The sequence below is a fragment of the Acipenser ruthenus genome, chromosome 48, assembly GCF_902713425.1.
Source record: "Acipenser ruthenus chromosome 48, fAciRut3.2 maternal haplotype, whole genome shotgun sequence".
Classification (NCBI taxonomy): domain Eukaryota; kingdom Metazoa; phylum Chordata; class Actinopteri; order Acipenseriformes; family Acipenseridae; genus Acipenser; species Acipenser ruthenus.
In genome coordinates this window covers 7,089,569-7,200,971 of record NC_081236.1, presented here as the reverse complement: position 1 = coordinate 7,200,971, position 111,403 = coordinate 7,089,569, and the positions used below count along the sequence as shown (strand labels likewise).

Below are 111,403 nucleotides of genomic sequence, written 5' to 3'. Positions count from 1 at the left end.
TGTGTGTTCAGCCTTGTTGACCCCTGTGTGTGTGTGTGTGTGTGTGTTCAGCCTTGTTGACCCCTGTGTGTGTGTGTGTGTGTGTGTGTGTGTGTGTGTGTGTTCAGCCTTGTTGACCCCTGTGTGTGTGTGTGTGTGTGTGTGTGTGTGTGTGTGTGTGTGTGTGTGTGTGTGTTCAGCCTTGTTGATCCCTGTGTGTGTGTGTGTTCAGCCTTGTTGATCCCTGTGTGTGTGTGTGTGTGTTCAGCCTTGTTGACCCCTGTGTGTGTGTGTGTGTGTGTTCAGCCTTGTTGACCCCTGTGTGTGTGTGTGTGTTTGTTCAGCCTTGTTGACCCCTGTGTGTGTGTGTGTTTGTTCAGCCTTGTTGACCCCTGTGTGTGTGTGTGTGTGTGTGTGTGTGTGTGTGTGTGTGTGTTCAGCCTTGTTGACCCCTGTGTGTGTGTGTGTGTGTGTTCAGCCTTGTTGATCCCTGTGTGTGTGTGTGTGTGTGTGTGTGTGTGTGTGTGTGTGTGTGTGTGTGTGTTCAGCCTTGTTGACCCCTGTGTGTGTCTCTGTGTTTCAGGTTCCGGTGTTGGAAGCTGGGGGAGGATATCGATCTGATCGTTCGCTGTGAACACGATGGTGTGATGACCGGAGCCAACGGGGAAGTGTCCTTCATCAACGTCAAGACCCTCAACGAATGGGACTCCAGGGTAGGGACCCCTTTCAATACCTTTAATCACAGCTTCAACCCGAGGAAACCCCACACCACTGATACAGGGGAACCCCAGAGAGAGAGAGACCGCTTTCAATACCTTTAATCACAGCTTCAACCCGAGGAAACCCCACACCACTGATACAGGGGTACCCCAGAGAGAGACCGCTTTCAATACCTTTAATCACAGCTTCAACCCGAGGAAACCCCACACCACTGATACAGGGGAACCCCAGAGAGAGAGAGACCGCTTTCAATACCTTTAATCACAGCTTCAACCCGAGGAAACCCCACACCACTGATACAGGGGAACCCCAGAGAGAGAGAGACCCCTTTCAATACCTTTAATCACAGCTTCAACCCGAGGAAACCCCACACCACTGATACAGGGGTACCCCAGAGAGAGACCGCTTTCAATACCTTTAATCACAGCTTCAACCCGAGGAAACCCCACACCACTGATACAGGGGAACCCCAGAGAGAGAGAGACCGCTTTCAATACCTTTAATCACAGCTTCAACCCGAGGAAACCCCACACCACTGATACAGGGGAACCCCAGAGAGAGAGACCGCTTTCAATACCTTTAATCACAGCTTCAACCCGAGGAAACCCCACACCACTGATACAGGGGAACCCCAGAGAGAGACCGCTTTCAATACCTTTAATCACAGCTTCAACATGAGGAAACCCCAACACCACTGATACAGGGGAACCCCAGACAGAGACCGCTTTCAATACCTTTAATCACAGCTTCAACCCAAGGAAACCCCACACCACTGATACAGGGGAACCCCAGAGAGAGACCGCTTTCAATACCTTTAATCACAGCTTCAACCCGAGGAAATGTGGGGAAGCTATAAAAAAGGCCAATGAGATGCTCGGATATATTGTGAGAAGTGTTGAATTTAAATCAAGGGAAGTAATGTGCAAAGAAGAGCAACCAGAATTATCCCGGGTTTAAAAGGCATGTCGTATGCAGACAGGCTCAAAGAATTGAATCTATTCAGTCTTGAACAAAGAAGACTACGAGGCGATCTGATTCAAGCATTCAAAATCCTAAAAGGTATAGACAATGTTAGTAGTAATATTACTATAGCTTATGTCAAAATTTTGATTGATGAGGGGGGGTTGTATTTATGAATATATAATGAGGGGGCGGGTATTTATGAATTTATGAATATATAATGAGGGGGCGTGTATTTATGAAATTATGAATATATAATGAGGGGCCATGGATTTTATGATGGTTACAAGACAGATATGCTTATTGAATATAGGTTTTTATATATATATAATATATTATATATATATAGCTATAAACTTATGGCACATCTGTTTATAAGATATGGACAAAAAATTCATGTTTAATATGTTATTTATGTAATCGGAATAGTGGGATACCCATGTTTTTATAAATGCTTATGTTAACTTATGCTTTGTGCAGACAACGTTAAAGTTTTTTTTTTTTTACATAAGACACAGTTAATGAAAAGAGAAAGTTTAAAAAAGAAATTATTAAAAAACCATAAAGAAAAACAAAACAAAAAGAAGAAAAGAAAACACAATATTCCCCATTTAAAAGCATGTAATCAAACATTATATACAGTAAAACTTGGAGTGTTTTGTCGTTTTAAAAAGGGGGTCACAGAAATACATATATATATATATATATATATATATATATATATATATATATATATATATATATATATATAGCCAGTTAATGAAAAGAGAAAGTTTAAAAATAAATTATTAAAAAACAAAGAAAAACAAACAAACAAACATCTTATTCACCATTTAAACAAACATTATACACAGTAAAACTTGAAGTGTTTTTCAGAGTACAATTTCTGAAAAAGTGCTCGCTCGCTCTCTCTCTCTCATGCTCCCTCTTACCGTTTTCAAAAAACGCTACAGCCAGAATTCTCTCCCTCTCATTGCTTCCTCGCTCTTCAAACTGCAGCAGCTGAATGATTCCAAAAACGCGTTCTGTGCCTTAAATATGGGGGCGGTTCCTTTACTCAGCACATGCGCACAAAACACACACTCTGCGAGAATATGCGTCATTCAATTTTACACGTGATGAACAAGGGAGGGCTGGAGGGGCGGTGGGTCAGCATGTGCTGAAAACATGCCGACTGTGTTTAAAATGTTCGATCTGCTGATTGTACATTTTTCCTGTCCCAACCCTGCGGTTACGTTGGGGTTTGACAATTGAAATATACACTTGTTACTTTTGCAATATCATCCATCCTGGAGTTGCATAGTCTAGTTTTTCATGGGTTTGGAAAACAGCTGGCTATCTCAACGCGCATACGTTTAAGCTCTGCTGGGTCCTAAAGCCCAAAATGTATTGTATAGCTCCTATAATAATATAATTATTTAAAACACGCTTTTTATTTTTACTTTACCGTAATTAACAAACCATGATCATTTACAAATGTATTCATTAAACCCTCTTTAGTTTAAATCCCAAAAAAGGGTTTTAAGAAAAAATATATAAAATTGAAAAATGTTGTATAATGCAAATAAAATAAGAGAGAAATACTGTATGTGGTTTATCCTCAACAGATTTGAACAGACTCCTACACAATCAAACTATTCTGAGGGTTTGTGGCAAATCATTAAATACGTTTTTACTGTTTCGATTTTTTAAAAACTATAGGAGCATTGTACGGCGTTATGTTTTTAATTTGATTAAAACTACTGTTTGCACATCCAAATGTTATGACCCCTTTTATAATTTATATTTTAGATATTATCAATGGTAAGTCATTATATATATATATATATATATATATATATATATATATATATATATATATATATATATATATATATATATATATATTGTAATAACCACGATCCAAGATGCAAGAGTATAACTTTAATCACTGTGTCTTTTATTAGAAAAATCTCTGGGGCAAACCTACACATTAATGTTTTCTAACTAAGGAATTCCTAGACCGCCTGCTATCCTAGGAGATGGTAAGTATATAGAGCGCTACTGACCTCTAGTGGCATAACATGAGAATAGGTGCCATTCGATTTTACACGTAATGAACAGTCTGGGGTATGTGTGTGCTGAAAGCCGATAATAATTAGATAGGAAGATACTTTTGCAAAATCATCAATCTTGGAGTCGCACAGTCTAGTTTTTAAGGGTTTGGAAAACAGGTGGTTATCTAGACCTTCAAAAGATTAGACAGAAATGTTTTCACCCGTGACTGCAGGGTCCTAATACCCTAAAATGTATTGTATTGATCCCTATAATAATAATTATTTAAAACACGCTTTTTATTTTTTACTTTTACCGTAATTAACAACCCCCGATCATTTACAACTGTATTCATTAAAACCATCTCTTAATTCGCAAAAAAAAAGGTTTTTAAGAAAAAAATAAAAAATAAAACTGAAAAAAGTCCTATATTTGAACAGCCTCTTACACCTGTAACCTATGTGGTCAGTATATATATATATATATATATATATATATATATATATATATATATATATATATATATATATATAGTACTCTATTAATTTTTAGTGGCTTAACTTGAACAGCAATATACATAAGCATTCATATTTTACTATAATATATATATATATATATATATTAACTCAAAGAGTCTATTGTAAACGTTTTTTTATATATGGGCTGTATGTGTGTGTGTGTAAGGACGTTTAAATAAAACAGAAGACAGGGGCATAAAATTCAAACTAATAAAAACGTTTTTTAAATTAAAGGTTATAACCACAAGTGAGAATATTTATTAGATTTTTACACCCACAATGAGCATGTCTGATGATAAAAATCTTTGATCAAGGATGAATTTACATTTTCCTAACCCGACCCCCCTCCCAGCGGGCCCGGCTTTATAGAGAAGTAGGAGTTCATAAAGGCTGGAGTTGAGGGTTTGAAAACGTGACCCAATGAGAAGTCTTGTTTTTGTTTGACAGCGTATAAAGATTTTACTGACAAAAAGGCCTGATATGTTACATTGGAAGTGCTTCGCCTGTAAAGAGTTTGATAGTATGTTTACTTGATTTCCATTTTTATCATTCAAATACTAAACAGGTAAGATGCTCCCTCTGCAGATTACAGATTCTCTTCAGATTTCCGCGGTTCTGTGCAGTTTGGGACGGCCTCTAGGCTTGAGGTTTGCAGACATGTGATAGACAGTCTCTGGGTTCGGGCAGCGATGCACATTTTAATTTGAGCTGATGTGCTGTTATAGATTCATCTGATAGAGACACAGGGATATCTTCAGACGGCACGGTTCAGGAGTTTTGAGACTTGTGGAAAGGATGGAAGTTTTACAAATATTACTATTTTTTTTTTAATCAATAACTAGACTAAATTATCAAAATCTATTGTTCTGTATATGACTGGTTGTATTTTAACCTTACAGAGGATTCTATGAAGAGAAATGTAATAAATGAATTTTCAAATTTGACAGGCCCTCGATGTGCGTCTCTTGTTTTGTGTTTTGTTGTTCTTCAGAGCCGGGCTCGCTGACAGGTTTAAAACACAACGCGTCGCTTTCCCTGGCGTTCTGCTGCCTGGACTTATTCCTGCGATATCTTTATCAACACAATCGCCATGGTTTATGTTTTTATTAACATGTCCCTCGTCATGAATAGTTCTGAGGAGTTGTTTTAGTTTTACATCAGTTATGAACGGAGCGCGGGAGGGGACTTGAGACAAAAAATATATCTCCTAGAGACACACAGGTACTGACGCACGCATGCGCACGCACACACACACAGGTACAGACACAAACACACACACACAGGTACTGACACACAGACACAGGTAGTGACACACACACACACACACACACACACACAGGTAGTGACCCGCACACACAGGTAGTGACCCGCACACTCACACACACAGGTAGTGACACACACACACAGGTACTGACCCCCACACACACACAGGTAGTGACCCGCACACACACACACAGGTAGTGACACACACACACACAGGTACTGACCCCCACACACACAGGTAGTGACCCGCACACACACACACAGGTAGTGACACACACACACACAGGTAGTGACCCGCACACACACAGGTAGTGACCCGCACACACACACACACAGGTAGTGACCCGCACAGACACACACAGAGGTACTGACACACACACAGGTTCTGACACACAGACAGAGGTACTGAAACACACACACACACACACACAGGCACTGACCCACACCCACAAACATACAGGTAGTGACCCACACAGGTACTGAGAGACACACACATAGGTACTGACACGCACACACACAGGTACTGACAAACACACACACACACACAGGTACTGACACGCACGCACACACATGTACTGACAAACAGACACACACTGAGACACACACACAGGTACTGACATGCACACACACACAGATAGTGACACACACAGGTACTGTCACACATGCACACACACAAAGGTACTGACACACACACACACACACACATTCACAGGTACTGACACACACACACTCACAGGTACTGACACACACACACACACAGATAGTGAGACACACACACACACAGGTACTGACACAGACTCACACACACAGACATAGTGACACACACATACTGACACACACACACACACACAGGTACTGACACACATATACACACACACACAGGTACTGACGCACACAAACACACACACACACACAGGTACTGACGCACACACACACACAGGTACTGAGACGCACAGGTACTGACAAGCAAACACAGGTACTGACACACACACACACTCACCTCACAGGTACTGACACACACACACACAGATACACACACGCACAGGTACACTTATGCTATGCACTTTAGCAGCCAGTTAAATATTTAACTAAATGTTAAATCTAGCAAAGAGATTTAATATTTAGTTAAATATTTAGCTAACTATTAAATCTTGTAACTAGATTTCTAAATGATATCTGAATGCACACATTTATAAAAAGCTGTATTTATTTTCTCCTCATTTCTGGCAGCCCATACTAACGGCGCTCGGAACTTTGGCATTTTTAAATCCTAACGGTCTCTGCTCAGCGGAGTGGAATGTTCAGGAGCCGGTTGCCTAGCAGCGTCTCCGCCTCCTTCTCTGCCCCGCCCCCTCTCTCCCTCTCTCGTTGCTCCAGCTAGGAGTTCACATTCAGCTTCCTTAGATTATATAGCGCCATTCTTTACTAACTTTTACAAATGAGCTTATTGGAGGCTTCGTGTTTTTAAGATGGTTCAGGTGCAGTCCGGGCAGACCGACTGGAGCATCATTACAGTATACCGCACTGCGCTCGGCTTTGTGTGGAGGCTGATACACAAAATAATGAACGACTGGTAAAGAAATCACATGGATTGCTTTTTAATGCTAAATGTGTATCTGGTATTCTAAGTATTACGTACAATTAATAACTCAGCTATATTCATATTCAGAATGTGATAGAGTATTAAGACAGGGTCCAGTATTAGAAATAAATAAACACGCTTTAAGAGAAACAGCAGTGATGTTTATTGCCCATTCCCATCCATTCTCTATATGTTTCTACATTGTGGTTGTAATCCACAGGGACAATGGACTCAGTGATGTTAAATAAAAAACTAGAGCCCACAATTAACCAATATAGAATGGAAGGGGGGAGAAATGTATTGCCTGCGTGCAGTACCTTCCACTTTCCTCTATTAAATGTCATTTGCCATGTGTCTGCCCAGTTCTGAATGCTGTCGAGATCATTTTGAATGACCTTTGCTGCTTCAACAGTGTTTGCCACTCCTCCTGTTTGGAACTGCAAACACAAGTCAAAAAGGAAGTTAGAAAGGCCAACAGAGAGACAGAAATGAACATTGCTAAGGGGGCTAAAACCAATTCCAAAACGTTTTTCCAATATTATAACAGTAAGAGAGGAGGTTAAATGTCTAAGAGACACAAACGGCAAAATCACAGACGAAGAAAAAAAAATAGCGAGTATATTAAATGATTATTTTTCACAGGTTTTTACAAAGGAGGACACGGACAACATGCCCCACATGTCGACCTGTTCCTATCCAATTTTAAATAACTTTAGCATAACAGAGGCAGAAGTGTTAAAGGGACTAGGAGCTCTTAAAATAAACAAATCCCCTGGGCCGGATGAGATCCTCCCAATAGTACTCAAAGAAATGAAAGAAGTTATTTACAAACCGCTAACCAAGATCATGCAACAGTCTCTTGACACAGGAGTTGTACCGACAGACTGGAAAATAGCAAACGTAATCCGATCCACAAAAAGGGAGACAAAACCGAACCAGGTAACTACAGACCAATAAGCCTGACTTCTATTATATGTAAACTTATGGATCTATAATAAGATCTAAAATGGAAAATTACCTATATGGTAACAATATCCTGGGAGACAGTCAGCATGGTTTTAGGAAAGGGAGATCATGTCTAACTAACCTGCTTGACTTTTTTGAGGATGCAACATTGAAAATGGATAACTGCAAAGCATACAACATGGTTTATTTAGATTTCCAGAAAGCTTTTGACAAAGTCCCGCATAAAAGATTAATTCTCAAACTGAACGCAGTAGGGATTCAAGGAAATGCATGCACTTGGATTAGGGAGTGGTTAACATGTAGAAAACAGAAAGTACTGATTAGAGGAGAAACCTCAAAATGGAGCGAGGTAACCAGTGGTGTACCACAGGGATCAGTATTAGGTCCTCTGCTATTCCTAATCTACATTAATGATTTAGATTCTGGTATAGTAAGCAAACTCGTTAAATTTGCAGACGACACAAAAATAGGAGTGGCAAACACCGTTGAAGCAGCAAAGGTCATTCAAAATGATCTCGACCGCATTCAGAACTGGGCAGACACATGGCAAATGACATTTAAAAGAGGAAAGTGTAAAGTACTGCACGCAGGCAATAAAAATGTGCATTATAAATATCATATGGGAATCTATGAAAAAAGAACTAGGAGTTTATGTTGACTCAGAAATGTCTTCATCTAGACAATGTGGGGAAGCTATAAAAAAGGCCGGATATATTGTGAGAAGTGTTGAATTTAAATCAAGGGAAGTATTGCTAAAACTTTACAATGCATTAGTAAGACCTCACCTAGAATATTGTGTTCAGTTCTGGTCACCTCATTACAAAAAGGATATTGCTGCTCTAGAAAGAGTGCAAAGAAGAGCAACCAGAATTATCCCAGGTTTAAAAGACATGTTGTATGCAGACAGGCTAAAAGAATGTTATCTATTTCATCAGTCTTGAACAAAGAAGACTACGTGATGATCTGATTCAAGCATTCAAAATCCGAAAAGGTATAGACAATGTCAACCCAGGGGACTTTTTTGACCTGAAAAAAGAAACAAGGACCAAGGGTCACAAATGGAGATTAGATAAAGGGGCATTCAGAACAGAAAATAGGAGGCACTTTTTTATACAGAGAATTGTAAGTGTCTGGAACCAACTCCCCAGTAATGTTGTTGAAGCTGACACCCTGGGATTCTTCAAGAAGCTGCTTGATGAGATTCTGAGATTAATAAGCTAATAACAACCAAACAAGCAAGATGAGCTGAATGACCTCCTCTCATTTGTAAACTTTCTTATGTTCTTATGTTCTTATGAAGGATTGCAGGCTTTTACCCTTCGTTTGCGAGAGCTCTTCCGTAGGTTGCAGTGACAAGACCCTCGAGGCCTGGATAATGGGGATGTGCTTCAATGCGACCAGTTTATCTTTTGACTGAGGGAAGAGATCCTGAGACAGGAACTGCAGAGAGGGAGCACCATGAGCGAGGAAGAAACACCAATTTGGTGGTGGAATCCGAGTAATTGGCAGTGGGAACAGAAGGGAGATCCTGGACTGCAACAGGTGAGGATGTATGTCGAACGTGGACGACCCCCAACCGGAGAAGAGTGTAAACAAGTTGCCTCAGTGGTGTTGAACTGGCTACAGCAATGGAAGCGACTAGTCCAACGAGACAAAGTGCTGTGCAAGCAAGTCCAGGACCCTAACACCCACGAGACACGGTTACAGGTACTTAGCCCTGAGCAGAATAGAGAAGAAGTGTGGGAAGTGTACCACACCCATGTGGGCCACTTGGGAGTGGATAAAACCCTATCTGTCGTGCGGCAAGGCTTCTTTTGGTCCCAAATGGACAAAGATGTTCAGACCTGGCACTCTCGATGTAACCGATGTAACCTGCGGAAGACTCGACCAGACTGTAAGGCGAAATTGATTCCTATTCGAACTACGGCACCATTAGAAGTAGTAGCAATGGAATTTTTTAACCTTTTTTTGCACAATTTGTTTATTTGAATTATTGATTTATTTTTGAGCACATTAGATATATTGTATGTGTATTTATTCACTTTGATTTTGTATTGTGCATTGAGAGCGCATTGAGAGCACAGAGACAGTGCATTGAGAGCGCATTGAGAGCACAGAGACAGTGCATTGAGAGCGCATTGAGAGCACAGAGACAGTGTGCGCATTGAGAGCACAGAGACAGTGCATTGAGAGCGCATTGAGAGCACAGAGACAGTGCATTGAGAGCGCATTGAGAGCACAGAGACAGTGTGCGCATTGAGAGCACAGAGACAGTGCATTGAGAGCGCATTGAGAGCACAGAGACAGTGTGCGCATTGAGAGCACAGAGACAGTGCATTGAGAGCACAGAGACAGTGCATTGAGAGCGCATTGAGAGCACAGAGACAGTGTGCGCATTGAGAGCACAGAGACAGTGCATTGAGAGCGCATTGAGAGCACAGAGACAGTGTGCGCATTGAGAGCACAGAGACAGTGCATTGAGAGCGCATTGAGAGCACAGAGACAGTGTGCGCATTGAGAGCACAGAGACAGTGCATTGAGAGCGCATTGAGAGCACAGAGACAGTGCATTGAGAGCACAGAGACAGTGCATTGAGAGCGCATTGAGAGCACAGAGACAGTGCATTGAGAGCACAGAGACAGTGTGCGCATTGAGAGCACAGAGACAGTGCATTGAGAGCGCATTGAGAGCACAGAGACAGTGCATTGAGAGCGCATTGAGAGCACAGAGACAGTGCATTGAGAGCACAGAGACAGTGCATTGGGAGCGCAGAGACAGTGCATTGAGAGCGCATTGAGAGCACAGAGACAGTGCATTGGGAGCGCATTGAGAGCACAGAGACAGTGCATTGAGAGCACAGAGACAGTGTGCGCATTGAGAGCACAGAGACAGTGCATTGAGAGCGCATTGAGAGCACAGAGACAGTGCATTGAGAGCACAGAGACAGTGCATTGGGAGCGCAGAGACAGTGCATTGAGAGCGCATTGAGAGCACAGAGACAGTGCATTGGGAGCGCATTGAGAGCACAGAGAGTGCATTGAGAGCGCATTGAGAGCACAGAGACAGTGCATTGAGAGCGCATTGAGAGCACAGAGACAGTGCATTGGGAGCGCATTGAGAGCACAGAGACAGTGTGCGCATTGAGAGCACAGAGACAGTGCATTGGGAGCGCATTGAGAACACAGAGACAGTGCATTGGGAGCGCATTGAGAACACAGAGACAGTGCATTGGGAACGCATTGAGAGCACAGAGAGTGCATTGAGAGCGCATTGAGAGCACAGAGACAGTGCATTGGGAGTGCATTGGGAGTGCATTGGAGCAGGTCTTTCACGGAGGGCATTTGGAGCTGGCCTTTCACAGAGAGCATACTGGAGAAGCAGTTGGTGGACAATTGGTGAATTGAGAATTCCAGAACGAGACAAAGAGTCCGGAAGGGGAAGCAAATTGGGGTGCACAGAGCCATGCGCAGAGCCGGCCTTTCACTGGAGAGGAGTCAGGATGAGAGACGCGAGCAGCTGATCACGGCCGTCCAAGAAGTGTGGGTCGGAGAGAAACAGAGAGCAAGGGCAGTCTATGAGAGAGATACATGGCGAGACGCTAAGCATCGTGGAGCACTATATTTAACTACTAATAGGCTAAGTGTTTGCTTTATTGTCATATATTGCTGTTGTAGTATACCATAACCGAGTAGTTCTTAGGAACTGATGTATTTTACGGCTGACTGTATAGCCGTGTCACATATTATTGCTACATTATACTACAGCCGATTGCTTTATAGATTGTTGCTACTTTATACTATGGCTGTGTGATGTTCATTTAATGTTCTGTACTGTTGCTATATTATATTTTAGCTGATTATCTTTCAATTAGTGCTATATATACTGCTGCTGTAGTTAATTGATTATTTCCCATCTACTGCCATATATTGTGTTTGCATTATACCATAGCTGTGGACCTTCTATGTATTTCCTGTTGCTGCTACATTGAGTGTCTTTAGGCTATTGCCATATATTGCTGCTATATATATTTATTTGGCTGCTATTGATTGGACCCTAATTAGCATTATAGAATAAGTAATTTAGTGTTTTTAGTAATTACATTCTTGCTTTAATAAATGTAATAATTTTTGCTAACTTATTTTTTATTTATGCGGATAGACAAATCGTTGCTAGATTCCCACAGTAAATGTACCCTCTTTATTTGCCTTTATTAAGGAACTGGGAACGTGTGTAATACCCAAACAACTCTGAACCTGAGGGGGAGTAGTGATTGACTGCCCGGCCAGCTGAGGAACAATAGAGGGAGACCACAAGGCTCTTAGTCTGTCTGCTCAGACGGGGGTAGAGTGGCGCACCCTGTTGGGGTAGGAGTAATTGAGCAGTCCAAATTTGGGGTGGCAGGAGACTGGAACCACATCCTCTACCGATGATCCAGCCAGGGCAAGTGCAATATTGATTGGGAATTAACTGTTTATGTGTAATTATTGCTTGGTGTTGTTTTTAAGCGAGTCTGTTCAAATAAAAACTATTTACATTATTTACTGTCTGTTCTCCTTGGTGTGGATGGTGGGCTGGTTGCTGTCTCCCTCCATGGATGCCTTGAACCTGTGTGTAACAAACAAATAGAAACCAGTTATAATTGGTTAGAATTCCTTATTTTCTATAAGCATAAAGTGGCGTAGTCTGGAGGTATTGTTTATAGGGGGGTATTGGATTATCCCACCCCTCATCTGCGACATACCACTATAGCAACTAAACCTGGGAAATATTAGTACACAAGTGCTCAAATTTGTTGGTACCCCTCCACAAAAAACAAAGAATGCACAATTTTCTCTGAAATAACTTGAAACTGACAAAAGTAATTGGCATCCACCATTGTTTATTCCATATTTAATAGAAATCAGACTTTGCTTTTGATTTTTTATTCAACATAATATTGTAAATAAGAAAACAAATGAAAATGGCATGGACAAAAATGATGGGACCGCTAACCTAATATTTTGTTGCACAACCTTTAGAGGCAATCACTACAATCAAACGTTTTCTGTAGCTCTCAATGAGACTTCTGAACCTGTTAACAGGTAGTTTGGCCCGCTCTTCCAGAGCAAACTGCTCCAGCTGTCTCAGGTTTGATGGGTGCCTTCTCCAGACTGCAAGTTTCAGCTCTTTCCATAGTTCGATAGGATTCAGATCAGGACTCATAGAAGGCCACTTCAGAATAGTCCAATGTTTTGTTCTTATCCATTCTTGGGTGCTTTTAGCTGTGTGTTTTGGGTCATTATCCTGTTGGAGGACCCATGACCCTCGACTGAGACAGAGCTTTCTGACACTGGGCAGTACGTTTCGCTCCAGAATGCCTTGATAGTCTTGAGATTTCATTGTGCCCTGCACAGATTCAAGGCACCCTGTGCCAGGCGCAGCAAAGCAGCCCCAAAACATAACCGAGCCTCCTCCATGTTTCACTGTAGGTATGTTGTTCTTTTCTTTGAAAGCTTCATTTTTTTCGTCTGTGAACATAGAGCTGATGTGACTTGCCAAAAAGCTTCTTTCTCCCAGAAGGATTGTGGCTTGTCAATATGCATTTTAGCAAATTCCAGTCTGGCTTTATGTTTTTCTGTCAAAAGTGGAGTCCTCCTGGGTCTTCTTCCATGGAGCCCACTTTCGCTCAAAAAGCGACGGATGGTGCGATCAGAAACTGACGTACCTTCACCTTGGAGTTCAGCTTCTATCTCTTTGGCAGTTATCCTTGGTTCTTTTTCTACCATTCACACTATCCTTCTGTTCAATCTGGGGTCAATTTTCCTCTTGCGGCCGCGCCCAGGGAGGTTGGCTACAGTCCCATGGACCTTAAACTTCTTAATAATATTTGCAACTGTTGTCAGCTGCTTGGAGATGGTCTTGTAGCCTTTACCTTTACCATGCTTGTCTATTATTTTCTTTCTGATCTCCTCAGACAACTCTCTCCTTTGCTTTCTCTGGTCCATGTTCAATGTGGTGCACACAATGATACCAAACAGCACAGTGACTACTTTTCTCCATTTAAATAGGCTGAATGACTGATTACAAGATTGGAGACGTGTGATACTAATTAAAGAAACTAATTAGTTTGAAATATCACTATAATCCAATTATTTATTATCTTTTCTAAGGGGTACCAACAAATGTGTCCAGGCCATTTTAGAATATCTTTGTAGAATAAGCAATAATTCATCTCTTTTCACAGCTTCTTTGCTTTATTCTATGACATACCAAAGGCATGCAAGTATACATGATAAAATAGCTTTTAATTTCATCACTTTTCAGGAGGAATGAAGCATTATTTCAATGAGCTGTAAGGGTACCAACAAATTTGAGCACGTCTGTATATATATATATATATATATATATATATATATATATATATATATATATATATATATATATATATCACACACCATCACAGACTCTTTTGGAAATCAGGTTGGTTGTCACAATATCCCTTTTAATGAATTCCAAGACACAGGGTTTATGGGTATACAGGGAACCCTTAGTTTTATTTCAGTCACAGCTCTACCAGAAGGGGCGAGTGACTGGACACGCAGCTCTGTCCAATCCACAGGGAAAGTGCAAACAAAAAGAATAATTCTAGTGCCACAGAAATCACTCAAATAAATAAAGCTATGAATCTTGTTTAACATAAAATAATCAAATAAACCAACCAAACTCAACCAGATATTTAATCACAATAATGACAAAGGAAACACCAAATACTTTTACTAATAAATGGTGTACTGTGAAGTTGTCAGGTGTGCAGTACCAGCCCAAACCACTGGTGCAACAGCCTGCTAAGGATCTGACACAGCTGCATTAAATTAGGTTTATACTTTAAACTGTAGTTTTAGAAATTACATTTATTCTACAATTAAAACAGTATACAACGTTTAATGAACAAAAAGAATAAATAGGCAAGTGTCACAAATTCTGCGGGTTCAGATTTCTTTACATACTCTTTTTATTTGCTCAGCACACACTCTTATCTCAGGGGAGACGTTAGGAGGACAGAGATGTTATTACTCCTAGTGAGGTATTGTTCCTGCACTGGACCCGCAATATATCCAGATGACTAATTTAGTACTCAAGAAATTGACAGACTCATGTATTTAAAGTTTTTTATGACTCAGAGTGTGATCAGTACTCATTCGGTTTATTAACGGTTAAATATTGGATTGAGTAGCTACAGGCTACTTCATATCCCCAGCTTACAGCTGGGCAGTCCAGTGTCTTAACAGATATCAACGTTAAGACTTTAATGCATTTATATGTATTTGCAAGGCCTGCGGGCAGGCCAAGAACACATCACCCAAAGCACCCAATGGTATATTTCAGCACATTCAACAAAATACTCTCCTATTTCTAAAACATAGTGTGAGTCCTTTATAGCAAGGCATGCGATACATGTGAGATAAAATAATAATTGAGTAATGCTTACCCTTTAATATAAATCGTAAAAGAATATGACTGTCTTCACCAGGCAAATGAAACTGAGTTCAATCAGCTCAATTGTGTAGGTCTGCAGATAATGGACCACATTACCCTGTCAGGTATGAGTGTGATACTCCATTGTAATTACTTAGGAGTTATATAGGTTTTTCGTCTCATTGGAATACATGGGACGCCTCAATTAAATCCAATCATTAATCTGTTGAGACAGCTCTTATCCTTTTTACAAATAATAGTTTTCAAAAGATCCGGACCAATTTTCAGAATTAATTGGGGTCATGTACCAATAAATTCAAGACTTCATATTTGTCCAACTCCAAACTTATGATCTCATTCCTTGTTTTCCTCCGAGCCCCTCCTTTATCTGAAAAGTCAAGTGAACCAAGGTTCCCAGGATCTTGGTTTATAATATAATATAAAAACACTACTGTTATATGTGCATGCAAACACTATTTTTTATATGTGTTATATATGAGAGATGTTCTTAATATGTGACATCCTCTAATTGATTATATTTTGCTAAATTAAAAGTATGTGTTTCTTTTAACCTCATATTGTGTTTCATCATGTTTTTAATTAGTCAGTTTTGATTCCATACACTATTGTCTAACAGAGGATTTGACAAAAGATTGCCTCATACAATATTCAAGTCAATTAGTTTCACTAAGTTTAATTGGTAAAACTTTTTATTACAATTATTTATCTCTTAAAAGATGCACTAACCAGGCTCTGACCTGTACCTGACTCTGAGAATATGCTATTGCAAGCAATTTCCACACTCTTGTTTTTTCAAGGCCAGAGTCTGTGCAAACACTTTGTTTTTTAGATATATGACCTATCAATGTCTGTTATGCCATAATTTTTGCATATTATTTCAAGATATATTCTTATCTGTGCTAAACCACTAATTCCATAAACCTTAAATTCCAAATCTATAAGACTTGCAGCTTTGCTAGAGTGGAATGTAAGAAGACCCCTCCTTTCTCTACAGCCCGTACCTTTTGATAAGGAGAGAGGCCCCTTTTTCAAAGCAGCAGTTTCAAAGAACCACATTATAATGACTCCATCTACCATCATTAGACAATAGTATAGTGGATTAATAACAAGGTACATTATAGTATATCATTACAAACTAACACAAGAACATAGCATAATACCTTTTATATTCTGTAATTCAATGGATATCATAATGTCTAAAGGTCTTTTTGTTCAATAGAAGGAGAAAGAAACTGTACCACTTTCCCAATTAAATCGAATACTGCTCCGGCTTTTAATCTTCTTATCACTACAGTAAAGTCATGAAAAAGCAATAACACTCGTCAGTTTAAGTAATATGTTTTCCTATTATAGCAAATACTTAAAACATATTATTAATCTTATGAAATCAAATAGATATTTTTAGTTTCAAATATCGTGTTGTCTAAAAAAGGGTTAATCATTTACAATACCTTTGTGTCTAATTTCTATTCTTTGACCATTATAAACTATGAACAGTGTCAATTAGCACTGAACCTTTAACTATAAATGTGGCATTATAAGATAATCTTTTAGTTAATTTACTTGTTCAACAATTGCTCCTAGAATTTATAATATCACTTTATTTCTTTGATGATTCCCTCTAAGATTTGAATGGAAATACAGGCCAGTATAAATGCATTCAACTTGTATATATTTTATAATGACTGAACTAGGCTTGACCCTGTCCTTTGTTCATACAAAATCCAGCCGAAACAGGTTTTTTCTTAAGACCTTGGCTGCTAAGTTTTAATTGTTGATTTATATGTTGCAAAGAATCCCTTTCTTTTTAGAAACATACATTTATAGGTGTGATTAACGTCCACTTTTTTAGCCGGAATGGTGCTTTGTATCAAGCGTCATGCTTTCTGAAGATTAGATATACAAACAGTAAATCATTCATTATATATTTTCTTAGAAATTCCCAGATTGCTAAATACTTAATTAAATTTCCTATCAAAACAAGAGTGGACTGACCTATTTCATGGAGCAAGAGAGCCATCTACTGGTGGTACAAGGATACTCTCTCTTTAGCCTTCCTTCCAAAAAACCTCTAACCCTTTATTTTTATATCGAAGTATATTCCATATTTGAAATCGCCTAGTACATGTCCAGCACATCCGCACGTTCCCAGCAGGATTCAAATTCTGTACCAGGTTCAGCTCTAGTTGGTTCCACAAGAAGTCCCTTGATCCAAAGTTTCTCCATCACAGGTGTGGATTTCCATGGTCTGACTTTATTCCTATAAGATACTTAGACACGTTTAGCTGTACATAATATTTCTATATATTTCCTTTTGTTCACACGGTCATTTTGCAAGGTATGCCCTCCATCCAGAATACCAAGGGAGGTCAAAACTCACTGTTATTTCATATTTTCGGACACTCAGTTGTTGCCTTGCCCTACATCATCAATTGGCAGACTTAACATAACTGAATCTGAATCAGTTGATGAACTGTGCATTGTAGCTTACTGAGATCCTCCATGCAATGGAGTCCAATGTTTTAACACACGGAATAACTAGTTCAGCGTCACCTGCGACAAGAGGATGGAGGAGAGAGGCAGAGTAGAGAGGGCAGGGTGGAGAGAGGGAGAGTAGAGAGGATGGAGGAAATAGGGAGAGTAGAGAAGGCAGGATGGAGAGAGGGAGAGTAGAGAGAGCAGGGAGGAGAGAGGGAGAGTAGAGAGGATGGGGGAGAGAGGGAGAGAAGAGAAGGCAGGGTGGAGAGAGGGAGAGTACAGAGGGCAGGGTGGAGAGAGGGAGAGAGGGAAAGGGAGGGGATTAACATATCAGAGGGAAGGGAGAGAGAAAGAGAGGAGGGGAGAGCCATAGGGGAGGCAGAGAGAAGGGGAGAGGAGGAAAAGAGAGAAGGAGATGGAGAGGTGGAGAGGAAAGAGAGAGGGAGACAGGAAGGGAGAGTAGGAAACGGCATGTAGAGAAATAAAGAGGGGCTCAGGGTAAGAGGGTGGAAGAGAGGATTTCTTCTCATCAGCGCAGAAGAGTGCAGATAGAGTGTCAGTGAAAGTGAAGAGGAGATTTTGTCTGAGTTGTTTGAATAGTTTCCTGGTTCAGACAGCAATGTGTGTTTAATCTGCAGCGCTGACAAGGTCAGGGTCAGGGGACTCCAGCACAAGGTCTGTTACACTGTAAGTACAGAAGAGTGGATAGAGTTTCTCATTGGGATTGAACTCCATGTCAGTGAAAGTGTAGATGTGAGATCTGGTCTCCACATTGTAAAAGGAGAGCTGCCCTTCCTCATAATCCAGATACACCCCCAGCTTCTGGGGCTTCAGACTCTGGGGGAAGGGGGTTTCGGGGTCAGTGAGAGCACTGAACCTGTATCCATCCCACCTCACAGTCCAGTAACCCTGCTGGGGGGTGATGCTGAACTCCTTCCTCCTGGCAGACTCTCTGCTGACTCCTAATCTCCACGGTGCATTCCCCCCCACCTGCACCTGCCAGTAGCGTCTCCCCGAGCTGAAGCTCTCCCTGCCCAGCACACAGGGCCAGCGATCATATCTCTCTGTATTGTCAGGGAGATCCTGCCGTGTCTCTCCCAGTCTCACTCGTTTCCCCTCCGCAGACAGGATGAGATAGGGGTTTGCTGTATCAGGGTGCAGAGTCACATCAACTGTGGAGCAGAGAGGAGACATCATCATTATTATTATTATTATTATTATTAATAGTAGTAGTCCTATTTAAGGCCTAATGGCCAGACTACACCAACTGCCCAATGGCAGCCGGTGCACTGGACGCCCAAAGGCGGCCAGAGAAAAAATTCAATTTAGCACCCCTAAATTAGGTGTGCCAACAAGAACCAGACCTTAACTAATAAACAGAAAAAACGGTAAAAATGTCTGTAAATTAAATGTTTAATACCAAAGGGGAGGTGGTACAGAGCATGCCCCCTAGAGCCCACTGGTCGACAAAAGTGGCCATGTCGCCAGCGGATTCCGCGTGGGCTTGCTCCAACTGAATCCGTGAACGGACGAGGGCCCTGAACATGGCCCCACAGTCAATGGCCAGTTCTGCAAGAGCCAGGAGCAGATTCACGAGGAGGTCCCTCTTCTTGGTGGAGCCACGAACAGGGTGCCCGAAAATAAGGAGGGTGGGGGAGAAATGCAGCCAGAACTGCAGCAAGAGGTTTTTCAAGAAAAGAAAAAACGGCTGCAGCCTGGCACACAAAAAATAAATATGAGCTACCGACTCGGACAGTCCGCAGAAAGGGCATGCGGCGTCCGAGTCGGTAAAGTGACGCAGGATCTCTCCTGACGCGAGCGCTCCATGCAGGACCCTCCACCCCAAGTCCCCAGCTCCTCTGGAGACCAACGGGGAGTACAGGGCCTCCCACTGGGGACCGACGCCCCCTGGTGGTCGGAGGGTCTCCCGCCAAGCGGTGTCTCGGCGGGAGACGAAGGCGAGGAAGTGGAGGGTGTGGAGCATCATCGCGTACAGGGTCCTCCTCGATGCCGATCGGAGGGGGATCGAGGAGAACTGCGAGATCCTGCTCAGGTTGTTCTCGAGGGGAGGCCGAGGGGGGGCTCAGGCCTTCGGTTCGATCAGCAGGACCGGAGAGCCGGGGGTTGGGGGGGGGGATGGAAGATGGCTCTCGGGTCCTGAGAACTCCCTCGAGATACCTGACAGAGTCTGGGTGCAACGCTGCTTTGCACTCCCGGATCGCTCGGCCGGCCGTCCTGACGGTCGCCCGAGCCGCCCTGGCGACCAGCGACTCGGGCGTCAGCCACTCTGACCGCTCGCGATCCAGGAGATCCCAGACTCTGGTCACATTGGCCGAGATCAGCGCGCGCCGCACCGAGGGGGACTCCAACGCCTGTGCACCCTCAGTCGGAACGGCTTCTCGGCCGACGTTAAACATGCTCCGGGGAGACGGATTCCCCGGAGGTCGATCCAGAACAGCTGCCGGTCGTAGCCCAGGTCGTGCAGCTGGCGCAACAGGAGGGACGCCAGCGGGCACCACTGCGGGGCCGGGTCTGCGTACAGGAATCTCTGCAGGGTCTGGAGGCGGAAGGTGTGCACCTGGCTCTTGATGCACACCAACCCTTGCCCTCCCTCGGCCAGAGGGAGGCTCAGAACCGCCGCAGAGACCCAGTGCTTTCTGGCCCAGAAGAAGTCCGTCAGCTTCCTCTGGACCCTGGACACAAACTCAGGGGGCGGGCTCAGGACGGTGAGTCGATGCCAGAGCATCAACGCCACCAGATGGTTAATCACTAAAGCCCGTCCCCTGAAGGAAAGCAGTTTCAGCAGACCCGACCACGACCTCAGCCTAGCAGCCACCTTGTCCTCCAACTCCACCCAGTTGGCTGCGACCGAGGTCTCCGCGGGGACTCCACTTGAACTGCTGGAGCGCAACGGGGAGGGAGTCCACCCACCAGGGACCTACCAGTAACCCGGAGCACTTGTCCCAGTTGATCCTGGCAGAGGAAGCGGCAGAGTAGACGCTCTGGCAGCTCCGCATCCTCTCCAGGTCAACCGGGTCGGAGGCCACCAGGAGCACGTCGTTGGCATAGGCCGACAGGACCACCCTCGTGTCCGGCGCGCCGAGCGCTAACCCCGTGAGCCTCCTGCGAAGGAGGCAGAGGAAGGGCTCGATGTACAGCGCGTACAGTTGTCCGGATAGAGGGCAGCCCTGATGCACTCCTCTCCCGAATGCAAGGGGCGCGGTCAGGGACCAGTTGACCTTCACGAGGCACTCGGCAGAGGCGTAGAGCATCTGGAACAGGCCGACGAAACGCGGCCCGAATCCGAACGCTCGCAGGGTTCCGAAGAGATACTCGTGATCCACCCAGTCGAACACCTTCTCCTGATCCAGAGACAGGAAGGCGACCGACCGACCAGTCCTCCTGCAGTAGTGCAGCAGGTCCCGAACCAGGAAGATGTTATCAAAAATCGCCCGGTTCGGGACCGTGTAGGACTGGTCGAGGTGGATCACGTCTGCCAGCACGGACTTGAGCCTCAGGGAGGCGGCCTTGGCCACGATTTTATAGTCCGTGCACAGCAGCGAGACCGGGCACCAGTTCTTTAGGCAGTGGAGATCCCCCTTCTTGGGCAGGAACATGATCACCGCCCGCCTCATCGAAAGGGGCATCTCCCCGGTCTCGTAGGCTTCCGCCAGGACCCGTGCAAAGGCGGGCCCCAGCAAGTCCCAAAACTTTTTGAAGAACTCCACGGTCAGCCCGTTGATGCCAGGCGATTTGTTATAGGACACCTGACTGAGGGCGTCGGAGAGCTCGGCCAGGGTCAGCTGGCCCTCGAACTCGTCCCGCATGCCCTTGCCGACCGTGGGAAGTCCGTCCCACAGAACCCTGCACGCGTCAGAGTCGACGGGATCTGGAGAGAAGAGGGCAGAGTAGAAGGCCCTGGCCCTCTCGTTCACGCTCTCCGGATCCGTCAGAAGGGAGCCGTCGTCCGCCAGGAGGCAGGTGATGTTCTTGCGGTCTCCCTTCTTTTTCTCCAACGCGTAGAAGAAGTGTGTGCCGCGGTCCATCTCCCGGAGGAACTGGACCCGCAAGTGCACAAACGCCCCCCGGGACCACTGGAGCTGCAGGTCCCGCAGGGTGCTCTTCTTCTCCTCGTACGCGCTCTGCTCGAGTTGGTCCCCGCGAGCCAGGCAGCTCTCCAGATCGAGCAGCTCCCCTTCCAGCCACTCGATCCGCGAGTCCCTCCGCCTGCTCGCGCCCCTCGTGTACTCCTGACAGAGGATCTTGATCTGCGCTTTCCCCACGTCCCACCACTGACGCCACGTGGGGAAGCGAGATCGCCTGCCGTGCCAGACTGTCCAAAAGTCCCCCAAAGACCGCTCAAAGCACTCGTCCTCCAACAAGCTGTTGTTAAAGTGCCAGTAGGCGGAGGAGTGCCTAGCTGGCACCACGGCCACCGTCACGGCCACCAGGTTGTGGTCCGTGAACGGCGCCGGCCTGATGTTGGAGGCGCGAACGCAATGAGCGTGGTTCCGCGGTACATAGAACCTGTCAATCCAGGACAGACACCTGACCCTCCCTCACCCTGGAGAAGGTGAAGGCCGAGGCGTCCGGGTGTTGCCACCGCCAGATGTCGACCAGAGAGAGCCGAGCGATCAGCTCTCTCAGGGCGGCTGACGAGAGTGGGTAGGGCTTACGCCCCACCCTGTCCGCTGCCTTGAGGGTGCAGTTAAAATCCCCCTCGAGGACCACGAGCTCGTCGGCGCCGATGGTGTTCAGATGGTTCGACATCCGGTGGAAAAACTGGACCCTCGCCGGACCCGAGGACGGAGCGTACGCGTTCACCAGGTGAACGGTAGCGTCCCCGTCCCGGATCCGGTGGTGCAACAGATGGCCCGGCACGACGTTGACCACATCGAGCACCGTGGGAACAAAGGACCCGGAGAAGAGCGTCGCCACCCCACAAGATGACTCGGTGAGGTGGCTGAACGACACTCTCCCCCCCCACTCCAGCAGCCAGTTGGCCTCGGCCTGCGGAAGCACACAGAGTAACCCCCCGTTTTTCAGAAAGGAGATTACCTGGGCCCTGTGGAAATGGTCCTTACACCCATTGATGTTCACGGTCCCGATGCGATACATGTTCCTCTGTCAGGTTTAGTCGGTGACACTCACGGGAGATCATGATATCTCCCGAAGTTCACCAACTGGTCATGAAGCTTTCGGGCACGAATGTGCACGCTCGTGCCCGAAGTCTTGCTGGCGTGGCTGGCCCTGAGGAAGGATCTCACAGAGTGTAGGATCCTCTGGAAATCCCCCCATTTGTCCAGGGCCAGCTGGACCTTGTCCCTGCGGTGGATGGTGGCCTCCAAGAAATCTAGGAGCGTCGCCACAGGGATGTCCGGAGAAGGGGCGGACAGACTCTCTGAACCCATGCTGCATGTGGACTCTGAGTCCTCCTCCCTCTCCTCCGGTTCTCCACCGCCCCCCTCGCGGTGGAGAAGCACAACGCACTCACGTTGGTGGGTAAGCGCGTTGCGTCTTATTTTGATTTTAACCGACTCCCCCAGCGCCCCCCCCCAGGGGACGCAGCGGGAGAGATCGGCGGAGGGACCCTGGCGGGGACTGTCTGCACCCTTGATTTCGGGGGCACAGACGGTCGCTCGACTTACAGCGCTGAGCCGGACGGTCTCGTCTCCGCTTTGGGTCCCTCCTTTGAGGTCCGAGGCACGGTCTCAGGCCCGTCCTCTTTCCTCGAAGGAAGGGGATCCACCCTCTCGGGTCCTTCCCCTCCCTCCCCTAGAGAAAGGGTATACACCCTTTCGGGTCCTTCCCCTCCCTCCGCATCAGTCATCGGGACCGCCTTGGGCGATGTTTCCCCCCTGACGGTCGTGCAAGAGCCGGAGCCCTCGTCCCTGCCGGAAAGGGAAGCCCGAGGTGGTTGTTCTTCCAGGGGCTCCTCCCGCACCCCCTCGGTGACTGGAACCGGCCCCTCGATGCTGGGTCGGGGACCGGTTTCTTGGCCCCGTTGCACTTCGGGGAGGGGATCTACCTCGAGGGCACCACCTTCTGCCCTCTCTGGTTCTTCCCCTCCCTTCTGCGCTCTGGAGGCCATTGTAAGCGTGGGCTCCGCAGAGCCCACATCTGCTTCAGGGGGTGTTTTCTTATCCCCCTCCGCAGCAGCACGAGGGCCGGAACCCCCGTCGCCGCAAGAGAGGGAAGCCTGAGGCAGCTCTTTTTCTGGTTGGGGGGGCTCAGCTCCCCCCTCTGACCCCTCAGCCGGGGTCGCCTGCATGGGCTCCGCTTTATCCGCGGAGCCCACGCCTGCCTCGGGGGTCAAGTCCGCCCCCTCCCCGGAGACGGGAACCCGAGACAGCTCTGGCATTGGGGGTAGTTCTTCCTCCCCCTCCGGCCCCTCAGCCGGGGTCCCCTGCATGGACTCCGCATTGTCCGAGGCAGCTCTTGTTCTGGGAGGGGTGGTTGATCCCCCCCTCCGGCCCCTCGGCGGGGGTCGTCTGCATGGGCTCCGCTTTATCCGCGGAGCCCACTTTTGCCTCGGGAGCTGGTTCCGCCACCCCTCCTCGGCAATACAGGTTTCAGGACCTGTGTCGCTACCGGAGGAAGGCGGTGCCCGAGGCAGGTCTTCTTTTGGGGGCCCCTCCTGTGCCCCCTCGACGACCTCCGCTGCGGCCGGCCCCTCGATGGTACATTCGAGGCTGGCGTCCGAGGTCTTCCCTCCCCTTTGGCCTCTTGGCGGGGGCCTCTTCCATGGACTCCGCTGCTTCTGCGGAGCCCTGGACCACCTCGGGGGGTGGATCCTTCTCCCCCTCTGTGGCAGCGCGAGGGCCAGGGCCCTTGTCGCCAGTAGAGGGGGGACGCCGAGGCGGTCGCTTTCGTTTTTAGGGGCCCTCTATCGCCCCCCGGAGACCCTCACCAAGAGGCCAAGACGCGCTTGCACCTTCCTCTTCCCCCTGAGGCTGCCGGAGGCGGTCCCCTGCCCTGTCACGGTGACGGGGAGCTCACCTCCGGCAGCGCTTCTCTCCTCACCCCCGGGGATGAGGTGCTGCCTCGCGGGGGGTGCCGTCAAGGGAGTCCCTTTCTCTGGGACTCCCCCTGACCCACCGCCAGATGGTGCGGCGGCGGGCTTCGTCGCCCCCTGCTTGGCCGCCCCGGTGGATCTGGCCGCCGCCTTCTTCTTGCGGTCCACTCAGCGGCCTTCTCCCTCTGTGTGCTTTCGGGAGGCGCGGAGGGTCCGGCCGCCTCGGGGGCCTTCTCTGCCTTTCCCCCCCCGGATTTTATTGGGAGGGGGGCAGGTGCCTTTTTGCCCCCCTCTGCGGGCCTCTTGGAGGGCCCTGGGGGCGAGGTGGCCTCGGATGGGTGCGGTGCGGGCGCGGGTGGTTTTGCGCTTTGCTGGAGCTTGGGGCACCTCTTTTTCTGGTGCCCCAGCTCCTTGCAGTGAAAGCACCGCACCTCCTCCGAGGAAAAAAAGATTACATAGTTGGTCCCCTCGAAGGGGACCACGAAGCTGCCCTCCACCGTCTCTCGACCCGCCAGGTGGATGGTCACCTGGCGGCGGAAAGACAGGATGTGGCGGAGGGCTTGGTCTTTGCAGCCCAGGGGGAGGGGGTGGATCGATGTTTTAATCTCCCCCAGGGCTTGCAAGTGGGGCCTGAGCAGGTCGTCCTTCAAAAAAGGTGGGACGTTTGAAAGGACGACCCTTGTGTCCAGGTCCGCGAGCGGTTCGACGGGGATGAAGATCCCCGCCACCGCGAGACCCCTCTCAATCGCCGTGTTCGCGGCGGCCTCCGATTTTAAGAAGAAGACGGCTTTGCCGTACATCTTGGAGGCCGCCACGATGGCCGATGGCCCCACCAACTTGGCCATGGCCTTGACAAAGCCCTCGATTGAGAGGGAGTCCTTCAGGAGGCACCTGACCCCGTGCCTCCTGGTAATGTTTTTAAAAGGTGGCTGCAGCCTCCCCTGCAGCCACCTTTGCCCATTTTGTCGGGGCCTGTGGAGCTTGCCCACTCATAATTTTATTTTATTTGTTTATTTATTTATTCGAAAACAAACAAACAATAATTCAAAATAAAACAAACACAAATTTCACACCCCTGCACTCCAATAGTGCAGGGGCACACAGCACACAAAGTTTTTTTTTTTTTTTTTTTTTTTTTTTTTTTAATAAATTAAATAAACGAAAAATAACCACCCCTGCACTCCAATAGTGCAGGAGTAGTGAAATTAAAAATAAAACAAACTAACAAAATTTTTTTATTTATTTTTAAAACAACAAAAAAATAAAACAATCAAAAACACAAAGGGTGTTTTTTTTTAACAAAACAAACGTATTTATTTATTTATTTAAATAAATAAATAACTACAAATTGACACACCTCTGCACTACAATAGTGCAGGGGTACAAAGAAAATGCAAAAATAAATCAAAGTTTAAAACTAAAAAATAGTTTTAAACTTAAAAGAAAATCAAAATCAAAAAATCAAACAAAGGGCAAATGAAGGAGCACATAGCCTGTGCTCCCTGCCTGCCCTTCCCCCACTCTGCACACAGCAGAGATGGGGGATTTTAAAAAAAAAACGATTTTTAAATCAAAAACTAAAACAGTTAATTATATAAAAATAATTTTCCTAAAAGTACAAAAATAAAACCTTTAAAGTAAAATTAACAAATCAATAAAAGAAGTGTTTTAAAAAGAAAGAAAAATCAAAGAAGAATCTCTCCTGCACTTGCTTATGCAGGCAAGTGCAGGAAGAGAAAGGAAAAACTAAAAAAGTGTTTTTTTAATCAAAAATAAAAACACTAAATCAAAATATTTTTAACATATTTTTACTTTAGATAAGTTAAATTATAAAAAGATTTAGAAAATCAAAAGTTTAAACAACTGTTTTTAATGTTTTTAATGTGGAAACTGAGGAGCTCAGAAATGTGTGTCCTCTCAGTAGTAGTAGTATTTATATTATTAGTAGTAGAATTGAGGAAGGGTATGAGTGAGGGAGGGTATGAAGGAGGGAGGGTATGAGTGAGGGAGGTTATGAAGGAGGGAGGTTATGAAGGAGGGAGTGTATGAAGGAGGGTATGAGTGAAGGAGGGTATGAGTGAGAGAGGGTATGAAGGAGGGAGGGTATGAGTGAGGGAGGTTATGAAGGAGGGAGTGTATGAAGGAGGGTATGAGTGAAGGAGGGTATGAGTGAGAGAGGGTATGAAGGAGGGAGAGTATGAAGGAGGGAGTTTATGAAGGAGGGAGTGTATGAAGGAGGGTATGAGTGAAGGAGGGTATGAGTGAGAGAGGGTATGAAGGAGGGTATGAGTGAGGGAGGGTATGAAGGAGGGTGGGTATGAAGGAGGGTATGAAGGAGGGTGGGTATGAAGGAGGGTATGAAGGAGGGAGGGTATGAGTGAGGGAGGTTATGAAGGAGGGAGTGTATGAAGGAGGGTATGAGTGAAGGAGGGTATGAGTGAGAGAGGGTATGAAGGAGGGAGGGTATGAGTGAGGGAGGTTATGAAGGAGGGAGTGTATGAAGGAGGGTATGAGTGAAGGAGGGTATGAGTGAGAGAGGGTATGAAGGAGGGAGAGTATGAAGGAGGGAGTTTATGAAGGAGGGAGTGTATGAAGGAGGGTATGAGTGAAGGAGGGTATGAGTGAGAGAGGGTATGAAGGAGGGTATGAGTGAGGGAGGGTATGAAGGAGGGTGGGTATGAAGGAGGGTATGAAGGAGGGAGGGTATGAGTGAGGGAGGTTATGAAGGAGGGAGTGTATGAAGGAGGGTATGAGTGAAGGAGGGTATGAGTGAGAGAGGGTATGAAGGAGGGAGAGTATGAAGGAGGGAGTTTATGAAGGAGGGAGTGTATGAAGGAGGGTATGAGTGAGAGAGGGTATAAAAGAGGGAGGGTATGAAGGAGGGTATGAGTGAAGGAGGGTATGAGTGAGAGAGGGTATGAAGGAGGGAGGGTATGAGTGAGGGAGGTTATGAAGGAGGGAGTGTATGAAGGAGGGTATGAGTGAAGGAGGGTATGAGTGAGAGAGGGTATGAAGGAGGGAGAGTATGAAGGAGGGAGTTTATGAAGGAGGGAGTGTATGAAGGAGGGTATGAGTGAGAGAGGGTATAAAAGAGGGAGGGTATGAAGGAGGGTATGAGTGAGGGAGGCTATGAAGGAGGGTGGGTATGAAGGAGGGTATGAAGGAGGGTGGGTATGAAGGAGGGTATGAAGGAGGGAGGGTATGAAGGAGGGAGCGTATGAAGGAGGATATGAGTGAGGGAGGGTATGAAGGAGGGAGGGTATGAGTGAGGGAGGTTATGAAGGAGGGAGGTTATGAAGGAGGGAGTGTATGAAGGAGGGTATGAGTGAAGGAGGGTATGAGTGAGAGAGGGTATGAAGGAGGGAGGGTATGAGTGAGGGAGGTTATGAAGGAGGGAGTGTATGAAGGAGGGTATGAGTGAAGGAGGGTATGAGTGAGAGAGGGTATGAAGGAGGGAGAGTATGAAGGAGGGAGTTTATGAAGGAGGGAGTGTATGAAGGAGGGTATGAGTGAAGGAGGGTATGAGTGAGAGAGGGTATGAAGGAGGGTATGAGTGAGGGAGGGTATGAAGGAGGGTGGGTATGAAGGAGGGTATGAAGGAGGGTGGGTATGAAGGAGGGTATGAAGGAGGGAGGGTATGAGTGAGGGAGGTTATGAAGGAGGGAGTGTATGAAGGAGGGTATGAGTGAAGGAGGGTATGAGTGAGAGAGGGTATGAAGGAGGGAGGGTATGAGTGAGGGAGGTTATGAAGGAGGGAGTGTATGAAGGAGGGTATGAGTGAAGGAGGGTATGAGTGAGAGAGGGTATGAAGGAGGGAGAGTATGAAGGAGGGAGTTTATGAAGGAGGGAGTGTATGAAGGAGGGTATGAGTGAAGGAGGGTATGAGTGAGAGAGGGTATGAAGGAGGGTATGAGTGAGGGAGGGTATGAAGGAGGGTGGGTATGAAGGAGGGTATGAAGGAGGGAGGGTATGAGTGAGGGAGGTTATGAAGGAGGGAGTGTATGAAGGAGGGTATGAGTGAAGGAGGGTATGAGTGAGAGAGGGTATGAAGGAGGGAGAGTATGAAGGAGGGAGTTTATGAAGGAGGGAGTGTATGAAGGAGGGTATGAGTGAGAGAGGGTATAAAAGAGGGAGGGTATGAAGGAGGGTATGAGTGAAGGAGGGTATGAGTGAGAGAGGGTATGAAGGAGGGAGGGTATGAGTGAGGGAGGTTATGAAGGAGGGAGTGTATGAAGGAGGGTATGAGTGAAGGAGGGTATGAGTGAGAGAGGGTATGAAGGAGGGAGAGTATGAAGGAGGGAGTTTATGAAGGAGGGAGTGTATGAAGGAGGGTATGAGTGAGAGAGGGTATAAAAGAGGGAGGGTATGAAGGAGGGTATGAGTGAGGGAGGGTATGAAGGAGGGTGGGTATGAAGGAGGGTATGAAGGAGGGTGGGTATGAAGGAGGGTATGAAGGAGGGAGGGTATGAAGGAGGGAGCGTATGAAGGAGGATATGAGTGAGGGAGGGTATGAAGGAGGGAGGGTATGAGTGAGGAAGGGTATGAAGGAGGGTATGAGGATCAATTAAAATGAATCTTATAATAATAATATTTACTAGATATAAATATTAACTAAACCCCGAGATCGCCTCATACAGTAAAGTCTCTTAAATCGACAGGCTGATCTCAAGCTGCAGTTTGGAATAGCGGCAGTGTTCTGAATTTGGAATTGTAGCAGTGTTCTGTTGTCATGGAAACTGCAGTGAACGCAATGAGCCGTGAGATACACCAGGGGTTCCGCACTCCTTGGGAAAATGTCAAATTAAAAACATTTGATATGTTTAAACCTGTAACACTATAAATAAACCCAAACTGCCCTTTACTCATCTGAATACATATTGTGAAAGATGGAAATCACATAGCATATGCACTGAGGGAAATTAATTTAATAAATAAAATAAATTGCAAAAACTAAACAGACTTTTTTTTTAATCAAACCTTTAAATTAGGTAGCTTTGTATAATTGAACATTTTAGAAATGCGGTTATTTTTCTTGGTCATCAAACACGAAAGAAGTGCATGTCTCTTATTATTCCCATTCATAAATACCAGAGCAGGAATCACTTTGAGTAAAACCAGTACAACGCGCACAAAAACATGACTCTGAAATCCGAATTTCTGAACACTGTGTAACTAAAACACCCAGCCGTTACCTCTCACGCTGAACTGTAACGCACAGAAAAGAGGAATGCGCAAAATACAGAGAGGGAAACGAGAGCCGCGCAACAGAGAGGGAAACGAGAGCCGCGCAACAGAGAGGGAAACGAGAGCCGCACAACAGAGAGGGAAATGAGAACCGCGCAACAGAGAGGGAAACGAGAGCCACGCAACAGAGAGGGAAAAGAGAGCCGCGCACAACAGAGAGGGAAACGAGAGCCGCGCACAACAGAGAGGGAAACGAGAGCCGCGCACAACAGAGAGGGAAACGAGAGCCGCGCACAACAGAGAAGGAAACGAGAGCCACGCAACAGAGAGGGAAACGAGAGCCGCGCACAACAGAGAGGGAAACGAGAGCCGCACAACAGAGAGGGAAACGAGAGCCGCGCACAACAGAGAGGGAAACGAGAGCCGCGCAACAGAGAGGGAAACGAGAGCCGCGCACAACAGAGAGGGAAACGAGAGCCGCACAACAGAGAGGGAAACGAGAGCCGCGCACAACAGAGAGGGAAACGAGAGCCGCGCAACAGAGAGGGAAACGAGAGCTGCACAACAGAGAGGGAAACGAGAGCCGCACAACAGAGAGGGAAATGAGAGCCGCGCACAACAGAGAGGGAAACGAGAGCCGCGAACAAGTTACTTTTTTCTGTACAACAAAATACAACTTGCAACCCCCCCCCCCGAAAAAAAAAATAAATAAATACATGTGGAGCGAAGCTGCGGCACTGATCAAAAATAAACCTTAAATCCTGAAAATAAATCCATCTGCAGCGAAATCTGAAAAACTGTGAACGAGCCAGTAATCAATAAAATAGCAGCATATCCAAACATTTTAATAAATCAGTTACCGGTATGTAACGAGATGTAGGAGTTTGATTAATAACTTGATTTAGTTAATATTGAAACACACATCAGAGTACTCAATGTTTTAAATGTTAATAGCTGATTAGTCACAAAAACGTATTATTCAGAGGCATCAAATGAATTTTTAAATGAATGTTATCAAGTACAGGAGTTAGTATGAAAACGTTTCTACAAAAGAACAACCCATTCCAGCTCCTCAAAGCTGAGCCCGCGGTACAAACCCATTCCAGCTCCTCAAAGCTGAGCCCGCGGTACAAACCCATTCCAGCTCCTCAAAGCTGAGCCCGCGGTACAAACCCATTCCAGCTCCTCAAAGCTGAGCCCGCGGTACAAACCCATTCCAGCTCCTCAAAGCTGAGCCCGCGGTACAAACCCATTCCAGCTCCTCAAAGCTGAGCCCGCGGTACAAACCCATTCCAGCTCCTCAAAGCTGAGCCCGCGGTACAAACCCATTCCAGCTCCTCAAAGCTGAGCCCGCGGTACAAACCCATTCCAGCTCCTCAAAGCTGAGCCCGCGGTACAAACCCATTCCAGCTCCTCAAAGCTGAGCCCGCGGTACAAACCCATTCCAGCTCCTCAAAGCTGAGCCCGCGGTACAAACCCATTCCAGCTCCTCAAAGCTGAGCCCGCGGTACAAACCCATTCCAGCTCCTCAAAGCTGAGCCCGCGGTACAAACCCATTCCAGCTCCTCAAAGCTGAGCCCGCGGTACAAACCCATTCCAGCTCCTCAAAGCTGAGCCCGCGGTACAAACCCATTCCAGCTCCTCAAAGCTGAGCCTGCGATACAAACCCATTCCAGCTCCTCAAAGCTGAGCCTGCGTTACAAACGCATTCAAACTCCTGCAGCTGCCTGTTGTGTTCTTTATACTTTGCAAAACGTATTCTATGGAAGCAGACTCGACATATTGTAATTTTATTAATACTGAACACACTGTTTACATCTGAAGCAGAGCGACCACATGACCTTAACATCCCGCCTACTGGAAGGCAATCTGGAAGCTCTGATTTGTGAATTTCTTTGATTGACAGTCCAACAACACTGCCTTGCTACACTTTGTTTTTCTGCAGTTTCAGCTGCCGCCGGCCCGGGCCTTTCACTATTAATAGAAAAAAAATACACACAACGTCACTGCCCCCCGCCCGGGACTGTGTCGCGGCGCACCTTCACACACTCACAGGGCTCTATGGAGTCTGTGTTAACGAGAGCACGGACGGAATCAAAAGAATATTAACGTGGAATTAAGCGCTGTATGAAAAAAATGCATTTGGCAATAGAGCATTAAGCTTGAGATTTACATATATGAAGGGAAAATGTGAAACTAATGGTCAGTACAGGCAGTGGCGTAACTTTGGATTCAAAAGTGGGGAAGTGGGTGGCAGGGGGCGGTTTCTGTAGCTGTGTTATAAATGAGACGGAGTATTCTGTAAGGGATAAACAACGAGAAGGGATGAGTCAGTGAAAATAATTAATTCACCGTTCGAGTGCGTTAAATATATCTAATCATGGAAAACAAATAGAAACCTTTGTAAGGAATTAAATAATTAGACAACGCTGTTTTTAACGTCTGTATTACAAGACAAAAAGTACTCCTCACACAGACTGCTATTACAGCCGTCACTTTGAACAATACGATCCCAATGTTCACACAGAGAAGATTTATGGTAGTGAAACCACGGGCATAGCAGCAATATAGAATTGATCAAGTTCAAAACTAAAAGTTATGAAACACGCCCATCTGTTTGCTTTGGAGCGCTCCACGCTGCACTAAAAAAAACCAAAAAAAACCCCAGTTTTTAAAGTGAACAATACTATTTTTCAATACAATTAGATAAAACAATACTTAATCCAATGAAGACGAACGCAAACCAAATGGAAAGAGTAGAAGCCTGTAGTTTTATGGTTTTGTGTTGTTCACCTTGCCCGCGGTGTGAATAAGTTCATTTAAATTAACTGAATTACATGTTTTTAAACGGTAAAAATGGAAATCAGAAAAAATGGGAATCAGAACAAAATAACACGAATTCCATAGGGCCCTAGTCTTAGTACTGTACATTATTTCAGTAAAGTGAATAGCTTGTGTGATTAAGGCACCTCACGGCTCCATTCACGCCACAGTAAAACACTGTAACACATTGGAAAAGAAAAACATGCAGCTACTGTTTATTTATTTATTTATTTATAAAAAGAACAGCGAATGAGATGTCCGTTACAAAGTGCGTACACCTTTTTATCTGTCCATATTTTATTGTGTGTGTTCAACATCATATCTGCAATTACAGACAGAGGCGGGTTTGTCAATTTTGTGGCCCCAATCAAAGCTCAGTTTAGGGGCCCCTCCTTCTCTACCTGTCATGACCATTTTAGCATTACCACACACATCAGTGTCTGCCACAGTCCTATGTCATTATAAGGGTGGGCTACAGAACCGACAGTGCACTTGAACTAAGGTGTTCTCATGTAAGTTAAATAGGAGAATGAAAGACATTTTCTTACCTTCTAGTAGCTCTTGCTGCAATCAGAATCTAACCATCCTGGCTTTGACTTCAGCAAAAGCTTTGATTATGTCCTCCATATTCAATGATCTCCAGACTCTCTGCTCAATAGAGATCATTGCTAAATCATTCAGTCTTTCCTGGGACATGGTTGACCGCAAGTACGCTTTAATCAGCTTCAAGGAGGAGAAACTCCTTTCACCTGAGGCGACAGTGACGGGCAAAGTCAAGAGTAAACGCAGGGCAATGCTCAAATTGCCATACAGCTCCAACAGATTCTCCTTGTAGATGTAATCCAGCATTTCTGCTGGAGAAGAAATGTGACCTGGAAAAACAATGACAGCTGCCCTCACTTCAAGGACCATTTCCTGGCTGTCAATATCCCCTAGTGTCTGCTCCAGGTTCCTGCATGACTCCTCCAGTGTGTCTTCTTGAACGGCTTTCTTCATGTTATCTGCTGAATATAAAAATCCAAACAAAGAAAAAAATGGGTCCACCTGTGTGAACCTCTCACTGACACTATTCAGTGCCATATCAACCAGGGGAAGGAAAAAAATCTTTCTTAAAGCGCTGTTCTGGTGTGAATTGAGTTTCCTCTGTGCCCTCATAGAGGAATTGGTGAGTTGTTCTTCTCTGTCTCTCCACTGGGAATGTCATGTCTATCTGCATTTTCTCAGCTATTTCTCTTGCATCTATCTGGGTTGAGGCAAGTCCACCATCCCTGTATTCCTGGAGAAACTGTTTAACACCATCAGTCTCCCTCTTCACTGTCTCAATTGACACACTGGGGCTTTGCGGGAGTTTGCTGACGCGGTTTACCTGATACAACACATTGTACCAGATCACAACACAGAGAATGAAGCGCCATGTTGTCAGCTCCTTACACAGGCTCTGTGATGAAGACAATGTCTCCCCATCCTTCTTGTCTGTTGCGTGTTCACTGAGTGCAGTTAAAGCCTCCACCACTTCAGGCATTTGGTAGCGAAGTGTTTTCACACTGTCAATGCGGCACTCCCATCTTGTTGTTGACAGACTTTTCACTGTGAGCTTCACATGATTTTGTAGTATTGACCAGCGCTGTACTGAGGAGCTGAAGAGGTTGTAAAGGCACTGAAGATTGCCGAAAAAACTCACAGAGAGTACAGATGACTTGGCTGCATCAGCCACAACAAGGTTTAGTGTGTGACTGCTGCAGGGAACACACATTGCCTTATTGTTCAGTTCCAGCACTCTTTTCTGGACCCCCTGCTTGTGTCCCATCATATTACTTCCATTATCATAGGATTGCCCACGACAGTCTGCAATGTTCAATTTCAAGTGGTTCAGCTGCTCAAGGAGGGTATAAGCCTTTTCCTGTGGTGTTATCAACACTGATAAACCCAACAAAGTGCTCTGAGATGGAGGCCCCCACAGCTGACTCACAGTTCACAATGCGTAGCACCAGGGACAACTGTTCTGTGTGGCTGATGTCTGGGGTGCAGTCCATTATGACTGAAAAGTATTTGGCCTCTTTCACTTTCTGCACAATTGCATCACATGTTTTCTGTCCAACTAATGCAATTAACTCATTTTGGATGGTGTTACTCAAGTAATGATCCTTGATTTCCTTTTTGTCAATCCTTCTAAGATGTTCGCTCATTATGGGATTAAACTGTGCCATCAGCTCTATCTGTCCAAGGAAGTTGCCATTATGGGGCTCAAAAAGTTTCTCTGAGTGTTCTCTTAAGGCCTGGTTGCATTCTGCTAAATGGCAAACAATGGCAATTATTCTGCTTAACACAGCCCTCCAGTGCTGTACTTCCAGGGCCTGTAATTCCTGACTGTCACTATCAATGGTTTTGCCAGATTTCAGCCGTTCATCTAATTCCCGCCAGCTCTGCATATTGGCACGGTGCGATTTGCCCTTTTCATGCTCTTTCAAGTGGCTATGAAGATTTATCCACGATCGAAATCCACTGCTGCTAAGAGCATATCTGGTCCCTCTTTCAAACAGCTTGCAGCAGAAACAAAATACAGAATCACTGCTCACTGAGTAAACTAACCACTTACGATGGATTTTCTCTCCGTTTTTCATTTTCTTTTGGTAATTCTCTTCAGTAAAACGACGTGGGATGTTGTCATCGTTTTGTGGGAAGTCAAAATCCTTAATATGAACTGGCCCCCTTATGATCAACTTACATTTATTTTGGTTGGTAAGCTTGTCTGGCCAAAGCGCTGGGTCGTCCGAGAGAATGACAGTTTCACTCACCACTTGGTCATGTTGTTGCGAGGCTTCGGGCGAGGCCTCGGCAAGTTCTGCGGCAGATGGAGCTGCTTCCTCTGAGCTAGTCGCTGTAACGTTATCCGGTAGGTCTGTGCTAACGGTGCTGCTGCAACAAGCTGAGGTGGTGGCATCACGAGGAGGACAAACATTTCCCACCTCCTCCTCGTCGGATGATTCCTTTGCAGTGTTACTCTTAAAGAAACTAGTGAGCTTCTGCAAACTTTCCTGTTGAGTTTTTGATTCTTTTATCTTTTTTCGTTTTTGAACTCTGCTAGGATACGTGCGCTTCATTTTGCTTGATTTCACTGACTGAAGCTGGCCTAGTTACGGTAGCTCAAATGTGTCATGATGCGCGCTGAATGAAATGACCTTTTGTAAATATATAGAAGTGCAGACAGGGTGTGTGTGGTCTATGAAATCAAATGTGTATATTATTTTACTTCATCTGAGAAAATAAGGATTTTGTTGCAATTCAGGCAGTAATGTAACACTGCTACTAGGCAGCAGGGGGGCCCCTAGCCCCGCGGGGCCCCATGCAATTGCGTGGTTTGCGTGTTGGGAAACCACGCCCCTGATTACAGAACAGCTTTTAATTATTCAAGCGAGCTGAACCGAGAAGCCGTGAAGGGGAGGGACTGGGAAATGAAGTCTTTATTTTTTCACGTGAATGCGCATGCGCCGTTTTGAAGGGGAGGGACGCTGGGAAATGAAGTCTTTATTTTTTCACTTGAATGCTCATGCGCCGCTGTGAAGGGGAGGGACGCTGGGAAATGAAGTCTTTATTTTTTCATGTGAATGCTCAAGCGCCGCTGTGAAGGGGAGGGACGCTGGGAACGAGTATCAGACAACGGCTTCGATTTCTAATGAAAAATAAATACATAAAGTTTTTTGGTTCTGGACATGTTTTGTTTCCTGGTCTTGTCACTGTGTTTTAAGTTTAATTTAAATAGAGTTGTTTTTTTTTAATGTTTTTTCGATGTTGGATACACACACTTTTTATGGAGCTTCTGGAGAAATGGTACGTTGTAAAATCGACTAGGAATGTTTATTTCATGCTATTAAAATAGATTACATTTTAGTGCGAACGTACAGTCCTCCTTTATGCTTTTATGTTTACCATTGATACGCACTTTGAATAACAAACCGAGGTTAAAATATGACTTAAAATAGTGGAAGTAAAATATAAAAATATGAAATGAGAGAAACATTAAATTTATGGCCGTTTAAACAGTTAAACGATTAACAATGGGTTTAAACGTGTAGTCAATTAAACGCAGATTTACAGCCCTACAAACTACAATGAGGAATATTTTCATACCCTCCACACAGAGATCAGCCATTTCCAGACCCAGGGAAATGTGCTGTTCTGTGGGGATTTCAACACCAGAACAGGAACAGAGCCTGACTGTAGAAGCACACAAGGTAACAGCCATGTTTTTGGACAAACCCCTCTGTACCTCACACCTACCTCAATCCACAGAAACAACCCCGATTGTATTGTGAACACAAATGGGAGGCAGTTAGTGCATCTCTGCCAAGCCTGGGGTCTGTACATCATTAATGGCAGGATCAGAGGGGACTCTTTAGGTAGATTCACATGCTGCTCAGCTCTTGGGACTAGCGTAGTTGATTACGCCATCACTGACCTGGACCCCTCCTTTATTAATGCATTCACTGTCAGGCCACAAACACCTCTGTCAGACCACAGTCAAATTATTGGGTTCCTACAAAGAACAGGACAGCCCAGTAACACACTAATACAGCCATGCAAGCTGTACCATCTGAACCATACTTATAAATGGGCTCCAAACAGCACAGAGGAATTCGATAAAGCAACTGGCTCTCCTGAAATCACTAACCTTACTGACACCTTCCAAATCACACAGTGCCAGCCTAATGTGAGAGGAGTAAATCTGGCAGTTAAACACATGAATGAAATATTAGAAAAAACAGCAAGCAAGGCAAATCTCCAAAAAATGAACAAGTAAAAAACAATCAGAAGCACAAACCCAAAGAAAAATGGTTTGATGATGAATGTGAAACAATAAGGAAAAAACTAAGACAAGAATCAAATCAAAAACATCATCAGCCACACAACCCAGATTTACACCTAAAGCAACACAAACACACCCTGAAACAGAACAAAGAGAAACACATGAACACAGCCCTCACAGACACGGAGGAATCTATTAACCAAAATCAGTTCTGGGAATGTGGAACAATATGAACTCCACACAAAAACAAGAACTGACAATACAAAATAAAATCTTTACAAAGAAACCCTACAAGAGGATTTTACAACAGAGCAAAATTTAATTCAGGAAAAACTTAAATCATTAGAACTATCTATTAAAGACAATCAGAACCCACTGGACTTCCCATTCTCCCCACAGGAGCTAGCAGAGAAGCTCCAGGGACTCAAACCCAGGAAAGCCTGTGGCCCGACAGCATCAGTACTGAGATGCTCAAACACAGCAGCCCTGAGCTGCAGGAGGCCCTGCTTAAATTATTCAACCTGGTACTACAGGAAGGCTGCTTCCCTGACATCTGGAACCAAGGGCTTATATCCCCAATTTACAAAAGTGGAGACAAATTCAACCCCAACAACTACCGAGGCATCTGTGTGAGCAGCAACCTGGGGAAGGTATTCTGCAATATCATCAATACCTGAATACTGGCCTTCCTTACCGAACAGAGTGTCCTGAGTAAGAGTCAGATTGGATTTCTATCAAATTACCAATGGCCATATTTATACCCTCCACACCCTAATCAACAAACATATACAACAAAAAAATAAAGGAAACATTTTCTCTTGTTTTATAGACTTTAAAAAAGCATTTGATTCCATTTGGCATGAAGGTTTAAATGATAAAATTCTACAATGTGGTGTAGGGGGTAAAATGTACGACATAATAAAGTCAATGTACTCAGAAAACAAGTGTGGAATAAAAATTGGCAACAAAAAACAGAATTAATCAAACAGGGTCATGGAGAGAGACAGGGCTGCAGTCTGAGTCCAACACTGTTCAATATTTACATCAGTGAATTAGCAGCGGTGTTGGAGCAGTCTGCACCACCCTAGAACACACCACACAATATACATACCTAGGCCTGACCATCAGTGCGTCAGGGAGCTTTAACCTGGCAGTGAATGCACTAAAAGAAAAAGCCTGCAGAGCTTTTTATGCCATCAAAAGGAGGCTTTATAAAATAAATCTACCTGTCAGAATCTGGCAAGAGTTATCCATCCCATTGTGCTATATGGAAGTGAGGTATGGAGTCCAGTCAGTCAACAAGATTATATAAAATGGGATAAACATCCAGTAGAAACCCTGCATGCTGAATTCTGCAAAAACATATTACAGGTAGAGCAGAAAACACCAAACCATGCATGCAGGGCTGAATTAGGCCGCTACCCACTGCTCACCAGCATGCAAAAAAGAGCAGTACAATTCTATATGCATCTAAACAGAAGTGAGCCAGACTCCCTCCAGTACAAGGCCCTTCTAACCCAAGAGCTCAGCCCAGAAAAGAGTCTCCTCAGCCAGCTGGTCCTGAAGCTCACTACACTAACCAACACTAACACTAACCAGCTTCAGGACAGCTCTGCTACAGCACTGCCAATCAGAGTCAACCAAACTGTAACACAAATCAAAAACTCCTATCTGGAACATTGGGACAAAGAAACAAAAACCCCAAATAAACTGGATTGCAACCGAGCCCTAAAAAGAGACTTTACTCTGGAGGGGATCTCTTCACTGTCAGAGATACAAAGCAGAGGCAGATCCTGACCAAGTACAGGCTCAGTGACCACAGCCTGGCCATTGAAAAAGGCTGACACAGGCAGACCTGGCTACCCAGAGAGAACAGGCTCTGTGGTCACTGTGAGACAGGAGAGGTCGAGACAGAGATGCACTTTCTCCTGCACTGTGAGAAATACAACCAAACAAGAGACACATTCCTTAAAAAAATGACTATTTCCCTCCCACACTTCCCACAACTGACTGACCCAGATAAACTGGCAGTCCTCCTGGGAGCAGCACACACAGCCCCACTGGCTGCCCAGTATGTGTGAACCTGTCACAGCCTGAGGGACACACAGTGAACACTCTGCACAGGGCGTTACTTACTCTGTGTTACATTCTATATACCAGCGGTCATTATTATTATTATTATTATTGTTGTTGTTGTTGTTGTTGTTGTTGTTGTTGTAAATCTATTGTTCATATGATATGTAATGTAATTGCTTTGGCAATACTGCTGACGTCTGTCATGCCAATAAAGCACCTTTGAATTGAATTGAATTGAATTGAAAAGAGATGGAGGGACAGGGGAGAGGGAGGGAGAGAGAGAGGGAGAGGAGAGAGATGGGAGGGAGGAGAGAGGGGAGAGAGAAGAGAAGGGAGAGGGTGGCAGAAGGGCGAGAGAAAAGGGAGGAGAGGAAAGAGAGATGTGGAAGAGAAGCAAGAGGGAGGTAGAGGATAGAAAGGGGAGAGGACGGGAGAGGATAGAGAGGAGTGAGGCGAGGATGGGAGAGAGGGGAGAGGATAGAGGGGAGAAGAGAAGAGGTAGAGGAGAGAGAGGGGGAGGAGAGAGGAGAGAGGGCGGTAGAGGGGAGAGGGAGGGAGAGAGGGAGGTAGAGGAGAAAGGGAGGTAGAGGAGAGAGAGGGAGGGGAGGGAGAGGGAAGGGATATGAGAGAGAGGGAGGTAGAGGAGGGAGAGAGGGAGGTAGAGGGGAGAGGGGAAGAGGGGAGGGAGAGTAGAGAGAGGGAGGGAGAGGAGAGAGGGAAGGTATAAGGGAGGGAGAGGAGGGGCATTTGCACATAAAAATAATTAGGGCTTCGGATTTCTGTTTTTTCACCCTGAATTTTCTCATCTCCTTAAGAATTTAAGCAATTCGTGCTTCTCAATCACAACTGTACAATTGATTGAATTTATGTTTTTTCTACTAAATGGGCTTTTAAATCGTAAGTCTTATTTTTTCATTTCAAAGCAGAAGCGACTCCTCTTTATTAATGTCAATACAGTCACGCACAGCGATTGTAATAAAGTGAGTCCAGCATAAAATACTGTATTGTTCATTCTAGCTTTAATAAAGAGGAGTCTCTTATTAACATGTCGCGATCTCGTTTGCACGTCCTGCTTGTAATGAAAATGAAGGCTTGGCTGATTGAAAAGCCCATTTAGTTGTTTCACAGAATGAATCAAGTTTACTATGAACACGTTTCTCAGTTGTGATTGAGAGACACAAACTGCTTCACAGGGATCAGATGAATTCTTAAAGCAGAGTAGAAAAGTCGGGTAAAACACTGACAATCAGAAGCCCAGCCTCGAGTATACACTGGGATATGCATCCCCACTGAGGAGAAGAGGAGAGGAGAGGAGAGAAGGATAGAGGGAGGGGTACACTCATGAGAGGAGAGGTGCAGACAGGCTCCAGATTGTGACACTCTTAATAATGTGTAGAAAGAATGTCTGTACCAAGTTTCATCACAATCAGATCAGCAGTTCTCTAGATGCATGTCAAAGTGTAACATATGGACCCCTGCAGTGTCTGCATGTGATCTTCACTTCACAGTGAGTTCACAATATGGGGCATTATAACTAAACACACTTTCTCCTCTCCTTTTCAATGTTTCCTTTGGGAGGCACACGAGGCTGGCGTTAGCTGAGCTGGGAGTGCACAGAGGTTTAAATGGGGCAGAATGTAAATATAGATGTAAACACAGTGAGTGAGATGGGGCTCCTCGCTGCTCTTTTACCCTTTTAAAAAAATACTTGTTTCTTGAGTTCTTTTGGTTTAATAAAGTTCTTAATGTTAATATCAGCAAATCCTATATCAATATCGACCACTAAAACAACATATTTCTATATAATTAATACATGAGGTCTGTATCAGTTTAGTTCATATTTCTATATAATTAATACAATGAGGTCTGTATCAGTTTAGTTCATATTTCTATATCATTAATACAGGAGGTCTGTATCAGTTTAGTTCATATTTCTATATCATTAATACAATGAGGTCTGTATCAGTTTAGTTCATATTTCTATATAATTAATACATGAGGTCTGTATCAGTTTAGTTCATATTTCTATATAATTAATACATGAGGTCTGTATCAGTTTAGTTCATATTTCTATATAATTAATACAATGCGGTCTGTATCAGTTTAGTTCATATTTCTATATCATTAATACAGGAGGTCTGTATCAGTTTAGTTCATATTTCTATATCATTAATACAATGAGGTCTGTATCAGTTTAGTTCATATTTCTATATAATTAATACATGAGGTCTGTATCAGTTTAGTTCATATTTCTATATAATTAATACATGAGGTCTGTATCAGTTTAGTTCATATTTCTATATCATTAATACATGAGGTCTGTATCAGTTTAGTTCATATTTCTATATCATTAATACAGGAGGTCTGTATCAGTTTAGTTCATATTTCTATATCATTAATACAATGAGGTCTGTATCAGTTTAGTTCATATTTCTATATAATTAATACATGAGGTCTGTATCAGTTTAGTTCATATTTCTATATAATTAATACATGAGGTCTGTATCAGTTTAGTTCATATTTCTATATAATTAATACAATGAGGTCTGTATCAGTTTAGTTCATATTTCTATATAATTAATACAATGAGGTCTGTCTCAGTTTAGTTCATATTTCTATATAATTAATACAGGAGGTCTGTATCAGTTTAGTTCATATTTCTATATAATTAATACATGAGGTCTGTATCAGTTTAGTTCATATTTCTATATAATTAATACAATGAGGTCTGTATCAGTTTAGTTCATATTTCTGTATAATTAATACAATGAAGTCCGCATCAGTTTAGTTCATATTTCTATATAATTAATACATGAGGTCTGTATCAGTTTAGTTCATATTTCTATATAATTAATACATGAGGTCTGTATCAGTTTAGTTCATATTTTTATATAATTAATAAAATGAGGTCTGTATCAGTTTAGTTCATATTTCTATATAATTAATACAATGAGGTCTGTATCAGTTTAGTTCATATTTCTATATCATTAATACAATGAGGTCTGTATCAGTTTAGTTCATATTTCTATATAATTAATACATGAGGTCTGTATCAGTTTAGTTCATATTTCTATATAATTAATACATGAGGTCTGTATCAGTTTAGTTCATATTTCTATATAATTAATACATGAGGTCTGTATCAGTTTAGTTCATATTTCTATATAATTAATACAATGAGGTCTGTCTCAGTTTAGTTCATATTTCTATATAATTAATACAGGAGGTCTGTATCAGTTTAGTTCATATTTCTATATAATTAATACATGAGGTCTGTATCAGTTTAGTTCATATTTCTATATAATTAATACATGAGGTCTGTATCAGTTTAGTTCATATTTCTATATAATTAATACATGAGGTCTGTATCAGTTTAGTTCATATTTCTATATAATTAATACATGAGGTCTGTATCAGTTTAGTTCATATTTCTATATAATTAATACAATGAGGTCTGTCTCAGTTTAGTTCATATTTCTATATAATTAATACAATGAGGTCTGTATCAGTTTAGTTCATATTTCTATATAATTAATACAATGAGGTCTGTATCAGTTTAGTTCATATTTCTATATAATTAATACAATGAGGTCTGTCTCAGTTTAGTTCATATTTCTATATAATTAATACAGGAGGTCTGTATCAGTTTAGTTCATATTTCTATATAATTAATACATGAGGTCTGTATCAGTTTAGTTCATATTTCTATATAATTAATACAATGAGGTCTGTCTCAGTTTAGTTCATATTTCTATATAATTAATACAATGAGGTCTGTCTCAGTTTAGTTCATATTTCTATATAATTAATACAGGAGGTCTGTATCAGTTTAGTTCATATTTCTATATAATTAATACATGAGGTCTGTATCAGTTTAGTTCATATTTCTATATAATTAATACAATGAGGTCTGTCTCAGTTTAGTTCATATTTCTATATAATTAATACAATGAGGTCTGTATCAGTTTAGTTCATATTTCTATATAATTAATACAATGAGGTCTGTATCAGTTTAGTTCATATTTCTATATAATTAATACAATGAGGTCTGTATCAGTTTAGTTCATATTTCTATATAATTAATACAATGAGGTCTGTATCAGTTTATTTCAGTGGTCAGTGACTGTACAGATAGCCGCTCACATGACTGGGGTCCTGAATCATGGAGTTGTTTATAAGCAGGGTTCACATCACTTTTATCATTAGGGTCTCACAGCACCAGCAGGAATGGTTTGGTTCTCGCCAGCATTAGGGATCCTCATCACAGTCACTGTCGAGCTCCACCTCCTCCTCCGACAGGTCAAACAATTGGGATGTCGAGGATCAGGGCCGATTCTAACACAGGGTACCTCATACAGCGAGAGCGACATTATATTCTGGAGCCAGTAGACATGTTTCATTTATTATTATTATCATCATCATCATCATCATCATCATCATCATCATCATCATCATCATCATCTATCTATCTATCTATCTATCTATCTATTTATTTATTTATTTAATTCGATAGTAAGCATAGATGACGATAGCTGGGTCTGGACGACTCACAGTCCTCCACACACACAGTAGAGAAGGGTTGTGTCGTGTGTGAAGTTGTGAGGCGGTCGATTAGGGCGGGTTTGATCATTTTCAAAGCGATTTCCACCCCTGTCAAGGAAGCTGGGTTCAGGATCAAAGGTTTCAGTGTCATCTTACACACATGAATGTGCATCAGGGCAGACTGAGGCTGATAGGCGGGATCGATATTTGTTTTTTAAAATGTGGAAACCCACGCTCACAAGCAGCACTGCTTAACTCTTTAAGGACCAAGCATTTATAATATGATTAACCATTTTTTGGTAGTATTTGACTCTCTTCCTGTAAACATTCACTAAACATCTATTTTTTAGAGTAGCATCTTGGAACTGTTCTTTTCTTATGAACACTCTGGGGAGCATTATAAAGCACTTCAGAAACCAGACAAGCTTTTCACTTTTTTTTCAAAACGATATTTCATTTCTTTTCTTTTTTTAACGTTAAGTATTTTTCTATTATTATGTATTCTGCTTAGAGATACATGTATAAAAATGTCTTATTCTATGACCCGAGGGACCTTCCAATACTTCCTGAAAGTTTTGTTGATGTTTGGGCAAATTACAAGACACTGTTTCACTGAGTGATTGCAATGACAGAATACACGTTTATCCTGAGGGTCTTTAGAAGCAATAATGGACACTACTCTCGATTATTTACTCAAAATAAACATGTATAAATAAAATAATAGTTCTTCACTCCATTATTATCAGCAATAAGGACAAAATAATAAATAAATGTAGTTCCTGAAACATGAACCCTTATATCCACTCGTCTGATATTTAGAAATGTTGTAAAAACATATACAGTGCCTATAGAAAGTCTACACCCCCTTTCAAAATGTTCACCTTTTGTTGCCTTATAGCCTGGAATTAAAATGCATACATTTTTTTTTCATTTATCTACACATCCTACCCCACAACTTCCAAGTGAAAAAATATTCTAGAAATTTGTAGAAAATTAATTAAAAATAAAAACTGAAATAGCTTGGTTGGATAAATGTCCACTCCCTTTGTAGTAGCAATCCTAAATTAGCTCAGGTGTAACCAATCGCCTTCAAAATCACACACCAAGTTAAGTGGCCTCCACCTGTGTTAAATTGCAGTGATTCACATGATTTCAGGATAAATTCAGCAGTTCCTGTAGGTTCCCTCTGCTGGGTAGTGCATTTCAAAGCAAAGACTCAACCATGAGCACCAAGGTGCTTTCAAAAGAACTCCGGGACAAAGTTGTTGAAAGGCACAGATCAGGGGATGGGTATAAAAAAATATCAAAGGCTTTGAATATCCCTTGGAGCACGGTCAAGACGATTATTAAGAAGTGGAAGGTGTATGGCACCACCAAGACCCTGCCTAGATCAGGCCATCCCTCCAAACTGGATGACCGAGCAAGGAGACTGATCAGAGAGGCTACCAAGAGGCCAATGGCAACTTTGCAAGAGCTACAGGCTTTTATGGTCAAGACTGGTCAAAGTGTGCATGTGACAACAATATCCCAAGCACTCTGCAAATCTGGCCTGTATGGTAGGGTGGCAAGAAGGAAGCCATTACTCAAGAAAGCCCACCTTGAATCCCATTTGAAGTATGCAAAAAAACACTCAGGAGATTCTGTAGCCATGTGGCAAAAAGTTTTGTGGTCTGACGAAACTAAAATGGAACTTTTTGGCCTAAATACAAAGCGTTATGTTTGGTGCAAACCCAACACAGCGCATCACCCAAAGAACACCATCCCTACTGTGAAGCATGGTGGTGGTGGCAGCATCATGTTATGAGGATGTTTCTTATCGGCAGGGACTGGGGCACTTGTTAGGATAGAAGGGAAAATGAATGGAGCAAATTACAGAAAAGTCCTTGAGGAAAACCTGCTGCCCTCTGCAAGAAAGCTGAAACTGGGACGGAAGTTCACCTTTCAGCATGACAATGACCCAAAGCACACAGCCAAAGCTACACTGGAGTGGCTAAGGAACAAAAAGGTAAATGTCCTTGAGTGGCCCAGTCAGAGCCCCGACCTAAATCCAATCGAAAATTTGTGGCATGACTTGAAGATTGCTGTCCATCAACGCTCCCCAAGGAACATGACAGAGCTTGAACAGTTTTGTAAAGAAGAATGGTCAAATATTGCTAAATCTAGGTGTGCAAAGTTGGTAGAGACCTATCCCAACAGACTCAGGGCAGTGGAGACTTATCCAATTATGATCATTCCGTTTTGTATTTTTAATATATAATTTTTTTCTCAATAAAAACTTTTTTCCCCTTAACAGTGTGGAGTATTGTGTGTAGATAAGTGGGAAAAAATCATCATTTAAATGCATGAAACTCTGAGGCACTGACACAACAAAATGTGAAAAAAGTCCAAGGGGGTGTAGACTTTCTATAGGCACTGTATATTAAAACACGAGACAGAATAAATGTTCTAATATAACTATAAGTCGAATATATTGAATTTGTATTGTTTCCCGGTTATTTTCTTTGCTGTAAACAAGTTCCTGTGTCATGTTTTAACTCTGTGTGTTGCTATGAAATGTCTCCACCTTTACAAATGAAATGCCCGTCTCAGTGACGTCACACGAATAAACAACCAATCAGGCAGTGAAGTTCAACCCCTCCCCTATCCAACGACATGCGTTAACAAGCTGTACTGCAAAGTATGGTGTCCCAGCAAGTGAAAGAAACGAAGTGTGTTTTAATCGTGTTTACCCGATCACGGGCCCAGAATGACACTTCAGTATGATCGTGTTACACCATCACACCCTTAAAGTTAGTGCTGTTAAACACGTTAGCTTGACAGCACAACAGTATCTATAGAAGGATATAACTGAGGGAACAAAATGTTATTTTAAGTAAAAGGCTGAAGTAAATGTATTTTTTAAACTCATGTTTAAAATATAACGGCTCTCAAGCATCGACTCCTCCTCTCATCCGCGTTCAGTCTGTGAAGTGAAGCGTCAGTGAGCTTTCACAATGCCACTCCCCGGAACTACATCCCTCTTCTCTGAGTGGACAGCTGAACCGAGATCCCTGCTATCATTGGATGCTTCAAGTGTCCATTAAAGAAATGATTGATGTTATGAACTGGAGTGATTCCACCTATCGCTCTTCATTTTGTTTTATTAAATCTTGAAGCAGCCAATAATAGCGCTAGCAGGGAGGGACTAACCCACCAGCCTAAAGTGAAATATGAGGACTGGGATTTAGTTATGATCAGTGATAATAAGCTGAGTTACCCGGAGATCTTTGACAGATCCCAGAGTGTAAAGAGAGAGAGAGAGGGAGGGGGGGGAGAGAGAGATGGAGGGGGAGGCAGAGAGGGAGAGGTAAAGGGGGAATACTGTAAGAAAGTTAGGCAAAAAGGGATAGTGAGAAAAAGAGGGGATACCAGATCCAAATTCTGAAACGCCAATCAGATAGGTGGTTACCTAGGTGTATGTAAAAGTGTAACACATAGTATATACCAGACACCTGGGAGAGAGGGAGAGAGAAAGAGGGGGGGAGGGGCTGGGAGATGGGAGGTTAAAGAGAGATGGGGTTAGGGGATGAGGGAGAGACTGGGGACAGAGGGAGGGGAGAGACACAGGCTCCAGGTTATGATACTCTTAGTAATTTGTTCTACAGAATGCCCGTACCAAGTTTCATCACAATTGGATAGAGGTTCTATATCTAATATATACCTGCCACCTGGGACGAGCACCCATGTGAGGAAAAGGAGAGGATAGAGGGGAAAGAGAGAGAGAGGGATTTCCAGAATAGATTTCAATTGAATCTGAATCATTATTCAGCCAAGCCACAGACTAACCCCTATTCTTAAATGACAATACTGATGTGTTTAGAGAAACAGCCGGAGTACAAATAAAAGACTTGGGGCTTGAACCTCAAACCACTTCCAATGAACTACGTGAACATCTTTAAGACAGAGGAGGTGAAGAGAGAGGGGGAGAGGAGAGGCAGGGGAAGACAGGGGAGAGGTGAGGTGAAAAGAGAGGGGGAGAGGAGAGGCAGGGGAAGACAGGGGAGAGGTGAGGTGAAGAGAGAGGGGGAGAGGAGAGGCAGGGGAAGAGAGGGGAGAGGTGAAGAGAGAGGGGGAGAGGAGAGGCAGGGGAAGAGAGAGGAGAGGTGAAGAGAGAGGGGGAGAGGAGAGGCAGGGGAAGAGAGGGGAGAGGTGAAGAGAGAAGGGGAAGAGAGGGGAGAGGTGAAGAGAGAAGGGGAAAGGAGAGGCAGGGGAAGAGAGGGGAGGCAGGGGAAGAGAGGAGAGAGGTGAAGAGAGGGGGAGAGGTGAAGCAGGGGAGGCAGGGGAAGAGAGGGACAGGGAGGATAGTAAAACAGAAGGAAGGGGAAGAGATGAGGGGAAAAAGGAGAGATGGAGAGGAGAAGAAGAGAGAAGAGAGGGGGAGAGGTGAAGCAGGGGAAGAGAGAGGGAAGACAGTTAAACAGAAGGAAGGGGAAGAGATGAGGAAGAAAAGGAGAGATGAAGAGGAGGAGGAGGCGGTAGTGAAAAGGGGAAGGGTGTAAGAGAGGGAGAGGGAGGACAGTAAGATGGGAAGAAAAGAGAGAGGGGAGAACATGACTTTAAAAAAACTGTAGAGCAGAGAGGAGATGCCCACTGGCAACGACCAAATTATTAAATCAGTTGTTGACAGTGGGCTGTCCCTCTGTACTAGAAAAAACTGTTATACCAAAAATCAATCAGAAATATCAGACTTCAGCAACACATAGTAAACTTAAAGAGTACCTGATGCCTTGTGAATCCACTGCCAGACTAGAAAAAATTAAAGAAAAATAGATGAAATATTCTTAACAGTAGAATGCAACACCTGAAAATCAACAAAACTGCAACAGTGATAAATACCTGAATCAGGGAGGCATCTCCCAGCACCTGTGTGAAGAGATAAAGACAGAGTTGGCAAAGAATTGAATCAATATTCCAGCTGGAAGTATAGATGAATCTCCAGTATCACAGTCTAAACTTCATAGTGTTGTTCAAGCATTCGTTTTCAATTATTAACAATGTTACCTTTCCTGTAAAAGTTCCCATGCTGTGTTTTGTTCTTCTCTAGTTTCCTATTTCGGAGAGACCCGTCTCCTTGTTGGGTTACCTGAGTAAATCCTTCATGGATTTTCAATTTCCGTCCTGTTAATACAATTCCACCCATCAAAGTGCAACTTGAAATAACATCGACTTGTGTTCAAAAGACGACAGGAATCAAGATGAACCTGCTCCCCTCAGAAGAAGTGACCTGTCACTCAAATACTGCCTCCTTGTCATTGGAGGAGAACGACACTCAGGCTAGCGCTGTTCTAAAATGACTAGTGAGGATATCAATACTGAGAATCATGTCTATTATAAACATTGCTAATTATTTATGAAGAGATGCCTCCTCAAGACACGTGGTCCTGACCACAGTCGAGAATAAAAGGATAAATACAGACAAAATAAAATATAGAAATAATGTCTAGTCTACACACAGCAAATCAAACAATTATTAAAACTAATAACAACAATACACCTTTATTAAAAAAAGAAAGGTGAAATGCTATTTTATTTATTTTAGAGACGCTTTTCAGAGTTAGTTGTTATTTTAATAATTCAGCTGTGTTTGTAAGTCTTTTTTTCGATTATTACAGTAACATAAAAACCTGAATGAATGAATAAAACAACAGCACACAATACCAGAATGATAGTTCAGAGAGACCAGGCTTCTGGTTTAGAAAAGTGCACGAGATGATAACTGCACACTGGTTCTGACTGGTCTTGGTAATTCATGTTCTGTATACAATTACCCTTGCAGTAGCATTTACAGAAATAAGGGATAAATACAGACAAAATAAAATGCAGAAATAATGTTTAGACTACACACAGCAAATCAAACAGTTATTAAAGTTATAGTACTACTACTAATACTACTACTACTACTACTACTACTAATAATAATAATAATAATAATAATAATAATAATAATAATAATAATAATAATAATAATAACAATACACATTTATTTAAAATGAAAAGTGAAATGCTGCTGTTTTATTTCTTTTAGTTGGTTGTTATTTTAATAATTCAAGTGTGTTTGTAAGTCTTTTTTTTATTTAATTTTCTGTATACAATTGCTGTTTCAAAACAATGTTTTAATGGTGCCTAAAATAGAAAAATGAAACATGTCTAAAACCAACAAGCCATTGGGTTCATTGATCCCAGGTGACACGGCTGCACTTGAACCAGGCAGACCGTTTCCTAGCAGCCTGAGCAGCTACGTGTGGAAAAGTGAGCTCAGGGAAACTCTTCATTGAGAATAATAGGTGCATCTATTGAAGTTTATCATGGTGCTACCTGACTGGAAAGAATGAAGGCGCTAATTCAGGGACTGCAGCCAAAAATGAAACAATAACACCAAGCTTCAGGACAGTAATACTGATAGATACACTGATAGCAATACTGATAGATACACTGATAGAAATACTGATAGATACACTGATAGTAATAATGTTATTTCAAGTGATCCGGTTCGATAGGAAACAGTTCCAGTACATCTTGCAGGTATTGTTATAACTTATGAACGTGATACTGGCTCTTTTTTCTTCATTATTTTTTTAATGAACAAATTAAACAGTTATTGTCTTTCTTGTTCTGCAAACAGGAATGTGATGATTCTGAGTTCTCTGTCATCAAGACAATCTTGTGTTTGGACGGTCAGAGATGAATTATAACATGTTGCAGGTTTGCCATACTCACCAATATTCTGAGATTTTAGCATCCTAAAGAACCACATCCGAGTGACAATTCCCTAAAAACAACAACAATAGTCAAGAGAGTGAATAAATGAATGAATGAATGCATTCCAGCTGTCCGTGAGTGTCTACTTTATCAATTCATTATACAGATGTGCTCAAATTTGTTGGTACCCTTACAACTCATTGAAATAATGCTTCATTCCTCCTGAAAAGTGATGAAATTAAAAGCTATTTTATCATGTATACTTGCATGCCTTTGGTATGTCATAGAATAAAGCAAAGAAGCTGTGAAAAGAGATGAATTATTGCTTATTCTACAAAGATATTCTAAAATGGCCTGGACACATTTGTTGGTACCCCTTAAAAAAGATAATAAATAATTGGATTATAGTGATATTTCAAACTAATTAGTTTCTTTAATTAATATCACACATGTCTCCAATCTTGTAATCAGACATTCAGCCTATTTAAATGGAGAAAAGTAGTCACTGTGCTGTTTGGTATCATTGTGTGCACCACACTGAACATGGACCAGAGAAAGCAAAGGAGAGAGTTGTCTGAGGAGATCAGAAAGAAAATAATAGACAAGCATGGTAAAGGTAAAGGCTACAAGACCATCTCCAAGCAGCTTGATGTTCCTGTGACAACAGTTGCAAATATTATTAAGAAGTTTAAGGTCCATGGAACTGTAGCCAACCTCCCTGGGCGCGGCCGCAAGAGGAAAATCGACCCCAGATTGAACAGAAGGATAGTGCGAATGGTAGAAAAAGAACCAAGGATAACTGCCAAAGAGATACAAGCTGAACTCCAAGGTGAAGGTACGTCAGTTTCTGATCGCACCATCCGTCGCTTTTTGAGCGAAAGTGGGCTCCATGGAAGAAGACCCAGGAGGACTCCACTTTTGACAGAAAAACATAAAAAAGCCAGACTGGAATTTGCTAAAATGCATATTGACAAGCCACAATCCTTCTGGGAGAATGTCCTTTGGACAGATGAGTCAAAACTGGAGCTTTTTGGCAAGTCACATCAGCTCTATGTTCACAGACGAAAAAATGAAGCTTTCAAAGAAAAGAACACCATACCTACAGTGAAACATGGAGGAGGCTCGGTTATGTTTTGGGGCTGCTTTGCTGCGCCTGGCACAGGGTGCCTTGAATCTGTGCAGGGCACAATGAAATCTCAAGACTATCAAGGCATTCTGGAGCGAAACGTACTGCCCAGTGTCAGAAAGCTCTGTCTCAGTCGCAGGTCATGGGTCCTCCAACAGGATAATGACCCAAAACACACAGCTAAAAGCACCCAAGAATGGATAAGAACAAAACATTGGACTATTCTGAAGTGGTCTTCTATGAGTCCTGATCTGAATCCTATCGAACATCTATGGAAAGAGCTGAAACTTGCAGTCTGGAGAAGGTACCCATCAAACCTGAGACAGCTGGAGCAGTTTGCTCAGGAAGAGTGTGCCAAACTACCTGTTAACAGGTGCAGAAGTCTCATTGAGAGCTACAGAAAACGTTTGATTGTAGTGATTGCCTCTAAAGGTTGTGCAACAAAATATTAGGTTAGCGGTCCCATTAATGAAATGATTGCTTGTCTGCTAATGAATAGAAATGATCATCTCCCTATTGATGATTTGCACGTATGTCACCAAATCACGTGACCTAAGTGTGGTCGGCCATTTTGGACGTCAAAAAGCTTTGGACGTCCTGTTGACAACCTGCGAAGACGTAGAACTTTTTTTTAAAACACATTTTTTTTCAACTCATGCAGTCCGAAAAACCATACTTGACATTGTCCGATGAAGTCATCTCAGAGGTGAACATCGAGATAGATACATGGAGAACATTCTGCTCACCGGGCTTCAAAATGATGTGTATTTGCTGCCAGCTGGTCTCTTCTCTGAGGTTGTCAAGTGTGACAGGACATCCCTGCCTGACTTCACGCCTCACGACATATATCACTGTGTAATAAACAACATCTCCCCGTACACCGGCCAAGATCTCAAGGCATACAAAAGCCTTGATGCATACTTGTATTTTGTATCAGGATGGGTGACATGTTTGCATCAGTGGCTATACCAGGGGGACGCGTCCGTCATCTTATCATGGCTAAGGTCATCACGTCTCAATTTCACTTGATAAACTAGCAATGACAGTGACAGCACTAATATAGCCAAAGGAAATATAAGACCAGAATTACAAAGAAGAATTCAGAGGTTTTTGTTGTTGTAGTTTTGTTATGTTTTTAAGTTATACAAATTATAGGGTGACGTTGTGTGAGAATCCTGTCTTTCTGAGGGAGTGCGCTTTATTTGAAATACAAATGAAAATAATATTGCTTACTGATAGGGTTGCCACCTGGCCCCACAATCCCGGGACACATTGAGACAGAACAGGATTTTAAAAAGACCACTTAACTGAGAGAAAAGAATGTGTTAATTAGCTACGATACCTTCGATCAAATTAATGATTAATTACCATGCACGGCAAACAACTGTATAATTATAATAATAATTAATACATTATATTACTTTTCATGTATTTCATTATTAATTATAATAATAATATTTAATTTATTTGCAGACACTGATACGTAAAAGTCGCTTACTTTCTGTTTGTTAATAATAAATCGCTAAAACGTACAATTCCTCTCCCAATCAGCAAAACATTGCTCAGCTGTTCGGAGGCAGTATGTTGAACTGATTAGAATGACTTGTTTGTTGTGCACAGTAATTCAGCAATAGGATTCATTTTAGCAAAGGTGTCGGGCTAATTAACACGTTAATTTATTTCAATTTAGCAGCAAGTTTAAAATCCCGTTCTGTCTCAGTGTCCTGGGATTGTGGGGCCAGGTGACAACCCTACTTACTGATAGCAAGTCTGCCTATTTCCCTTGAAGTGCTTAAAGATTCAGGGCCACCAGACTCAAGTGAAAGCTAATAAGTGTAATTTAGCTCGGGCAATTCATTATTTATGTATTTATTTATTTGCTCCTTACCTTGAATTAACCTTTTTGTTGTTGATGTGGCTGCACAACGCAACGGCCTCCAGATCACGTTTTAACAAGGTCATTTTCCACATCGACGAGGAAATTATTAAACTATTTAATTAATGTATCTGTGTAACGCATGCTTTACATTTATAAAACTTGTTTGGGCTCTCCTCTGTACCACATACTACAACGTCTTTTTTCTATTTTAGTTTTTTAAAACACTGGTAAACAGATTGTCAATATGCCGTCTGAAGGTTTTTGACGTCCAAAATGGCCAACAAGCTGCTGGCACGTGACTTGTGACATCACATGCAAATCATCAATCGCTCCACTGTGACACAAAGCACATGTACAAGTATATAGCTGAGTTCTGCTGTGTGTTTATCTTGCTGCTCTCACCTTGTCTGCCTTCTCCTTGATCAGGGCCCACATGATAAACTCCATGATGGGTAAGATGTTCCTCAGCTTGCCTCGTTTCCACTCCTTCACCAGCTCTGCAAGTACCTGTTTCACAGCCTCCCCCGCTGAGACAGAGTTCTGGTTAAAGACAATATAGATTAGAGGATAACGGGTGTTCACTCCAGACCACAGTGTGTCAGGAACTCTAGAGAAGGTTTTGGGCAATGTTTTGAAATGAATCACACAAGTATGTCAGTATCATACATCCCTGCCATGTCTGTGAATTCAAAACAGGAGAGCACTCTGCTATCTCCCTATCAACATTGCATACCAATCTAAATGGAGCCTCACTGTGAAAAACAACCTGAATCTATCCCCATTGTATTAGCAAATGACTGCATGTACTTGCAACTCATGAATGAAAAATAAAAAGATATCCTGTTCAGAACAGATCACTAGCAGTGTGGGTGTGTAGGAATGAGATACAGGAACCTCTTTTGAGATGCACTCATGGACAGTATGTTCAGAACAGATCACTAGCAGTGTGGGTGTGTAGGAATGAGATACAGAAACCTCCTTTGAGATGCACTCATGGACAGTGTGTTCAGAACAGATCACTAGCAGTGTGGGTGTGTAGGAATGAGATACAGGAACCTCTTTTGAGATGCACTCATGGACAGTATGTTCAGACCCAGCTGTTGAAATGTGTTAATCTTACCTCTGGCACTGTCTTCAGCTCTCTTGCCCACTCCATGATGATGTCATGACCGTCCTTCAGTCTTTGCTCCTCCTCTTGGTTCAGCTCCTCCCCCTGGTTCTGCCACGCCCCCTCACTCAGCTCCTCCCCCTCTGGTCCTGGAAGATCCTCTTTGTTTCTCAGCTCTGCACCTTTTCTTGTCTCAACCTGCCCAGCACTCTGGCTTTGCTTTGGTGTCTATGAACACAACAAATCCAGATTAGATATCAGTGTTCTCAGGGCAGCAGCTCCCCTTCTATGTGAAATCAGCCAGCAGAACAGAGGGGATAACACTTGCAATATGTAGCTCACTGACCGATTAATTTGGTCGTCAGTCTGCATCCTCGTCACGCCCCTTATAAAGGTTTATTTTTGTATGAGATGGTGAAGGCACATGCAAGCATGGGAAATTACAGCAAATACAACACATGCTAGAAGTATTATTCGGATCAAGCTGCTTACAATCAGGTGAGGGTCATTGGTGTTGATTGAGCTGATTTACCATCACAGTGAAACGAGTGAAGAAACAGCTGCTTGGGTTTGTGCTGCTTTCTTAGAACATGAAATCCACACAATTACTGTGCAAAGTGTCTTCACAATGTGTCTTCACAATTTCTTCAAAGTATCTTCTTCAATTGTTTCACTTGGAATGGTCAATCAGCCCAATCAACACCAATGAGCCTCACCAGTGATGAGCTTCATCTGAATAATCAAATCCCTTCATGCAGCACAATGTAATAATATGGGAAACTGCTAAATTACTCTGCAAAGTGTGACTTTAAGAGTATTACTTCTGCACCCTGCATGTGAACCTGATTCTCAGCTCTCACTGCATTGTTAACCTGATTCTCAGCTCTCTCTGCACCCTGCCTGTAAACCTGATTCTCAGCTCTCACTGCACCCTGCCTGTGAACCGGATTCTCAGCTCTCACTGCATTGTGAACCTGATTCTCAGCTCTCACTGCCTGTGAACCTGATTCTCAGCTCTCACTGCCTGTGAACCTGATTCTCAGCTCTCACTGGACCCTGCCTGTGAACCTGATTCTCAGCTCTGACTGCCTGTGAACCTGATTCTCAGCTCTCTCTGCACCCTGCCTGTGAACCTGATTCTCAGCTCTCACTGCACCATGCCTGTGAACCTGATTCTCAGCTCTCACTGCCTGTGAACCTGATTCTCAGCTCTCACTGCACCCTGCCTGTGAACCTGATTCTCAGCTCTCACTGCACCCTGCCTGTGAACCTGATTCTCAGCTCTCACTGCCTGTGAACCTGATTCTCAGCTCCCACTGCACCCTGTCTGTGAACCTGATTCTCAGCTCTCACTGCACCCTGCCTGTGAACCTGATTCTCAGCTCTCACTGCCTGTGAACCTGATTCTCAGCTCCCACTGCACCCTGTCTGTGAACCTGATTCTCAGCTCTCACTGGACCCTGTCTCTAAACCTGATTCTCAGCAATCTCTGCACCCTGCCTGTGAACCTGATTCTTAGCTCTCACTGGACCCTGCCTGTAAACCTGATTCTCAGCTCTCACTGCATTGTGAACCTGATTCTCAGCTTTCACTGCCTGTGAACCTGATTCTCAGCTCTCACTGCACCCTGCCTGTGAACCTGATTCTCAGCTCTCACTGCACACTGCCTGTGAACCTGATTCTCAGCTCTCACTGCACCCTGTCTGTGAACCTGATTCTCAGCTCTCACTGCATTGTGAACCTGATTCTCAGCTTTCACTGCCTGTGAACCTGATTCTCAGCTCTCACTGCACCCTGCCTGTGAACCTGATTCTCAGCTCTCACTGCACACTGCCTGTGAACCTGATTCTCAGCTCTCACTGCACCCTGCCTGTGAACCTGATTCTCAGCTCTCACTGCACTCTGTCTCCACTTCGAGGTTCATTCTCTGTGTCTCTCTTTACCTGGACCAGCTTGTCCAAATCGCCAGCCCATTTCATGATGAAGCAGCGACACTCTTCCAGGCTGCATGTATCCTCACTGGACACATGGGTAGGAATGGCAGAGTTCTGAAATCAATCAATAAGAAATCTTTAAAACAATGAATTTAACCACAAGCACTGCAGAAACCAGTGATTTTAATTGAAATTGAACAGGAATGAAACAACAAAGAAACTCCTAAACTGCACCTAACTGTTGCTGTCAAAGCTGCCTCTCTGTATCTTCAAGACACCGTCTAACTCCTTCGTTAGGTAAATGAAGGAGAGTCAACCCCAAACACACACACACTCCCCTCATCCCTTCAAACAAACACACACACTCCCCTCACCCCTTCAAACACACACACTCCCCTCATCCCTTCAAACAAACACACACACTCCCCTCACCCCTTCAAACACACACACTCCCCTCACCCCTTCAAACACACACACACACTCCCCTCACCCCTTCAAACACACACACACACACTCCCCTCACCCCTTCAAACACACACACACACACACTCCCCTCACCCCTTCAAACACACACACACTCTCCTCACCCCTTCAAACACACACACACTCCCCTCACCCCTTCAAACACACACAGACACTCCCCTCACCCCTTCAAACACACACAGACACTCCCCTCACCCCTTCAAACACACACACACACAACCCTCACCCCTTCAAACACACACACACTCCCCTCACCCCTTCAAACAAACACACACACACTCCCCTCACCCCTTCAAACACACACACACACTCCCCTCACCCCTTCAAACACACACACACACACTCCCCTCACCCCTTCAAACACACACACACTCCCCTCACCCCTTCAAACACACACACATTCCCCTCACCCCTTCAAACACACACACTCCCCTCACCCCTTCAAACACACACACACTCCCCTCACCCCTTCAAACACACACACACACACTCCCCTCACCCCTTCAAACACACACACACTCCCCTCACCCCTTCAAACACACACACACACTCCCCTCACCCCTTCAAACACACACACACACTCCCCTCACCCCTTCAAACACACACACACACACTCCCCTCACCCCTTCAAACACACACACACACACTCCCCTCACCCCTTCAAACACACACACACACACACTCCCCTCACCCCTCCCTCTCTCTATACCTTCAAGACACTGTTTAACTCCTTTGTTAGCTCTGCATAATAATCTCATGTGTTTTCTGGTTTCATCTGCAGGAGAGATGGCACGGAACGGCATCCCACAATTCAAGCTAAGATAGAACTCTCTGGCATTTCAAACAGCAGTAACTCATTTAAGACACAGATACTCACTGACTCTCGAGGTTAAACTGGTAGTACTGTAGTCAGGAATATTAGGCATATAGAATGCAGATGGACACTACATTTGTTTATTAGAATCGGTGCCTCTGTGGGTTTGAATTGAACTGCTAGACTCTCTCAGTAGAGGCACAAAGATGAGCCGTGTGTGTTTTTGTGTTGCTGGGGTTTAAATGATGAATAGCCTGCGGTCTCTTCCTACAATCCTCAAATCACACGCCAGGTGTTCTTTATTGCTTAATTCCATTTAAAAAGGGAATTCAATTAAACTTGGACTACACCTAATTGTTGCTGTCAATGATGTTTCTACTCTGTTCCGTATTCTATACATGAACGTCTTTGTTGGCTGCATTAATTACCAATCCCCCCACCCCCTACACACACACCCCTCTCTCCGTACCTTCAAGACTCCTAAGCTTTTTGCTTTATCTGACACGATGACATGCTGACACCCCACTTTAGCCCCTTTCTTCCCCCTCTGCCTCTCTCCTCTCCTGTAACCTCAGGACTCGCCTTTTCAACCCCCTCTCCACCTCTCTGTAATAACCAATACTGCTCACTCTTCTATCCCTCCTTCCCTCTCTCCCCCTCCCTCTCTGTACCTTCACAACTCTGTTCAGCTCCTTTGCCAGCTCCATGATGGAGTGTCGACACTCTTCCAGGCTCCATTCACCAACCTCTTGATGTCTGGACTTTCTATCAGACCCCTGTGGAATGAGTGAATAATTACAAACCTTCAGGATTGGTTCAGATCTTCACTATTCTAAGGTAGATGCTCACATTCATGTAGAACCTATTTAATGTAAATGCACGCTATGCTTTTAAGAGCACAAGTGCCAATTGAGAACATACCGGCAGCTTGTTAATTGTCTCCCCTTTGTACCAAACATATTTAAATCAAATCAACCATTATTTGAACAGAGTTTTTTGTGTGAACGGAGTGTAGAGGCAACAGGAGACGCTAGGATTATTGGGTGGTTTTGTCGTGAGTGTTCGAAAACTCGCTTCCGTGTGATTGCATTGAGATGTTCTCTCTGTTTTTGCCGGTTGTGTTATTGGTGATCTTGAGATCTACAGCTGAAGCATTCTGTAGAGAAGTACCAAATTCAAATTATTACTAACAACTCTAGCCTCCACGCTCCGTATTAGGGAAGGTGTATTGTGTTTGTGCTTTTGTTTATCTTTTAACTGTTGTTATGGTTGTTGCAACCACAATGATGTGTATGTTTTACTAGTAATTAAGGCGATTGTTGTTTGATTGTGCATTTTATTAACAGACCACGGGTAGTCGTGATAGTCTATAGTCTAAAGTACCAGAGCTTGATAGCAGTTAATTACTTTACTAGAAGTGCACATTATGTATTTTGCTTTGTGTTATTTCCCTGTTGGGACGAGTTGTATTTCAGACTCGTTTTGCTGTTTCTTTCTTTATTTTTTCACTTGAATGTATGGATTGTGTTAAGCACTATTTTCGATATTGATTTTTGTTTTGCCGTGTTATCACACTGTTACTAAGGGCTGGGCCTTTTAATTGTAATTTGACTATTGTTGCTATATGTAGCTATTGCTGTGACATTGTGATTACTGCTATTTGTAACCATTTTTATACATTAATATCATTGTTGCTATATTAAAACCATATTCTAGATTGCATTTATTGCTGCTAACTCTAGACAATTGCTGCTACATTTTAAATTGTTTTAACTGGAATTGCCTTTGTGTTAATAAACTTTGTATACATTTACTTGGCTTCTGGGTTCTGTGTTTGGGAAGTGATGCTGCTATTAAACTAAACTAAGTCCTTGCCCAATAGAAAAACTTAATTAGGATTTTCCTTTTCTCCCTATTAATAATTTTGGGAGTGGCGTAGCGGCTACAATTTAAGTGTATTCCTTCAGTGACAGATGTTAATATCGGTTACATTCATATTATTAAAATAGATTCATATATAAAACTACTGTAGTGTGGCATGGCTAATACAAGTTGTCAATTCAGTCAAGCTAGGAAAGGGCTAACACAGGTGGGTTAGTGAAAACCCCTGTATAAAGGCATAGGTGATTACAGAAGGCTGCAGCATTGCTGGTGTGCAGGGAAAGCAGAGACACATGGGACTCAGGTTTATCCAGAAGGCTGCAGCATTGCTGGTGTGCAAGGAAAGCAGAGACACATGGGACTCAGATTGATCCAGAAGGCTGCAGCATTGCTGGTGTGCAGGGAAAGCAGAGACACATGGGACTCAGGTTTATCCAGAAGGCTGCAGCATTGCTGGTGTGCAGGGAAAGCAGAGACACATGGGACTCAGGTTTATCCAGAAGGCTGCAGCATTGCTGGTGTGCAGGGAAAGGAGAGACACATGGGACTCAGGTTTATCCAGAAGGCTGCAGCATTGCTGGTGTGCAGGGAAAGCAGAGACACATGGGACTCAGGTTTATCCAGAAGGCTGCAGCATTGCTGGTGTGCAGGGAAAGCAGAGACACATGGGACTCAGGTTGATCCAGAAGGCTGCAGCATTGCTGGTGGTGAGTAGCGAGTGTGTTCTATTTTATTGCTTGGTTTGAGAACTTGTTTAGATATTTATGAGTATGTTTTGGTTTAAAGTGCAGGGAAGCAGAAACACACAGGACTTCTGGATATATTGCTGTGCTCGTGGGGGTGAGTAGATTAGCTCATTCTCGCTCTTGTGTTATTTATTAAATCACAGACTCACCATTGTTTATTTTCTCTTAGTGCTAGTTGTAATCATACGGTATTATACGTGGAGAAGTGTTGTGCACACAGAGTAGCTACCTTGTGCTTGGAGTAGGTTACGGTATTCTCTGAGGATACTTGATTCTGTTTCATTACTTTTTAAACATTAAGCTGCTGTGTTTTAGCTACATTGTAGAATGTCTGTTTTCTACTAGGTTTTATATATTTGAAAGGAGAAAGAGCAGTACAATAAATCTGCATGTATGTGAACAAGGTGGTCAGTTCTTTACATCCATTATGTTCCTTGTTTTTCAGTTTTTTATTAGATTTGTCATGGTTTTAATTCACGATAGCAATTTTATTTTGTGTGTCACTAAGTTTGAATTGATTTGATATTCACTTTGCTTGTTTTGAATTTGACATGTTGCACTGAGTCTTGATTAGATTTTATTAGAAGTGGTCTTTACTTTTAAAGATTCACACTACATACAAAAAGAAACAGTTGCAATTGTATCCAACTTGTTGCATAACTTGATGAATGATGCCATAAAAAGAATAATTTCAAACACTATAAAAACCTTTGTCTTTGTAGAAAAATCATTGGTTTTACTTATATATGTCTTTGGTGTTTTCCTTCTGGTACTGAAATTACAAATAAAGGGTGACCTATGGTACAGTAGGTTAATAACAGCATGAATATCCTTTAAAGAAGAAACTCTTAATTGATGATATACATCACGACACTTAACTACATCCACCCTTCTCATCTCTCTCTCTCTTTCCCAATTCCCTTTCACTCACAACCTCCCCTTTTCTTTCCCCGGCTCATTAATACCCCCCCCCTCCCCCCCCATTATGTACCTTGAAAACTCTCCTCAGAAAACCAGGAATCTGCAAAAGAAAAGTTCATTCATTGAGTTACTATAATATGAAAACAAGTGCATACAGTACATTAAAAGTCTGATTTTAACATTCACCTGGGACCAGACTATTATCAATCATAAAATGAGTTTCATGGGGAGCTGTAGTCTGGTTCAGCATCGAATGGGCATTTAACTCTATTGTACGCAGAAAAATACATTTTAGACAGAAATTCACGAAACAGCATTCTGGTTTAGTTTTACTTTGTTCCAGAGATCTCACACAGCTGCTCCTGACCTCACACAGCTACTCCTCACCTCACACAGCTACTCCTCACCTCACACAGCTGCTCCTCATCTCACACAGCTGCTCCTCATCTCACACAGCTGCTCCTCACCTCACACAGCTGCTCCTCACCTCACACAGCTGCTCCTCATCTCACACAGCTGCTCCTCATCTCACACAGCTGCTCCTCACCTCACACAGAATACACACCTAGAATACTGTGTACAGCTCTGGTCCCCTTATCATAAAAAAGACATTGAGGCATTGGAGAGAGTACAGAGGAGAGCAACACGATTAATTCCAGGACTGAAGGGTATGTCATATGAAGATAGACTGAAAGAGCTGAATCTATATAGCCTAGAAAGGAGAGCCAGAGGCGACTTAATAAAGGTATTTAAAATGGTCAAGGGGTTTAACAAAGTAACTGCTGAGAATTATTTTCACAGATCACAGAGAACAGAATCAGGGACCACGGGTGGAAGCTGAAGAAGGACATATTCAGAACAGAGGGGAGAAGGAGCTTTTTCTCAGAAAGGGTGGTGAACCATTGGAACAGCTGCTGGACAGAGTTGTTGAAGCAGAGACTATCAGATCCTTCAAGAACAGACTGGATGCTGTCATGAACAATACTGTATAACCCTCTCTGTGACCACAATAAGACCTTTAGTCTGTCTAGCCACGGATTCCCAGAGGTTTCATTTCCTCTACTAACCTGGTTCGGGTTTTTTTTTGTTTTTCCTCTCCTGAGCACTAACGGACCACGTTGGCACCAAAGTGAGCGAGCATAGCTCGGCCAAATGGCCTTTTCTCGTTCTTGAATTTCTTATGTTCTTATGATTTCACTGTCTAAACTTAAATGCCTGGTAAACACTTTATGAATATGGCCCTAAGCTTCCTCTGAACCAGCAGTCTGCCCGTGTCTGATTATAAATGATATGTGGTCACATCAGCCAGAATTTTGATTGATTACATTGTTCTCTAAATAGTGTGATTGGAAAACTGGATTCTTGCATGTATTGTGGATTTTAAAATGTTTAAATCATAGACTTTTTACCATGGAAAACTAGAATCTATTCTAATGATTAGTGTCACCATACCTTAGGGTTGCTGAGATTAGGTCTATTCCAACTCATGGACTTGGCATCACGTGCAGGGGTTACATCCTTGTAGTCACAGCCGAAACTGCCAAAACTCTGAGAAACACTGAGGATTCCTGATGCACCTGAAACTGTGGAGACAGAGAGGGAGTGAGGGACTGAGGATTCCTGATGCACCTGAAACTATGGAGACAGAGAGGGAGTGAGGGACTGAGGATTCCTGATGCACCTGTAACTGTGGAGACAGAGAGGGAGTGAGGGACTGAGGATTCCAGATACACCTGTAACTGTGGAGACAGAGAGGGAGTGAGGGATTGAGGATTCCTGATGCACCTGTAACTGTGGAGACAGAGAGGGAATGAGGGACTGAGGATTCCAGATACACCTGTAACTGTGGAGACAGAGAGGGAGTGAGAGACTGAGGATTCCAGATACACCTGTAACTGTGGAGACAGAGAGGGAGTGAGGGACTGAGGATTCCAGATACACCTGTAACTGTGGAGACAGAGAGGGAGTGAGGGACTGAGGATTCCAGATGCACCTGTAACTGTGGAGACAGAGAGGGAGTGAGAGACTGAGGATTCCTGATGCACCTGAAACTGTGGAGACAGAGAGGGAGTGAGGGACTGAGGATTCCTGATGCACCTGAAACTGTGGAGACAGAGAGGGAGTGAGAGACTGAGGATTCCTGATGCACCTGAAACTGTGGAGACAGAGAGGGAGTGAGAGACTGAGGATTCCAGATACACCTGTAACTGTGGAGACAGAGAGGGTATGATAGAGGAGAGAAAGGGAGGGGCTGTCAGAGAGAGAACAGAGAAAGGGAGGGAGTGAGGGATTGTCAGAGAGAGAGAAGAGAGATGCAGTGATGTAGGTAGAGACAGTGTAGGAGCGGTAACATTCATATTAGAAACAGTAACTGGAGACAGAGGCAGTGATGTAGGTAGAGACAGTGCAGGAGAGGTAACATTCATATTATAAACAGTAACTGTGGAGACAGAGGCAGTGATGTAGGTAGAGACAGTGTAGGAGCGGTAACATTCATATTAGAAACAGTAACTGTGCAGACAGAGGCAGTGATGTGGGTAGAGACAGTGTAGGAGAGGTAACATTCATATTAGAAACAGTAACTGTGGAGACAGAGGCAGTGATGTAGGTAGAGACAGTGTAGGAGAGGTAACATTCATATTAGAAACAGTAACTGTGGAGACAGAGGCAGTGATGTAGGTAGAGACAGTGTAGGAGAGGTAACATTCATATTTGAAACAGTAACTGTGGAGACAGAGGCAGTGATGTAGGTAGAGACAGTGCAGGAGAGGTAACATTCATATTAGAAACAGTAACTGTGGAGACAGAGGCAGTGATGTGGGTAGAGACAGTGTAGGAGAGGTAACATTCATATTAGAAACAGTAACTGTGGAGACAGAGGCAGTGATGTAGGTAGAGACAGTGTAGGAGAGGTAACATTCATATTAGAAACAGTAACTGTGGAGACAGAGGCAGTGATGTAGGTAGAGACAGTGCAGGAGAGGTAACATTCATATTATAAACAGTAACTGTGGAGACAGAGGCAGTGATGTAGGTAGAGACAGTGTAGGAGCGGTAACATTCATATTAGAAACAGTAACTGTGGAGACAGAGGCAGTGATGTAGGTAGAGACAGTGCAGGAGTGGTAACATTCATATTATAAACAGTAACTGTGGAGACAGAGGCAGTGATGTAGGTAGAGACAGTGCAGGAGAGGTAACATTCATATTATAAACAGTAACTGTGGAGACAGAGGCAGTGATGTAGGTAGAGACAGTGTAGGAGCGGTAACATTCATATTAGAAACAGGGCTGTATTCATCAGGCATGTTCATCTCTCAGGTGCTTGTAAAATATTGAGCTGTGCTTAAAACAAGTGGTTATTTTCCGTCACATATTCATGAAGCATGTTGATCTCTACATGCATCCAGATCTGCTCTTCATTTTAGATGCGGCTAATCAAGATAGAATGTGTTAAACAAGGGCAGGGCTTGTTTGAGTCTTCATCTTCAGCTCTTTATGAGTGAAAACAAATACTTAGTGACAACTTCAATATAGTTTAAATAAGCACTTCAAATGTAATATTATATCAATAACTTTTAAAACTTAATAGCATAAACTTAAGTCTAAGAATGACTTAAACAAAAACAAACAAAAAAGAAAACATGACCAAAAATGTTAAATATTCCACTTAGTACATTAATATGCACGATTCTCTATCAATCACACATTGTATATGACACAGGCTGGAGTCACAGTGGGGATAATAGTGAATCTTGCTATTCAATGTTGCTATTTGACAGGGCAGAGGTCCCTTGGGTTGATTGTTCACTGAGGGCTGCGTTCGTAGCCAGCGGTGTGCCCGCTCCCCTGAAGCTGCAGGTTCATCTCCCCTGTCTGATACGCGCTTTCAAATATAGGTTTAAATAGAAAGGAATAGTAGAGTGTTGCATCATTAACTATCTAGAACATGGCATCACAAGCACAGGAATACATTTCAATAGAAACAAGTATAGATAAGGCATAGAAATGGATTTGATTTATATTTGAATCCGTTCAGATTGCAGGTTTGTGGAGTTTAGAATTGTAAATATCAGTGTTACTGTCGTGCGTTTCAGATTGCAGGTTTGTGGAGTTCAGAATTGTAAATATCAGTGTTACTGTCGTGTGTTTCAGATTGCAGGTTTGTGGAGTTTAGAATTGTAAATATCAGTGTTACTGTCGTGTGTTTCAGATTGCAGGTTTGTGGAGTTCAGAATTGTAAATATCAGTGTTACTGTCGTGTGTTTCAGATTGCAGGTTTGTGGAGTTCAGAATTGTAAATATCAGTGTTACTGTCGTGTGTTTCAGATTGCAGGTTTGTGGAGTTTAGAATTGTAAATATCAGTGTTACTGTCGTGTGTTTCAGATTGCAGGTTTGTGGAGTTCAGAATTGTAAATATCAGTGTTACTGTCGTGTGTTTCAGATTGCAGGTTTGTGGAGTTCAGAATTGTAAATATCAGTGTTACTGTCGTGCGTTTCAGATTGCAGGTTTGTGGAGTTCAGAATTGTAAATATCAGTGTTACTGTCGTGTGTTTCAGATTGCAGGTTTGTGGAGTTCAGAATTGTAAATATCAGTGTTACTGTCGTGTGTTTCAGATTGCAGGTTTGTGGAGTTCAGAATTGTAAATATCAGTGTTACTGTCGTGCGTTTCAGATTGCAGGTTTGTGGAGTTCAGAATTGTAAATATCAGTGTTACTGTCGTGTGTTTCAGATTGCAGGTTTGTGGAGTTCAGAATTGTAAATATCAGTGTTACTGTCGTGTGTTTCAGATTGCAGGTTTGTGGAGTTCAGAATTGTAAATATCAGTGTTACTGTCGTGTGTTTCAGATTGCAGGTTTGTGGAGTTCAGAATTGTAAATATCAGTGTTACTGTCGTGTGTTTCAGATTGCAGGTTTGTGGAGTTCAGAATTGTAAATATCAGTGTTACTGTCGTGTGTTTCAGATTGCAGGTTTGTGGAGTTCAGAATTGTAAATATCAGTGTTACTGTCGTGTGTTTCAGATTGCAGGTTTGTGGAGTTTAGAATTGTAAATATCAGTGTTACTGTCGTGTGTTTCAGATTGCAGGTTTATGGAGTTTAGAATTGTAAATATCAGTGTTACTGTCGTGTGTTTCAGATTGCAGGTTTGTGGAGTTCAGAATTGTGAATATCAGTGTTACTGTCGTGTGTTTCAGATTGCAGGTTTGTGGAGTTCAGAATTGTAAATATCAGTGTTACTGTCGTGTGATTCAGATTGCAGGTTTGTGGAGTTTAGAATTGTAAATATCAGTGTTACTGTCGTGTGTTTCAGATTGCAGGTTTGTGGAGTTCAGAATTGTAAATATCAGTGTTACTGTCGTGTGTTTCAGATTGCAGGTTTGTGGAGTTCAGAATTGTAAATATCAGTGTTACTGTCGTGTGTTTCAGATTGCAGGTTTGTGGAGTTCAGAATTGTAAATATCAGTGTTACTGTCGTGTGTTTCAGATTGCAGGTTTGTGGAGTTTAGAATTGTAAATATCAGTGTTACTGTCGTGTGTTTCAGATTGCAGGTTTGTGGAGTTCAGAATTGTAAATATCAGTGTTACTGTCGTGTGTTTCAGGTAAACTGACCCCAGATCAGTCGCTATGGAACAATCACTCCAAGCCGATGTATCTGTCTAGATAGTTTCAGCACACATGCCCTGTCAGAATAGTTTAGGGGGTGGAATTACTGTATCAACATTCCTATCAGCTTCAACTCAGAGACCAAACTGCATGGTGTATTTGTGAATGAATATTGAACTGTGAAAAAGAGCCAGTGGTTAATATGGTGGTGATGGCTGGTGATGTCCTGATACCTGCTGCACAGGGAGAGTGAATCTACAGTGTGGAGGTTTTACTGTAGTGAAGTGAGAGCCAGTGGTTAATATGGTGGTGATGGCTGGTGATGTCCTGATACCTGCTGCACAGGGAGAGTGAATCTACAGTGTGAAGGTTTTACTGTAGTGAAGTGAGAGCCAGTGGTTAATATGGTGGTGATGGCTGGTGATGTCCTGATACCTGCTGCACAGGGAGAGTGAATCTACAGTGTGGAGGTTTTACTGTAGTGAAGTGAGAGCCAGTGGTTAATATGGTGGTGATGTCCTGATACCTGCTGCACAGGGAGAGTGAATCTACAGTGTGGTGGTTTTACTGTAGTGAAGTGAGAGCCAGTGGTTAATATGGTGGTGATGGCTGGTGATGTCCTGATACCTGCTGCACAGGGAGAGTGAATCTACAGTGTGGAGGTTTTACTGTAGTGAAGTGAGAGCCAGTGGTTAATATGGTGGTGATGTCCTGATACCTGCTGCACAAGAAGTGAATCTACAGTGTGGAGGTTTTACTGTAGTGAAGTGAGAGCCAGTGGTTAATATGGTGGTGATGGCTGGTGATGTCCTGATACCTGCTGCACAAGAAGTGAATCTACAGTGTGGAGGCAGAAGAAATGAGCTGCTATCACAGTCAAAAACAAACCAAACAGTTGTTTTGCTAATCACAGGTAAGTGATTGCTTTTAAGATTTGTAAGTTTTCATTCTTACCTGTTTCCACGTCTGCAGGTTTCTTTTCCATCTTCTGTACTGGTCATCCACACAGCTGATTAGACACACAAAGACAGTGAAATCAGGAATAATGTACAGCCAACTGTGCAAAGCTTATAAGAGATATTTTAATTAGGGCTTGTGTTTTATATTCGCTTTTATATACTGTATGAAATTAGTGTTCTCGGTTACAGGGGTCGACATTAACGGCGGCTATTGCTGTGAGTGCCCTCAAAATGTATGTCTATCCACGGCAACTACGGCCGCAGTGCCCATTCAGCTACAGCAACTAGAGAGACGCCTGTGTTAGGATTGGTTTGTGTCCAGTAACATGACTATGTGATTTGCGTGGTTAAGTCGCAGAGATTCCATACACAACACTTGTGTCAATATTTATGAATGCGCTGACATCAGTCTGTAAAGGGAAAAAAGCCGGCATGTCACATGTTTTAAAGTGAAGCGCGAGAGGGACGATAACAATCTGATCAAACACAAATGCCTGGAAGTCCAGAGGTGCTGTATTAACACGAGCAGAATACAGGAACCACAGGTTCATGCAGCAGCTGTGATGGTGATCAAAGGTGTGCGAGTACTGCTGTGTAAAAATGTTGCTTAAAATGAAACACTGCATTCAAGCTATTTAGAACTATAACAACGAAACACAAAAATAAAAATACACTTAAGGTTTGTGTGTTGGACATGTGCCATTAACAAAATGCCCTGCAAACTTAGAAGAAAGAGAAAATAATGATAGCAGTTTTTAAACTATAAATAGCCTGGCTAAACGGCAGTCGGGACTTCAGTTCAAAGAGACAGACAAGCAAACCAAGTATGAGAAGGAGAGCGGGTTGGGAGAGGGGAAGAGGGAATGGGCTCGCTCCAGGTTCGGCTGCTGGAGTGGGGTTGAAGCGAACTTGAAGCGTCTAGCTTCCTGGAGAAAGCTGCAGCTCCTCTCGCAGCAAAAAATACATTAGGAAAGATAACCACATAATAGGCCTAATATTTATTTAGTTATGAAACGAATGCTGAATAAGAGGTCTGTGTTATAAAGTGTAGTTCATAGTATAGGGAATTGGGTGACATGCTGTAGGCACGTTGTAACTGAGAGCCTTATAGCGAGGGAGCACTGTATTAAATTAAAGAAAAAAAAATAGGGAAAATACAAAAAATCTAAAGTTATTTATAACAAATATAATAATAAAAAAAAGCCTGCAACTACAGTCCACGCCACATCATATGTGACTTACATCTAACCCCTAAAATTAACCACTGCCCCATGAACCTAACCCTAAACCTAACCTCTACCCCTAAACCTAACCTCTACACCTACCCCTAAACCTAACCTCTACACCTACCCCTAAACCTAACCTCTACACCTACCCCTAAACCTAACCTCTACACCTACCCCTAAACCTGACCTCTACACCTATCCCTAAACCTAACCTGTACTCCAAAACCTATCCCTAAACCTAACCTCTACCCCAAAACCTAACCCTAACCCCTAAATCTAAGTTCTACCCCAAACCCTAAACCTAACCTCTACACCTACCCCTAAACCTAACCTCTACCCCTAAACATAACCGCTATCGCAACCCCTAAACCTAACCTCTACACCTACCCCTAAACCTATCCCTAAACCTGACCTCTACCCCAAACCCTAACCCTAACCCTAACCTCTACCCCAACACCTAACTTCTACCACAACCCCTAAACCTAACCTCTACCCCTACCCCTAAACCTAACCTCTATCCCAACTGCTAAACCTAGCCCTAAACCTACCCATAAATTTAACCTCTACCCCTACCCCTAAACCTAACCTCTACCCCAACTGCTAAACCTAGCCCTAAACCTACCCATAAATTTAACCTCTACCCCTACCCCTAAACCTAACCTCTACCCCAACTGCTAAACCTAGCCCTAAACCTACCCATAAATTTAACCTCTACCCCTACCCCTAAACCTAACCTCTGCCCCTACCCTTAAACATAACCATAAACCGAACCTCTACCCAACCCCTAAACCTAACCTCTACCCCAACCCCTAAACCTAACCCTAAACCTACCCCTAAACCTAACCCTACCCCTAAACCTAACCTCTACCCCAACCCCTAAACCTAACCTCTACCCCTATCCCTAAACCTAACCTCTACCCCAACCCCTAAACCTAACCTCAATGTCACTATCAAACTCTGTTACTATTATTTCAACACTGTTTCTTTTGCACCCTCTAGTGGCCTCTACTGGCTACTATGTCTGACGCTCTCAGTGTGTGTTGCAGTGCATGGGTTAGGGTTAGGATTATAGAGAGAAGCTGGTTGAAATGGCTCTCAGTGTGTGTTGCAGTGCATGGGTTAGGGTTAGGGTTATAGAGAGAAGCTGGTTGAAATGACTCTGAGTGTGTGTTGCAGTGCATGGTTTAGGGTTAGGGTTATAGAGAGAAGCTGGTTGAAATGGCTCTCAGTGTGTGGAGCAGTGCATGGGTTAGGGTTAGGGTTATAGGGAGAAGCTGGTTGAAATCAAACATCTATGGAAAGAGCTGAAACTTGCAGTCTGGAGAAGGTACCCATCAAACCTGAGACAGCTGGAGCAGTTTGCTCAGGAAGAGTGTGCCAAACTACCTGTTAACAGGTGAAGTCTCATTGAGAGCTACAGAAAATGTTTGATTGCAGTGATTGCCTCTAAAGGTTGTGCAACAAAATATTAGGTTAGCGGTCCCATCATTTTTGTCCATGCCATTTTCATTTGTTTTATTATTTACAATATTATGTTGAATAAAAAATCAAAAGCAAAGTCTGATTTCTATTAAATATGGAATAAACAATGGTGGATGCCAATTACTTTTGTCAGTTTCAAGTTATTTCAGAGAAAATTGTGCAATCTTTGTTTTTTGTGGAGGGGTACCAACAAATTTGAGACGCCGGTCAGACCAGCAGGAGCTGGGAGACACTACTCTATAGAAATGCATTATATAAATACATGAAAAATAATTGCTTGCAAATGGGTTAACGATCAATAATTTTGACCATAAGAAGAAGTTAAATGTTTTTAAATTTATAAAACAGAAAACTTTTAATTTTTTTTTAAAGGATCGTCAAAGCTGTATAATTTATAATTTTTCTATCCAAAACACACAACACACACAACATACAAAACACACAACATACACAACATACAAAACACACAACATACACTAACATTGTACTTACTAACAAAGCACAATAAAGAGTTTGCCTACTAATATTGACATTATAAAAATAAAATAAAATCAGAGACGTACCTTGCTTGCAGATTTCAGAATAAAGCCGAGTTGAACAGTCAAATCCAAACTAAGGGTACGTTAACTCACAAAATCAGAAACACAAAATAGGGTGGAACAGAAACAAACACGAAAGCCTACCCTTCACCTTTCCTCTCAACTTGAATAGGGTGGAACAGAAACAAACACGATGGTCTACCCTTCACCTTTCCTCTCAACTTGAATAGAACAGAAACAAACACGACAACCTACCCTTCACCTTTCCTCTCAACTTGAATAGAACGGAAACAAACACGATGGTCTACCCTTCACCTTTCCTCTCAACTTGAATAGAACAGAAACAAACACGATGGTCTACCCTTCACCTTTCCTCTCAACTTGAATAGAACAGAAACAAACACGATGGTCTACCCTTCACCTTTCCTCTCAACTTGAATAGAACAGAAACAAACACGATGGTCTACCCTTCACCTTTCCTCTCAACTTGAATAGAACAGAAACAAACACGACAACCTACCCTTCACCGTTCCTCTCAACTTGAATAGGGTGGAACAGAAACAAACATGATGGTCTACCATTCACCTTTCCTCTCAACTTGAATAGAACAGAAACAAACACGATGGCCTACCATTCACCTTTCCTCTCAACTTGAATAGAACAGAAACAAACACGAAGGCCTACCCTTCACCTTTCCTCTCAACTTGAATAGGTTGGAACAGAAACAAACACGACGGGCTAACCTTCACCTTTCCTCTCAACTTGAATAGAACAGAAACAAACACGACGGGCTAACCTTCACCTTTCCTCTCAACTTGAATAGAACAGAAACAAACACGACGGGCTAACCTTCACCTTTCCTCTCAACTTGAATAGAACAGAAACAAACACGACGGCCTGCCCTTCACCTTTCCTCTCAACTTGAATCAGTGGTGTTGACGTGCCAGGCCGGACACTTCCATTAGACTAACTGAACATGGAACTGCAGCCAACCTCCCTGGGCGCGGCCGCAAGAGGAAAATCGACCCCAGATTGAACAGAAGGATAGTGCGAATGGTAGAAAAAGAACCAAGGATAACTGCCAAAGAGATACAAGCTGAACTCCAAGGTGAAGGTACGTCAGTTTCTGATCGCACCATCCGTCGCTTTTTGAGCGAAAGTGGGCTCCATGGAAGAAGACCCAGGAGGACTCCACTTTTGACAGAAAAACATAAAAAAGCCAGACTGGAATTTGCTAAAATGCATATTGACAAGCCACAATCCTTCTGGGAGAATGTCCTTTGGACAGATGAGTCAAAACTGGAGCTTTTTGGCAAGTCACATCAGCTCTATGTTCACAGACGAAAAAACAAAGCTTTCAAAGAAAAGAACACCATACCTACAGTGAAACATGGAGGAGGCTCGGTTATGTTTTGGGGCTGCTTTGCTGCGCCTGGCACAGGGTGCCTTGAATCTGTGCAGGGCACAATGAAATCTCAAGACTATCAAGGCATTCTGGAGCGAAACGTACTGCCCAGTGTCAGAAAGCTCTGTCTCAGTCGCAGGTCATGGGTCCTCCAACAGGATAATGACACAAAACACACAGCTAAAAGCACCCAAGAATGGATAAGAACAAAACATTGGACTATTCTGAAGTGGTCTTCTATGAGTCCTGATCTGAATCCTATCAAACATCTATGGAAAGAGCTGAAACTTGCAGTCTGGAGAAGGTACCCATCAAACCTGAGACAGCTGGAGCAGTTTGCTCAGGAAGAGTGTGCCAAACTACCTGTTAACAGGCGCAGAAGTCTCATTGAGAGCTACAGAAAACGTTTGATTGCAGTGATTGCCTCTAAAGGTTGTGCAACAAAATATTAGGTTAGCGGTCCCATCATTTTTGCCCATGCCATTTTCATTTGTTTTATTATTTACAATATTACGTTGAATAAAAAATCAAAAGCAAAGTCTGATTTCTATTAAATATGGAATAAACAATGGTGGATGCCAATTACTTTTGTCAGTTTCAAGTTATTTCAGAGAAAATTGTGCATTCTTTGTTTTTTGTGGAGGGGTACCAACAAATTTGAGCACGTCTGTATATATATATATATATATATATATATATATATATATATATATATGCAACAGTGCAACAGCGGCATCTACTTATTAAACTAAACATCGCCTTATAAAACTGATTAGAGAGTATGCAATGTTTAAATTAGACACAACAGATACATCTCACCACTACCCTCCGATTTCAGAAACATATTTAAAACACAATTAAAATCTCTCCTGCTCTCTGCTGACACACCCGTTGGGCTTTTAAACAAGGTCGGGTTCCGGCATAGAATTCTACTGAGCTCGCCGCGGACGGGAAGGGCTGTGGCACTGCGCAAACTGACACGGAACTCGTTTAGTGCACATGTCATCTAATGCTGGTTTACAATCGAGGGAAATGATGCCGCTTACCGGCCATTGCTGTGAAAACAGCCTCAGGAATTATTGGGCATCTTCTCTTGAAGACCGCAAAACCTGAATAGGTTAATTTCCTACACACACATACACACACACACATACTGAGACACACACACACACACACACACACACACACACACACAAAACCCACTCGGAAGCCCATCCCTCGAGTGCCAGTGCAGTGTTTGGCTGTTCCGTGAATCCTCCCTCAGATGTGGGAAATCAGTCTGCTTTCAATTCACAAATGCCATTTTTATCTCAATCATTTTACTGTGAACAGGAATGTTCAATGCAATGTTTATGGCAAATAAAAAAGTACAAAATATATGTTACAATCAAACAGTCTTCAGGGGCTTTTTTTTTCATCACATGAACTGTAATATTTTGACCTGCAGTATATTCCATCAATAAACTCATCATTTCTGTATTTCACACTTCATTTTTCTTAAAATGACATATTAAGCTTAACGACAAAAAGATTGGCAGTATTTTCTATTTAAGTGTGAGTTAAGTGTACCCAGTGCTTAATTTGAGCCGGATCCTGCCGGAACAGGATCCGGCACCTCTCAGATTTGACCTAATTTGCCCGGATCCGGTACCTCTAGCGGCATGATTTATTATTTTTTCCACTGTTTGCACTGTAAACATTCTAATAAAAGCGATCGAAGTTAAAGTTGCCTCTGCCTCCTCGTTATTTCTCCCGCCCCCCAGAAAAACCATCATGTAAAAGCGCATCCTATCCTGCCACACCGACTCAAGACCTGCTCTCTTATTTGTACATAGAGGTTATGGGGCGGGCCGGCGAGGTAAAGTATGCCTATGGCGGGTGTTGTGCAGTGACGTCTAAATACTTTAATTAATCAGCACCTTGGAGAGCACTGTCCATTTCAGAACCATAGATAGTAGACTACATGGCTATTTACTCTGTCTGCTGCGCTGCTACATTGTGTTTGTCACTTTTTTCTCATGTGTTCCGGTACCTCAGAGCCCCCCGGAACACCCCCCCCCCCCCTCGCTCTTCACTTTGTGTTCCGGGACCTCCCGATTTACAAATTAAGCACGGAGTGTACCATAACCTAAAAGTTAACGTTTTATTGGCTCTGTAATGTACACCACGCTGTTGTTTAAAAAGATCCGCACGTCCACACATGTTCCGGGGAAAGAGGAAAACGCAATCTAACCATTAAGTCCCGCTGTTGAAAAAAAACAATCTTGTGGTGTGCACAGATATGCTTTTGTTCAGTGCTCTCATTTAATTTCTCAAGATAATTCCAGGCGTTACTCTGTCATTGTAGTTGTTAGTTTTGCTCCAACAGCAGACGCGAGACTACAGGAAACATCTGCGTCACTGGCCTCTACTCCCTTAGACAATAGCAGAGCCGCATAATGAAGAGCGCCCGCCTGCCTGTCAATATCTGCAGTGGCAGAATTTTCCATTTGTTAAAAAAATAATAATGTATTCATTAAAAACTACTGTTGTATAAACATCAAACCTATAGCAAAGAATTTGAATGTTAATTGTATGTAGAATATTCGAATATGGTGCCTCACCCCTCATTTATATATATATATATATATATATATATATATATATATATATATATATATATCAGCGTGCTCTAATGTCCTGCTTACCTTTATAAAAGCGAGAATGTCTCACCGCTCCTCACATCGCAGAAAGCTCTTACTGTGCTCCTGTATGACTGGCTCGCTAAACGACTTGTGATTAATATCGAAACTGAAAGTATTCTTCCTCTTTCAGTCTGAAAAAAAAAAAAAAAGGACAGTGCAGTAGGTGGGCGTGCCTGTTACTTTTGGTTAGCAACGTACCGGGATGACTGGGATTGTTTTCAGACTTCATTTTTTGTCCCGGTCAGTTACAGTAAAATTGTTAAATCATCCCGGTTTTGCTATTTTGTATTCACATTTTTATAAGTTCAAAACTGTAGCGGTGTGCTCAGCGAGTGACAGCACAGTGATTTATGAACACAACCATTGTTATAACTGATTTAAAACACACACACACACACACACACACACACACACACACACACACACACACACACACACACATATATGTCACAGGTCTGTTTCTGAAGCAGTGGCACTAAATTTGATTTACTATAACCACTGCTAAAGGATCCTACCATAACCCAGAACCCAACCCTTAAACATGCACAGTAAACACCAGACACTGAGCAGAGCACTTCAACATGCAGAGTAAACAACACACACTGAGCAGAGCACTTCAACATGCACAGTAAACACCAGACACTGAGCAGAGCACTTCAACATGCACAGTAAACACCAGACACTGAGCAGAGCACTTCAACATGCACAGTAAACACCAGACACTGAGCAGAGCACTTCAACATGCACAGTAAACACCAGACACTGAGCAGAGCACTTCAACATGCACAGCAAACACCACACACTGAGCAGAGCACTTCAACATGCACAGTAAACACCACACACTGAGCAGGGCACTTCAACATGCACAGCAAACACCACACACTGAGCAGAGCACTTCAACATGCACAGTAAACACCACACACTGAGCAGGGCACTTCAACATGCACAGCAAACACCACACACTGAGCAGAGCACTTCAACATGCACAGTAAACACCAGACACTGAGCAGAGCACTTCAACATGCACAGTAAACACCAGACACTGAGCAGAGCACTTCAACATGCACAGTAAACACCAGACACTGAGCAGAGCACTTCAACATGCACAGTAAACACCAGACACTGAGCAGAGCACTTCAACATGCACAGTAAACACCAGACACTAAGCAGAGCACTTCAACATGCACAGTAAACACCAGACACTGAGCAGAGCACTTCAACATGCACAGTAAACACCACACACTGAGCAGAGCACTTCAACATGCACAGTAAACACCAGACACTGAGCAGAGCACTTCAACATGCACAGTAAACACCAGACACTGAGCAGAGCACTTCAACATGCACAGCAAACACTAGACACTGAGCAGAGCACTTCAACATGCACAGCAAACACCACACACTGAGCAGAGCACTTCAACATGCACAGTAAACACCACACACTGAGCAGAGCACTTCAACATGCACAGTAAACACCACACACTGAGCAGAGCACTTCAACATGCACAGTAAACACCAGACACTGAGCAGAGCACTTCAACATGCACAGTAAACACCAGACACTGAGCAGAGCACTTCAACATGCACAGTAAACACCACACACTGAGCAGAGCACTTCAACATGCACAGTAAACACCACACACTGAGCAGAGCACTTCAACATGCACAGTAAACACCAGACACTGAGCAGGGCACTTCAACATGCACAGTAAACACCACACACTGAGCAGAGCACTTCAACATGCACAGTAAACACCAGACACTGAGCAGAGCACTTCAACATGCACAGTAAACACCAGACACTGAGCAGAGCACTTCAACATGCACAGTAAACACCAGACACTGAGCAGAGCACTTCAACATGCACAGTAAACACCAGACACTGAGCAGAGCACTTCAACATGCACAGTAAACACTAGACACTGAGCAGAGCACTTCAACATGCACAGTAAACACCACACACTGAGCAGAGCACTTCAACATGCACAGTAAACACCATACACTGAGCAGGGAACTTCAACAAATAATTGTATTTTTATCCACAAGTTCCATCATAGCAATACAATTCAAATCCAGACCCTGCTCTTTCTTTACAAATAATGCAGTGAAGTATAATCCCGCAGTATAACATGTTGCTACGTTCCTGCTAGCCTCTCGCCACGTCGCCCAGCGAAAAGTTTTCTCTTGTGGCTCATCTATTGTTCCCCAAGTTCACCACGGTGGCAAAGGCTCTGAAAAATGTACTTGTGTGAGACTGCCAGCACATTCAACGTGTGCTGGTAGATGAAGCAATACAGACTGTTTAGTTTGATTTCATTTCGCCCAATGAAAGTTCTTTAGCTTGATCACGTAACATATGCATGCCACAAATGTTGTGTTTGGTGAGAGGACAGAGGCTCTAATTAGAAACAGTCAGCGGACGCACTGCTTGTAAAAAAAATAAATAAAAAACAAAACAAAAAAAAAACACATGGCATTCAAACAGGAAAAAATGTTACAAAAAATATTGTACAGACAAATTACCAGAATCATGTTCCGAAAGATGTAGCCCAAGGAATACCAGTAACCCATGTACAAAAAACTAAAATATGAACGTGATACTAGTCACAGGGAGGTGAAGCAGCCATGGTTTCAAACATACCCTCTGGTCCCGAAAGAACATATTCACAGACATCAAGCCAGAAACACACAGCTTCAAAAGTTTTTTGTTTTTTTTTCCACCCTTGAGGCTCAACTATTTTGAGTGTCAACTGTGTCCATGACTGGCTAACTGAAAAGAACATTGACATTGATTTAAACAAAACGTCACAACAGCAGCAGCAGCGCCATCTACTGGACAAAACCCAGACATACACGTTGAAACAATGATCCAGTCCAATATTTACAAAGCCTAAACAAGAAAATATTATACAAAACGGTTTGAAATCAAATGTTTAATTGTTAATCTAACAATGTTAGTTACTGTGGAACTACTTCTCTCAGTGGAAGGTGACACAAATAAAAATGATTAAAACAAGGTTTCAAGTCTTCTTCATTTATAATACACTCCAGGGTGTTTGTGTTATCATGAGATATATCACCACTTCCTCGACTTGACTTCGTCCAGTGCAGGGCTCCTCAAATCCTGGTCCTGTTACCTCCTGCTGTGTCTGCTGGTTTTCATTCCAACCCAGCTCTCAATTACTGAACCAGACCCTTAATTCAACTAATCATTTATTTTATTAGACCTTTTGACTTGTTTTCAGCTCTTGAACAGTTGAATATTTCAAGTTAGCTATGACATTTGATAAGTAACTTGAACTGCAACTGTTTAAGAGCTGAAAACAAGTAAAAAGGTCTAATTAAGCAGATTATTAGTTCAATGAAGGGTCTACTTCAGTAACTGAGCCACAGGGGATCCCCAGGACCAAGTTTGAGAAGCCCTGGTCTAGTGCCTCACAACGCACCCAAGGCGTGGTGATATTACCTCATGATAACACACACACACACTGTCGTGTATTACTGCTTGTCACAAAGACGGCCAGAGTGGGTTGCGTCAGACCAGAAAGGAATTCAAACACAGACGGTGGTGATGATGAGCTGAGTGCAATGGCTGCACTCAGCGTTTATTAACAAATAAAAGGTTTAAACAACGGAATACAAAACAGGACACGGCACCATACGCCAAAATAAACAGACAGACAAAACGGACTAAACACTAACGGTGCACGGAGACAGACGAACACACACGGTGAGTACAAACAAAACACTTATTATATTTATAATTACTTATTTTAACTCCTTTCTCTCTCCCGTTCTCCACTCTCTGAACACCTAACCCCGAGTGACTAAAACGTGCATCTATTTATACTGTTTGTGCTGGGATTCAATTACTAATTAATTATTCACTTGAATCCCAGCACGTGAATTCATTACGTGCAACCCCGTGCCACACATTATACACATTTTATCTGCACGTGAAGTGATGTGCCATCCTCGTGCCTAAATACAAATCTACACTTTAAATACACGTGAAACACAGACCCGTTTATATCCCGTGTACCAATCTATACACCAACATTAACACACGCACCATACATACAACACATAACACACAAAATACACACAGGGGCGGGCACTTTGCCACACTGCTTCATTAATGTAGTCATTAGGTTTAGATGTCACGTTCCTTTGTTGTCACTATTGATTTAGATATTCAGTTTGGATACCTCGGGATCCTTATTGAGAAGCCAGCGGAACTCCAGCGTTTCTCCGACCTAGCGAAGGAAGCGTTTGTCCCGGATAACCCCTCCCGTGATGAGCGGCGCTGCCATGACAACCTATGAAATCACCTACACAGCTCAGAATACTTTAATAATAATATTTTTATATAGCACCTTTCATAGTGGCCCACCATCACAAAGCGCTTTAACAGGTAGGCTGTGAACTGTCACTTCCAATAGGACTTTGATTTAACATCTCATCCACAGGATGGAGCACAAGGAGGGTAAGTGACTTGCTCAGGGTCACACAGTGAGTCAGGCAGTGGCAGTGGTGGGATTTGAACCCACGACCTTCTGGTTACAAGCCCGGGACTATAAACACTGGACCACACTGCCTCCTCTTTAGAACATGTCAGTCTTTTTTTTTTTTTTTGTAATACAGTATAACATGTTATTTTCATGAAATAACATCAATAAGATTATCAGATCAGCTGCTAGTGTGTACTAAACACAATCTCAAATATCAGTGAATAGATACAGAGACAAGCCGTGGCACCAGCAAGAGGTTCAAATGAAAGCGCGTTAGTTTAAATAAATACACAAATAAATAAATTACGACATGAAACAAAAATACATGTGGGTAAGGGGCTCCCGAGTGGCGCATCCAGTAAAAGCACTCGCTAGAGTACAGGATGCACTCTACAGCCTGGACGTCGCTGGTTCGAGTCCAGCCTATTCCACAGCCGACCGTGGACGGGAGCTCCGAGGGGGCGGCGCTCAATCGGCCGAGCGTCGTCCGGGGTGAGGGAGGGTTAGGTCGGCTAGGGTGTCCTCGGCTCACCGCGCACCAGCGACCCCTGGAGTCTGGCCGGGCGCCTGCGGGCTTGCCTGTAAGCTGCCCAGAGCTTCGTTGTCCTCCGACGCTGTAGCTCTGAGGTGGCTGCACGGTGAGTCTGCAGAGTGTAAAGAAGCGGACGGCTGACACCACACGTTTCGGAGGACAGTGTGTGTTCATCTTCGCCCCTCCCGAGTCAGCGCAGGGGTGGTAGCGGTGAGCTGAGCCTAAAAATAATTGGGCATTTCAAATTGGGGAGAAAATAATAAAAACTGATTGGCAACGGCTAAATTAAAAAAAAAAAAAAAAAAAAATACATGTGGGTATATTTTAATTAAAAGTCCATATATCTATAATTCTGAGTATTTATCCAAATAATCTCACAGCAAATTCTTTCCAAATGAATCATTTCTGTTTCCCCCGAGTGCTAAGTAATGTGGCGTTATAGTTTTTTAACATATTGTAGCGTTTCACGCAACAGGCTGAAGAAATGGAGACAAGACGCTGCTTTTAATTTCAAAGCTTTATTTAAGCAGTGATCTCTCAGCACGCTGCAGACCACGCCACTGCTCCATAACGACGAGCGTGCAAACGCCCCCTTTTATAACTCAGCTCCGCCCCTTTATGCTAATCAGGTGCCGGAGCGAACAGCTATCCCATTGGTCCCCAGCCGCACACCAGGACCAATGGGCACACACAACTAACAGCCAATGACAGGGACCACAGGGACAGAGCGAACCCGCAGCCACAGGGAATACAGACGAGGGGAGGAACACAATACAGCGGTAATAACAGCACCCAGACAGGGGAGACAAGAGCGAATACACAACACGAAACACAAACACACGGACCGCTCCAACACTACTGGATTTTACAAATCACCTGTGCGAGTCTGCACCTCAAACACTCTGAAATATCATTTTACATTAATACGGCAGTTAGTATATAAATCCATTTCTAAAACGGGTCGCATTTTGTAATTTAAATACGTGTGAGCTACCAAAACGTATTTTTGTTTCATGTCGTTATTAATGTATTTATTTATTTATTTGGTTAAACTGTAATCCAGCCTTCCATTTTAACTTCTTGAAGATACCACAGCGTGTCAATGTGTGAATTACTGACATATTTGTGATTTGATTACATTAGCAGATTAACTGATAATGTATGGATGTTATATTGTGAAAACAATACAAAAAAACTACAAAATTTTATAAATAAATTCTACACCAAACTAGCACATTCGTTTAGTTTTAATAGCATAACAAATATACTCATTTTAAATACGTACCTATTTTATTTGTTGGAAAACGGTATGGAACTGAAGTAAAGTATTTTTAATAGTGCTATTTGAGTATTTAAAATATGGTTATATTCAAAATTAAAATGAATATCAGCAACGGTGTGTTAATTAAACGAAGCGCCTGACGCCGCTCGGAACTTTGGCATTTTTAAATCCTAACGGTCTCTGCTCAGCGGAGTGGAATGTTCAGGAGCCGGTTGCCTAGCAGCGTCTCCGCCTCCTTCTCTGCCCCGCCCCCTCTCTCCCTCTCTCGTTGCTCCAGCTAGGAGTTCACATTCAGCTTCCTTAGATTATATAGCGCCATTCTTTACTAACTTTTACAAATGAGCTTATTGGAGGCTTCGTGTTTTTAAGATGGTTCAGGTGCAGTCCGGGCAGACTGACTGCAGCATCATTACAGTATACCGCACTGCGCTCGGCTTTGTGTGGAGGCTGATACACAAAATAATGAACGACTGGTAAAGAAATCACATGGATTGCTTTTTAATGCTAAATATGTATCTGGTATTCTAAGTATTACCTACAATTAATAACTCAGCTATATTCATATTCAGAATGTGATACAGTATTAAGATAGGGTCCAGTATTAGAAATAAATAAACACGCTTTAAGAGAAACAGCAGAGATGTTTATTGACCATTCCCATCCATTCTCTAGATGTTTCTACATTGTGGTTGCAATCCACAGGGACAAGGGACTCAGTGATGTTAAAAAGAAATTAACAATTAAGAAAACGTTCATGTCTTACTTTCTCATAGCTGCTTCTGTGTGTATACCGTGGTATTTATTTTGTTTAATTATCCGTATTGTCTAAGAATGTGCATATTATATAAAAATATATTTAAGAGATAGCGCTAGTGATGAGGCCTCTACTGTGTGATAGCTGTCCGCGACGAGAGTTATGCGGGACGCTGTGACTGGAGGCAGCAGCGCCGATGCAGGGAGTTTTTCGCAGATATGTAATCAGTGTTTTGTACCGGCATTGTTATTTCCCGTCCTTTTCTTCAGAACAAGATGTTTAAACACTATCCCTGATAATGTGTTTTAGAAGTATATTAATTTAATTCAAGTTCAGCGCCGTTGTCACAAACAGATCCAAAATGGCGTAGGCATGCACGCAGTTTCATAGCTTTCTCTTCGCTAGTCTTGGAGGTTCAGTGCGTGTGAACTTGTTTTTGGTAAATACAGCACAGGTTAGCAGAAAGGTCATTCTTTACGAGTAAACTTCCAGGCAGTAACCTCTGCTATTTCTACCACATGCTTTTATTTAGTTTCTCTTAAACTGTAGTATTGTCTCCTATTCTTTATACAGGACAGTATTCCTCCCTGCTGTCCAGCGGCACAGATTTAGAATCTTCCTCAGACTGCGCTGCGAACTAAACCAGGCAACAGAGCCGCGTCCACAGCAGCAGAAGAGTCACCAGCAATGAGACACGCCAAGGAGTGCGCTCCATAAGTTATAAATGAATCTCAGTGCTCTTATCAACTTCACTAATTCAACAGTGAGTTCACCATTGCCCTGGTGATGACAGCATCACTCACACACACACACACACACACACACACTGACACACACACTGACACACACACACACACACACACAGTGTCACTCAAATATATTTAAACAATAATGTAAAAAGGCAAATGATGTATTTTTACTCCTGCAAATCCAAACCTCTCAAGCCTTCTCTCAACTCCAGCCTCTAAAGGTATGGAGTGCACTAGTTCATTTTGAATGTGGCTTTGTAATAAATGACTTATTGTTTGATTGTATTAGTATTTATTTATTGTCCTGGTGGAGACAGCAGCATAGACACAGTTTCATTGAAATGCATTTGAACAATACACTTGAAACAGGAAACACTAAATCTTGTTGTTGTGTGTTTTCTTTACAGATTCAGACCCCACAAGCCCCCCTTCCACTCCGGTCTCTCAAGGTATGCAGTGTAATCACTTCAGTGGATTCAGAACCACTGCAGGAATCTGGCTTTGTTATAAACTCTTTTTTCTCTCTTTCTTTTCAAAGAAGCAGAATCCTCGAGGCCCCCTTCCACTCCGCTCTCTCAAGGTAAGTGCAGTTTGAAGATGGCAGTCTGTTCAGTGTGATTGACAGCCCACCTCACGTGTCATGTGATCCACTAGAGCTATATAAGCTGTGGGAGAGCTGTGTGCAACTATTCAGCAACAACACTAGGAGAGCAGACGGTTGTCTTTCAGTTTGGAATCCTAATGTATAGAGTTACATTATATTCTCCAGTACAAATAACCTGTCTTCAGGTAACCCTGTTTATACTGTTGAAAACTGCCCTAACATTAGACACTCATCTAAACATCTAAACACAAGAGTTCATCTCTGAAAATCTACCTCTATTAAAATGCACGTCACATTCGTACAGAGCTCGCTCGGGCTGCAGTGAATCCAGTAGTGCAGGGCAGGCGAAGCAGGCGTCTGGAGATTCTGCCTCGATGGAGAGGGCTGCCCGGTGCTGCTTAGGAACGTCTCAGTTTTGAACTCATCATATAATTGAAAACGTTTTTGAAGCTCAATCTTACTGCATTATTTAGAAGTATAAATAGTCAACATAAATAAACATAAATAAAAATCACAATACTCATACTTTCACGGGTTTTGTTTTATTTACCTTTTAAAAAACAAACATTTCAGAAATACCATCATATCAAGCATTTAGAAACTGGTAAAAATGTAATCACAATATTAGAGTTAAAAATACACATGGAAGTGTACAGTGTAGTGATTGAAGACGACATACCACGTGCATTTGTTTGCAAGTTGAGTTTAGGTGACTTCACTCACGTGTCTCTGCTGCTGAAACTCAACATGACAGCTGCACCAACGAAGAAAAAAAAGCAATGTTTCAGTAAAAGACAGAGCTAAAACAAAATCTGATTATCTCTATGAGGATGGTGGGACACTATTGTTCAAGTTTTGCTGCCATTGATCATGTATGAGTCAATCCCATTAAAAGATCATATTGCCAGTCATAAACACGTAGAGAGAACAAGAAAGCAAATAAGACAGCAACAATGGCAAAGCATGCATTCACTATACTGAAAACTGAGGTCTAAGACACTGCATTCACTATACTGAAAACTGAGGTCTAAGACACTGCATTCACTATACTGAAAACTGAGGTCTAAGACACTGCATTCACTATACTGAAAACTGAGGTCTAAGACACTGCATTCACTATGCTGAAAACTGAGATCTAAGACACTGCATTCACTATGCTGAAAACTGAGATCTAAGACACTGCATTCACTATGCTGAAAACTGAGATCTGAGACACTCCATTCACAATGCTGAAAACTGAGGTCTAAGGCACTGTGTTCTCTATGCTGAAAACCGAGGTCTAAGACATTGCGTTCAAGGCGGGGCTTTCCTGGAGTATGGAAGGAAAATGAATTGCATGTTTAATGATTGTTTACTTTATTTATTTCTATGCTACCTGTGTTTTAATAAAGCTGTAATTAGCAATATTAAACAAAGGCAGTTTTTTTATTAAATTATATTTCAAAATTGTATAATGCAACAAAATGAATACATTCAAAGGGTTAGTGCGTCGTCGAAGGTTCCTCACTGATAATTGATCCTTTCTCAGTTAAAACGGCACATTTCTCAGAATCTAAAAAGGGAATGCTGCTCCCGTTCTGTGCTGCACATTACACACTACGTGGGGTCTTATTGTTTTACATGGGGTTTATTTAATGGCTGTGTGATCTCTTCTGTTTGTCTGCACAGGTAACATGGCAACAGCAAGGGTCAAACTAAATGTACCCAAAGGAGTGAATCTTGAAGACCCCAAAGTGAGCGAAGCCATTTTATTATTATTTGTTTATTTATTTATTTAGCAGACGCCTTTATCCAAGGCGACTTACAGAGACTAGGGTGTGTGAACTATGCATCAGCTGCAGAGTCACTTACAACTACGTCTCACCCGAAAGACGGAGCACAAGGAGGTTAAGTGACTTGCTCAGGGTCACACAATGAGTCAGTGGCTGAGGTGGGATTTGAACCGGGGACCTCCTGGTTACAAGCCCATTTCTTTAACCACTGGACCACACATTTCCTCTATTTTAGAGCAGGTAGGTGACACGCCCTTTCAGAAATCCAAACTGACACTGCTTCCTGTGTACTGGACTTTGTGTGACACTAATGAGCTAATCTCACGTTGACTTTGCTTCCCTTTAGTTCCTTCTAGTGTCCTCTCGTTTCCCTGATAGATACACAGAGAGATGTGGTGCTCCTTGATAACACTGTGTTTCTTGTGCTGCTGTTTCAGATTCGGGAGCACCTCTCCAAGAACTTTCCAATGGACGGTGTTAATCTACACTGGAGAAAACAAGACGGGGAGATATTCCACAAGGAGGAAGAGGAGGAGGAGGAGGGGAAGAAGAAGTACTTCAAGCCGTGAGATACCAGCACCCACAATGACAAGCAGGGGCTTTCAGAGCAGCACTGTCTTATATTAATCTGACATTATCTACTGGTTTATATTAATCTGACATTATCTACTGGTTTATATTAATCTGACATTATCTACTGGTTAATATTACTCTGACATTATCTACTGGTTTATATTACTCTGACATTATCTACTGGTTTATATTAATCTGACATTATCTACTGGTTTATATTACTCTGACATTATCTACTGGTTTATATTAATCTGACATTATCTACTGGTGCAGCACTGGTTTATATTAAGGTGATGGGGTGTGTGTTTTAATTTAATGGTAATTTAAATATATATATTCAATTATTTACTGGTGCAGCACATATTTATATTAAGGTGAGGTGTGTGTGTTTTAATTTAATGATAATTTAAATATATATATTCAATTATTTATTGGTACAGCACATATTTATATTAAGGTGAGGTGTGTGTGTTTTAATTTAATGATAATTTAAATATATATATTCAATTATTTACTGGTGCAGCACATATTTATATTAAGGTGAGGTGTGTGTGTTTTAATTTAATGGTAATTTAAATATATGTTCAGTTATTTACTGGTGCAGCACATATTTATATTAAGGTGAGGTGTGTGTGTTTTAATTTAATGATAATTTAAATATATATATTCAATTATTTACTGGTGCAGCACATATTTATATTAAGGTGAGGTGTGTGTGTTTTAATGTAGTAAATGATTCTAATAGAGGTTACATTAGTTACTGGTGCAAGTTTCTTTCACCTTGTAAAGAATATATTCAGAGTGGTAACAGAGTAACAGGCCTCTTCCCCGTGCCATGGCAGAGCATGGATTTACAGAATGAATGTACAACTTGCAGTGTACTATTAAATCCCATAGAGGGCACCACAAACACATTTACTGAGGGAGGAAGGGAGCAAGCTCCTGTATAATTATACAATCACCTGGAAGGTCTTGATGCTGCAGTACATTACAAACAGCAGCCAGGATACAGGTGTTGAATTGCTTATCAGGAGGACAGGGCTAAGGTAGATGGCAGATGAAGGACAGTTCTCTTTTTCACATGATCCTCCAGTGCAATGACATGGGCATCTCTAGCCTGGGTCACTCTGAGCCTCTGTCTGGTAAGTGAGACGAGTTGTCCTCGTGCAGCTCAGCAAGCTGGTCTCTTCCAGTCCAGGTCTGCGTTCCAACCATGGCTGCGTTTCTACCTGGAGGAAAAGCCCTCCAGGACTGGAGCCTGTCGCAATGCAAGTGAAGCTGCAGCATATACTAGCACTGTGGCGCCCCCTATGGTCTTTAAATAGGTCTGCATTATCACACAGAAATATATGTGCAGTCTGCAGGGTGCAATGCAACATGGGGTGAAGTCATTAAGGCTATGAGTAGGGTGGTTTGCTACAGATTATGATTTAAATGGAAATGTCTTATTTTTTCTGATGATATTTAATTTACATTACTGTAAAAAACATAAAAATAACAGGGTCACTGAAAAAGTTTTATTTCGCATTATAGTGTATGGGGAGCAGAGGGGAGGGGGGCAAATCCATGCATTCATGAAACATGTTCATCTCATGCAAACACATAGAAATCACACGAGCTGTACCAAAGAAAATATGTGATTAATGTCATTGTGTTGTATGAAGGGTTGTGCATGATAATGATGCTCTACTACTCTGTATTTCTGAATGTATTTTTGTTGATTTATTTCAATAAAGTTTCAATCTCAATCTTTGGCATCTTTTTTATTATTACTATTATATTACCACGATTAAACACCCACGAAGTGTCCACGGCTGGGATGAAGCTCGAGTGAAGACGACCAGACCGCAGGTGGAATTCTGAGCAAACCGCATCACTCATAGAATAAGGAGGAATGTGTTTGTATTGTATTCATGCAACAGTCTCTTGACACAGGGGTTGTACAGACAGACTGGAAAATAGCAAACGTAATACCGATCCACAAAAAGGGAGACAAAACCAAACCAGGTAACTACAGACCAGTAAGCCTGACTTCTATTATATGAAAACTTATGGAAACTATAATAAGATCCAAAATGGAAAATTACCTATATGGTAACAATATCCTGGGAGACATTCAGCATGGTTTTAGGAAAGGGAGATCATGTCTAACTAACCTACTTGACTTTTTTGAGGATGCAACATTGAAAATGGATAACTGCAAAGCATACAACATGGTTTATTTAGATTTCCAGAAAGCTTTTGACAAAGTCCCGCATAAAAGATTAATTCTCAAACTGAGCGCAGTAGGGATTCAAGGAAATGCATGCACATGGATTAGGGAGTGGTTAACATGTAGAAAACAGAAAGTACTGATTAGAGGAGAAACCTCAAAATGGAGTGAGCTAACCAGTGGTGTACCACAGGGATCAGTATTAGGTCCTCTGCTATTCCTAATCTACATTCATGATTTAGATTCTCGTATAGTAAGCAAACGTTAAATTTGTAGACGACACAAAAATAGGAGGAGTGGCAAACACTGTTGCAGCAGCAAAGGTCATTCAAACTGATCTAGACAGCATTCAGAACTGGGCAGACACATGGCAAATGACATTTAATAGAGGAAAGTGTAAAGTATTGCATGCAGGCAATAAAAATGTGCATTATAAATATCATATGGGAGATACTGTAATTGAAGAAGGGAACTATGAAAAAGACCTTGGATTTTATGTTGACTCAGAAATGTCTTCATCTAGACAATGTGGAGAAGCTATAAAAAAGACCAAGAAGATGCTCGGATATATTGAGAGAAGTCTTGAATTTAAATCAAGGGAAGTAATGCTAAACCTTTACAATGCATTAGTAAGACCTCACCTTGAATATTTTGGTCAGTTCTGGTCACCTCGTTACAAAAAGGATATTGCTGCTCTAGAAAGAGTGCAAAGAAGAGCAGACAGAATTATCCCGGGTTTAAAAGGCATGTCGTATGCAGACAGGCTAAAAGAATTGAATCTATTCAGTCTTGAACAAAGAAGACTACGCGGCGATCTGATTCAAACATTCAAAATCGTAAAAGGTGTAGACAATGTCGACCCAGGGGACTTTTTTGACCTGAAAAAAGAAACAAGGACCAGGGGTCACAAATGGAGATTAGATAAAGGGGCATTCAGAACAGAAAATAGGAGGCACTTTTTTACACAGAGAATTGTGAGGGTCTGGAACCAACTCCCCAGTAATGTTGTTGAAGCTGACACCCTGGGATCCTTCAAGAAGCTGCTTGATGAGATTCTGGGATCAATAAGCTACTAACAACCAAACGAACAAGATGGGCTGAATGGCCTCCTCTCGTTTGTAAACTTTCTTATGTTCTTATGTTCTTATGTTCTAACAATGTAGCTGACGACTACGGCACCTTGTTTTTAATAAGGCAAGGACCTTAATGGCCGAATGGATACTGATTTTCCGTTCCCCAGGTTCGCTAATCCCCGGGTTCCCACACACACACACAATGGAGCAGCTCTAGGTAAAACAAAGTTTATTGTTCTCAACAGGGATATTTCAAACATTAAAATCAACACAATGATAAACAGACAAAATAGTAAAAAGCACACAATAGGGAGTACCAAAAAACAATATTAAAAATAAACCACACTAGGCAGTCCTCTCCTGTTGGTAAAAATCTAAAAAAAACAAAAAAAACTTAATGGTTGTTACTGTCCTGAAAAAAAATAGTTAAAAGAAATAAGTTCCAGAACTCCCGGGGGGTCCCACAGGCCAGCTCTCCCGCCGCACCCCACCCACCGCAGGAACCGTCAAGCCTTGCCATGCCTTCCACTGCCAAATCAACCGACACCTCCGATGTACCTGGGAAAGGAGCCGGGTAAAAGAAAGGGGCCGTCAGCAGCCAGCACACAGGTAAGTAATATACAACCTCCACCCAGAGATTCTGGTTACTTCCCCTTGGCCTATCTTTAACCCCGCGTTCTCTCCTTCCTCTCTCTTTCGCCGCCGTTCCTGGACCCCCAACACGACCCACTGGCAACCGACACTGGAACCCGACCTTCTTCGTTCCCTGGCAAGGACTGCCCGACACGGATACTGGACTGCAGACCTGGAGACACAGTAAGTAGTATGCTGGAAGCCTCAAGCACGCCTGGAAGGTGCAAGGGGCCAGTCAGCACAGGTAAGTAAAATACAAAAAAAAACAACCATATATTGCAATAGGCAGTTCAATATGTGCAAATGTTGCAAAAGATTCTTCTTTCTCCTCAGACAAGGAAGCAGCACCATATTTAGAAGACAAAGAAACTGAAAACTATATAAGCTATAGTTGCAAGAGAGAAAGTCAGTTTGCCACATTGACGAGAGACCTGAGCCCTTAATAAACGTGTACGAATGTTTAAAGTGTCGCAAATCATACACGGCCAAGAGTCTATAAAATAAACACCACAAGGTGTTTAATTCCTAAACACAATTAGAATCATAAACGCAGTGACGTGTTTGAAAAGTGTGTTGTAAAGTTAAACACTCAGTCTTACAGTGTGGAAGGGATGCCAGTCCATCACAAGGCAACCAACACAATTTAGAGACTAGGCCAATGAACCTAGCTAATATATTTCTGGACTTTGGGTGAAAATCCATATGAACTCTTGGGGGAGAACATGCAAACTCCACACAGGACAAAAACAGACCCCCAGGACCTGGAACTGAACCCAGAGCCCTGGAGCTGTGAGGCAGGCAGCAGCGGTAACCACTGCACCACCATGCTGCCCCACAAATAAAATAACAATAAAATATGATTTGTGAACATTGTGCAACGGTGATCGGTATTAATGCTGAAACTGGAACATTGGTACAGCAGTTAGTTATTTTTTAGGATTGATGCATTTATCTGTACTGTTTTGAATTAAACTTTCTTTCCTACTATTGTTTTGAAATTGATTAACAAACTTTATATAAACTTGATCAAAGATTACTCTGGTGTTGTGCGATTGATTCCTTTGCATTTTGAGTGGAGCTTTAACATAGATCGGAGAGTTCATGTGTATTTTGTTTTTGTTTTTTGAAATCTTCAATTCTCTTCCCTCCATTTCCCCCCAATTTAAAATATCCAATAGTTTTTTTTTTTTTTTTAAAAAAGCCTTGTCTCGCTGCTGCTGCTGCTGCAACTCTCGCAGTGACCACCCAGCCATACTCTCTACATCAGAGTTCCCTGACCCTGGTCCTGGAGGGCAATAGTCCAGCTGGTTTTATAGGTAAACATCAAATCATTAAATTCTAACACACAGGACAATTTTATTTTGATCAATTAAGCAGGTAGCGATTTGTTAAATGAAATAATTTAGAGATCAAAAACTTCAAGGACCATTCCTTTAATTAAACAAGTGACTTTACTTATTATTATTTATTTCTTAGTAGACGCCCTTATCCAGGGCGACTTACAATTGTTACAAGATATCACATTATTTTTACATACAATTACCCATTTTTACAGTTGGGTTTTTACTGGAGCAATCTAGGTAAAGTACCTTGCTCAAGGGTACAGCAGCAGTGTCCCCCACTGGGGATTGAACCCACGACCCTCCGGTCAAGAGTCCAGAGCCCTAACCACTACTCCACACTGCTACTTAATTAATCAATAACTTCCAATTGTTTCCAATCCTAAAAAATGGTGATTAAGGGCGAGCTGCAAAACTTACTGGGATGTTGCCCTACAGGAGCAGGGCTGGGGACAACTGCTCTACATACTGTCTGCTCTTCAAATCCTCTTCAAGTAAACTGCAGTTTGACAGCAAAGGTAGAGCAATGCTGTCCCCCTGAGGAATCACAATCAGGGCATTACAGGTGAGCTCAGGAAGCAATGCTGGGGGTCAATTCAAATTAAATTTTGGAATTGAATTTGAATCTCATTCAGTACGTTTACATTGCAAAGCATTTTCCGAAAACTAAGGTATTAAAAAAAAAAAACTTTTCTGTGTGGAATTGAATCTAAAATTTTTAGTTGCTATTTTCCAAAAACTGATTTTTGGCAATACATTTTCTCAAAAAAAAAAAAAAACATGATTTTTGAATTCGGAATTACTTTTCAGAAAACATAATATTCCCGAAAACTATCGGAATTCTCATGCTCATGTAAACGCCCTGATTGTCATATTAAGGCATGTTTACATAGAACACTGTGGTGTCTGTGGAAATGGGAAATGCTGGTAAAATGCAGTCACACTATTTCACCACTGAACCATCTCTCGAGGTTTTGGCGGCACAGTGCCGGTGTCATAGGAAATAAGTTAGCATTTGCCCTTTTGAGCCTTTCTGCACATGTGCATATTTTAATACTTAAAAGGCAAGGTTCTGTGGAGATTCATTGAGAGGAATGGTAGTTCCTCTACAAGTTAGAAAAACACAGAATCTGCTGAGACTATAGGCTACAGCTCCAAGAGTTTTGCTGTTTTCACCATGTTGCAGCGGCAAAACTAAATAACTTAGAAGTAGCATTCCACTTTAAATGTAAAGTTTTAAGCTTTCTTTGATCAAATATGAAAAAAAAAATAAAACGTAAATACATTTTTGAAAAGCAAAGCTAAAGAACTGTATATCTACTAATCATGGCATTTCACATGAAGGTCAACAGCAAAATAAACCAGGGATCACAAGCACTTTGACATCCATACCAGTTATATTAAGCAATTTTATTTATGTTTTAAAACAGCACATAGCGTGCAAAAAAATAATACGGAGGTTCGAATTTGTAACCTGAGTTATTACGATGATACAGACATGGCTGAGCACGCTGCGCCACTGGGCGGCTGTTGAAATGCATCCAATTTTTAAGCTTCCATCCATGCCTGACCAGCTTGCCTTGAAAACCCGAAGGATTGGTTCGAGTCCAGAAATCTCAAAGTTCCGGTTTTAAATATTCAGCTTCCAGTTTGTTTTGGTAGATTGACAGGAACGTTTTTTTGTTATAGATTCGATTTACACCTACAGTCTATAATACTTTGGTCATATAAATTAATGTATTTGGTTTGTGTGTGAATTAAATAAAAGTTTTGTTTATCCTCCAACACATTGTTTATCCTCAAACACAGCTTCTTTAATTTTGGTGGCGTTTTAGGAAAATTAGATTACACAATTCTGCTTTTATCTTCTTCTTATTATTTATTTCTTCTAGACTATATTATTTAGTCCTAGACTCTGATTGCCTGAGATGTCCTCATGATAACATTACTGATTTCTCTAAAGCAGCCTCATCGCTGTCTAAAATCAACACATCCAATACAAAAACAGTCACTTCAGAATCACAACAATCCTTATAGTAAAGTGGGTTACAAACAAGCTGTTAAATACCTTTTTTTGTTTTGTTTTTTTGTCAGAAGGTTATTCCTTCTACCCCATAGGGAACCCCCCACTGCCATTAATACTGCTGGCTTTGGAATTTGCAATTAGCGGATGGGTCAAAGTTTTGATTTGGTCCAGGCCTAAGTATGATTTTGACTGAGGCCTGGGACTCGAGTGCCTCATAGCTGGCTATGGCCTTGTATATCTATATTGCAGAGTAACTGTGATATAAGGATTCAAATCAAGTGTTTTTATTTACCAGTTATACAAAGAAAAACAAAACAAACATGACTTGGAGATACTAATTTCACGTGTGTTATTCCCTGACTAACGACAGGACAGGACTGCTGTGTGATTTCTATATACTAATCTTCTTCAATAAAGAAAACTTTATTCCAACTACATGTGCTGGTGTGAAAAGCTCCTTCCACCCTACATTGAAGTTAATGTACAAACATTTAAAACATGCATTATATTTTATAACTTATTCACGGGGCGTGAGCTGGGGTGAAGGAAAAGCAGAAGCAGCAGTTAGTAGGATAGAAAGGTGGTCGCTGACTGAGGGCGGCGATGCCAACGCATCCCAGGGACAGAGGACCCAGCAACCGAAAACATATACGAGGGTTATGACTGGAGAGCCGCCCCTCGAGAGGAAGTCGGTCCCGGATGACCAGGACATGAAAGGAGATGAGAGAGAGAGGGCTACCCAGCGTCTGAGACTTCTGTAAGGGGCGCTCGTTAAACCCCTGATTGGCCGAGACGTCGCCCTGCCTGGGACCTGAAATAAGGACAAAGCATAGAGTTTAGTATAGGACTCGAGCACAAGGGCCACGTCCCAAAAGAAAGGCAGAATTGAACAGAACCTCGAGTGAGGCAAGATAAGCGCAGGAGCTGCGACAGGACAGGGTATGGCGGGGGTCCGCTCTGACTCACATGGTGAGAACCCCCCTGAAGGTAAGGGAGGCGGATGCCTAACCCTGAGGTCGGGGAAGTGAGACTCACTTGCCCCTCAAAGGATGGACCCCCGGCACCTCACGAAATCTCCCACACCGTGAGACGAACAAAGAGAGCCAATGCCAACGCATAACATAGACACAAGACCAGAAGGACAAACGAGACAAACAGAGGGAAGTTAGTGGATATTAGTAGGATGTGATTATGTGTATATCTGCCGCTCAGTGGAGAGGGAAAAACCCCTTGATGCCGATTAGGGGAAAACCTCTGGTGGCCCTGGCGGTCAGGTAGCCCCCACTCCGGGCATACTAGCAATTTTAAAATGGGCTAGGACTATATTGGAGGGGGATGAACAAACATAAGAGTCTACTGCAGAGGAGGACCAGCGCCCCATGGTCTTGATCAGGCTGTGGTTGATGCTGGCCCTTGCGGCGGAGGTAGCTGCGCCTATACGAAATGAGTGGGGAGTATAAAGCTGAGGAGGGAGGCCTGTTGTGGAGAGGTGGGCTGAGAACCAGTGATGAGTGATAATGGAGTGAGAAGAATCGATGAATAGAGGGTCCAGGGGGGAAGAGGGTTTCCTGATGGAGAGATATCTTGACATTGCAGAGAAAGGGCAGATAGAAGATTCAATCCTTGAGAGCTGAATGAACTGACCGTGCCGGAGTTGATCTGTCTTTGAGGTACGCAGCCGGATTATGAAGTAGGAATTGGAAATACGAGAGAGGTCATATAAGCGAACACCCGCTGCGGGGAAACTAGCAGCTGAAGGAACTGTGAATTCTGAGACTCTGAGGAAACCGAAGAAGGCTGTTAGGCAGATGGTCTCCATGAGGAGATCTTTGTAGGGGGAGAAGCAACCTTTCTGAAGAGTACAGATGAGTGGATGGAGAATGTCTGTTGATATGGGCAAGCGGGAAAGTGCAGCAGGGGGGGAACTTTTGCAGATTCCACTGAGAGTCAGACGAACTACTGGTATGGAGAGAATGGTGGGAAAAGGCACGGACATGATGCGGTAGTGATATTGGATTCCTGAAATGTAAGATTTAATGGATGCTGGGGAGAGATGGAGAGATTCCTTGGCATGGACAATGAAGGCCAGAATCCAGTCTTGATTGAAGGGAATGGGTGAATATGATTATGAGCGCAGAAGGTTAGGAATGCTGACCAGGCTGTAGAATAAAAAGCTCTTGAAGAAGGGGCGAGGGCTGTAGACATGTAGTTTTGAGCAGATTGAAGGAGGTTGCGAAGGGCAGGGTTTAGTCTAAAAGCAGCTGATGAAACTGTGGGATCTGAAGGGGGTTTGGGGAAGCAGACGGGACCAGCTGACGGAACTTGGATATCTGCAGGCGAGAGAGAGCATCAGAAGCATTATTATGGGTACCAGGAAGATGGCGGGCTTGTATTAGGAAGTTGAGAGATACAGAAGACCATATGAGACGACGGAGGAAGCGCATAATGAGAGGGGATGAAGAACGTCCTTTGTTGATGATGTGCACTGTGGGTTTGTTATCACTGAAGAAAAGGATTGATTTCCTTGACCATTGGTGACCCCAGAGGACAGCGGCTGCTACGATTGGATATAATTCTAGGAGAGCAGTGGATTTCTCTTGAGGGGGAAAAAGCTGAATTTCAGGGGGCCAAGTGCTGGAGAACCATTCAGATGAGAGGAATCCGATGGATGAGGCGTCTGTGAAGAGGGCAAGATCGTGAGGGGCTGAAATAAAGTTATCATAAAATAAGGAGAGACCGTTCCAGTTAGTAAGGAGAGAAATCCACATTTTTATATCTTTTCGGGCTTCGGCTGAGATTTTGACGTGTGAATTCATATTCTTCGCAGTTGATGAGAGGGCTAGAAGATGTGAGATAAATGTTCTGCCCTGAGGAATGATGCAAATGGCAAAATTAAAATGACCAAGGAGAGACAGGAGGTCTCGCTTCTTAATGAAAGAGGAGATCTGAAAACTGTTGATGAGTGAGAGAATACGTTGGAGTTTGGCAGGGGGCAGGCTGGCTTCGAATTTCACAGTATCTAAAGTAATGCCGAGGAATTCCAGAGAGTTGATGGGGCCGATGGTTTTCTCTTGAGAAAGGGGGACACCAACTAAGGAGAAGAGGGCCTTGAGCTGATTAATTGCTTGGGCTGGAGGATCTGAAGGGGGGGAAATAAGTAGGAAGTCGTCCATTAGATGGAGGAGAAAGGGAACATGATAGGTGTTGAGCAAAATCCAGCAGAGGGCTTCTGATAAGGAATCAAATATTTTTGGGCTACTGCAGCAACCGAAGGTGAGCTGGGTGGAGAAATAGAACTTGTCTGCCCAGCAGACTCCAAAAAGGTGACGGAGGGAAGGATGAATAGGCATGACCTTGAATGCGTCAGAGATATCGGCCTTGGCCAGCCAGGCTCCGTGACCTGCAATTTTGATGAAATGAATGGCATCTGAGAGCTTTATGTAGTGAAGAGCGAACTCCTCACTTGAAATGAGGGTGTGTAACCACCCCGAGGAGCAGATAAGTCAATGATAAGGCGTTTCTTGCCAGAATACTTGCAGGTAGCGATGCCTATGGGATTAATGCGAAAGGTAGTGAAGGGCGGTGCTGCAAAGGGACCAACCATGAAGCCTTTATCAACTTCGGCTTGGATGAGGGAACTGACGACTTTTGGCTCTGCTATGGCAGAACGGAGGTTTTGACAGATGTGAGACTCCGAAGGGATGTGAGAAATGCCAGTGAAGAAGCCATATGTAAGTCCATTAATTAGATAGGAGACGAACGGCTTGTCAGGATGATTTTGAAGCGCCTTATCGAAAGCCAAAACATTGATGGGAGTGAAAACATGAAGTAGTTTTGATTGTCACTTAGCTGTAAGAGGACATATGGACTGGGAGTGGGCGTCATTACAGAAGCTGCAGACGTGGAGGTTCTTGCAGAGACGGTTGAAGCAGGTGGAAAAATTAAAATGATTACATATTTGCTTGCCGCCTGAAAACTTGATGGGACGGCCATAAATATCTTGGGCTTGAGATCTGGTGGGTGGAGCTGAAGCATGGATGGAAGCAAGGGCAAGTGGTCTTGAACTGGGAAGAGAAGGCAAGGGACGAGGAATGGGTTGAAGTGGACTAGCTGCAACTTTAGGGCATAAGTGAGAGGAGTGCGCTGTGGAGGCGCATGCACTGCAGGCGTTGGCACGAATTCCACTGAAGATGCGGGTGAAAAGATCTGGGTCGGAATGGGACCAGTCCACGATACGGTTGTCAGCTGAAAGGGTGGCAGCGGCTTTGGCTGAGAAAGCGCGGTGGTATTGATAGAACAGGGTGCCCCCATAGCGCACAGACAATTCAACAACCAGGAAGAGATACTGATTTAGCTCCTGTAATCTGTGTGGATAAACAGAACAGAGAATGTCACGATAGATGGAGAAAGCGAGAACAAATTCCCCCACTGAAAGACCTTTTTGAAGACGTGGGTCGCGGGACTTTAGAGTGATTGAAACGTCTTCACAGTCGACCACTCTGTGATCCAAAAACTCAGAAGAGGCGATGAGAATGGAAACGAGATTAACGTCCTTGCCTTCGATAATTTGCTTCCTAATTTTTGGAGAAATAGAATGGCTGGTAATAGCATGGGGAGAAGAAGAACCTGCTGCAGTGGCTGAGGAGAGGTTGAACTCTGGAAAAGCAACAGGGGGTACTAAAGAGGACGTACCTGAAGTATGAGCAGGAGTGGAACTGAAGGCAGGTAGAACCGGAGAGGGATTCTCCAGTTTGTCAAGACGGGCGCTGAGGGCTAGCTGAGAGTCTATAATGGGCTGAAGCAGAGTTTGTAGCTGATTAAATGTGACCTGAGGGGCGCTGCTGGTGGAGGGGATGGGTGAAGTGAGTGACTGTGGCAGCAGATGCTGTGGATGCGCTGACTGCGCCGGCAGGGGGAGCTGAGCTGCATGAGCAGGGTCTTGCGTATGCGCAGCAGGAACAGAAGCTGAGAGAGCAGCAGAGGTGGAGGGCCTGACGGCCGAAGCTTGCAGATGGGGAGGAAAAATCAACTCTGCTGACAAAGCTTCACAATAAGTAAGAAATAAGGACATGCAATCTCCGCCCACGGGGAAGGGAATGGACTTCTCAAAAAGGATTTTCAGTAGCTTAGGTGTCGTCCAATCTTTATAATGAAGCTGTGGCGGGGGCTGGCTGGCAGAACCGCGCTTTGAGCCGCGCTCTTGCCTAGCTGAAGGCCGGGTGGAAGCCAGGTTGACTGACGGGGCTGGTGCAGTCGAGAGCCGGGAGGAGGAACGGGAGGTCTGACAGAGACGGACCGGTGGAGGAGTCGGAGGCAGGAACTCGTCTGAGGTGGAAGGAAAGGCGTAGGCTGAAGGCTTTTCCATAGTCAGCAGGTAATCTTGCAGGTATTTAGTTGTTTGAACGATAATCTTCGTAGGAGTTATTATTATATATATATATATATATATATATATATATATATTGTTTTTTTGTTTTTTTTTGTTTGTTTTTTTTAAAGTAATGCGTAAAACTACCGGTCGAGATTCAAAAACGAAACACTCGACAGAAAAGGTGCAGATGATCAGGGCTTAAATAGAAAAATATACTAATTAACACTAATTGACAGAATTAGAAAATTAGAAGATTAGAAGATTAGAACCCCCGCTCCACGCCCCCTGAACTACACAAGCTAACATTTGTTACCCCCAAAAAATCTTTTGAATATATTTTGACTAATAACAGAGACTTATTAATATATAAAAAAAATGACTCTGAAAGAAATATTAATGTAAAGCATATTGTCTAATCATAGAAATAATTAGGAACAATCCTAGACTCTGATTGCCTGAGATGTCCTCATGATAACATTACTGATTTCTCTAAAGCAGCCTCATCGCTGTCTAAAATCAACACATCCAATACAAAAACAGTCACTTCAGAATTACAACAATCCTTATAGTAAAGTGGGTTACAAACAAGCTGTTAAATACCTTTTTTTGAAGTAACTTTTGAACAGTTCTCAATCAAATTTTAAAGTTAACAATTTCACTTTGCAGCAGTACTTCTCTTAGTGTAATGTTGCACAAATAATAAGAAACCTCAGTGCTTTTTTTCTCATTTAACACCATCATCGCATTCATAAATCAATAACAGCAATGATTCTCTCCAGGATGTGTTATCGAGGGGCTTGAAGGCGTGGCAATCTCTTATGATAACACACACCCTGTTGTGTATTATTGCTTAAATACAAACTATTCAGTTAATGATATTTCCGTATCAGATCATTTTCTGATTATTCTACAGATTTCAGTAAGTAAGTCAGAATTTCACGCTGTACTGCAAGTTGCATGGAGTGTGTATTACTGACACACACACTAGTAATCAATAAAACAAACTATCAAGAAACAAAGGGAATTATTTTCATATGTAATTTAAAGCAAAGCATTTTTTTAAAATTCTGTAGCTTTGCTATTAGATAGCAGACGGCATCGTGCTGCAATGTTTCAAACAATTTTTCTTCTTTTCTTTTGAAGCAGCTGAATCCATCTTTTGTGATTACAATCGTTCTTCTCCAAAGCTGGTCATCTCGCTTAAAAACACAAACAAAAAAAAAAACAGGTGTGTATCTGAAAATACTTGAAATGTGTTCACCAAACAATTATTATTATTATTATTATTATTATTATTATTATTATTATTATTATTATTATTATTATTATTATTCATTCATTTAGCTGGTGCCTTTATTCAAGGCAACTTACAAGAATCACAATAGAAAATACAGTTTACAAAAAATTGCTTAACTTGTTGAAGTACAAATTACAAGTGTAACTGTACAGGACAGGACTGCTGTGTGATTTCTATAAACTAATCTTCTTCAATAAAGAAAACTTTATTCCAACTACATGTGCTGGTGTGAAAAGCTCCTTCCACCCTACATTGAAGTTAATGTACAAACATTTAAAACACGCATTATATTTTATAACTTACTGTTACCCAAAGAATCCTGGTCATTTTTTTTGTTTGTTTCATTTAATATTCTGCATCTCACAATATTGCATATTTAATATTTATTTGGAAAAAGATGGGAGATGTATTCTTTGGCTTCTAAAATGCTCTTTCAATGGGTCACTGCATGTTTTACAGCTGTTTGGACATTAAAAGCTGTTTGGCCTAGTAAAGATTAGAAAACTGTGGAGTGATTTACCTACAAAATGTGTAAAGTATTTTTGTAATGACTTATTGTTATTCTGACATATTTTGTCTTGTTGGCCATTGTAACAACATTATTGTTCCATTATCCATCAGATAAACACCGACCTTTTGTGAGTCATTGTGATGTAAAAAAATGCTTTGTGTATCCAATGTATTGCACACTAACACGTTTATTAAACAAGAGGTTGAAGTAGGGTGACAAGAAAAACTTACCTTCTATTTTTGTAAATTCCAGCTCAAGGCAGGAAACCTACAACCATCTTGTGAAACAGATCGTTCTGGTCTAAATAACCCTTTGCATTAATCCAGGTGTGAATGGCATTGTAATCATTTTGATTCATTACATTCTTTGGTGAAAGTTTTTTATACCATTTATTTAAAATATTAATATGAGACTGTAGAATGGTGTTGTGGAACACTGCCAATCTTTGTGCATTTAATCTGAGTTGTGCTCTATTGGATGTCTTATTGTTATTCTTCTTTGTAGAAGGCTTCAGTATATAATCGGGTATTGCTCCAATGAAGGTCAGCTTGAAGGCATCTCGTACATTATTAGTACTTATGCTCTTTGCTAACTCTTCCCGAAATTTCTTTGAAATGGTACTGGGAAACCTGCGATGCAACACAAAGAAGTGGGAAGATTCATGCCATGATACTTGTGTACTGATGGAATTAAACTGACATTCAATGGACTTGATTGAGTTGCAACTTCAAGCATTGCTATAGCAAGCTTACTGTTCTGGTTCATGTTGTAGGCACTGAGGATGCTGTTCACTGGTGGTTGATGGTCTGCATTGATGAAATGCCCTATCCCTGATTTGTACATAAATATCCTGTTCTTTTTGTATTTGTTTACTATTCCCAGATGCTTTTTAAGTTCATTTTTTGTTTCTTGCCGTCGTATTGGAGCAGCTCCCTCTGCCATGAACCAGTCGCCCCCTCTGATCCCATCTGTCCACTGTTTACGTTTAATAAAAGATGCCCATTGGGATGACTTGTTCAAGAGTGTTTCAGCTTCCAACATTCTGAGCTTTTCCACTGAAGAAGAGACATGTTCATCAGAAGATGTCAATTGCAGCCCACGGGCCAAAGCATGAAACATACAACTTTTGTCTTCATTTTCCAACCTGACTACTTTTCCACTGAGGCAGAGGTCATAATGGCCATCAGGGTATTGATCGCTTTTTGGTTTATAGACTAATTCAACAGTTTGAGAAGCAGTATTGGTATTGGGGTCCACAACCTGCATTTTATTCAGTTTTCCCTGGTTGTCCTCAGTGAAAATGACAACCTTTGTCCTAGTTGCTTCGGCTAATATCCTGAGATCAAGTATTGTCCCTGGAGTATCAATCTCCTTAATTTTCTGGGCATAAGATTGCACGCGTTGCAGCTTATCTGTGTGGAGATTTTTATTTGATTTTATATCCACAGGATTGTTGGCTATGTAGCTGTTATTTTGTCCAGCTTTTAGCTTTTCTTTAGTTCTTTCTGTTTTAAAACCGATCCTCAAATAGTTACTGAGGTGTTGATTAGCTTGTACTTTGGCAATGTTAAAAAGATGGCTGGAGAATTTGTCATGGAAAATCTGAACCACAACATCTGACAGCTTTTTTGCTATTATATCAGACAGTTCATGTTTGAAACCCTCCAATATCTGCTTGTCATTAACTGACAGTTGTCCTTTTTTCACTTTCTCCACCATCCCATTTTTTTCTGCAAATGTTTTCAAATTTTCTGAATATTTGTTGTTAAACTCCTTACAAAGACTGGTCACTGCAATAACTGCATCAATACCCAATGCAGCCATGTGTGTGGCTTGGATTGCAGTCAAAACTGTGCTTTTCAACCCTTTAACTTCCTGTTTGGCTTCATTGAACACACCGAGAATGGAAGCGGAGAGAGTGTTCTGCCAGTCAAGGTCAATGCAGTATGGCTGTAGTACTTTCATAGATATCGACTGGAAAATCTCCTTTAACTGTGTTTTAAGATTACTATCCATTAAAAGATCCCGTACGTCTTCCACATCTTCAAGCTGTGACAGAATTACCAAGTCTACTAACGGTCCCAATGGATCCCTTTCCATATCTGCTTTCACTGTTGTCATGGCTTTGTCTCGGACTTCATTTTTTATTTTTTCAATAATGAGTTCAATTAACTTGTCTTCTGCTTTGCTTATTCCATACATGACAATTTGTTGTCCAATTTCTTTACCTGTGTGTTTCATTGCATTCTTCATGTTAACCTTCATGACACCATGTAGACCTTGTCTGCTTTCTTTTGAAATGACCTTGGGCAAGGACTTTAGATTTTTACCAAAACTCTTAATTGCTGCCTTGGATGCTTTAAAGCCTTTGGCGAGCAACTTGCCAACACCAAACCCAATAAGCGAGACAGCTACAGAAATCGATTTCTCTATAGCCCATGACTTCCAGCTGAACTCTCCTGTCACCATGGCTTCTATTCCACTGATACAATCAGATATCCCTTCAGTTATTAGACTCATTCCAACAGTGGCAAGTGTACCAGCAGTGAATACAGTCAGAAGCGTTCCTCCCACTATCTGGAGAACTCCGAGGAAGAAAACCAGCAGTCCTTCCCAACAGAAACGAGGTTTTTCTTGTACAGAAAAGACATTCTCTAGACCAAGCTTATAAAAAAAATATAGTTGCTCTTGGATCTCAGTTTCAGTATCTGTTACCAAAGAGAACACAGAAGTTTCCACTGCCTCTGCATCCCTACCTCTTTTCTTGATGTCAGTCAATTTGCTCAAGGCTTCATTAATGTTTTTATCAAAGTAACCAATTACATTGCACTTTGTCATAATTTGTTTCTCAAAGGCCGTATTGCTTTCTCCTGAATCTCTGCTACACATCTTCACCAGCTGCAAAGTGACCACACACTCCTCAGTGAAGTACTTCATAGATTCCTTTGCCTTCTGTAACTCTTCTATGGCTCTTAATAGGTAATCTGTATTGCTTTCTTTTATAGTACAGTAGGCATGACTATAGAAAGCAATGGCAGCCCAGGTTGGGTCTAGATCCATGGCTTTTTTGTAAAGTCTAGCACTCTCTGACAAATTGTTGTCAAAGAGTGCATTGTTAGCAAACTTAATATAGTGGTAAATGCTAGCACAGGGAGACTCGTTAGTTTCAGACTGATGTTTGGCATTTATCATGTCAGTACTCAGGCTCTTAAGTAGCTCAGTTTGTTTTAAATTTACAATCTCCTCTGACTTTATTTGCAGCCATATGCCCCAGTACTCATTCATGATAGCAACTGTAGCTTTGCGGACCTCAACATCCTCAATATCATTATATATCTTTAATAGGGTCTTGCAATAGTTCGAAAATAGCTCTTCTCTCAGACAAACCTCAGGGATATCATCCATCATAACATGCTCAACCTTGTTTTTTGCCAGAATGTCCCTGCTTTCCTTCACCAATTCCAGTGTAGAATCTGATTTCAAAGACTCTTGAAGGTGGCTGGAGCACATGATTATTTGAGCAGAACCAGGTTTACCTTTGCGTGCTGTTCGGCCAAATGCTTGCAGCTCCACTCTTGCATTCTGAGAAAGGAAGGTAAGGACCACAAATAAACCTCCACTTTCATTGACCTCATCAGAGACTTTAATGTTTGTGCCACGGCCAGCTAAGTTTGTTGCAACAATAACATCACCCGGATTCAATGCATCTTCTAAGATATTTAGGTTATTATTGTCACTCCTGGTATACAGCTTGAGTTGACCAGACACATGTGTTTTTAGTGCTGCATGAACTTCATAGGCTTTGTTAATACTTTCACAGATCACAAGAGCTGCTCGGCCTCCTCTATAAGCAGTCGGGTTAATCTGGTCTTCAACAGCGATACATATTTTTGTTTTCCATCCCTCTATGGTATGTGTAATCACGCCTTTTACTTCAAATAGCTTCTTCCTATTGAATGGTGGAACACTACAAGTTGAAAGATTTGGGTAGAGCTCCTGTAAGAACTGTATGTCACATCTGGTCCCCAATGTTCCCGTGGTTCCATAGATATGCTCCTGATACTTTTTGAAATAAGTCACATTGGAAATGTAATTGGTCACAGAGGACATGCAACTTATTTTACTTTGGTGTTTTATTTCTAGAAATTGTTGCAAGCCATCACCCCATTTCTTGTTCAGCTCTACAATACCAGTGGACTTGAAATCTACAGGCAGGATACAGTCACCTTCAACTACATATTCCTGGCCTTGCTTTAGCTTGATGGCTAAAAAGGCATTCTGAACCCAAGTTTCCAGTTTCTTTTCCACTAGATTTCTGAGAAAACCTGGGATATTAAGCTTGTCTTTACTGTTTTCTGATGGAGTGAATTGGAGATTAACTCTTACGTTATTTAGAATGGGATCCCATAAGAGTTCTTCAGAATCATACAATGCACAACATAAACCATCCTGCAGAACTAGAAAAGATAAGTCCTGAATATCTTGTACATCATTCTCACTACGAAGTTCAGGCTGCAGTGTTCCAGTCTGGTCTTGGGTGTAAGCAATGAAACGATAGGGTAGGTATTCTTCTGCTTTTTTAAAGAACTCAAGCATAGCATCCTGGTTTACTGTCTTTAACTCCTCCAATAGTTTCTCTCTATCTCTATAGATTTCCTGAATGAAACCCAAATGAACCACATTATGTTCTTCGGCAATACGCAAAATATCAATTGGTTCTTCGATTCCCGATCCTTCAGTGTCTATGGAATCATAGACAGCTTTGTAGAAAGGCAGTGGTGGGCCCCTGATAAATGTCCTGTTTTCTGTTGCTACAAGACCATACTGGCTTACAGTACTCCAGATCATTGTCAAGACAGTATTTAGGTGATACATACTGACCGTGTCGGTGGACAGATATGTGAGTTGCACTCCCCGGTCCAATAAAAGAGAATCCACCTCATCAATTATGATGCACTGGAACTCACGATCAGGGCATATGTCCTTCAGTTCGAAAGTCTGCCGTAGATAGTCAGCTGCAAATGTCTCTACAGTGCCATAAACAATATCAGACTGGTAGCATTTCTTGCGGTCTTCATCAGTGGTTTTGGCCGTGTTTGTATCTACTTTAATACCAAAATGATCATAAAATTTAGACCATTCTTCTGCATCCCTCTCACTTAAAACAGAAGAGCTAGAGACTATGTCAACTTTCTCTCCCATAAGCACACGCATTGCTGCAAACATGGCTATGACGCAGGACTTTCCTTCCCCAGTACCCATCTCCAGAAGCTTCCCAGAGTCAGATAGAGCTAAGAAACACCAGCTGATCATCTGAGTAACTCTGGGCCACCACTTACTTACTTTGAAAACTGCTTCACATAGAATATAGAGGACCTGCTGAAGGTCTTTTACATCCTTGCTGTTTCTTTTTAGCAAAATTTTTGAAATATCTTTGTATTTTTCAATTTCTTCATGCTCAATCATGTGCTGAACAGCTTTAACAATGATGCAGGTTTTCTCATCAGTGACCTCATCGATATCTCTTGATTCTCTTATTTCTGTGAGAACATCTTCTATACTTTTGTTTCCTTCACTTTGCAATTCGCTTTCAAAATAAAGCAGTGGGTTATCTATTCCAACTTTGTCAAAAAGATGGATAATAGAATGCCCTTCACGATCTTTCCATGTTGAAGATATTTGATAAATCTGCACTAAATGTAAAACTTTCATGATGGAAATATGATCATTATCATATTTCTCTATCAAAGCGACAAAGAAGTCTATGGCTTCCAATGGTGTCCATAGTTTGGTGCTTCCAAGGTCCAAAACCTTCTTGATTGGTTCCTTTGAGGGTTCTTCACTGCAGGTTTGCAAGACCACAGTAAGCAGCAACTCAAAGCATTTTCTTCCCGCCTTCGATACAAAGCCCTCAGTTGTTCTTTTTGTTTCCTTAATGGATTTCAGAAGAGTTTCCAGAAATTTAAGAACATGGATTTCCTCCTTAGAAAACTCTTTGGACATTTTTTGTGAAATGGACAGAATCTTCATATCAGAATATAGTTTGTCTCCTTGCAGGGCTTGAAGTGAATGTAAGAGAACTGTAACAAACTGAGTCCTCTCATCCAAATTGCTGTCAGAGTTGGAAACAGTATCCAGTAGAATGTTAATATAGTCTGCAATGGTTTTTAATAAACCATTTTTATTTACAAAGCCTGGAAACTGCAATCCATAGTGTAGAAAAAGGCCATCCTTTTCAAGAATGAACCCCCGGAAGTGAGAGGTTTTCTTCAGCTCTGAAATGTGATGGAGGTAATCAGCTACAAACTGCTCAATGGTACCATAGACAATATCAGACTGGTAGCATTTCTTGGAGACTTCTCCAGTGGCTTTGTCATTGTTTTTATCAACTGTAATACTAAACAGCTGGTAAAAGTCATACCATTTGTCCACTTGCTTCTTGCACTCAGCAGCAGAGCTTAATATTATGTCCACAGGCTCTCCCATAAGCACTTGCATAGCAGCAAGCATGGCATTGACACACGAGTCTTGTTCATCTGTAACAACCTCTAAAGGTTTGCCGTTGTCTGATAATGCAACCAAACACCAGTTGATCATCTGTGTCACTTGAGGCCACCAGGTTTTTGTTTGGAATACTGCTTTGCAGAGAACAAATAAGGTTTTTTGAAGGTCTTCGGTTTCCAAGCTGTGACTCTTCAAGGAGCCTTTTGTTAAACCTATACAATTAGTATTATCATTTGTGACATTTTCAATTAAATTTAGGACACCTCTTACTATACATCGTACCTTAACAATGGTGGCCTCCTCCAAATTCCTTGATGCCTTTATTTCATGAAGAACATCATCAAGACTGCTTTCATCTTCACTTTTGAGTGACTTTTCAAGAACTGTATGGAACTTTTCAGGGCCAACAGAGTTGAGAACATGACTTAAGGAACGCCCCTGGTTGTCTTGCCACGTAGCGGATATGCCATATGCTTGCACTAAATTTAAGGTTTTCACAATGGAAAACTCATCATCATATTTTTCGGTCAATGCTCCTAAGAGACACATTGCCTCAGCTGGTGTCCATTGGTTTGTCTCAACAAGTCCTAACAGCTTGTGGATTAAGTCTGCATGAAGGTCTTCACTGCATGATTGTGTGATGGTGGTCAGGAGCAACTCGTAACATTTTTTTTCCACATTCAGCACAAAACCTTGGGTGTTAATTTCCATAATATCTTGTAAGGAATAAATAAGCATTTCAAGAAATTTAAGAATAGATGTTTCTTCAACGGAAAGCTCTCTTTTGGCCCATTTTTTAGTGATGCTGAGGATGTTTTGATGAGTATCTTTGCTTTTCTCAAACAGGGTCACAAGGTTTAAAAACAGAGCCTGAGTAAACAGGAAACACTCATATAAATCAGTGTCTGAGCTTCCAATTGTCTCCACAATGAATTGCAACTGATTGGAAATGTTTTCCAACGAGACTTTCTCAGAAATATCCAATGACAATACAGCCAGTTCAGTAATCAATACTTGTGCTTGGTTTAAAGTATTGACTGAAGGAGGGTTATCAATCCATTCATCAAACAATAGATTGTCAAGAGCTCTTGTGATATCAGCAATGTGGTCAACAGCCAACTGACTGAGATTCATATTTGGAGCTGGGATTCTACATTTTTCAGAGAGGATGAGAAGTAATCCTTTATCATTAGGGTCATGGTTAAGTATTTCTGAATCCTCAAACTCATCAAATTTGCTTATAAAAAACTCTCTCTTTGTCTCATTTTCAAACAGAGATGTTCCATGGAGTCTTTCCTTGGCAGTCTGTTCTTTTGCATTCTGGTGAGTTTGTTTCAGCCTTTGCTTCAAGTCTTCCCTTCTTTGTTTCTCCTTTTCCTCGCTGGCTCTTTCTTGTTCTTCTCTCCTCTGTCTCTCTTCTTCCCTTCTCCTCTCTTCAGCTTCCCTCATCTGTCTCTCTTCTTCCCTTCTCCTCTCTTCAGCTTCCCTCATCTGTCTCTCTTCTTCCCTTCTCCTCTCTTCAGCTTCCCTCCTCTGTCTCTCTTCTTCCCTTCTCCTCTCTTCAGCTTCCCTCCTCTGTCTCTCTTCTTCCCTTCTCCTCTCTTCAGCTTCCCTCCTCTGTCTCTCTTCTTCCCTTCTCCTCTCTTCAGCTTCCCTCCTCTGTCTCTCCTCTTCCCTTATCTCTCTCTCTCTCTTTGGTCTAAAAAAGCAGTCTGGGCATTCATATGCATTATGATGATTTACTTCCCTATAGTACTTCCCATTGTTAAATACATACATTTGTCGACCCTCTATCCATCTTGTATCCAAATTTGAAAAAGAGGTGCATGGAGGGAGCTGTTGTCCACATTTGTAGCAGTTACAGCCATTTACTTCTGAAGGCACGTTACCCATGTTGAATGAATTTTCAAACAATGAAAGATGGCAAACAATCTGTCCTTTTCCCCTGCATGAAAAAAGACCCAGTAGAAATTAGACTTTTCTACATATCAGAATAAATGTAGAGGCTAATTATGTGTTACAGAGCAGATACCTTGGTGTTTTGTCAAAGTAAAATAAAACATTATCATATTTTTTTAAAAGTTAAGCATTATTGCATTTATCAAGTGTAATTGTCTGCACCCATTCCCTGTCTGTATTTGCCTGTCTCTGCCGGCTAGTACTTGGAAAGATAACCAAGAACACTTCAGTCTGTGCTGAACACTTTGCTTGGCACACATGTGTCTCAGCATGGTTTATTCTGGCTACAACTGATAAGGTAATGGTCACAAATTCACTTCAACTTTTACAAAGAGCATTTCAAGTGGAGCAATTAAAAAAAAGAAGCCATTAGAAGCAACAATTGTGTGAATCTTGGGCCCCAGCACCTTTCCAAGTGTGCCTATTTGCTTGATGCTTGACAAGATTGCCCCAATTGCTTCTCCTAACTTGTGTATTTTGTGTGACAGGAAATTTGGTAACACTAGTGTGTGGATGCAGTGAACAATGAGCACCATCTAGTGGACATTATTGTTACAGCATGCATGTGTTCTTATAAGTGTTACAATTCAACCATGATTCTATATATGCATTCTCAGTTTTACATTTGACCTTTTGGAGATGTACATGTTTTCCTATACTTGTTACATAACAACCATGACCCAGTATGCAGTCAATAAGAAGTTATAGGCAGTCTATTATCCAGTTTTACAATTGACCTTTAGGAGAGGTCAGAGGTCACGGGCAATGACATTTTTTTATAGCGCATATATGGGTTACTATACATGTTACATAACATCCACGCCACTATCTGCAGTCAATAAGTTGTTATAGGCAGTTTTATAGCCAATTGTGTACGCTGATGATGTCATCAAGCATGGCCGCCATGTTTTTTTACTGTAGCAACTTCCCTTTAACAAGCTGTGGCAATGTGCCCCGCCCCTGTGTGCATATTATGTGTTGTATGTTGCGTGCGTGTGTTAATGTTGGTGTATATTCATTGGTACACGGGATATAAACGGGTCTGTGTTTCACGTGTATTTAAAAAATGTAGATTTATATTTAGGCACGAGGAGGGCACAAATCACTTCACGTGCTGGTTAAATGTAATATGTGAGCACGGGGTTGCACGTAATTCATTCACGTGCTGGGATTCAAGTGAATAATTAATTAGTAATTGAATCCCAGCACAACAGTATATATAGAGACACATAGCACTCAGTCGGGGTTTTTAGGTGTTCGGTGAGTGGAGAACGGGATTGGAGACGGAGGTAAAAATAATAATAATAATAATAATAATAATAGTAGTAATAGTAGTTAAATCTGCTCACCGTATTTTGTCTGTGTAGTTCGTTTTGTTTGTCCATTTATTTTGGCTTAAAGTGCCGTGTCCTGTTTTGTTTCAAACCTTTTATTTTCTGTTCTGTTATTAAATGCTGAGCGCAATCACGCGCCCAGCTTTACCAAACCACATCTCTCTGTTTGTTTATTTCCTGCTTCTGGTCTGACGCCACCCACTCCGGCCGTCTTTGTGACACGTGGTGTGCTACGTGGGATCTACAGCGCCTCCAGGACTCAGGCCAGAGCAGGAACCGCATATCTGGATTAAAAAAAAAAATGGCAGAAGACGCCATCAAAGTGCGGGACTGGATGCTGGAAAATGCTGGGCTGGAGACCCAGTCTATACCAGTAGTCGTCCAGTTCCTGCGGTTGATGGACAGGGAGAGA

At 42.5% G+C, this 111,403-nt stretch overlaps 1 protein-coding gene, 2 long non-coding RNA genes and 1 pseudogene across 3 annotated transcripts; all 4 read right to left on the bottom strand.

Annotated features, from left to right (window-relative positions):
* Positions 1 to 12,560: 12,560 nt before the first annotated feature.
* On the bottom strand, positions 12,561 to 76,048 carry LOC131721182 (E3 ubiquitin-protein ligase TRIM39-like). The gene is made up of 13 exons (XM_059014510.1): positions 75,958 to 76,048; positions 68,614 to 68,668; positions 63,503 to 63,633; positions 62,121 to 62,150; positions 59,174 to 59,278; positions 57,215 to 57,319; positions 55,284 to 55,499; positions 54,566 to 54,703; positions 51,177 to 51,228; positions 49,296 to 49,322; positions 49,179 to 49,205; positions 18,788 to 19,148; positions 12,561 to 12,627 (listed from the first exon to the last, which is right to left on the bottom strand). Exons 2-13 carry the CDS (start codon positions 68,642 to 68,644, stop codon positions 12,561 to 12,563), a joined length of 1,290 nt encoding a protein of 429 aa, XP_058870493.1. The 5' UTR covers positions 68,645 to 68,668; positions 75,958 to 76,048.
* Positions 76,049 to 90,230: 14,182 nt separating this feature from the next.
* On the bottom strand, positions 90,231 to 92,671 carry LOC117969860 (uncharacterized). The gene is made up of 2 exons (XR_004662695.2): positions 92,410 to 92,671; positions 90,231 to 90,821 (listed from the first exon to the last, which is right to left on the bottom strand). It is a non-coding gene; the product is annotated as an uncharacterized LOC117969860 (long non-coding RNA).
* Positions 92,672 to 93,997: 1,326 nt separating this feature from the next.
* LOC117972000 (uncharacterized) lies at positions 93,998 to 99,380 on the bottom strand (annotated as a pseudogene).
* Positions 99,381 to 99,779: 399 nt separating this feature from the next.
* Positions 99,780 to 101,829, bottom strand: LOC131721253 (uncharacterized). Its single transcript, XR_009319908.1, has 2 exons — positions 101,425 to 101,829; positions 99,780 to 100,585 (listed from the first exon to the last, which is right to left on the bottom strand). It is a non-coding gene; the product is annotated as an uncharacterized LOC131721253 (long non-coding RNA).
* Positions 101,830 to 111,403: the final 9,574 nt, after the last annotated feature.

Bases quoted from the DNA above. Each gene is read 5' to 3' on its own strand.
- LOC131721182 (XM_059014510.1), bottom strand. From the start codon at position 68,644: ATGGAAAAGAAACCTGCAGACGTGGAAACAG. The intron at 55,500-57,214 runs GTAAAGAGAGAC...TTGTGTTCATAG, and splicing joins ATTTGGACAAGCTGGTCCAG to ACACCAAAGCAAAGCCAGAG. The intron at 49,206-49,295 runs GTATTTATCACT...AATTTTTTCTAG, and splicing joins GAGATGCCTCCCTGATTCAG to TCTGGCAGTGGATTCACAAG.